The following is a 129,686-nucleotide window of genomic DNA, read 5'->3' as shown; positions in this document are numbered from 1 at the left end:
TCCCCCCACCCACAATTCCTGCCGGCCCGAGACTCGAATTCACAACCCTTGGATTGCAAGTCCAACACTCTAACCGTTAGGCCACAACTTCCCCCATAAACAAGAAAAGTTAATAAATAAATAAAAATGAATACATAAAACACAATAAAATAAATTCAACTGTCAGTTGGTATAACTATCAAGTAAAAAACACACAAATAATTTTTTTGCACCATGAATCATGCAAGTGTACACAACTTGAGTCATAATATAATCAAAGGAATTAAGTTAAGGAATTGTTCTAAGACACAAACCTGTTAGGTGGTGCAACCATTAAATAAAGAGAACTAAAATACTGTATTACTTGTGAGTCATGAAAAACCAAGAATATTATATATAAGAAATCATGAATATAAAGAAGTTTAAGTTTACTGCACTTGACCTGAACAAAACAAGCCTTATCATAAAAATAAAATATCATAAAATAAATAAATAAAAATAAAAACCTGTGATATTTCAAACAAATCAATAATTTTGAGCATTTTAAAAAAATTAAGAAAATGCTTTAAAACATAAAACTGTCAACTGGAGTAACCAACTAAAAAGCACATAAATATTTTTCTTGCACATTTGAACCATGCATGTTTATTCAACTTTCGTCATGATAAAAATCATATGAATATCAAGTCATGAATAAACAAGTTTTCTTAGGATTAATAAGCTTGACTTAGACATAATTAACCAAAATTTGTGATATATATATATGAATTAAGTTAAGGATCCTCAAAATCACAAAACTGTCAAGTGGTGCAGCCATCAAGTATGCTAAACCTTGACCTCTTCAATATATCTGAAAGTGTGCTTTCATGTACTTAAAAAATTGTTAAAAGCTGATTTTCTACTTTTTATCCGTTTTAGATACAAATAGCAGTTGGATGAACCCAGTGATCTATCATTAGTGTATTTTGCAATAATTTGCTAGGGTATGTAAGGCTAGCACCAAGAAGTCATTTAAAAATGAAAACATCAATCCTGAAATCAATCCAAAAAATATAAGTAGCCAAAAATGGAATTTAAATGCCAGAGTTATGTGATTCCTCAGTCTGGTACGAGTCAGCATTTGACAGGGCAAGCCAGCCAAAACACTCCTGCAGCAGTCACATGACTGAATGAGTTTCTCTCTGTCAGTGGGACAGTGGACTGCTCTAGATGTATCCCACAGATTAACACCCAGATCCAATTACCCTTTCTAAGCAAGCCCTGGGGCTAAATAGTGTTCCACAGCTGGAACGGGCAACAGCGCTCTGCCCACATCAAACCTGGAGGAGAAACTCCCAAAGTGGGGCAAACAGCCTACACACAGGCCTAAAGCAGAACCAGAGTGGAATCAGAGTCAAATCTGTTTACTGGATATGAGCATCAACACAGAGAAGCTACCAGTATTTGCATGGAAGATGAATAGCAAATATGATGTCCCTCACAAGGTTCACTCCTTTGAATGGATCCATTTTACTGTGACCAAAAATGAAATTAGAAAAGCAATATAATAAAATTTGTTCGGCTGAAGAACTTTCACTGGGTTATCCAAATTTTAGTACAGAAACTTTTTTTTTTCCATTTATTTATCTATTTTGGTATTATCTCCCTAACCTAATCTCCAGTTGACTCTCTTAAGCAAACTTTGGAGCAGGATTTAGGTCTGAGGACCAGTGGAAGGACAATCTTAGTTTAATTCATTCTTCTTCTATCTGTTGTAGACATGCTCTAATACAAATGTAAAGTGCTTCACCGAGCTCACTTCACTAATGCTAAACAGAAGTGATGTCTGCAGCAGAGGTAAACAATCTCCAGCTGACCATCTTCATAATGTTCTGATCCTGGCCAATTGTGGGTGTTTATTTATTTATTTGTTTGTTTTGTTGTGTTTTCAGTTTTTCCTCTTACCAGACATACTTTCTCATTTGGTAACTGATATAATACCTTTTACATGTCTGCAAACATTTTATAAAAAAAAATAAATAAATAATATTTTCAGTTTCATTCATTCATACCAAGTACATAATAAAGGTTTTCATATTCATATTGTTTAAAACTAAATCGCAGCCTTGCATTACTTATTCTTCCTAAGTGATTAATACAGCCATACACATACAAAAACAAACTCATTGATATTCTCGCTCCTTGGGCTCCTCAGTAAAATTACCTTTACACAGAAGAAGAGTAAATTATTTTATCAGCAGTACATATGCACGGGTGACTCTTTAATGTGGCTCAGCTGAAACATAGCTTTGCCTGTTTACTGGGGACAAACACACAGCCCATCAGCATGTCATGTTCAGACGACTCTTTGAGTTATATCTGCTTCTCTATTTCACCCAGTGCCCACACACAAACATCCACATCCAGTAATCACACATTTATGCTCTCTGATCTGCCTGTTTGTGTACAGAAGTTGCGCTGGGTGCAGTAAACCTAAATCTGAACACTATAGATCTTAGGTCTGGGTGTCTGCAGGCGCGGACTTTTATTCCCCTATTTACTGCTGTGTGTCAGCTGTGGCCGCCTCCGGCATGATTATCACTGCAGGTTGAAGCGGTGTCCTGGGGTTCATACAGAAGAATAGTGGTGGAGGAAACTGTAGTTCTCATTATCCACAAAGCCATCTAACTCCCACAAGGCCTTTTCGTCACCATGCGCTCACATTCATTTAAACCTGACTCAAGAAATACCTACTGTGTGTTGGTCCTGCAAATAGTGTAACCTGTAAACAAGGCAGAACTGAATCGGTGTAATGTCTATATAATGTCTAATGTTCAAGAGGTCTCAGAAAATTATGTAATCAATGCAGTTGTTTTTATTAGAATTCAGGACATCCTTACTTACATCAGCACAACCGTCCAGCTTTGGTGTACAGTACAGAAGTATTTGGTGCAGTTCACCTTTGAACCGTTAGGGGGCAGATGTCTGCCAAGGGAGACGGATGAAAGCATGGAAGGATCAGGGAACAAACAGGAGAATTTATTGTCTATTGATAAAACACTCACATCAAATTAAACGATAGCTTGAGTTTATGCTGAAACAAAAGCATATGAATGGTGGGAAGGCTTAAATTCAGCACGGCTTCAACAAACAGCCTGCTGAATTTCAGTCAATTCACAGCAGACCGGATGAACCAAAGAAGTCATTATTCATAACAATATAATATCTAAACCTGATGAATCACAATGACAAAGGATATTCAGTCGTCTCTAATTATCTTCACAAAGCTCATTCCTCTAGGATGCGGTAACAACTGATAGTCTACTGTATATCTGTAAACACAACTTCCTCTTTTTGATTTGGGATTTAATTTTGCAATAACTGCATACGTCCATGTCTCACATACATATATGACATAAACTGCAGGCAGTGACTGAATGAGCTATCAAAAAAAACCAGGAACAACTTGTAAAGTGCCTTTCTTGCTAATTGTTGTATACTTCTTAATCTTAGCTTTAATTATACAGCTTCAAAACTGCAGTTATCTTGGAGCCATGAAACCCACATTCACACAGATGCTGTAATTGAAATGCCAGGGGTAAGTGCCATCACTGATGGGTTTCTCCCCTCACCTCAAACACTGGTCACCGATAAGCCTGAGGGTCAGAGATCAGGGTTTTCTAACACTGATAAGGCCGTCTGTGGGATCCCATGAAGCTGATTGGGATCTAAGCAAGCATGAAGGCCAGGGAATGTAAAGGAACAATGATCAAATACGGAGGTCTCCTCCTTCTCACTCTGCTCTGTCCATAGTGAGGTCTCCAATAGCACTGCTTATCTACAACTTGGCATTAATGAGATGTTTGGCCCTCGAACACATTTTTGCCTATTGAGTTTCTCTCTAATTACATGAATGGAACTAACGTTGAGGTCTTTCAATTGTTTACTGTAAATATGCCGGCCCAGCAGAAACCATCAGGGTGGACAAATAGGTGACTGTCCTCGGTGAAGAACGTCTTCAGGCTTTTCCCCGTTCATTTCCTCTGTGTCTTATCAGAAGCAGACCTCAATAAACACAATCTGAAGTCATTACACAAAACATCTGATTGTTTGATTGGTAAATTTTGGGGTTCCTGTGCATGAGGAAGGGGTACTTATCAGACTCTTAAGATTTCATTGGCTGGAGGAATATGGAGTGAAGCTATTTGGGCAGAAAAAGCCTTGACAGCAAAGTCTTATATATATATGATCCACAGAGTGCTTTGATATCAGCACTTTTGTAATATATTCTTTGAGTTATGAGTATAAATGAGGGGAGTTGATGATTGTGCGTTACTGTTTGACATTAATATTTGCAGCCGCACCCCAGGCACAGCAAGCTTGCAAATCTGTACTTTCCCAGTAAGAAGCCTTGTGATTGTAAACATTTGATTAATCAAAGTAAACACGTAAAACAATGCAGTATAAATGGAGACAGTAATCATACAATTGCATAATAAATGGCATGCCATATGAATGGTTGACTGATGCAGTGAGGACATTTCTGCTGTGTGTTCATTGCATGCAATCGAAGCGATTCACCGTTTGGGTAATTAATTTGAGTGATGAACACAAAAACTCACACATCTGCATTTTTCTCTTGTTGGGTAATTTTTCTCTGGTCTTATGTGACGCAGTATAAGGAAATGTAATTGAAACACATGGAGTTTCACCCTGTTCTCATCTGTAGGCTTTACATGACTGCATTATCTGATAGATTACAAAACAGTTTGTCTCTTCTAACAGACAAATCTAAAATAAAATAAATGGAATTAAGATGATATTTCTAATATGATTGTGTTGGTTCTGCCAAATGTTGCTGTAATTCTTACTTTTGGAAATTAATATATTCCACCATATTTCACTCACAGATACTCAAATAAATTTCAAGTGAAAAGGAAGTCTAGCTGTGAAAGTTGGCAAACATTTATAAATGCAAATTACGTAGAATTTTGGATTTAAAAAGTGTAAGTATAAAAAAGGAATAAATAAACCAAGTTTTAAAATAAACCTTTACTGTTCAGAAATACGATTTTCACCAAAGCACTAAAATTAAGCGTGAATAAACCTTTTTCTTTTTTTTTTTTTTTTACATTTTTTATTTAGAGCTAAAATTACATTTAAAAAGTCTCTAGTGTTTCACAAGCCTTATATTCTGTGGAACAGGAACTCTCTATTGAGGGTTAGAAAGACTGCCAAAGACAATAAGACAACAGAAGTGCATGATAAAAGAGCACTTTAAAGTAATGAATCACTAAACAGTATTGTTTAAACTGAGCAGGGTGCAATGGTTCTCTGAGCACAAACACAGAATGGATAAAGACAGGAAAAGGAATAGATTGAGGAAATACTGTGTTTAAGATAAGATTAATGAATTATACATTTTTTTCAATTTATTTATTAATTTATTTTTTATGTGAAAACAGAGTTAATAAAGTAACACTGAGTAACACTGATTTTTGAATTTTGGACTTCAGGGAGAGATTTATGGTGAGACATTAGTGTGGACTTGAGCCTGAAAAAAATAAAATAAATAAAAACCTGAGATGATGATGGTAATTGTGTGTGTGTGTGTGTGTGTGTGTGCATCCGTGTGCGTGTGTGCGTGCATGCGTCCCTCTGATTCAATTTGGCATTGGAGTGTCAAAGAGATGGTTCACTGAGCATCTGATATGAGTGACTGATTAACTCAAGCTAATTGATTGAGAAGTGTCACACAAACGAACTTAGATGGAGACAAGGGGGTCAACATCTGCTACTTTCCCAGAAACCCCCCTGTTCTACCTTATCCCATTAACCCTAAAAACCCTCTTCCCTAATACCCCCCCCCCCACAAAAAAAAAAAAAAAAAACACATACACACACATGCACGCACACATAACACAGGGAATCCAGCAGTCACAAGAAGTGATGTGAAAAGAACTGAATGGAATGATGAAAATTGAATGCTAGCATTAATTTGTAATTATACATGATTAATTGTTGTTTCTTCATCTGGTTTTGATCCATCCAAACAGACTGTGATTAATGTGACCCACTGAGGAAAACACAGCCTCTGTGAAATGAAGAGCTATTGATTATTGACTTCAGCTAAACTAACAAAATTGAACAAAATGACCTTCATTGAGTGTCAGACTCATGGATAGGTGGGCTGGATTACTCTGTAGGGATTATTAGACTAATACAGGTTTGTAGAGAGACTTTAGAGGTTCACTTTGGAGCACAAATAATACCTCACTAAGTGATGGTGGATATTCAGTGCATGCTCAAAAAGCTATTTTTAAAAAATCATGAATTTCAATATGAGCAACACGTTTCAGAGTGAAGCACGCCACTGTGTTCTCATGTGAGCAGTTCATTGTCTGCCAATGTTCACTGGAAGTTTGGTTCACTTACTAGCTTATAGTTGTAATTAAAAACACGGTAGCACTTTATTTTAAAGTCCTGTTCCGCATGTACATACTATGTACTTTTTATAGTAATTACAATAACTATGTAATAACTAGGTACTAACCCTGAACCTACCCCTAACCCTACCCCATGTAGTTACCTTGTGTTACCAGAACTTTCTTAGATAAATACACTGTAAGTACACTATAAGTACATGTTAGTACACGTACTGTAAAATAAAGTGCAACCAAAAACACTTATCAACAAAAGAAAAGCCTTACTGACTATTAGATCATAAATTTAAATAAAATATTAAAATAAAAATGTTTATTATTCGTTTTCATTTAAGAATAGTTATTATTATTATTATTATTATTATTATTATTATTATTGTTATTATTATTAATAATGCTAATATTTTTTACCTATATTGATGTATACAATCTTTTGCCAAATTCTGTGAGCAAACATGGATTTAGTTTTTTAAATCGCAAATCACATTTTTTTAAATCAGAAAAATTACTATTGCATTTTCCCTAAAAAAAGTGGAGCCCTTTGTATCTATAGTTTTACATTTTATAGATTAAAATCTATACATTAACAACAACATTTGGTTTGATATTTTGTTTTCCAGCACTATGACATTCATACATATCTACTGTATATACCATTGTTGCTTAAATCAGGGTATATTGTTTTATAATTATTATTTTGTATTATTTATTTTTAATACCAATTTAAGCATAGTTTGCCTTTATTTAGATTTATTTGGTTAAGAACAGTATAGAGAATGGACAGGAAGCAAAGTGGGAAGGGGGGGGGGGGGCATTTCGTGAGGATACAAACAAGCAAGGACAGCAACTCTGGCTTCAGCCTCGCTGTATATTATGAAAGAGTCTACTCTGGACCTTTTGTTCAACCTATTCACTGATATCTTCACAAACCCATGTAATCACTCACTAACCCTTGCACCCAAACACATACTCAAACTCACCTCACACCATCATTATCCACAAGCAGCGCTTGCCTGTCATTCTTCAAACAGACCTGGGAGGATTTGAGTATTAGGGAGAATATAGCTTCTGCATTGATTTCACATATACACAAAAACAGTTTCACAATCAAGCTCACACAACAACAACAACACCACACACACACACACACACACACACACACACACACACACACACACACAGATCCCAATATAATTCCATTTAAATCCTCATTGCTTTTGTGCTCTTTTGCAAGGAAGCATAATAGTCACATTATTATCTAAAGGATCTTTGATGTGTGGACGGAGGCTCAGTGAATGGATTCAGGAACAATCAGTGTGGTGAGCAGGGAACCTGGGGAGGTACTGAATGCACACTTTGATGTCCCTCTATTAGTTTAGTGTTTAGTGGGGTGAGGGTTTTAGTGGTTTCCATAGTAATGTTGGGAAAGGGAAATGTATATTTAAGTTTTCAAAAACAAACAAACAAACAAACAAAAATATGCTTTCAGGAATAATTCAGGTCAGTTTCTAAATATTGTGCTCTCTCTTCAGTATAATGCTTTCTTCAATATAATGCTCTATTCAATGTAATGGTCTAAACAAATTGTGCATTGCATTCAAAGTCTTTCTAAACCATATGATGCTTTAACATGAGGAACTAAACATCACTGGCATATCCAAAGAAAGAAAGAAAGAAATAAAGAATAACTCAGTAAATCTAGTTAACAAAACAAGTCTGAATGATTCATTCCCAAATCAGACAATCAATGATTCCCAGATCAGAGTCAATGAACCAGTTCCAAACAGTTAACAGCTCATTGGATTGTAAGAAAATCAGTGAATAACATATTGTTCCTCACATAAAGCTGTCACGTGGCTTCAAAATACTCGGAACATAGAGCACATATTTATGATATACTTTTATTGAGCTTTTTGAAGCTTTAAAGTTTAAGTTTACACATTCTTTGAATGAAAAAATACAACCAACTGCATTATTACTTCTCCTTTTGTGTTCCACAGATGAAAGTCAGTCATTCAGGTCTGAAACGACATGAGGTTGAGTAAAAGATAAACAGGCTCTGTGTTAACTGCAAATTCCAATAAAAGCAAACGATAGCAAAATATCGAACAAAAGACGCAGATGCAAGAACTCTAGTATTGTTTGTCACGAAAGTAAAAGTAAAGCTCATTTTCCATAAGAAAAGGTGGCAGCAGAGAGGGAGGTACTTGACAGGTAGCTGATACACCGAATGAAAGAGGTCTGATTTATTTGAAGGAAGGAATGAGAGTTTGATGAGCTCAGGAAACCAACAGCACACAGTTATTCCATCCCATCTTTGTCTTTTACCACAGTGTCCAAACATGCTTCTCGAAATGGCACAATAGATTTAATGAAGCACCTCAGCACACTCTCAGTCTATTCTTTTATGGCAGAAGCAACACCACAAGTTTTATAACAGCACTGTAAAAGGCAGACAAAAGACAAATGGCCATCGGTAAATTACTGTGGTCCTGTGGGCTGAAAGCACTGTAAACCCCAAAAAGATGACAGCAGCCGCATCCAAGCGTGTCCCCCTCCTCACCCCCAAAATCACACATGGACACACATTGCTTTCCAACTCCATCAGCTTTAATTCATCCTGATTGGATGGCATGCCAAAGCTTTTTGATCAAACATCAGTCTATCCCCCCCCCCCCCTCTGAGCTTCATTATTCTCAATAAAACAAAATTCAGTGGAAATGCATTTCCAGGCATCTCTTCTAAAAAGAGTTATTAGAGTGTGAAATAATGGTGCAGATGCCCAAATACAGTGTTTTGACAGTACTGCCCACTGAGAGTGAGATGTTTTGGGTTTCAGCATTAACTGGAATTTGAAATGCACTGCCAGAGGAAAATATTAATGCTCAGAGGTTGCTATGGAAGATTTAATGGTCTTCTCTGTTGAGTTTAATTGAAGTACCAACTTTATCTCTACTTTATCTATTTTTTTAGGAGAATTTAAGGAGCCACTCTACAAAAATGTTCAATTTGGCAACATATGTACACTGGCTACTAACAGACTTAAGTAAATATATGCATTTTAATGATTAAATACAATAGTGTAAGCGGTAAATTCATTTTTATTTGGCCTTGTATCAAAATTGACCTTTGGCTCTTTGTAGTAAAAAGTTTGGGCACCTCTGTTTAAGTTTAATAAATAGTGTAAAATAGCCTCCTACATTGCTGTATTGGAGAAACAATAGCAATATTAAAGATATCTCTTGTGTGAGTTTGCTTTCCTGTAGTATTCCACATAGAGGTTAAGCCCTTGGAATTGTGTTTCCAGATTTAAGCAAGCTGGGGACTTCACCGCCTCCCCACTAATCTGAGCACCCAGGGCGCAGGGTCAAAAAAATAAACATCACCCACCTTCCCTTATCAGTGATCAGAACCATCTCCAAACACACTCTAACAGTAATCAGATTAAGCAGCACACACACCTCCTACTGCATCAACACTGAGGGGGACTGTTAGACACACCCCTTAACTGTAAAACTAGCAGATCATTTCGATATCATGCAGCCTGTGATGATGTCTTTAACATGATTAATTGTTCGAGCCTTTGTCTCAAGATCACCTGTAGTCGCAGAGATACACTAACACATGAACAAACTAACACACACACACATCAATGGCATAACAAACAGACAAACCCCTACAGTTTGCACGTCTGTGCAAATGGCTGTTAATTGATGCACACTTTGTTTGATAATGTAAGTGCCTCCGTCATTATTGTGCCATTCTGAGCACAGAGTGCATCCACTCCGCCATAAATATCAAAATGGGCACCTTGAATAGCCTCATTTTATTATCCTGACAAGCTGTGCATGTGCGCGTGCATTGAGTATTGATGTACATATTCACAAAGCGTTTATGTATAAATAATTCATGAACTTTAAACAAATGTACGTGGGAATCAGTCTGACTTTAAGTGTTGGGGATTAGAGATTTAATTTACAAAAGGCCGCACATGATTCCAGAGTTCTTTGGACAGAACATTTTCATGTTGTTTCCTGCTGCATTGGGTAGCACTGATTCACAACAGATGTGCTGTTCATGTATGGTATTTATCGGCCGCGTGTGTTTTATTTATAATCCTGCTGAAATTGTGTGTGATGCATGCCAGACTCTCAGACAAGGGATTTGGATGGTGTAGACCTGCAAATTTGACCCTTTCCAAGTGAACACCTGTGTAACTGACAGCAACTTTAACAAGTCAATTGAAGTCCCATGTGAGAAAATGTCACGGTGGCGTTTGTTTCGGACCGAAACGCAGCTACGAAATATCAATATGCACTTGACATTCAGCCGATTTGTCTGAGATTCGGCCGAGAGCGACAGAGAAATGGCTTTCCCTTAAACACATAACCAGACAGAGCAATTGATCTGTGGCTAAAGAAGAGTGTCTCAGTAAACAAACAAAAAAACCTAATAATTTAAAAAGAGAAGATTTACTGCTAAAGCTCTTTGTTCTCCAGAGTAGAGGAAGGAGAGATAGAGTGAAAGAGAGGAGGACAGGAAATGGGGTGAATAGATGCTGCCGACTCCACCGCTAAGAGGATTTTGTTGGTTGGGAATGAGAGAAGATATTTGAGGAGAATTACCCTGGAATATTAAAGCGCTGACACACTCCCTCAGACTGGAGCTTCCAGGGAACCAACACACACCTTTAAGAAGCTTAGAGACTGCCAAATGCCAACAAACACATGCACAAACACTCTCAAACATCTCACAAGACTGCATTAAAGTGTCTACGGAGAGATTTGAGGTCTTTTATAGCAGTCCTGATGTGTTATTTTATGTGGCACATACATCCCGGACCACTGAGACAACACGGAGGGGGAAAGCCAAATCTCTCACCGTGTCAGAACGGGGCTGTTGTCCTTGTGCACAGCCAGACGCACCCTCACGTGCACTTATCTTGATCCAAGGCACGGAGGGGGAAATACTGCATGTTATTTGTGACAAAAGCCAAAGGTAGCAATAAAAGACGTTTTTCATGCACCACTCGAAAGACCTGATGCCAAACATGTGTGCCTTAAGTCTTTTTCTGTGCGGTGGGGATCTTTGAACAACATCAGCTTGTGTTTTGTTATCAATGGCTGTATTCATGCTGACTACAGTGCTCAGTGTAACTGGCCACTACTGGTGTGCATGACGTAGGGTTTGGCTGCTCTGGAGAGGGTGGGCTTGGATGGAGAATCAGATAAGAGAAGCATGAAAAGACCAATTTTAAGCCACATTTGCCAGGCAGGTCAAAGATGCTGTTTGTTTGTGGGAGAGGAAACTCGTCTGTTGCAGTGTGGACACAGGAACACGAAACAGAGTCGTCTGTGTCCTCGAGTGTTTGGAAAAGATCTCTCATCTCTCCTGAGTTTCACAGTTTGTCCAAGCCCGAGTAGTCCCAACTGGATGACCACCTCATAATAGAAAGGACATGAAATTTATTCTCACCGCTCTATGCCAAGTCTCTGAAATAAAGTCTTTGAAACCCACAGTCCAAAAACTTGATTGCTAAGAGGTGCCCAGATCAAAATGAATGGTCACATTTAGCAAACTTTTGCTTCTCTTCAGTGTCAGCATATAAACGATGATCGATCAATCTGTCATGGTCTTTGGGTTTTCCTGCAGTCGTTCCAAAAAATAAAAAAGCTGTTTTAATCTTCCCCTCTCTCTAGTAAGTAGCATTAGCGCTCTGTTTACTGAACTTAAAACAGGTCAGCAATTGGAAAAGCATCTATCATGCATCGGTTTGTTTCGGCCATACAGGTTCTGATTCTCCCAATGTCTCTGCTGGTATAGCATGATAATAAGTCTGTTTTATCAATGAACATTGCTCATTTACAGTATAATCAAATTTTTGTGTACATATCTTTGTAATTCTGATTTCACAAAAATCTAACAAAATACAGCAACAACAAAAATAAAGTTTATATGCCTTATTCTAAACTAAATTCAAACTTTTAAAGCATGTGCGTAAAAAATACTTAATGTACAGTATAGTGCTTTATGGGTTTAGTATTACAGTTTGACCTGTGTTTGTTTTGAGCAACACATAAAAAAAGTCAACACAACAACATACAGAGAAGGCTTAGGTTATTTGAGGTGTCTTGGAGAAATGTCATGGGTGCTACACAACTGTAAGATTAGCCACTTAGTGGTTGATGTGAGGCTTATTAAAATGGCGGTGAATATGAGGCAGATTTTTAATATAATTTTTATAATTTGATTGGTGTTGCCATGGGGAACTCTGGAAAACCTGGGAGCAATCATACATTTGCTTTCAGCTATTAAAACTAAACATGTTCACACGCACACACACACACACACACACACACACACTGAACCACCAAGGGCTAACCCTCCCCTTTTCTTTAATAAACGTCATCAAGAAGGAAGAGGAATGCCAATAATTTTAAAGGTCTTTTAAACAGTTCTATCTCCTGTTGAATGTGATTAGCTGTAATTAGCTTATGCAGATTGTTGTGTGGCTGCATGCAGATGTTTGGATGTGTTTGGGAGCTGCTAAGACGGAGGTGCTGTGTTATTAGATAATAGAATGACACATCTGGGTCATATTCTTACTCTAAGAGGACAGGGCCTTAAATCAGGTGATTAACCCCACAAATGTTTTTGGCTGGTTCTGAAGAACTCGACAGAGCAACTTAGGTGCCATAGGCTCCATTCTGAACTCAAGGATGATTGCCTTACCACACTTCCCTGGTGTCAACACCTTTCCCAACGGGGTTTGAACCAGTGGTCCTCTGTTATTGCTGGCGATTCAGTGAAGCTGGTCTGACAATGGGCCCAGCTGGACTTAAATTAGTCCAAACTGGTCACAGCCCAGTACATTTTACTGCCTCTACAACTCATCACCTGTGGGGGGTTTACACAGAAAGTTTTGAAATGAGCTACAGAAGACCATGTGGGAAACAACTATGGAAGCCAACAAGGTTCATTATGTGAGATGAGGAAAACAGCCTGTTTGTATGGGAACTGACCACCACATATGGCTTTTTGTGTTGATGTCTATGTTACTGAATGCTTGATTTGGCCATCCAGAAGGGTTCAGAAATTTCCCATGCAACATGACTGATTATCTTCCAATCACTGTTTATATTGTCAACAATATAAACAACATGCGATTTGTTCATGAGTCTCTTGTTTGTCCTAAACAGTTCAAATACCTGTTGTTTTTCTGAAAAATCCTCCAGCTCCTGCACATTCTTTGGTTTTCCAGCATCTTCTGCATATCTAAACCCTTTCCAACAGTGACTGTATATTTTTGAGATCCATCTTTTCTAACTGAGGACAACTGAGGGACTCATACATAACAATTACAAAAGGTAAAAGTTTTTCAATTTGATGATCAGGGTAAATTGTCCTTATTTTGTCTTCTGGGAAACATGTATGTATTTATGTAGTTTCTGAAGTGCAAGTACTAAATGAAAGATTTTCAAAATTCAAATATATTGACTATTTGAATAACAATTTTATTTCAGTCAACATTTTTTTTTTTTTATTAGAGTAAAACAAACTGAAATATATTAATATATTAAAAGACTAAGATTACATTTAAATATATATTTAAAGAACATGTCCATCAGACTAAAAGCTGTCATAAGTTTCCCATGAACTTAGACAAAATGTACCATCTCCTTCTGTAGGGTGGTACAGATAGTCTACGTTAGAAAAGTAAACTTTCAGTCAAGTGTGTCTTTTCTAGCTCTTCCTTGGAAACTCAAATGGGACAGAGCGCTTTGTGTGTCTGAGGCTGTGACTGGGCTGAGAGATAAGAGAGACAGAAAGAGAAAGAGACCTACCCGTCTGATGGCTACAGAAGAGTGAAGTGTCACAGTACGGCTTGGTTCTCTCAGGACAGAAAATGAGGACGAGAGGTATCTGAGACATTAGCACGCAGAGTGCTGATTCATGGCAAATATCACAGCTGTCTTCCTCTAGTGCTGATAGCACCACAGAATAAAAGTACTTCCCTGACAGTCTGCAGGCAAAGCGGTTTGATCCAGAGAACACAATCTATAGAAGGGTTTTTGGACAGAGGCCAAGTAAGCCTCAGACATTCGTCTCTGGCTTGAAATCAGAAGCAGTGTGTGATTCAAATGCAAAAGTCTAAATCAAAACTTTATTCATCAATGTGGCTCCCCCCAAGTCCTCCTCCACCATTCTTAAAAAAGTAATTAATTAAAAATCCAGTGTGTCAAATAGCAGACCACTATTCTACTTCAATCATCTGCATAAAGGATGCCAAGCTGAAAAAGTGAAAACAGGGAAAGACCTTCAGCATATATCGGAAAATCCCTTCACGCTTTGAACTGGAGCAAGACATTGTGAATGATGCAGGGTGTGTTTTTCCAAGCATCACAGATGATGAAGCTATCACTCATTTGGCTGGTAAAGAATAATTCAGTCTCTCAGTAAAGGTATACATGTGAAAGGGCCACTCTGGCAAGGAAAACACACTCAAGAAGGAAATCCAATTGAGAAAACTGGTGAGGACTGAAAAAAAATCTCTGAGGTGAGAGTAAAATAATAAACATGACCCTATCATTTATTTTTACTTTAGACATCAATTAAGTCTAATTGCATTTTTAACTAGGGTGACATTTTTTAGCCTTAAAGAGACTCTGAGAGGTGATGGCCCAGCGCCTCAGGAACTCTGTGTGTTTGCTGTTGGAAACCTCATATATCTCCACTTTCTAAAAGGATTGTGCCTCTCTTTAGCTCTCTCTCTCACTTTTTGTTTGTTTAAAGCTCCAAACCTGGAATGTTTCAAGGGCATTAGGGATGGCTTGTAGAGTAACCAAACACCCAGCAATACAGATCAGAAGACTGTCTATGCATTGATAAAAACAGAGAGAGGGATTTTAGACATTCTTGAGACTGTGAAACTAGTGAAAGAAACCAGCATTAGGAGTTAAACTGCGCATAAATGAAGAATCTGCGATGATGAAATGCAATCTGTGTCCAGGTGATAATCATTTCTCACAGCTCAGGCGTAATTACTCACATCACAGAAGGGCCATACGATCCAGTCCTTTGAGAAAAACCACATGGGCATTATACTGAAACATAAGAAACCCAAACCACGACTATGAGCTGCTAGGGAGACATTACCCATTTAATTAATGACTGGAGAGAGGACAGACAGCTCTGTGTGAGTGAGTGTAATTCTGACAGAGATAATCAGACAAATAACACTCTTGCTTTCTGCACAGCCCACAGGAACATGTATTACTGAGAAATGTATTTTTCTGTTCTGTTCTAGAACATCGGGAACTAGTCACCAATAAGACACATTAAACACTTGCTACAACCCTGCTGCATTGTGTAACCATAGTTTGTGGTCCTGTCAAGTGCAAGCAAAGCATGCTCGGCATCTGTTTTCAAGCACATTGAAGCTCTCGGCTCGCTCCAGTGATGAACAGCTGTACATATGTTCGCTTCTGTCTTTCTGCTTGTTAGGTTGCATTATTTTCCTTTTAGGACATGTCTGCGTACTGGAACATTCACATAAAGCTCAAGATGCAAAGCAGTGGAGTGGAAAGTAATCAAAACTTTATTTCACTCATCCAAGCTCTGCACGACCTTATTTTCACAATCAATACAGTCCGCTGATGTCTGTGCACACTTTCTTGCTTGCATCCGGTATTCTTGTGTCCATGCAGACTTGCGAAAGTGCAGAGTGCTTAAAAAGAAAGGTCCACTAGGCCTCTCATGTTCTCAAGACACATTCCTTGACATTGGTGTCAAGACACTTGACGCGAGCGAGTTGTGGCACAACAGCAAAAGAAGAGAATAGTTTTGTTTTAACCGACACTAAGAAGTTGTTGACATGGGAAACTGTGATTATTACATAGTGTCAAAACTAATGAAACAAGCTCCCAATTCATCTATCACACTCTCAGAGTTGAATCACTTTTTTTTAATTGTATCAAATACATTTTTACCAAATTTATACAAAGACTAATGCCATCACAAAGACCTAAATGGTATCTCAGTTGTTTATTAAACCTTCTGAGACTTGTTTAAATCTGTTTTAAGACTTTTAGGAGACTTGTGAGATTACTACAGTCCTTCTCTTGGGAGAAAAATCTGAGAAGCAGGAGAATTAAGCCTTAATCTCCAATGATTTCATTACTGTCTGCGAGAAAAAACTGAGATATAAAAGATATCTCATTTGCGATTGCAGTTTCACAACAGGAATTTCTATTCATCCTGTGACAGATTTGCCAGAGCTTTCAGACCAAAACAAGATCATAAATATGTATGCCCAAGTTCGGCAAACTTACAGTACAGCGACATATGGGCCCTCTCCGGGGTCCAGGATAAACTGGGCTGCAATGCATCCTACTCAGACCTGCTAACTGAAACATACACGTTAACAGCAGGGGAGACGGGTGGCGTAAGTATGAAAGAGTGCGAGCCAGAGGAAAAGGAACGCCAGCGAGTCTAAACTATGCAGTGCTAGGTGTCGTGTTGTTCACATTCGCTCGGGATTTGATTCTGCATGTTCTCGCCACTCAACAACAAGATGGAGCGGTCCCGCGTCCTGCTGTGTTTCACTTCAACTGGGCAATTGATTAAAATGGCCATTTTACTTCTCTGAACACGTATATTAATCACTCTGAACAGGTTTATGAGAGATGAGCTCTGAAATACACTCGGCTAAATGGACTAGAACTCTTGAATGCCCATTACGGTAAAATTCCACCAGCGAGGTTATGAAACCGATTGACTCTAGTTTCTCCAATATTTGTGTCCGCAACCTATTTTCAGCTTTATTTCACTGGCATTGACAGCAAATGGATACCACAATACATGAATAATCTGTCTGTTTTGTTTTGCTGAAAGGAATGTGTCTCAATTTGCCAGGTTGTAAACATTTTTGAGTTTCAGATTGAGCTAAGTGAGTGTTTAGTTAAGCAGGAACAAATTATAATTTGCTGTTATAATATAAACACATAGAGTGGAATAGTTCACACTGGTGTTCTGTTCATCAGACACTTCGGACTCACCGAAACTGCATTCAGACACCAATTATATTGTATTTCTGTTTCCACAGCGTGTTCCAACATGAGCTCACCACACTATTTGGAGGAGGACCGGAGAAGGCCACTATTCCTGGTCCTCTCATCCGCCAATCGGGCCAGAGAGATCTGACCCGTGTTACTGTGTGGGAGGTTGCCATAGCAACTGTTTGTATCATGTTGGCGATTGCTGTTAATGATATTCCTGAGGACACCCCGCTAGAAACCCCCCAAACCCCAGCTCAGGAAGTGTATCTGTATGCATTTAACCGAAGAGGATTTGAATTTACACCCTGTTAACAAGCAGGATAAGACTCTCCAACAGAGCGGATTAATGCGGCGAGTGTGTGAGAGCAACGAATGGCAGAGACTCGTGCCGTCTGGCTCCCGCATGACAACTTGTCAATGCCACCGGTTACTAGAGCGACTCCATCTCCTGCTCTCGGTGTGGTTTGAACTGTGCCAAACCGGTGGAAGGCAATTCCCCCTTTATTTTGCATATTTATACATTTAAATATTTATTCATTCCGTTATCATGAGGCACCACAAAACAACACATGTTGGTAATCTAGGCTGGAAATTATGTGTGGTGGAAAATCCCTTTTCTGCATTTTCTCACTCAAATAGCTGTGTGAAGAATGTAAGCGATCTTCCAGTGGCGTAAATTGTGAGTTCTCTGAGGGCTGCTCAACAGCTCAGTATCTGTAAGGAGCAGATCTAAATGGCTTTGCCTTTCCAAATCACTCCGCTTGGACACTTCAGTGGTTTTGGATTAGACTTCAACTTCCCTAATGCAAAACCATTTAAATACAAGCACATGTAGACGAGGTCTATTTACACCATCACTGGTAGCTGAAGAAATTCCAAGTGTTTTTCAAAGAAAATTTTCTCTTTGGAAATGAATGCCTTCTTGACAGTAATTGTGAGATCCAAGTACAGGACGCAGACAGAATGCTCCCTAGACAGCAGTAATGGGGTGCAAAAACAAAGCAATTAGCTTGCATAGTGTTGTTCTAGTTGCAGCGTGACTTGCGTTATGCAGAATGGAGCAGAGAAGAGTTCTGTGATTGTGATGGGTTTGTCCACTCAGCCCCTAAACAAAGACGATTCTTTGTCCTGTTTCAAGAGCCCAAACCACTTTCTACACATACACAAAAACTAGGTGGTTTTGATGCCAACCATATGTTCATCTAGATCAAATTACCAGAGCATACTGTATAACATCAATATTATTATATATGTATAAAAAATGAAAAAAATTAAATACTATTTTTCTTTATAAGAAAATTGGCCAAAAACACTGTACACAAATTTGTCCAATTTGCTCAGAAAATACTCCTCTTCATGCTACCACTTGCCATTGCCATGCAAAATTCAGTCCACTGATGATTCCATTAGCTAAAAAAAAACTTATCAGATCAGACATAAATGCTTCATGATGTACCCAGTTAGCATAGCATTAACTGCTATTTCACAGATCATGCAACTCAAATCTTACATAAGTTCCTATATTCATAGCAGTATTTAATGTTCATATAAAAAGTAAAACTTGCTACATGATGCAGTAAAGTAGGTAAATTAAGCTAGTGCTAACTGCTAACAGAGTTTACAGATAAAAAAAAAAAAAAAAGAGTGTTAATATATAAGGTAACCGGAAATGCATTTTATTATTATTATTATTATTTTTTTAATTATATAGAGCAGGATATTGTTATAATGGAATAATCTTTACATAATGTATTAAAAAACTGGATTCCCTTGAGTATGTCTCACTCCAACATCCTGTTTCAATCAAACTACTAGGGCTGTCCAATAGATATCTATATTAATAACTGTTTTACAGTTTTGATGAATGCTACTTTAAATGCTTGAGCTCTTTCAAGTCAAGTACGTTTTATAGTTCCCATACTGCAAAGAAAAACGTTTTTGCATTTAGAAAAGGTTGTAATGCCAAACACTAATCCAAAAATCCAGTAGGCAAATAACATTAGGTGTGTAGATCCAAAATATACAAAAATATGAAGATGAAAGAGATCCGTACTCATCCAAATCCAGCCAAAAAGCATTATAACATTTATTGCTCAGAGGTCACAAAACTATGTACAAGAAAAGTGCAAATGTTAATTAATTAAATTAATTACATTTAATTAATCAACTGTTAATGGACAAGTGCAGATCTCTTTCAACTTCATGTTTCTGAAAGAGATTCCAGCAATATTGTTCCTCTCTCTCTCATTATCATTATATCTGTATGTGGACTTCCCTATTCTCATATAGTTAGAATGATTATTAGTTAGGTTATTATTATCGGTAAGAGATCATGTACATCCAGACAGTTGTTTATGTGGTAAACAGCCATGTAGTAACGGGATAATGTACATCTAGACAGTTCTTTCAGAATAAAGCCCAACAAGGTAATCAGGACCCCGATGCAAAGCTGTGTATTCCACAGAGCCGTGTGATAATTATTGCTAAAGTTAAGATAACATAACTATATCAGGTGATAGTAACAACATTATGGGGGTAAAGCTCCAGTTTCTCCACTGACAGGCATTCTTGAGGCACGCAGTCAAGATTTTCAGTCGTGAAATACATCAAACTGGTTGTCTAACCATTGAACTGGGTATTTTTTTAAATCAATTGGCTGAGTTTACACCAACTGTTTCCAGCACATTCTGTCTATAATTAATTGAGGAAGTCACCACTTTGACGTTTAAAATGTATGAGAAAGATTGTGGGCTTGCCATTTTGAGAAGAGCAAAGAACAGAAACACTTTTCAAATCACAAAAACAGGAAAATGGAGGGATTACCGGTCCAACAATCAGGAAGAGAGCGAGGTGAAGAAAAGCGTGATCTAAGTGATTGAGTGAATGAATCAGGTGAGAACAAACTGGATGAGATCAGGCTTGATTTCTGAATACAGGTCAATTTGTTCCTGTTTCTTTGCATTTTGAGTGAATGAAGAAACAGAGGCTGTGACGCTTTTGCAATCAACTCACAAATTCCCTTACAAATAGCATTATCCTTGATGAAAGAGTGAGGCGTGATGGAAAACTTGCTCGGTTTATATGCAGAACATCATGCACTCCAAAATAAGATGTCACATTCATACTTCTCTTTCTTCTTCTGATTTAAAGAACATTTCCAATCACTAATTACTGGCTTAACATATAAAACAGTGCGTTGTTTGTCAAATACTGTGTCTTTTTTGTTTTTTTTTACAGCCCCAGCCATGATCCTAGGGATGCTTTGGGTGAACCTGTATCATAAGACGCCTGGCAGTTAGCCTGACCAAAGGAAGTAAAAAGCACAACAGCCTTCAGCAACTCCAGGAACGTGGGTCAACCTCAAGGGACAAAGGGAATATTGTATTCCTGAAGGCCCAATAGAGGGAAATTAAACTATGCCAGAAACCTCTTTCCCAAGCTCTTATTCATTCTTGCTTTCTGGCCATTCCTCTGCTCTCTGCACAATATGTATGGGTCAAGAGTGGGTATGGCAGGGAACCTCAGCGAGAAGGGAAACAGCTGCTCCGGTGTTTGCAAGCACCATTAGACTGATAGGAGGACAGGAAATGGAATTTATACCGGCCAGATGCAACTGTTAACAGAGCTGAGCCAGGCATCTTAATACTCTGCCTGTGACCTTCATGGGGAATTCATTTTCAGGGCTGTGGTATCAGTGATACTGTCGTCAGCACTGGTTTACACTTATGTGAGCCTTAAACTGGCTCGCTATCAGGGCCAATGGCGTGACTGTGTGTCATCCATATCTCCAGAATTTTTTGGGTCTAAATCCAGAGGAAGGAGAAATGTGCATCAAGAAAGAAAAACTGTGGTTAATATTTAGACCAAGTATGTGCCACAATTTTATCTACCATTCGTCATCATCATTCCTCTACCTTCATAATTAAATTTGAAGTTCAATAAAGATTAATATTATAAACATATTATTATATTAACATATTATTTGATAAAAAAAGAAAAGTCATTGTCACTGATCTGACTACCTGTCGACAGACCAAAACTCTATATATATATATATATATATATATATATATATATATATATATATATAAAAATTATATGTATTTTCATCACTATATCCTGACATAAAGTTATTTATTAATTTAAATTATATAAAAAAAACAATAAGGTTTCACAGATGACTGTCAACACAGAGATAATAATAGATACATGAATGTAAATATTTTTTTTCTGTAAATACATTTTTCTGTCATAACCATGTCATGTTATCCCTATCAAACAAATTGTAAAGAAATATTTTTAGATATAATTTTTAGATAACTTTTCTCATGTTAAATATGTCCGGTAATCAGTTAGCAATACCAGAATCCAAAATAGCCCCTTGTTACGCCCGTCTAGGGGTAAAGGCATAACATAAAAAGAGAAGGGAGAAAACGGGGATTCCTTAGAGGGTTTTTAATTGAGCCAAACAAAAATACAACCAACAAAATAAGTAAATGAGGGAATATTCTTCAGGAGTTGACCAGGCCAAAATAATAAACAAAACTTCTTTAGTTTAAGACCTCTTTCTTATACCCTAAACAAAATAAACAAAATAAAAGTACAATATTTTAACCTAACTCCCTAACCAAAAAACAGAGATCAAAAGGTTACAATAAACAAAATGGCGTCAAACTCCTTACTTTCTCCCAACCCTCTAGATTTACAATGATATACAATTATTTACAAGATCAGGCAAACAGAGTTACAAGGAGAATCCAAATACACATCATAACAAGCAATAGAGTCAAAATACCAATCAGTTCCTACTTACAAAAAAATAGTATCAAAGTTCAACAGAGACCAAACAACCAAACAGCCAAAAAACAACAATTCTCTCTCTCTACTCTGCACTGCACTGGAGAAAGGAAGTGACATCAGGGCTTTTAAGGTGTGCCTAAGATTGAATGCACCAATCTAGATGGGCCAGTCATTAACCTTTAGGAGCCAATCAGCATCCTACCTGGACAAAACACTTTCAAATACAAAAAAAAAGGAGACAAAATGACAAGATGCAAAACAATGGGTTGTAACACCCCTACATATAATATATGTGTTATAAAATTCAAAACTATATTATTTTGTAAACCTTATATGCTGCCGAAACGTTGTATCTGACTCTAGTGACAATTCAAGAGATGGGAATGAAAATCAGTCTGTGAGCATGTTGTAGTGTCAATTCAATCTTTCACTGAAGTAAATACTAGATTTATAAACATACTGTATGACACATTATTTTGTCACGGGAACAGGTAAACAAAACAATCAAACAAATACCTATCCTGTGACAAAATGGAAGAAGAAGGAGGATTCACCCAAATATGAGTGAATAAAACTGTTCAAGATGAACCGATTGAAAATAATTCCCTTATGTACATAATCTGTTATTTTATCAGTTTTGTAGGCTGTTTTGTCACCATACTCAAGAATCAGTGTCTAGTCAATGTGTCTCGAGCTTTTGAAAGCGTCTGTATTTACTGAAATCTCAAAAAAGACAAATGCAAGGTTTAAAAAACCAGTAAGTACAGTATAAAAGCACTGCTGGAGACACTGAACATTCAGCTCAGAGTCGTGGAAAAGTTCAAATGAGTCTATATGCTGCTGTTAAGCTATAAAGCTTGAACAGAAGGACGAGAGGAAACAACTCCAGACCGTCTGTTACAGCTGTCATAAATCAGATCCCCATCCTGCATTCACATATAGACAAAAAGAAGAGAACATTCATATGCTTGCTTCCAATTTAAACTACATTTCCACAGGCGCATTTGAACAGTTCTCCACAAAATTTCCCTTTTGCACTGTTCGGGAAGATAGAAATCTTCAAACCAAAGAACTGCTTGAGTTGCAAATAATTCAACCAGAGTATTTCTGATATTGAATTAGAAGAGAAGAGAGAGAGAGACAGACTGTGAGGAAGGAGGAGAGATGAACAGAACATAATAAAAACAAAGCTTTAGTCTAACAACGTCTCTATCATTATGCATAGGCCTAATCACCTGTCCTTTTTGCTTTATCAAATTGAATTAATATCAAGTTAATGACTCGTTTTAAAGAAATGATCCATAAGCCTCTGAACGTGTGGCACGAATGACAGCACAATAATTTGATCGCAGTGTTTCAGAGTCATTCAGCATATCTATGGGAGACGCTTATTCACCAACAAAACAAGCACCTCGGTCCCTCTCTCCCTTTTCTTCCTGTCAGCAATGACAGTGCGTGCAGCCACACAAAATGGAAATGTATAATTACTACGGCCTCAAATGCTAATTAAAACTTAGGCTAATAATAATTTTCAATAATTGCACATCCCAAACGTATTCTGGAAGAGAAAAATGTCTCGGTAATTATGGCGGCATACTTTCTGCCTCTGAGAGAAATGAGCCATCGATATACAAGAATAAAGAAAATGCATAGTAAACCACATACAAACCTCGAGAGGATGAGTAGAAGGAAAAGGATTTTGTTGAAAAGAAATATAAAAAAGACAATTAGTGGGGACGAAAACCAGATGAATCAAAGAACAAAATATCATTGTAAATCAACTAGAAAAGCAAATCAGTTAGAAAGTACACAAAAAGCTGATAGCGAAAAATACACAGACACACAACACAATCAAACACAACATATAGCCAATCACTGACCAAAAAAGAAAAGAAAAAAAGGTCTATGTCAGATTTTAGTAATGACTATCTATTTGGGGAACACGACAATTTAAAATGCTCAGGTTACTTGTGTTACCTCGGCTTCTTGAGGTAAGGGACCGAGCATTGCGTTAACAAGGTATGGGAAAACTATTTGATCTGTTACTGAAGCCCGATTTGTTCACATCTGTGTAGCTGCACAAACCAATGGTGCTCAACGGCTGCACACTAATAGAAATCGCTCAGGACCGAGCCCAGGAGGAGGCCATTCCTTTGGTAGAGTGTTTCAGAGTTGTTAGCTGAACAATAGCAGAAATGTTTGAAGAAAACAGATTGAAAACAATCAGAATTTTTTTAGTCAAGTGCTTTGGCGCTGCTATTGGTCTGAAATGACACACCTTTTGAATGCCTTTACATACAATAATGTCTCTTTCTCTCCCAGTGTTCCTCTTCTGAACAGTGCTCTAATTAATTCTTAACAGATAATGTGGTGAGCGGCCTTTGTAATTATCACAAAAAATTCTTAATTCTCCAATAGCCCAAATTTTATCTCAAATGTAAAAACTGGACCATAATCACAGATGCATATCAGCCCTTCATCTTAACTGATAATTACTGCAGTGTTAATTTGCAGCCATCCATTTCCACACACGCTGGTAGAGTGTTTATCAGGATGCTGGGAGATAAAATAGAATTGTACTAAAAGAATGTTTGTCTAGAGCAGTGATTCTTCTCCACCAAAACTTAGATAAAGAGATGTTTCAAAGTTTTAATATAACAAATAATGATTGTTTCAAATGCATATTCATTGAAAATGTGTTATATAAAAGACAACATTTTATACATAGTATTAATGTATGCAGTGATACTAGGTGCACAGATCATTCTGTTTTGAAAAAAGCTACATGTGTTTCACATGATTATCACATACTACAATTAGTAATACTTTTATTTATCATGTTACCTGAAATCTGAATGCAAAGAGTCTTTCATACCAAAATACATGTAAAATCATTAAACATGAATGAAATATTATAAAAAAAAAAAAAAAGTAGGAAAAAAAATAAAAATAAATGAAAGGCAGCTCATTCATGCAAATAGATTCAGGTGGGAATGCTGTAAGCCAAGAAAGACAAGCAATTCTCCTCCTTCCTTCCTCTGTGTCAGAGTTTTTTTAGGCTCTCCTTTCCTCTTCCATTAAAACAACCTCTTTTTCTTAATCTTCGTCTGTTGATTTAACTTCACATACAGGATGATTGTACTGTGGTATTTTTACAAAATATTCAAGACTAAGATTTTCAGTACTAAATTGTTGTACTGTTTTGTTATACATGACCAAATCTGTGTAAAAATAAATATGTTTGCAGATGTTTGCAAAATGAAACAATGTTGATTTGAATCTCGTAAAGTCGCTTAATATCCCTCCATCATAGAAAAGTTAAATTCAAACAGTATATTGAGTGCTCTTAAATATTTCACTTAAGCAAAAGCAGACACACATTAGTACACCCTTACCAGAGTTGCAGATGATCATTGTAAATATCGTGCAATAATGTACTAATAAAAGTGGTGCTGGAATGTGTTTATGGATCTGAGGGCCAACATTAATCTTACAGACACACAAATATATGGATGGACTGTCTGAGTGGGACTGAGTAACATGTGGATCATTGTACCTGCCAACGCTGTGCCACAGTGTCACATCAGAAATCCTTCAGAAATCATTCTAAAATGCCGATTTGCTGCTCAAGAAATATTTCTTACTATCAGTACTGAAAACAGTTGCTTAATATTGCTTAATCGCTTGGTTTTGAAATGGTGAAATTGTTTTCCCCATGATTCTTTGATCATTTTTATTTCATTTCGATTTTGACAAAGCATTTATTTAAAACAGAAATCTTAACATATTGTCTTTACTGTCATTTTCTATCAACTTAATTAATCCTTGCTGAATAAAACAAATAATTTATGTAAAAGTGTATAAATACTTTATATATACTGTAATATATAATAATTATATTATTATTATTATTATTATTATTATGTAAATATATCATAATAAAATTACATTTTATTCAGCACTTATAGTATTAATATAAAATAGTTAATGTCTGTCTTACATGTTCTTATGATTTTTAAAGAGCTGTTAGCTTAGCAGCATGCTAATGTCTCTAATTGAATCACTCTAATTGAATCAAGTCTGTATGCTCGTATGAAGATCACTATTTGTGTTAAGGAAGAGAGTCATTGTTCCCCAAGTTGCTACTGTAACTATAAAGAGTGCTTCAAATTAGTCACTTGGGGGTCTCTTTCAGTTCAGATGCTACCTTAGAAACTAGCTACCCCTGTATACAGTAGACTAAGTGTCCGTTCACTACAGAAGCGTGAGGAATTGGTCTGTAGGTTGTACACTATAATGTTGTAGGGATCGGGAGCCTGAGGAGCAACAGATAACAGAATACAGTAAACCCCTAATCCAACCAGTGCCATTCTGTGGAGAGTAAGAGGAAGGGAGGGCGAGCATGAGTCCTGGTATCATGATCCTGTGTTACATGTGCTGAGGCAAGCGTGACATACCAAGGACCTGCAACATAAACATTTTAACACGTCTCAAGCACAAAGTCTGGGACAGGGACTGACATGCGGTCAGGGTCCCTGGAGAGGGTAGACAGTTGGCCATCTCTGGTTTCCTCACGCTGGCTGATTAGGGTATAATCTCCGCTGTAAGGTGAGACACCGCACGCTAATTCGGCATGGATCACCTTTCATAGCACAGTTTGCATTTTTCCGGAACCTGCACTGCTGTGCTCTGAATGCACAGTTCCAGAGGCTTTAGCCAGCAGTTATATTACACCTCAGCTCAAAGGCTACCAGAAAGAGGTTAATGAGAATGAGAGTGAAGACAAAACCGGACAAGAGTGCAGTATGATCATTCGCTTTCGCCAGACTGCCGAATCAGCTGTCTTCCTTCCCCTCCTTCTCATTCCGGTCATAGCTCAGGCTAGTATCAATGACAGCCTCAGCATGCCACATGTCTTAAGGAGCCTGGATCGTTGCATTTGACTTTCCAGACCATCTCCATTAACTTATTTACGTGCAAGACGTGTCTGCGAACAAGCTTCCCATCTGATGGCAGTATCAGTTAGCTGCTTTAATGCAAGACGGTCTGTGTATGTGTTTCACACATATCTCATTACTGAAGGCCCTCAACAGAAAGCACACCCTTTCACTGTGGTCTCATTCCCCTTAAGGGAGGGATTCCTTAAGACCTGGAGGGCAAGAAAACAGGCATTCCAAAAATCATCAGCATCCTCTTAATCTCTCCAAAGCTGTGACCACCCATCCAGTGGGGCAATCAGGCATCTGGCTGCACACGCTCCCTTCCTGACCATCTCAATCAGTCATTTGATATATCATTGGCTATGACATCACAACCTCAACAGTCCCAGATAAGCAGTGTGTGTCTGCAAAGTGAAGGCCAAAATCATCATTACTGTTGTAGTTTATCAGCTTTGCGGTGGCTGCCTGCACCTGGTTCTTCTAGCTTATTACAGACCTCACCACAAGACCAGAACATTAACAATTAATCTTTCTTGTTCTCAAACCAATAGTCCTCCAACAGGCTAATACAAAACACAAAACGCTTACACTTCTGCTCTGGTTGAATCTTTCCTTGATGTTGAGTCTTACAGTTTCGTCTACAGGGTTGGTAAACAGGAAAACAGGAGGGTGAAGAATGTTCCACAGTGAAAACAGTCAACAGCTGGGGAAACCAGAGGAAGCAACAGGATTGGCACTTTCCATGAACAGGATACAAAATAATATCCAAAAGACTTACACAAATATAGGTTGTTAACCTCAGGAGGACAACCTATTCCTTTTCTTGTGCCATTTTTAAAAACCTTAAAATGTTAATCATGATGGTGATTTATTATAGAAATGAACATTAAGCAACTACAATAAAATAACAAAAACTGTGTGTTTAAAATGTATTACATTTCTGGTCAAATTTAAAATTAGTTCTGTAGAACTGAGATTTTTTATTTTTTTCATTTTAAAATGATTTCTAGCATTTAATTTTAGATAAACATTACATAAACAACAAAATCAAATTTAATAATAAAACAACTGTGTTTTAAATGCGTGCCATTTCTGAGAAAATTGACATTACTTAATATTATGTTAAGATATATAGATATTTGAATAAATACAGAATTGAAAAAATATATATATTAGGACCACTGATTTTATTTGAACACTTTAACAGTGAAGATGGTTAAGACAGTGCAGTAAAATTCTTTTATTAAAGAGTTTAGTACAGTAAAATTTAAATTCTTTTAAAAGACTGCATTGCATGTACTGCATTCCAGTATGTGTCAACAGTGTTCTAATGACCCCCTCTTATCACTTTTGACCCCTCTTGCCCTCTCTTTAAAAAAAGAAGAAGAAAAAAAGATGGTAAAGCTGGGAAACCAGGAAGTTGCAGAAAGTTATTTAGAACAGTCATGCAGTTTGAGGATCAGTGATCAAGATAAGAACTTTAGAAACGTTACGCCCATTCTTTTGTAAGTACAGTATCTCATGGCAGTGAATTTAGTATCCAGTCCATGAAATCCTGATTTTTCAAACTAAATGTGCTATAGTGGTATGTGGTCCACTGGGACAGATTTCCCTCCTGGTTTAAAGACTCTGTGCAACTGGCTTTGGGGCTTGGTTGGGAATTACAAGACATTCCTGATGTACAGTTATTTAAATGGTTTTGTGGGCTCAACAGCTGGGAGCAGCTGTTTGAGCACCTATGGACCTCAGTAAGGGTCAAGGCATATTTAATCACTTGACATGAGGCTATGAGGGATAGAAGAACAGGATTTTCAACGGGATGCACTGTGGTGCGCAGATTGATCAGATGACAGATAAAATAATCATTGATTCCAAATCCAGTGAAAAAAAAGAAAGAAAAAAAAAGCAAAATGTGTTAAAAATATGCCATACAAATAAGCTCCACAGAAAAAAAGATAAGCAATTAGACAAGCTACCACATACAGTACCTACAAACATTTTGAGGTTTACAAAGTCATGCAAAATGATTATGGCATGATTCCCTTTTGATAGCCACATGGCTAAACAGTGCAGAATAAATTAGTCCCATGAGAAACTCCAGCAATGGAAATTGCTAAAAAGCCAAATGATCCTCTTTCAGCGAATGAACAATGAAAGGTATATTAAAAATCTGCCTCCAGTTCTCCATCATGTAGTGAGCAGATGCAGAACAAAATTATATTCTGGGCTGTTTTACCATTACTTTCAAATGGTTATCACAGAAATAAGCCAGTGTGTTATACATGAAGACATCTTCACTTTCTCAGGCTCTTCATATTAGCCAAATTCCAAAGCGAGTAAGAGACTGCTGTCTTCATTTGGGTTTCCTAACCGGGTTAAGCACTTATGAAACTCAAGGTAACAAAGTTTCCCTCTTAAAATGAGATTTCATTACCAACTCGATGACTCTTTAATGACAGAGAAACCAAAACAAAAGAGCAATATAGGCAAAGTGAGAAATAATGAAAGATAAACACTTCGGTCGTCCATCACCAAAGAGAGAAGAGGGGAAAAAAAGAAGGGGCCAGCTGTTAGCTCCTCAAACTTTCATCCTGGAACATCAACTCCAGTGTCTGATTGGTGAATGTTGTCTGGTGAACGTCTGTTTTCTCGTGTTTGGTGTTGTCAGTGAGGACTGTCATGTTCTGCTGTCTGTAAAGCTTTTCGCTTGAGGAGTTTGTAGCTGACAATCATTTTTTGACACGTGAACATTCAAACCAGAGTCTCCTAGCTATCCTAGACAGGAGCTGCTCTGAAATAAGTGCAATGTTTTCGAGATTACATCAGAGCTCCCATGTGAACCTGGTTGAAAAAGTAACACCGTGGACCATCTGAAGGCCAGGCTGTTTATTCAGCTGCCCTCGGGAACCATGCACCTTACCCTCACACACACAGACACATACACAAAAACATGGCCTACTGACCCCTGGCCGTCATATAACACCGGGTAGGATTCCACCGAGAGGACAAATCCAGGCAGGATCATTTGGTTAGCATTCCAGACTTATATTGGGAGCAGAGAAACTGAACAAAAAATTCAGCTCTTATAACAAACTTAGTTAACAAGATAGGTGTCTATCCATCAGAAATGTTATTGTATGACCTAGAATGTAAATATACAAATTAGGAGTGGTATTAGACTTGAAACTCTGATTATTTTGCCACATCTAACTGAATTTCATCCTCAAACTGACTGCTTCAATATCGGCGGTAACTGAAGCTTCGCATTGCAGATGGTTTTGACAAAAGGCAAGTGAAAATGAGCAACTGAACTTGCTCTTTCACAACACTCAGCCTTCAGAGTGTTAAATGAATAGGCGTCCGTGTGCATGTGTGAGAACTGTATGAAAGGTATGTGATGGGTACTACACATTTTCAAAGATGAGTCAGGCGGTTAAGTGGTCTCATTCTCGTCAAGTCTGAAATAGATCCATGGATTTTTCTTTTCGCGGATCCTGCATCTCAGGCTGAGAATGCCAAAGGACGAATAATACCTCCTTGAAATGGTGCCAAATGCCCAGCTATTCCAAAACCTTGAAGCGAAATCCGAGCGTTGAATGAGTAATGATTGACCACATTTGCTGCAGCAAGTGAAACCATCAAAAAATGTCCGCCTGCTTCATTTAATCATTAGCCTAATATTCTCCATCTGCTAGCTGACGGTGTGGTAATGGACAACGGGGTTGAACGGTGCTAAATGAGGTTTGCTCTGTAGAAGTCACGCTTGTGTGCTTGTCCTACTATTGGATGGGAAACGCTCTGGGCAGAAGCTTGCAGTTCACAGCTTGTGGGACACCTATGAGCTCACCTGCGGGAGACTCCGAACAGCAATCAGCCATCATGTCTTTTTGACACCAGTGACAATTTACAAACCTGACGCGCCTCACAGGAGGGCGCAAATTTCACGAATTTCAAAAGGAGTGGAAAATGAAAACCAGAGAAGGAAAAGAAAAAGGAGGGGAAAAAAGTGAGAAATCGGAGGACAGGGTGAGGAGGTCCAGCCTAGCGCAGATGGTGGGTGTTGGTTGCCAGGGCAACATTGAACAGGCAGAACAATGAAAATATGGCATTATTTTCAGAGCTCTCGTCAAATGTAACCTTCTTCCCTCATCACAAGCTCTTTTCTGGCATTTGCGGTGTGGAAACTGACAGCTCGCTGGCTAATCTAAAAGATACGAGAACAACTGACATTTGTACAAACAGCTTTAACAGAGACTTTTAAGCTCTCCTAAGGTTCGACAGCAAACAATTTTACACTCATTTAGACTGCAAAGACACGTTAAGAGGTCTTTTAACACAGGAAATTCTGGATGAGGAGGAATAAACAATAAAACCATTGTGACCAGTCTTAAGAAGTCTGGGAATGCCCACTAGCAGAAAAGCCAAAGAGTGTGGGATTAGGTGGGGGGTCTTTTGAGATATTTAGTGGGGTGTTTCTTGGTTTCTAATGAAAGGAATTGGTTAGTCTTAAAGTGAGGGATAGGGTGAGGAAGAATGAGTGATTATGATTGATTTGTGCACTAAAGAACAGCTCCAAAAATGTGCCTCTTGAGCAGAGTTCATCGAAATGGGCCGCCATCTGTGCATTCATCACCCAGTTATCACTAAAACGTTCTAATGAAAGCCCTAACACAATGAATCACAACTTTGACTTGCCCAGTTAATCCAATAATCTGGAGGCAGGTGGCGAACGGCCCTTCTGATTGGCTGACACCGAGCTGAGCACACTGGGTAATAAGTGGGTGTATCAATGCACTAATGGTTATAATTAGACACACATGGAAGAGCTGCATGTATTCAAGACCAGGCCAACCCTTCAGCCGACTGCGAAACCAGTGTGGGCCCGACACAGATTTGAAACTCTTCCAGTTCGTAATGGTGTAATAATGGAAGCGAGAGTCTGCCACGGGCGTTTTTGGCCCATGTTTGGTCCCCTTTATGCGTCAGCACAAAAAACACATTGTAACCTGATGAATCTAGAGACTAGCAGAGGTGAGGAGTGTTATTTAGAAGGGAAATGGCTTTGAATGTAGACCTCGGGCTAGTTGATACTAAAAATCTGTTGCGATAAGCCTTTTTGAAATTTTTGTTCACCCCTGTAATGATGCTGCAGGGAAAGTGATAAATACTTTATAAGTGTTTTAGTGCTTTATTTCAATTCAGTGAGTGCTAAGCCAACAGAATGCCTCGCCAACACTTTCAAAAGTTCATCACTTTCAAGTTTTAGATTTCTTAATGTGTCTCATTTGTTATCAGTTATCCATTTATAGTCATCTGCAATCATGTGATGACAGATCCACACTTACACGTGCCAAACTCATAAACCATGACCCTCACACCAGCACCAGCATGTTTACACAGACCGGAGAGGGCAAACAGGCTGTGGACTTTATGAGCCAACATTCACGCCTGTGCGCTGGCCTGTTTGTTTGCGCTGGCCATCATGGTCGGTCAGGCTCAGCAAACATGGCAAGACGTGATTGAGAACCATAGAAACAACAGAGGAGAAAAAGACAGACATGAAAGAGGCAGTCATAACTTTAGGCGGCTCCAGAAATGCGCTCAGTGATCGGGTTACAGAGCTGCGACCGCATGGCCATCTCCCCCGAGAGGATCAGGTGAATTCCCAGGATAGGAGGGCCTCAGAAGGCAGACACTCCAGATTTAATTATACGCTTTAAAGAGGATTATTCAGCTCAGCATGAGAGAGACAGATGATTACCTGCTCTCTCTCTCTCTTCCTTTCCATCTTTTCCTTTTCTAGCTCTCCATCTCTTTTTGTTTTGTCACGAAGAATGCGTGATAAACGAGTGGACGTTCTTACCTGGGAAGGGAGGCATACTGTCGCTCGACGTCCTTATAGTGGGGTGTCACTCTAGGGTCAGGGTTTTTCATTGGCATCTGGTAAAAGGCAAAAAGAGAGCAGAGTGAAAAAGAGCCGCGGCGGTTTACATGACACACCATATAATACTGGACAGCAATATAGTTACAGTATTGCGATATTCACATGAGTGTGTGGAAGTGTCAACAGGACAGCATACACACAAAGCATGTCATGCATAAACAACTGTAAAAATACAATTTACCAGGTCCCACTTTATATTAGGTGGCCTTAACTACTATGTACTTACATAAAAAATAAGTACAATGTACTTACTGTGTTCATATTGTATTGTAAAACACTTTTGCTGCTATTGTGGTTGGATAGGGGTAAGGTTACGGAGAGGGTTGGAGGTGTGGGTAAGTTTAAGGGTGGGTTAAGGTGTAAAGTATGGGTCAACAGTGTAATTATAAATATAATTACAGAAATTAAATACAGATGTAATTACACGTATATATGTTTTAAATATAAGTACAATGTAAAAACATGTATGTACACAATAAGTACATTGTACTAAATTATTAATTAAAATGTAAGTACATAGTAGTTAAGGCCACTTAATATAAAGTGGGTCCATTTACCATGAGCATTTAAGCAGCTGTAAATAATGTTCAATGTATCACAACACTGGAGTCCTTTTTAAATAACTGACCATCATTTAAAAAACCTACAATGAACAGTGACCTTATATTTTAACTTACGTGATTTATATTTTAAAATATTACACGTTTCCTTATGTGGCCTTTTGCTCAAAAAATCTGCATTTATTTGATTAGAAATACTGTGTAAACTGCAATGTTGTGAAGTATTATTACAATTTAAAAAGACTGCATCCTATTTTCACAGCATATAACATATTTTAGAATATATTTAAAGATATTTTACATTTATTTCTGTGCTGCAAAGCTGAATTTTCAGCATCATTACACCAGCCTTCAGTGTCACATTAGAAATCATTCTAATATGCTGATTTTCATATTATTATAAATAATAATTTAATAACTGCTCCTTAATATTTTCATTGAAACAGTAATTTAACACAGAGTACTCAAATGAATGTAGAATAAACTATTAATAATTTAAATATTTAATATAATTATTTAATTATTTAAAAAAATAAAATTATTCAATAATATTTGTTTAACATAATGACATTTAGTTTTAATAAAAAAAAAAAAACATTATAGTAGCTACAGACATTCGACATCACACACCTTCATAAAGGTGAACACTGATATCTGTCATTTACAGATCACGATGGTGTCTGTAGAGTCACTAAACCTAAAATTAGATCAATGTAATAGAACATAATGAAACACTATATTCTAATTTCAGTTGTGTCCCCCAGATTTTAAATACCATTTTTGCCATGACCCCTAGATCATTTCTCAACTTCACTTGAGGACACCTACTCCACCTAGGCAGACACCCCTATTGGTCTTTACACATTATTGTAGAGTTCATAGTGAAACATGAATTGACATGAGCGATTCATTCAATGCCACATTTTAGATCGGCACTGGCCCTGTGACTCTCTCTTTCTCTCTCTCTCTCCACATTCATCACGGAGTCACCTTCCACCTGAAATACCTGCTGTGCCGTATAATCAAGCCATGAAAGGTAGTGTGAGTTGCTCACAAAGGCTGCTAATTGGGGGACTTAGCACTGGGAGTCTTCGGGAGGGGGTAAAAAGCCAGATCCCAGATTACATTTCCTAATACAGGATGGAGTCTAGCAGTCCTCCAACCCTCCTGGACTAAGCCTGACTTGAGCCCAAGGAAGAGCCAGATGAACTGTGCACATTACATTGGGAGGATGAGCAATCTCTTAAAAGACAGGCTAAACCTCCCCTCATTCAGCATGCAGATTTGGGAGCATCTCATGTTTCCTTCCTCTAAAGATCGGCACTTTCAATAGGATTTGTGCAGTCACGCCATTTAGAGCCTGTATAAAACATTCAAAAGATTTCAGAGTTCATTTTGGTAAGATTTCCCCCATTTGTCTTCTTGTCCCTGTCCACCCGAAAAAGCAAAAAGATGACAGAGGATTAAGACTGTGCGAACTGTACCCTGACACATACAGGCAACTTAATAAATGATAAATACTGACATATAATCCATGAGGAAATTATTCCAGTAGATTTACCAGGGCCTGACAGATGACGGTTGGAGCCATTATGGAAAACTGGCTGCTTTTCCGAGGGCAATATGTGTGAAATTGTGTCATCTGTCTCAATGAGCTGATTTTAAATACACAGCTCGCTGTGCTACCACCTCTCTCTCCACCGTCCTCATAACGGCTGCCCTCCTGCCTGCATATTAGCCACATTTTTCCTCTCAGTCTTCAGAAATATCTTCAGGGCTTCAATATATACAGTATGATGAAAGGACGGGTGCACATTACCTGGGGAATAAAAGGCTAGTTGAGCGAGGGGTCGGAGAGGAAGTGCTTCTGAATGAAAGAAGAAATGTCCTCGGTTTCAATCTTCCTCGCTCTATCTTTGCCTCCCCTTCACAAGATGCAATGAACTCCATGAGTAACAGAAGTGGGCGTCTTTGAATGTTGATGATGGTGAAATTCAGAATGGTGAAGATAACCATCATATGCCTGGAGGGTTAAAGAGGAGAACTTATCTTCAAATGGAGCAGATATCACTATCTCACACAGTAAGACCTCAGTGTTCAACACTCAATTTGTGGTATAGGAAAATGTAAATGATCCTTCCCCAAAAGAGATCGATATCTTTCTGGATCTGTCCTGCTGTAATGACGGCAGTGATTTGCTTCATTATTTGGCTGTGCCCTCACATTCACACCATGATGCTAACTGTGTCCACACTCTGCCCTCTCACCATCTGTGCTTTCAACTCTGACAGAAGCTGCCAATCCATGCTGACCGAAAACCAGCCAATCAGGAGGAAACGGACAAACTGAGGAGCATGAAACGAACACCCTGTAACCATGAAACTGATAACAGTGCATACGAGGATAAAACCAACTTTTCAGAGACCTAGCCTGTGGCTAGAAAGGAGGCAACAAGATCAATGATGACTTCCCACATTTAAGGGCTGATCAGATATAGAAGTTGTGTGGCACAGCAGTTAAGGCTGCTAACCGGAAGGCCGCTGATTCGATTGAAGCAAGAAGTGAGTCATCACCACTGTGCTCGAAGAGGTCTATAAGACCTGGAGTGAGATCTCCGTTAGCATTCCCATTCACCTCAATGACACTGGCTCGGCATGTGATTTGAAATCTGCCATCTTTCCACAGAGGTATTTGAGCCAATCATCTGGGCAAATGTTTTGTGACTAATCAAGCAGTAAAACACTGATTAACTGAAGGTACTATGCTTTGAAATGCTCTCAAAAGAAAAGTAGCGCACACTTGTAAAACATTTGCTATAGAATAGAGAGCAACAGTCAGGTTCCGGAAATAAAAACACCATTCATTTTCTCCATGTACTGACTTTTAATGATAATTTTTAAAACTTTAAAGACCGACTTGATGTGATGTATCAGGTTGTTAATCAATGGGACGTGTCTTTGTTAAAGCCGTCAGTGCACATCTTTTTCAACGTATTCTTAAATGATTCTGTTTAACAGCTGAATTTATAGTGAAAACTATATTATACAGTACATGATTATGAAATCACTGTTGAGAAAATCACAGCACATACTGTAGTACTAACTACACACAGTGTATGCACATTTAGTTATAAACATGAAGTACTGTATATTGAATTCATACACACAGCATACATGCCAACCCTCCCGATTTTTCCGGGAGACTCCCGAATTTCAAAGCCCCTCCCGAAAATCTCCCGGGCCGACCTTTCTCCTGAATTTCTCCCGATTTCCACCCGGACAACAACATTTCTACACCATCCGTCACTTGGCGCCATTTCAGACCGAACAATAGGGACTTTGCAACAGCCTCTGGTGGAACGGCAACGCCATTCTGGTAGCTTGAATGCACTGTAAGTCGCTTTGGATAAAAGCGTAGCTATGCTAAATGCATATAAAAAAAAAAAAAAATCTACCAGAATTGATAGGTCACATTTTCTGACACGAAATGAATTTAAGCATTTGTCTTCCTCCATGTAATCAAGGTTAAAAGGCAAGTATTGCTTACATGGTAAATCTAGCTTTTTTCTTATTTACATCATACAATATTAAAAACTAATTTTCTGACAAAAGATTGTGATAAATGGTGGGTTTGGGTTGTGATGGGTTGTTGTTACTGTACCTAATATGTATGTATAAACTATGTACAGATAAATGAATTATATTCTTGTTTACGTTTGTTTGTGTGTGTGATTATATATGATTATATATATGATAAAATGATGAGATGCTAACAACAACAACGATGAAGTTGATGAGAGCATACTGACCAGTGAAACACTGACCACTTGATAGCACTCTTCAGTAAACCAGATAACCCTAGGATAATAAGTTCTTTATGAAAAACTAGGGTGAAATTACATCAGATTTGCGACATGGAGGTGTGGAAATGTGTAATGTTTTGATTCTATTCAGAACGCCTAAAAATATGCGGCAGAATTTTGAATGTGATACACATCATGTTCTGCTGTGTATAAAGAGCTAGCTCTTTATACACAGCAGAACATGATGTGTATCACATGTGGCCTCGGTACCTACATAGACAGCTACCTTTTAAGGCAGCATCCCAACTAACATGAAACCTCAAAAGTGAAATATTTGGAAAGCTGAACAAAGCCAAATCTCACTTTTGACATTAGCATACTTGATTTTTGGCAAAGCTTAATGTTAGCATGTTGCTAACCTACTGCAGTATTTTTTTACGCAAATATTAGGTGAAATAGTCAATTTTAGATTCGATAAGAGATATTTTTACTGGGGCTCTGAATAAAAGTACATGAATTATGTACATTACTCCTGACTTCGTCTGTCATTTTAGATTTTTACTGAACTAAAACCATCACAACAACAAACTTGTTAAATACATGTTTACAGTATGTATCTGTGAGAACCCCTTTCTGACATCTGAATGTAAAAGTAGGTGTCTATGACTAAGTTAATTGTGATTGTGTGTGTGTGTGTGTGTGTGTGTGTGTGTGTAGGAACAGAGGTCAGTGTTTGTGTGGGGTATGTATGTGAGTGTGTTTTGGCTCAGAGGGTACCACAGGTTTCTCTGGAGAGTGTGTATTCATCCCTCTGCTCTGAGCTGCACAGGGCTCATGCATATGTAAAATGCAGAGATGAAATCAGTCTGATTTAACATTTCACTGTGGACTAGGTAAACAAATTAATGCGAAGAGGTGAGAGGTGGAGTATGGTGTGCTGGAAGGGCAGGGCAGGGTGTGCTGACTCACACCCTCAAATAGGCAGCACCCTTGCCTCATTAGAATCGCGTCACCTGTAGGAGCCACTAATGAAATCTTTTGATCTGACCATGCAAACTCTCATCCGCGACATTTTCGAGAATTTGCTCAAGCTGGCCAGACTCGCAGGGCTGCAAATGGCACTTGTTAAATGTTAATAATCCATAAATGAGTTTATTCATGAAGAAACCTTTAGAGGTCCGGATTAATTAAGTGATGTTGAACAATATGCTTTTCTTTCTTTTATTTAAAATTTGGTTAGGTTTTTACTGATTATTAAATGACAGCAATAAATTATATATATTGCTATTTTGTCTTTTGGAAGCTGTAGTCCAAATCCACTTGGATTAAAAATCTGAGGGGGCATTGGTTTGAATGGGCATGATTAAGTTGTGTACATTTTTGGACTTCACGTCTGAAAGAGATTTGTCTCTAAATGGAATCCAAAACTTTGAAGCTAAATATCTTGAAACTGCTCAGGATGCAGATAGAACCTTATAATTCCAAAACGATGATATACACATATATATACAACTTGTATTGTTCTTTTCTTCATGAAATTTCTCTTTCCTTCATGATCAAATTTGACTGCACAAATAAATTTGCAAACTTTGCTTGCAATCCATGTCTATTTAAACAAACATTGGAAGATCACGCATGACCCTGCATGATTATGTTTGAGTCATTTGCTACAAGCATCATCCAGCACAACAAAACCAAGTCCAAAAATAATTTCAAAGCCTCTAATCACTTGTAGCTTTGTAATCCTTGTCAAAATCACCTTTTTCACCTTAACAAGACATCAAAAAAAAGTGCAGAAAGTGAGTCATGACAGTAAAGAAATAGGGCCTTGCAAACTGTTCAAGAATCTGTCCTCGCTGTACTCCACCTGGGGTGACAATGGGCAGCAATAAACACAGTGGCATCTGACTGACAGACATGCTGGCTGATGTGTGTCAGAGTTAAGCTTCGTAATGAAGACCATTGGGATGGCATGGTGGGAGAGCAGGCCGATGCTGTATCCTCCATCCCACACGTCCCTGCTCCTTCAGAGCTAATGGCCTACAGAAAGCCATTTCACGGCATGCCGAGCAGAGGAGAGGAGAGATGAGAGGGTAATTCAGGCGGAAGAGACTGACACAGCCAGTCGTAAAGTGTCCTCCCCATCCCTTCATGCCGTGCACAATCCATGAGCCATCAGCACCATTACCTGGACCACCTTTTGGTATTATTTTGATGTATTCATCGCCGATGAAAGACCAAAAATGGCCGGGCCAATGCCTGTAAAGTCAACATGAAATAACATCCATCCATTTTCTCCCATAATGAAACATATTTCAGAGTGAAGAAGAAGAATATTCAAAAAGAAAATAAATATACAACAAACCTTTATTTCAAGAATTAATTTTAAATCGGAAGTTTATTGGATCATGATCAGATGTCTGATGAAAATCATTTGGTTTCAGTGTTATTTTTGTATAATTGAGATGCTACTAGATATTTTTTTAATATTTTGAATTAGTTTATATTTGTATATTTTCATTTAAATCACGGTTTTAGTAGTTTAGTTGTGTTTTTGTCATTTTGTGTCAGTTTTATTATCTTTTTTTTTGTGTGTTTAGTTTCAGTTATTCAGTTATATTGTAGTTGTATTCAGTTATATTGTAGTATTGTTAATTACTCAATATTGTTTTGCCAAAATTGCTGCATTTATTAATTACAAAATGTTTTTTTATTTCTTTGGTTATTGTATTAATTTAAAGTTTACCCTCAAGAGCATCTACACATTATCCAAATTATTCAGACCCTTAATTTCTGTTATTACTGTAACCTGTTATATTAATTAGCATTAAATTTAAAAAAAGTAACTGTTGGCAAGACTTCAGAAAACTTGTGTCGCCTAAACTGACACCTATATTACCATTTGACTACTGATTTTCATTAACGATTGTCTTGGTTATAATAACTAAAATAAAAGGTTGTGGTGGAATAATGCATTAACATTATGATTAACCTTTTTTTTTTTTTTTTTTTTTTGGAACAACATGCACAATATTGTTCACTTGTATTTGAATGAGTAAATCGATTCATTTTTTTTTTTTTTTTTTTATTGTCACATTGGCTTCAATATGTTGCCCACGACAGTACAGTGTAAATGACTTCAGAAAATGGCAAGTGTTGTGAACTCTATAGAGACTGTTTGAAATGTCCTAAAAGTGAGGGTAGAGAATATGCTGATGTTTTGTGACAGGACATATTTAAACTAAGATGCACGGATGTGTCATGTGAAGGACTGGAGTATTATTAATATCTGCATTGATAAATAGGCTCCATTACTCCATCATGTTCAGCACTGATAAAACACAGTCAGTGACGGGTAACATAGAAATCTGGGCAAGAAAAAAAATCTACACTGCAGACAGCTAATAACATTCAGCTCCTTTGCAATTTGTAAAGATCTGGCTTTCACTTTGCAAAACGACAGGCTGCAGTGAAAAATGAAAAGCCCAGAGTTTTGGCTACTTTTCCAGCTGGCTCAAGAGTTTTGTCAACCATCAGCACCCTGTGCACGAGCGTGCCTGTCAATACTTACGCTCAGACATGTGATCAGGACCAAAGGACTTAAATAACCAGACATGTCAATTCTAATCGAAGGGCATTTATTCTTCTGAGCTGAAGGTTATATGAATACTGACAGTGGTCCGAACAGGCAGTACTTCCTCTTCTGGGAGTACGGGAGCAAGATGAGCAGGGAAGGATATGTCTCAGTCTGTGATTGTACATGAGAACAGAGTCTGGCATAATGATGCAAGCATAACCAAAGCCCTCACTGGAACAAGCTGGTTCCCTTGGGCCGCAGTGGCAGAGCTTGCCTTCAGTGAGAGCAAGTGAGAAATCCTGGGTTAGGCGCAAATTACAGAAATGAAAATACCTTCAATTGCTTAAAATGAGCTAAAAATTAAAATTCTGTCATAATTTACATTTCCTCATGTTGCTGAAATGAAATGCAAAAATCAATTTCACTATTGGGTGAACTAACTCTTTAAATTATTTGACCAAAACAAGGTTATCTTTTAAAATGTATCAAATAATCCTGAAAAAAAAATGTTTTTAATATTGATGATATGAAATGTTTCTTGAGCACCAAATCTGTTTATTATAATGGTAGTATAATATCATACTGAAGTAATGACTGATGCCATTACAAGAATAAATTACAATTTAACAAATATTTAAATAGAAAAGAGTGATTTGAAAGAGTAATACTATATCACAATATTACTGTTTTTTTTTAAAAAGTTTAATCCAATAAATGCAGCCTTGATGAGCATAGAATTATTTCAATATCATTAAAAAAGGTCCCACTTTATATTCTGTCCCTAATATGCGTGTACTGAAATAGTAGCTAGATGTGTATTGAATGGTATGTGTAAGTACAAATGCATAACAGGACATTGGTAGCAACACTTTTTGGTAATGAAAGTACAAATGTGAAACAGGACTAGTTGCACTTTTCGCTAAAGAAAGTGTTAAAGATATCTTACAGTTGTAGATACTATGTACATATGTGTACTTACACAGTGGTTACATACTAAACACACATTAATTACTATATAAGTACACAGGTATTAGGGACACAATATAAAGTGGGACCTAAAAATCTTACCAACCTAAACTTTTGAATAGTTTTGTAAATTTTTATGTAAATTTAAAAGGAAGAATAATGACAAATCCAAGTAATACAGAGTCACTGGGTCTGTAAAAGTTGAAAACTCCTTCAAACCCCATAAGCGTTTGGCTTGAAAAATGTGTAATCTCGAACACCAATCTCCTTCCACATACACCTACACCTTTATGTGTGAACACAGTCCTCATTTATAAACACACATACTCCAACACAACCACCCATGTCCAATCAGCCAAAACCACAGTCCCTCTTCTGCCTGTTAATTGAGTTTAGCCAAAGTGCTGCCATTGCACAAGTGATGTGAATTATAGATTATAAGAACCTCTCACACGGCCATCGATTCCACGCAGGGGAAATGGCCCAGTGCAGGGCAAGAGAGAGCTGATGTGAGCTGAACACTACTTTGAGGATCTCTGCCATTTAATTAAGAGGAGGAGAAGGTCAAGGGGCAACTGTGCATCTATAACACTTAATGCAGGGAGGAGAATATGTTTATGAATTAAGAAAAATAATACCAAAAGGTTATACTGAGCTAAGCTGTGCTTCAGACAACAGAATTCCTCAGTTGCAAATGATCAGGCTCCTTTAATGTACAATGACCAACACACCCTCATGGCAACATGTAACTCGTTCAGATTTTGGCAAATTATTAGCAAATTTGTATGTTTTCATACAATGTACTTATGCTAAATGTGGATGGATTCATAGTCTGAAGTTAAAAGAATCGGAATCTGTGTCCATCATACACTACCTGATTGTCTGTGAAATTGGTCAAATCTGACTGCCCAAAATGTGCAAACTCTCTGGCTCTGGCATTCAATAACTAGCATCACTCATCCAGACTGCATATTGTGGCAAAAATCTGTTGTATATTGCAATTGTATGTATGTATATTATATATATATATATATATATATAAGGACCGGGACTCGATTAAAGGCTTTGTCATTAATAAATCGAAATTAATCGCATTTTAATCGCATATAAATATTTGACCTGAGAACAGTGAGAAGTAATTTTTTTTCACATGGATTTATATACTAACAATGAAAGATGACTGAATACATAAGCTTAAGCAACAAAATATTGTTTATTTTTGTTCAACCAAGTCTAGCAGACCAGTGCAATTTTTGCCATTAAGTGTAGCAATAGCATATTTAGAAACAATTTAGAAACAGTATATTTCAGAAATCCAGGAAGCTTATAGGTGCTGGAACCTTCTGTAAAGTGTTTTTTAAGTAAAACACAATACTGTCAATTACATTCAGAACATTGGAAACCCTGAAACATATCTCTGTTGCTTCAGAGGCCATAACATACTAAGTCCAACTCTCAATAACCTTGGCCAAAACAATAAAGAGTTCAACATATAGTGCCAGTTGCACCAACAAAATAATACATAGTTCAACATAAAGTGTAAAGTCCACGCTAGCTGCTATATGTTTTGTGTTGAGGTGATACTCTCGGCTAGATATGCTGCGGTGATGTGCGAACGCTAGTTGGTGCTCCAGTATAATCGGTCCTCTGAAACTCATCCAGTGAGAAACGTTCCGCGTTGCAAAAATAAGTTATTACAAATGCGGGAAATTTTTTTCTGTAATTAATTAATCTTAATTTACGTGTTATTTTTTGTGTAATTAATTAATCTCAATTAACGCGTTAAAGTCCCGGACCTAATATATATATATATATATATATATTCGTACCGGACCATTTTGGTACAGGGCTGTAATAATATTCAAATCTCCATATTCATCGGGAAGAAGGAGGCGGGAACCGGTGTACAATCAAAATTAACTTTAATGACAAAAATAAACACAAAACAGCTCACCAGCCCCTCACGGACGACTGGTCCTCTCTCGTCCTTCACTATAGTTGCTCCAGTTTTATATCCTTCCATCTCCTACGTGGGACTCGATACCGGCAGTGAGGTGCAGGTGCAGCTCATCTCCAATCACTACACCTGGCCTCACTCCTCGTTCCCACGCCTCTCGGCCTCGCCCCACTCGCCACATACCCTCTACTCCCCCCCCCCCCTTCCCTCCAGGGGGGACCGCTCACGGGGACCTGTGGGACCTGGGAGTAGGACAGACGAGGCGAGAGAAAAGGAGATGGAAGGAGGAGCGACAGAGATGAGAGAGGGGAGAAAAAAAAAAAAAAATCCGGTTCCCAGACGCACTGCTGCTCGGCCCTCCTCCAGCTGGGTGATCTCCTCCGCGGGACTCGATACCGGCGGTGTGGCGCAGGTGCAGCTTATCTCCAATCACTACACCTGGCCTCACTCCTCGTTCCCACACCTCTCGGCCCGCCCTACTCGCCACAAGGGCTTCCGGATATATATATATATATATATATATATATATATATATATATATATATATATATATATATATATACAGTGGGTACGGAAAGTATTTAGACACTTTGCTGTGACAGTCATATACAGTACAGACCAAAAGTTTGGACACACCTTCTCATTCAAAGAGTTTTCTTTATTTTCATGACTATGACAATTTTATATTCACACTGAAGGCATCAAAACTATGAATTAACACATGTGGAATTATATATGGAATTATATACATAACAAAAAAGTATGAAACAACTGAAAATATGTCATATTCTAGGTTCTTCAAAGTAACCACCTTTTGCTTTGATTACTGCTTTGCACACTCTTGGCATTCTCTTGATGAGCTTCAAGAGGTAGTCACCTGAAATGGTCTTCTAACAGTCTTGAAGGAGTTCCCCGAGAGATGCTTAGCACTTGATGGCCCTTTTGCCTTCTGTCTGTGGTCCAGCTCACCCTTAAACCATCTCGATTGGGTTCAGGTCCGGTGACTGTGGAGGCCAGGTCATCTTCCTAGAGCTGGCCGCCTGGCCAAACTGAGCTATCAGGGGAGAAGAGCCTTGGTGAGAGAGGTAAAGAACCCAAAGATCACTGTGGCTGAGCTCCAGAGATGCAGTCGAGAGATGGGAGAATGTTGTAGAAAGTCAACCATCACTGCAGCCCTCCACCAGTCAGGGCTTTATAGCAGAGTGGCCCGACGGAAGCCTGTCCTCAGTGCAAGACACATGAAAGCCCCCATGGAGTTTGCTAAAAATCACCTGAAGGATTCTCTGGTCTGATGAGACCAAGATAGAACTTTTTGGCCTTAATTCAAAGCGGTATGTGTGGAGAAAACCAGGCACTGCTCATCACCTATCCAATACAGTCCCAACAGTGAAGCATGGTGGTAGCAGCATCATGCTGTGGGGGTGTTTTTCAGCTGCAGGGACAGGACGACTGGTTGCAATTGAGGGAAAGATGAATGCGACCAAATGCAGGGATATCCTGGACGAAAACCTTCTTCAGAGTGCTCAGCACCTCAGACTGGGCCGAAGGTTCACCTTCCAACAAGAAAATGACCCTAAGCACACAGTTAAAATAATGAAGGAGTGGCTTCACAACAACTCCGTGACTGTTCTTGAATGGCTCAGCCAGAGCCCTGACTTAAACCCAATTGAGCATCTCTGGAGAGACTTGGAAATGGCTGTCCACCAACGTTTAGCATCCAACCTGACAGAACTGAAGAGGATCTGCAAAGAGGAATGACAGAGGATCCCCAAATCCAGGTGTGAAAAACTTGTTGCATCTTTCTCAAAAAGACTCATGGCTGCATTAGATCAAAAGGGAGCTTCTACTAAATACTGAGCAAAGGGCCTGAATACTTAGGACCAAAGTTTATGTTTTGCTACTTTTTATTTGGTAATCAAAAAATAACTTTGCAAAGAAACCCTGTTCTCAATTTCGACAGAAATGTCAATGCAAAGGCAAATGAGACACACCCGAAACAACCTCTTCGGCTCTGATGGAAGAGTTACTTACTATGTCCATTCATGTGGAAGAACTTGGGAGGAACCCTAACAGACTGTCTATAGTACTGAAGACGACCTGCGAGATTTCACTGGAAAACTCACTAGCACCTATCTGAACAGCTATGGAATTCATTAATGCAAATTTCAAGTGACTTAGCATCCGGATTCTGTGCAGTAACTGCTAGGTCATGGCCCTGAAAGTTAGTCACATCTGAAAGTTAGTAATAACTTAAATTTCAGTCTGTCGCATGTCTAGGTAGAACACGGCATACAATTTCTGCTTTCTACAGTTCACAGCACTTTTTTGTTGTAATGATACTATGTATTAAATAATTCAGAATGTGGTGAGAGAATATTCAGTTTGCCCTCTCTATGTACCCAGGTAGACAAAAAAAGACAAGCTTTTGTCACATGCAATTCTCTCAGCGTTGGAAAAACAAAGCTCATGTAGGGTAGGTGTTTTGTGTATCAGCAGTTGAATCTCAATTGTGAATGTGTCTCTTGTTATACAAAATCCAACATTATGAGGTCACAGTGTTTTAGACCGGGCTGATAAAACGGAGCTCGTGACTCAGCACCAACCAGGTTTTGGAACAAAAGTATCCTTCCTGCTGTTGTGTCAGCCTGGGTCATCCTCTCTGTAAAGAGCACCTGGCCCTTAAGAACAGACAATGTGACACACGCACAAAGCTAAATCAAGACTAATTCAAGTAAGGTACTAAATGGTATGGCATTCACGTCTGTCTTCAGTAAAGGAAATCACACTTTTTGAATTTAACCTTTGGTCTTATTTATTTCTCTCTTGCTCTCATTCATCAGCCATGAACAACTCTCAAATTTGTTCAAAATTTTACAAGTCAAAAGAACAACAACAACAACAAAAAAAAAACAACTCATTCATTCAAGTCCACTTCTATCTGCTGCTCTCCTTTACTGCAGTAATTTCTGTGGCTTGTGAAAAGACATCAGTTTCCAACCCTAATTAGTGAAGGCTCTTTACAAAGTCTCTCCAGCCGTGCCTGAATGCTGTTCCCGCTGGCAGCCACTGTGACTGCCAATAGACTCTTACCCGGCAACAAAAAGATCTATTTGATAGCTTTAATTTTTCATGATTTTCTCTAATGAGGGTGCATTGATTTTAACTAGGACATGAACACTGCGAGGGGAGAACGGGAGCTAACGCAGTGTCTTCCCGCACACTGAGAATCCATCGGTAGAGCTCAGCATTTTGTTGCATATGCACTTTTCCTGAGTTTGTTTTATCTTTTTTTTTTTGGTTTTGCTAGATAATGCATTCTGGGTACCACGGATTAATTGTCTTCAAATACATGGCGGAACGTGAAAATTATTTTCTGTATTATGTTCCCGTTTGTTTCGAAAAGTAATCGTTCACTCAAAAATGAAAAATATGTCATCATTTACTCATCTTCATGTTGTTCAAACCCATATCATTTTCTTTCTTTTGTGAAAAACAAAAGGAGATATTTAGCATATAATGTATAAATTAGTTGTATAAATCAACATAAGTTCCTCCTCCTCCTGAAGTGAAATGTCAGGCGTACCTCAGGGATGTCCATATGAGTAGAAGCAAGTGTGTGGATTTGTGAAAGGATGTAATGGAATATGGATGCGAGTATGACTGCTCATGAAAATATGTGTGTTATTGTGTGTGTGTGTGTGTAGCAGTGGGGAAATGGATGTATCTTTAAGTCCTCTCTGTGAAGTTTGCTGAAGCTCCCACATGTAATTAAAACGGTTTTCCTCCTACTTTACTTTCTTCCACATTTACTTAATTTTAGCAGCCGGGGTTTGTTATGTAAAACCTGGGAGAGCTTCTCAACACTGTCAGCTGTAGAAACGTTCTCTCTCTTAACTGCGCACAAGAGGATGAATCTGAAAATTATAATTACTTCAAATCTGGTATCCGTATTCTAGTGCGATAACAAAAGAGTGCGTGTGGACCAGACGGGCTGTTTGTTTGAATTTTCACTGCAGTGCTGATCTTCAATCGCTATCCACGCTCTTGAGTTGATGCTTAATTTGAAATGTCAAATCCTTTCAGGATAAAGCCGGATAAACATGAAAAAAAGAAATGTCACATACTCACTTCCCCAAACACTCAGGCAATTAACCACATTAAAGGTCAATAACCAAATGCATGCTGCTGTTAATGACTACGGCCTCTTCACACATCACGTCTTTTAATAGCTTCCCATGTCTATTTTTATCTAGCTTTTCTTTCCATAAATGGCAACTCAAGGTTCTGAATTGGAAATGTTATGTTGGGGCAAGCAAAGCTCAGTGCCACTGGATACCTGAATCAAACTAAATGACCTTTTATGTGTCAATTCTAATGTTCTTAACACAAGGTTCCTTTAAGATAAATTATAAAGCCGAAAATAAAAAGTAGGTGCTGACATTCTCTAAAAGTTGGACCAATTTTCTGCTCTTCCTGGAAATGTACCTTCCTTTGTTCTCTTAATCCCTGCCAAGAACTTTTAAGATGGGAAGTCTGGAAAATGGGGGTCCTATCTGGGTGGCAATGGCTTATAGAAATTATCTCCAGTCCTTAAACCCCCTTTTCTGTTCCACTTTCCACTTTCTCATCGTTTCTCCCTTATCGCTCGCCCACCTTGAGTATTTTCAAGGACGACCCACAATCTAAAAAAAAAAAAAAAACTTCTAAAAGCCCTTTGAAATCTGATTGGCCCAGTGAAATACATCTTCTTTAAATCACAGAGTTTCTCCAGTGTGTGTATTTTTATTATTATTATATATATATTTTTTTTTTACAAATTGAAACAGCTATTTATACACATATGGATTTGGTAGAGTGTGATAGCGCTATCATGTTTGCACACAGATCACTGTGTAAACGGTTCTATACAGAAATGTCTTAACTCATGGGTAGTCATGGATAGATTACAGAACTTAAAGAAGGATAAAGCTGGTCTGCTTTTGAGTGTGCTAGTGATTTTACTATAAGGGGAATGAAAATGCTGTCATCATTTATTAATAGAAAACTTGTATGAGTGACTCTTTTTTTATATAACACAACATGACAAATTGTGAAAAATGTGCTGGCTGCTCTTTTCCATGCTGATACTACGGATGCGGACTGGAGCTTTCCAGCTTCAAATGTAATGCAGAAGCATCACACAAATATCATAAATGCAGTTCATTAGACTTGCAATATATTGCAATTCTTCTGAAGCCATACATGCAAGATTTCAGTGAGAAAAGGACTGAAATTAAGGTTAGTGAGCTGAACTTGAAAACTGACTCATGAATGGTTCTTAATGATTCATTCATTCACAATACAATATTGCTACTTCTCTGCTGAACTCTGATTGACGCAGCAAGGAAATCCAAAGCAGATGTCAAGATCTTCAGTAATAATTTCAAGCTGTTCATCATTCATTTTGGGAGTAACCAAAAAATACTACTACAGATATCTAAACATTCTTAAATCAAAAGTCAGTTTGAGCTTTGAACAAAAAAAAATACTACTACAATGTGTTTTCCTTGCTTTCAGCAAAATGCCTTATATCTTATGGCATTTAGCTTTTAAAAATATCTTGATTTAAGAATGTTTAGGTGTTTTTGTATTGGAAAACAAGAGTATGAAAATATTATTTTGCAGTGTATAAATTCAGAGGACTTGCATGGATTTTTCTGATAGATTTGTGTTGCTTTTTTTCATCATTGTTGGCATTTAAAACTTCCAAACCCCAATAATTATAATAGTATAGAAAAGTGCAACCAGCACAGTATTCAGAATTCATCCTTTTGTATTCCACAGAAAAAAAAAAAAAAAAAAAAACGAGAAAATGATACAGGATTTTCATTTTTAGCTGAACTATAACTCAGTCTCTTTTTTCCTATTCATTGCTGCCTGCAATTTTCATAAGCTTGCTACTCTCCAGGTGGATTTCTTCTGTAACCGAGTCTAAACATTAATTATATTCTCCATTGTATATGTTGTCACACAAATGTTTGTGAATATTGTTTGAACTTCAGGCTGTGAGTGACACTGTGAGGGCTCTACGTCATCTTGTGTCTAAACATACATTTGGATGTGTGTGTGTGTGAGTGTGCATGCTGGTCATGTGTCCAGACGCGTTGTGTGTCTGATAGGGGAGCAGCTGGCTTGGCAGGCAGCTTCAGATGAGGGTATAATGGGATGGAGGCTCTGCCTCGCTCTCTCCTTCATGAAGATGATTGCTAGAGAACACTTGGTTTCGAACCAGCACCCGTGCAACACCAATTCCCACAGCTGCCCACCGCTGCAGCCATCAACCACAGAGCCCTAACTGTCAGCCTGTGCGCCTCTGAAAATCTGAATGGCATATGCATGGAACACAGCCTGGTCCTACAAATCACGAGTATATATTAAAGCAAGAGAAGTCATACTTTTACATTTTTAATTTATAATATATGAATAGATAATACTGATGTCTTATCTCTCTCTCTCTCTCTATTAATGTGGCTTCATACTGTATATACAGTTTAATAATGGCTCATCCAATCAGATTTAACATACAGGAAGATATAAATATCAATCATGTGTGATATATTACTAATAGACTAAAGAAGCAAAAACAAACATATTTGTTTAATAAAGAGCTGTTTGGTTTTCCTTTTTGACACATGCAGCAATGCAAAGCTAAAAGTTCACATTTTTAATGTGTCAGGGGCATCAGGGGAAATACTGGGGTCTTTAAGGATAATTGCTGCATGTTCTCTTGCCGTGTGAATTTGTGCAGTTCTGACACTAAGCGTGGTTAGGCGCTGACATTCAGCTGTGCTGTAATCAGCAGCATGACGTTAAGGTGCATTACTGTCCATTACCGAGAGCCTTTTAGTGCTGAATGCAGGCAGAGAGAGTTACTGTCATTCTGAATGCTAGAGAAGAGCAGCTTCACAACTGTTCCCACCGAGATGGCCATTTCTGAGGAAGAGGGATGCAATGACATCTAAATTAGAGCGGGTCTTTTGACATGCTGAACAAAACTCTTATCTGATATGAAAGAAAATAGACAGTAATAACTTTTGAAATAACTCAGTCATGTTTTCACACTTTCTACATGGAAATCTAACTGAAAATGGCTGAAGATGTCTACAGTCCTAGCAAGCTGACTGGTGTCTTTAACACACTGTTAGACAAAAATAAGATTTTACTCAAGTTCCCATGGACTTTTTAGGGGTAAATGAGGTACAGATGTTCACCTCTGAAGACACATCGAAATGTCCCGCCATCACAAAAAAAAAAAAAACCTCTTTCAAAAAAATACACTTGAAAAAACTTGATACACTGATCACTGAACTTACTGTATGATTTATATAAATGATATATATATATATATATATATATATATATATATATAATATATAATATATATCAATGATATATATAAAACAACAGCAGCGACAAAAAGGTGGCCCTATTTTCTAAGACAGAGACTGCAAAAGGGTCGCAGCAACCAAACCAAACTTGGAGTAAAACCTTTGGCATTATCTTGTTTCCTAATTTGGCAAAAGTATTACATGAATCTATAAAGATTAAGGCATTCTTAATCTGAAATATTTTGATGTTACTGATCTGGACTTAAAAATCTGAGTTAAATGAAGATTTGTTCTGTCCGACAGTGGAGTGGAATGGTACCTGAAGAAGAAATTCCTTGTTTACTGACTTTCATGATTTCTTAAACTTTGGGTGGCATTAGACCTTTGAAGATCTTTGAAGATCTTAAGCAGTAACCCATGGATGCATCCTACACCCCTCATTTCTCCCTAACACTCATTAACCACGTGCAGAAGGCTCAATAAAGCACAGCTCAACTTTCTCTCTCTCTTTATTCCCCTGAGGCTCAATGGAGTGGTACAATTCATCCTGCGAACCCCCCCCCAGAAATGATAGAGGTCAACCACAGGCACGACACCACTGGCCGTGAGTACAGAGGAGGGCTGTTAAGGTCTTTACTCTCACTGTTCCAGGGTCAGGGGGTCAGAGAGGTGTAGATGGTTAATTTGTTAAGAGGGAGGGGGCAGGCATGACCGGTGAACCGTCACACTCACACTGGGAATCCACAGCAGGCCAATTAGAGGAGAGGCTGTTGAGGAATGCAGCTGACCACAGCTGTCCACTGGATGACCTGGGCTCATGAAGCTGTCTGAGATAAAGCTCCTTTCAGGGTGAATAAAAGCCTTATATGGTGCAAAATGGCTACAGTAAGTCTGTACAAGGACAAGAAAGACAAATGAATCTGAGAAACCAACACCCAACATGGCAGCTGTAGAAAAGCTATATGGGATTGGAATGACATGAGGGTGATGACAGAATTGTATTATTTTGGGGAAACTTTAAAATGGACAATTTAACTTAGAAAAAAAGAAAATAAAAAACATCTGGTTCCTGTATTGTGAACCAGGCTGAAGATATATGATTTTGAAATGTTTACATTATCTCACCAAGGCTGAATTTATTTGATCAAAAAATACAGTAAAACAGCAATATTGTGAAATTTCTAATTTATATTGTGATAACAAATCGAAAAACAGTCACACAAGGAGGATCAAAACCATAGGAGCAAAGTTGGCGTCCAAAAAGGATGTTTTTTTTTCAAACGGATTTGTAAAATGTGAAAATAAGTATGTTAAGTATGGTAAGAGCTTAAAACAAAGATTAAAACAGTAATAAATACCGACCACTACATTGAGGCAGAGGTTTTACCACAATAAAAAAAAAAAAAAGAAAAAAGAGAGACTGACATTCCAATCCAAAATGTTAATTATTTAGAGAATTAGATCAGTAAAACTTGTCCACTTGGTTTGTCCACAGTTGTTTTTGAGGAAAAGCTGACATGATAGATGTAAAATTGAATCAATGCAATGAGCTTATTCAAATATTCTGTGCACAATAGAGCAACTAACAGTCAAATCTACTCAGTCAATACAAGCCAAAATGGTCCCCAAAAAGGTCAGTTATGCCTCCTCAAATTGTATTTCAGTTTGGGATTTGAACAGTAAGAATTGATTTCAAAGGTTTTTGAATAACACACCGATTATTGCTGACATGAAAGCATTTTGAACATTGTTACCAGGGATGTGCAGAGAGTTCCTCAGGGGCAAGGGCTCAAATGTAAGGGCCATATATACATACCGGTACATACATGCAACCACACCTCAGACTGAAAGATACAGAGGGTACGGAAAGTATTCAGACCCCCTTCAAATTTTTCACTCTTTGTTATATTGCAGCAATTACAAGTTTTTCTTCAGTTTTCTTTTTTAATAAATGTGCAAAAATGTCAACAATTCTGTGTTTTTCTGTCAATATGAGGTGCGGCATGTACATTAATGAGGAAAAAAATGAACAAATGATTTTAGCAAATGCAATATAAGTGAAAAATGTAAGAGGGTCTGATTACTTTCCATACCCATTGTATGTAAAATAAATGAGAAATTAGGCTACTTTAGCTTTTTACACATTGTCATGTTACTTATAAATGCATTTTGTTTTTTTATTGACCACAATATTATCATTGATATTTGTTTGATAGGGGAACTTTTTAATAATTTTGAAAAAGGGCACAAACCCACCCTCCCCCCACGTGCCTGATTGTTACTGGCTCTCTTGTTACTTTGGCTCTGAGAGTTGGCACTTCAGCTGCTGCTATGGTAACTCTATTCTCCATAGAAGCGCAGTACATTGCTCCTAGCAGCAGGGCTTTCAGAACAGCCTTCCGATCTGTTACACTATCCATCCGGGGCCAGTCACAGAGCTTTGACCTGATAACACAAATTATAAGCTATAAATGAAAGCTTCCTACTGAGTAAAGACAAAACCGGACAATGGCACAAGCTCCAATGCGTGCGTCTCCTTAGGTCATTTTAAAACGGGTGCCACTTTTGTGGCATTTATGACTTGGATTTGTTTATCTACAAATACGATGCTTTCCAGATTAAGCAGTCAATCAGTGACATTCAAAGTGATTACTGGAAAAGTGATTACTTTTATTTAACAAAGATGAAGTAAATTTATCAAAAGTGACAGTAAAACCATTTTCAAATGTTACAAAATGGTTATATTTCAAATAAATGCTGTTGTTTGGAACTTTTGTTCATCAAAGGATCCTGAACGAAAAGGTAACACATTTTTCAACACTGGCACTTAAAAAATAATAATAATAACAATGATTATGTCTTAAAGGTCATGCATAAATTGCTTTTTAAAGTGATTAATTATTTAATAAAATGGCTTTAAATGTTCTGATTGTCATAGGAAATTATCTTAAAATGTCAACCCTGTTATCATGATTCTGTATAATTAATAATTGACAAGTGAAAAAATTATAAATGAGCATTAAACTTTCTTTCTAAGAAGCACCTAGCATACTGTTTCACAATCTTGAGTCAACCATGTTAACTTACATATTGAATTTTTTTTCTTTTTAAGCAAAATGCTATTTACCTACAATTAAACATTATTTATCTAATAGGATGTTTTAAATTGTGCAAAAACGTACAACTGTTTCATAAATTGACCCTCATATTCAACTTAGGTAAGCTTTTTGCAATATTCTGATGGAAACAAGCAGGTCTTTTCATCAAGACCAACAATAAACAACTCACCAATGTGTGGGTTTTTACATAAGGAGTCACTTTCAAATAAGCACTCGAATGTCATTGAGAAATCTGTCAAAGACTGCATCATCTGGAAAGCATTATGTTTTCCTTTAAGCATCATATTTGTATATAAACAAATCTAAGCCATAAACGTCACAAAAACATCTGCCGAATGACGTTCTAACATTTGTCATTGGATGATTTAGAGATCTATGGCTGATGAGCAAGCCTTCTAAAAATGTCATCTTCCAGATGAACTCACACACGTCAAATAGACTCCTTGGCAAAATTCACGTGCTATTAGGATTGGGTCAATTTGCCAACAGATTTACTGAGCAACTGTTACACCAATGAACAAAAATACTCACACTATCATTAGATGTGTGCAACAGAAAGCCTGTGTCCAAAACCTACAGTAGAGTATGCTGGCTGCTGCTACCCTGCTGCCCAGTCAGTCGATACCTGGCAGTGTTTGGGTATGAAGGTGCATCCAAAAGAAACTGGTTTCAACTGGGCTCACAAGCCATTATGGTGGCAGTCATGCAAGTCATTTGTAAAACAAAAATGGAAATTTGTGAGTTAACCATTTACCTCACAGATGCCATTTTGACCTCCCCCAAATTCAACTTGGCATCAGGGGAATAAATTACACTTGAAAATATGTTCATATATTAACAAGGGTTCCACCATCAACACCGTCATCATCACTCCCTCCACCCACTATATTATATAACAGAAAAAAAAAATATTTCACAATACTGAATCACTTACCATTTAATTCATTTATTATCCAATCAGTCATTATAAATGCAGCCTTAGAGAGGATAAGACACTTCCTTTAAAAACATTTAAAAATGTAACCGACCACAATCTTTTCAACAGTATAATCTGTTGTGGCGAGTGGGGCGGGGACGAGGAGTGAGGCCAGGTGTAGTGATTGAAGATGAGCTGCACCTGTGCCCCACCGCCAGTATCGAGTCCCATGTAGGAGATGGAAGGATATAAAACTGGAGCGACGACCGTGAAGGACGAGAGAGGACCAGGCCTGGGACATAGTTTATGTTTTGGTTTTTATTTTGAGCGCACCAGTCGTCCGTGAGGGGCTGGTGTGCTGTTTTGTATTTATTTTGTGACTATTAAAATGTCTTTTGATTGTGCGCCGGTTCCCGCCTCCTTCTTCCCGATGAATAGGAAGTTTTTATCGTTACATCTGTTTAATAAAAAAACTTGAAACCAACTAAAATTTTGTGTTAATGTGCATTTCTAGGCATAGAACAAAATAGAAAGAAATTTAGGATAAAAAACTGAAAGAAATACAAACAGAAAGAGAAAGAAATCAAGGATAAAAAAAAGGAAAAAAAAAAGTGAAAGTGACGTGACATTCAGCCAAGTATGGTGACCCATACTCAGAATTCGTGCTCTGCATTTAACCCATCCAAAGTTCACACACACAGAGCAGTGAACACACACTGTGAACACACACCCGGAGCAGTGGGCAGCCGTTTATGCTGTGGCGCCCGGGGAGCAGTTTGGGGTTCAGTGCCTTGCTCAAGGGCACCTCAGTCATGGTATTGGCAGCCTGAGACTCAAACCCACAACCTTAGGGTTAGGAGTCATACTCTGTAACCACTAGGCCACGACTTCCCCCTATGACGTTAATAGAATACAAAAAAAAAAAAAAAAAATTGGGGGAAGTGAAGGCAATGAAGGACATCTATGTTACCTTCAAGGGTTCACCGGATGAACATAATTCACCAGATAAGTACATAAGAATCTTAGCAGAGAGGACGTGATGCAAACATTGGATTTGGACACATCTTTCTGCCTTCCTCCTACTGCCTAAAAAAAATATATATATATTTTTTAGCTTTGAGACACAGCCACCTGATGAAGAAAAAGATGATGAATTGCAAAAGAGGTCTCATATTTGACTTTGTGACTTGTTGAAGAAACAGATACATTTTTTTGACAAAACAAAACATGAAAGTCCAATCGGGCTCCTGGAAACAGAGTGACCTTCTGCAAGAGAGAGAGTGAGAGAAGTGGAGCTTTGAGATTTTTTTCTAATGAAAAGAACAAAGACTAAGGAGTCCCGTGTCCTGAATTCTCATTTCTTGACTTCAGATGCAGGGAGAGAATGAGAGCGAGCATGCTGTGGGTGTGACGATGTTAGGGCAGCGATGAGGCTCAGGCCGAGAGCACCATCATTATTCAGCTCAGTAAATGAGAGGAAAGGCAGGAGCTTCAGGCCTCTCATTACACGGAGCAGCAGAGGGCTCCGAGTGAAATGCGCTGTGGATATTACACACTCCTTCCTCCAGCATGTCAGGCTACTCACCTCCAGATTCTGCTAGACTGGATGGCAGCAGCCATTAGCACCCTTGAGCTGGACAAGCCACACTGGAAGTGCCAAGTTAAGGGAGCCAAAGCCAAGTCTGACTCAGATATTCAATGGAAAGAACTTCGAATGGTTTCGAAAACTAAAATTTTTACAAGTTCACAAGTTTCCTCTATGGGCAGCATAAGTCAAACAGCATATAAAACAAAACTGATTACAGCTGTAAATGTCTGTAGAACCACAAACCAGTTAAACTCAATCAATCCATAAGCAGTGTTGGGAGTAACACATTGCAAGTAATGCAAGTTAGGTAATCAGCTTACTTTTTTCCAAGTAAATACATGACGTAACATTACTTTTAAATTGAAATATCTGAGTTACTTTTTCAAATAAGTAATGCAAGCTACTTTACTTTCAAGTTTATTCACTGACACCTCTTCTGTACTGTATTGAGAGAAATTGGGAGTGCGGTGCAGAGCCAGAACACTTCCTTAAGCCTGAGGCTTATAAATTTCACTTCTGGTGTGAAAGTTGCCAAAAATATAACTTTTCTTTTTTTTTAAAAGCAAGCCCAGCCAAGGTGACAAAAAGTAAAGCAAAGGTAACGTAATGCATCACGTTCCATAAAATAGTAACTACATGATGCATTAGTTATTTTATTTTATTTTTTTATGGAGTAACGCAGTATTGCAATGCATTACTGTCAGGATTCCACCATCAACACCGTCATCATCACTCCCTCCACCCACTCACTCGTCATCCCCTGAATATTAATTGTCATCACCTGCATCTCCTCATCCTCATCACCGTCACCTGCTATCCTTCATCACTGCTCACCTTTATATACCCACTCAACCTTCAGTCTCTGTCTGATCTCGTCATTACATGGCTTACAGACTCTATTTCGTCTCTCACCTGAGAATCCGCGAATCTTCTGAGAACCCTCAAAGATCGGCCAGTCTTCTTCTGCCTTTAGTCCTCCTTCGGTGATCCCACTTCCACTTCCTGTGATCAGAGATCGTTCAGTTAAGTCGATATTGGTCCATACTTACTCTCACTCTGATATTCCCCGTCTGGTTCGGAGCATTCTGTGAATAAAACTATCAAACTGACCATCCTGTCTGCCTCCTGTCTCATCTGTGACAATTACTTTTAAAAGTAACTTTCCTCCCAACACTGTCCATAAATACAGCAGAGAAGACATTCACTGTTAAGCTAATTAAGTTAAGTAATGTACAATACTTCTGTTACTACTACTACTAAAACTAATTTAGTTAATTATTTTCAAATTAGGTATTAAAAAAAAAAAAAAAACAATATTCAATGATCAATTCTATAATGCATTAATTAATAATATTAGATATTTAAGGAACCCTATCCCCTGCGTGTAAGTTCCTATTTAACTGTAATCAGACCAAATACAGATTTTCAAATGGATTTATAAAATAATCTCTCACTGAATACTGTTAATAACTAATTAGAAAATTAATTAAACTAAACATTTTAAATCATTTTAGATCAAGTATAGCATACTACACCAAACAACATGTCAACTCTCCAAAATGTCAACTATTAGTGTATAGATCAGTGGTGATTTAATGTGGGAACTTCTGGACTCTGAGCTGATCTACAGAAGTTGATCTGGCCACAAGGGCCACAGGCAGTGCCAGAACTTTTTAATCAGATTAAATGTGGCTGATGAGGTGCAGGTCAGTTCTCTGAGCCCTGGTGCTGAGCGCCACGTGCTGGGCTCGAGGGTTATCACAAGCTCCCCAGATGTGTTGATTGGAATCGGGCAGCGAGCTGCTCTGGGCCATGGGGAGGTTAGATTAGAAGCACACTGCAGCCTACACATTGTGTTTTCATAAGTGATTTTCTCTTCCCTGCAGCAGATCCACCAAAGTCCCCCATATAATCAGATGCAGATCTAACTTCACCACTGGTGAAAGCCAATGGGACACACTAAAGCCTTTCACCAGATTTTGGCCTGTATTAACAGGGCAAACCCAGGAATCGTGAGACTGGTTGGATTAAACTCACTGAATGAATAAAGCAATTTATTCATTTATTGAGCAATTTTGCTATGGTTATTTAAGCAAAAAGTGAAGTGGCATGACATTCAGCCAAGTATGGTGGCCCATACTCAGAATTTGTGCTCTGCATTTAACCCATCCGAAACAGAGCAGTGGGCAGCCATTTATGCTGTGGCGCCCAGGGAGCAATTTGTGGTATTAAAGGTGGAGAGAGAACTGTACATGCACTGCCCCCACCTACAATTCCTGCCGGCCGGAGACTCGAACTCACAACCTTTCGATTGCCAGTCCGACTACCATTAGGCCACGAATTCCCTAGGAGCAACACTAAGCATTTGGATGGTGAACCACCCTATTGCAAAGCACAAGCTAATGCAGACAGCAGAGACATTAGGAAAGGAGGTGACCACTTGTAGATATATGAACGTGAGAAAACATAATGCTCAATATGGCAACTGTAGTCCCTCTTTAAATTTAAAAGCCAATCAGTTGTTGTTTATGCAAGTACAAGGGTTTTCAAACTTTTTTTGAATTACAACCCGGTTTTTCAGAGATTCTTATTTTAGGAAATAATAGAAAAATAACAAATGATGAGGGGAAAAAAGCTAAATAATTGCAATGAATATCCTGATTTGTGACCAGTTTTCAGAAAGCAGAACGAAAAGTGTTACAAATATTTAATTATCATCTTTAATGCTCACATTAACTTTGGCAGTGCTAAAATGCATTAAATATTAGAAATTTAGGTATTAGCAATTGTTGCCTTTCCTCATTCAAGTAAATTTGAACATGTATGACTAGAAAGAGCAGCTAGGTGATGATGTCAAGTTGGCGGCAGAGTGTTAAGATGACATACAATTTTTGTGCAGATTTGCAGTCTGGGGGAAGGAAGCGAGGCAGACATGAAGATTTAAGACCCAGTTTTGTCTGAACCCTTCACAGTGATCTTCCTTGGTGGAAGCAGATTCAACATCCACGTAGACTTAAGTGGCTCAGTAAGGTCAAACAAGACTATAATCCAATTAAAATTCCACAATTATTACAAGAGCACATGCCCCTGTCTCTTTTTCTGCCTTTCTCCCAGCTTAGACAAGTCATCTGATCAATTTATCCCCGCTTTGACCTTACAAGGCAAAAGTCAGAGAGAAAAAGTCTTTCCCTTCCTCTAAATTAGTTCCAACTTGGTTTGGCTTATCTTATTTTGAATGTTGTTTTCAATAGCTTAAAGTTTTTGGTTTGGCTTCTATCTTTTCTGTAATTCTATCCATCTTCATTGGTATGTCCTAGTGTGACTTAGTTCTACATTCTTTATCTGTAATTCACTCTCAGACCGCATCCCCTACAGGCTAGAAAACGGCCACAGAGAAACTCTCCTCCCCAACAGCAAACACAGGCATCTGCAGAGGAACCGCATAATACAAAAATCACATCCTTCAAATGGCAATGGTCCTCCTCCCAGTGGAACCAGACCAAGAATACATGACACACCAACAACAGCCATATGTCTTATCAGCATGATCTAAACACACATAATAAACTATAATCCCATGGCCCGTAATTGTGACAAGGCCCACGCCTGAATCAAAACTCAGACGCGCTCTTTAATCAGCCAGAAGATTTACAAGCAACATTTTCTCACAGCAAGAGGAAGCGCTGAGATCCTGACGGGTGAGCCACTATGGTGCTCGTGATGAATTGGGTGGGTCTGTGAAGAGTGTGATGGTTTTAGTCTGGTTTTAAGGACCGTGGGAACTTCATACATACACTGCTTTTACACTTTGTTTGGTCTATGATAGAGTTCCGACCTCCAGAAAAGCTAAAATAAGCTTTTTCTATCTTTTTTTTTTTTTTTTAAGAATCCATGAGCTCTACTGTATGTCTCAATGAACATGATTATATGGAAGTGAAGCTTATAATGACCAAAGATTTAAAATTAGGCTGAAAAATTCTTCTCCCTACACATACAGAATCAATGGGATTCATACCTCAGAGCACCCTGAGCCATATGGACAACAACATTTAAATAATAATAATATACTTTCTTGCTATCGTTTGAGGCCTAAATATTCTATCATTATTTATTAACCCTCATGGCATTCACAATGACTCATTTCACAGCAGTTTGAAAGTTCACAAATCATTAGTTAGGAAGTTTATAATTGCATTAGACCTTAAACTTCAGTCTACTTCACACACAATACTATAGTGACATCAGAACACATGGACTATGGCACAGAAAAATTAAGGACTTTTCTGTAGCTTGTTTTGGAGTGTCATTTTTCAGTCTATGAACTATGGGCCTATATGGACCAAATCATACAGGTTTGGAAAGACATGACAGTAACGAAATACATTTTTGGGTGAACTATCCCTGTAATTTTTGTATGAGAAACTCAACCCATTCTCACTCCAAAGGCGTCAAAAACCGAAGCATGGTCAAGCGCCCCTAGCGTCACTTTTATGACGCCAAATGTGCCTCTCGGCGTCGAATATCGAAGCACTACGACCTTCATTGCTTTCAATGGGAAACTTTTGGCGTCAAAATTCGACACGAGGACATGAGATGTTTATCGCTATGAAATCACGTTCAAGAAGTCTCATTCAGCACACATCGCGATACTTGCTATCAGTGACAGTTCCACAGTTTGGGTGAGTAGTCGTATATACGCTCTTTTAATGCCTTTTATAAAATGTATTCTGTCTTATTTATTAATCAAATTAGTGCCATATGTTTAATCGCTGTATTATATCGGTCATCCGCGGCTGTCTTTGAGTTTCATTGCGTTTAAATAAATGAACACAGCTGCTAATTAGTCTGATTAAACTCTATCTGTCACCTGACGTGCCATAGACCTTCGAACAGTTTTATATTATTATTAATTTCAGGATCAATGATGTAAGTTGTATTTGTAGTAAAATCATGGTAATCACGACACTTAATAGTAATAAATGAAATGTGAAGTTAAAACACAGTAAACAGGACATTAGTAACTGTAACTGTAGTTTTACTATGGTATATTAATAATCAATACAACAATACAATAATCACCGAACCAGCTATGTTTGTATCACTGTAATGTTAGTGTTTTTATGTGCTTTTATATGACAGATATCACAGTAATCATATGTTCTGTAGCATGCTTTTAATACCTTTTAATGTAAATCCAAAAAAAAATAAAAAAATAAAATTAAAAATAAATAATAAAACATGTATTTTTCCATTTTGCAGTTCATTCATAGTTTATATTTATATATATATATATATTTATATATATTTATTATATCTAAATATTTTGCTCACAGATCATTATTAACATTCTTTATATAATTCAATTTTATTTACTCTCCCCATTTTATTATTTTTATTTTTATTTTTAGCTGAAAAGACGTAAAGGCAGTCAGCCCAGTGGTGTTTCTGGAGAGGGATTCCTTCAGAAATGGAGAAGACAGAAAGCTGCGGAGGCAGATATTTGCAGCAGTAAGTCTGTGATAGTTTGTCTCTTTTATCAAAAATTCCTGCTGTTATAATTTGTACAGCATTTGTTGTTTCTTAAACTGTTGCACTGTCCAAATACCCACACTTGCCATCTTTGCACTTGACCACTTGATTACTTATTTGAAGTCTTTCCTGTATTTGGCCTAGTGTTCGAGTGAGCATGATAACCACAAGTGTGTGTCGAACTTTTCATGACCTGATGACTGTGTTTCCCAATCCTGATCCTGGAGAACCCCAGCACTGCACGGTTTTGGTGTCTCTCTTATCTGCCTTGGAGTCTTCACTGATGAGCTGATGAGTTGAATCAGGTGTGTTTGATCAGGGAGACATCTCAAATGTGCAGTGTTGGGCTTCTCCAGGACCAGGATTGGGAGCCACTGCCTTATGGGACACTTATGTGTTTACAGAGATTTTTAATAACTAATTATCAATATTTCACATACTGTACATTGGACAGCTTCCCATGACCTCTTGTGAGATCTCGGCAAAAAGTCTGACGATTTATTCCAAAACATGATGCATGATGGGATACACTAAGCTTTGTATAGCGCTCCGGAGCAGTATTGGAGAGGTTTAGTGTGTGTTAAGGACGCTGTGCTTTGGCATTATTAAGACAGTCTCGTTCACACACTGTCACGTACACACACTCTCAAGTGGCCAAGACTGCAAGTGTGGGTATCTGGACAGGGTCAAAGTCTTAAAAATGATCCCTAAACACATCACAGTCTTAATAATCCAGTTTAACACTTGTATGATATTGTACAAGCCCCAGGACAGCCTCATCTGACATTATCAAAAGAATTCATATGACTATAGCTTGCTATTAATTACTTGCTTTCAATAATGGATGCATTTAACTTTTAATTATACAGCATCTTTACAGAGGTGTAATGTACAAGTTGCACGTAATTAATAATATTTCCTTCTTTCTGTCTTACAGGATTTTTTGCAGATAATCCTAATGCTGTTCTTCTTTTTCAGGTCTAAAATATCAAGCTCAACAACTCACTCAAGAGCCAACCCTCACAAACCTTCCTAAAAACTAAAAGAGCTATTACTGAGTCTCAGCGAATCTTGCCATGATCAGCTCTTCCCAGGTACATTTGTTTAGAATATTTTTTTTAATCAACATTTACTCATCAAATGCTCTGGTCTGAATCTTACTTTAAATTAACTTAATTATGTTTAATGAGCAATATTATTTGCACACAGAGTAAGTAGAGATTATCTTGTTTCACAGAAGAGATGGAAGACCAAGGAAATGATTTGCTCAGGATGAGGAATGAAGATGGCCATCTTGTGCTCAAACAAACAGAAGTCCTCTGGTATGTGTGTGTTGAAGCAATGTTATACAACATTTTATGATGATCTCTCACAGAACTGGTCATGTCAGCCTTGATTTCTTTTTTTACTATTACAATTACAGCATGTTAGCAAAGTGTGACTGGACATTTTTTATATTATGTTTTTAAAAACACACCACCTGTTTTATTAGCAGACAAGTATCATGAAATTGGTTTAGTTGATATAAACACCAATGTACATTATTTCATTGTTTTCTAAATGTTATGTTATAAATTGTGAATTGATAGTGGATTGGTTTGAAGCCAGGCATTACACTGCACAGACTAAAACACATTTGTGAGAGAAGTCAGGAACTTTGGAGAAAGATTCTAGAGGAAGAAAACACATTTACTGCAACAATAGATGAATTCTAGAGTCTATGAGAACTACACATGCTAATGCAGTCTCATGAGCAAGACCTTTGCCTCTGTAACTTTTTCTTAATTCTTTAATTTTTATTGCAGTATTTTAATTTGTACAGATGATCTCATCAGCCAAATGAGGGGTTTTGATCAAGTGATGCTCTTGAAAGGAGTGAAAGAAGAAGATGTGCTAAATTCTCTTCAAAGAAAAAGCTTCTCAAAAGGTCTCAAAACAGCTTGAAGAATGGTAAGTGTACAGTACTACAAGGGTCATAGTTACTCACCCTGCTAAAACCACACAGAACATAAGCTGCGCTCTCTGTCCATTAAACAACTTCATCTGGATTGTTTGTTTCACTTTGACCAGGTCTGGGATCTTAGGACTGAGAGATCCTCTGGCTGAGGACAAGCTACACCACATCAGTGCTGGATATCAACCACAAACTGTTTCCAGACACGAGAGAAGAAGAACACGATGGGGAGATGAAACCAGTTTAGATGTGATGATGGGAATCATTATTTTCTGAAACAGTATCACATGTCTTATATGTATCACATGATCTGTATCACAGTTGACTGGATGGGACTGTGTGACTTTTAAGGACATTTCATCACTCATCTGTGTGAACTGATTTATATATGAGGTTAATGTATTTTTGATGATAATTATTTTCATTGAATCTTATTCGTCTTGATGCTACTTTATCAACTTTATAGTCTATGCTTCAATAAAATGAAAATGGTGAATATTGTGTTCTGAAGATTCTTGGTAAATACATCATTTTACTAGGTAGGCTGATATGTGTTTATTTTAGACTTGGAAAAACTACATATTAATTATTGGGATTATTTTTTTATTTAAGACATAAACATTTTTGATCGGATTAATAACATCTGGGTCATCAGTACACCAGAAAGTAATTTTTTTATATTTTAGTAACAAATATGCAAATTTTTTAGTGAAATAAAGGGAGTTAACTATTAGATTAACTATTCTGCATTACAAGATGGGGCCATGGGCTTTATTGTTACAAACACTTGAGGGATAATTGAGAATGAAGCAGGAATGATCAATGGGATCTTGTACTGCATTAAAACCAAGAGCACACACATTACTGATGTCCAGCACCTGAGGAGCAAGATACGGGGGTGAGGAGGACATTTTTACACTGATTTTTGCTAAATAGTTATATATATATATATATATATATATATATATATATATATATATATATATATATATAAATTAATATTCTTAGTACTGCATGAATTTGTCCTTGTGTAATAGTGAAGTATCACAATGTGTATACATTGTCCTTGATTACTGCTTTACATGTGGGGAATAGATAAAGGCAAGTTGTTGCAGGTTCATCCATTATATTTCTTGCCATATACTTCAAAAATCAAATAAATAATCTATTATTTTCATTATTAAATCATTTCTTTCTAATTTTTCAATGTTTCATCAGATGGCCTCACAATGTCCTGTCAAAAGGTATAATAGTCATGATGAATAGAATAGAAAACAGAGGACTGTGAAAACTGTCAGATATAAGTGTGACTCAGCTCAGTTTGTTGTCCATCATGAGGAGAATACATATATGTAGGTTTTACTGCCCTTCTACCCCCAGGGGCCCAGTAGCACCCCCCGGAAGAGCCCAAAACTGTACATTTCAAATGGCTGTAAATCAGAGTCCAATTAACATATCAAAGAGAAAATGGGCAGGATTATTACTTATGCTATGCTGATAAAATAATGTTGAGCTCAGTTTTCAGAAATAAATGGAAAGCTGACATAAAGGCATTTTAAATATTTCTCACTGTAAAATACCACATTTCAGCCTGCCTCTCAAATATATCATAGAGGTTTGCACAATAAACATATTTAGATATCCAGTTTTCCTTAAAATAAATAATTTATTTCGTTTCGTTAATAAAAAGTTTTAAACTACATTACCCACAAGCCTCCGTCGTTCTATCTATGCAAAGGCAACACTAGGGGGCTGTTTTTTGTAGTTCATTGAAGTTATGCTTAGGGTTAGGATTAGGATCTCGCTAAAGATGTCATTTTTGTCAAGATAGCAACACTTCATTGTTGACTTAATATATTACTAATGTGATGATAGCAGCAAAACATACTTTTTTACATGATGCGCTGTTTAATATGGGTTAAAAGATAGTCCAACCACAGACTGTCCTGAAAATTCATAGCCAATGACATCAAAGCTGAGCAGCAGCGTCACACTTCCTTATCCATGTATGACCGACGTCTTTCGTTTTTCGGCTGAAGGGATAGATTCGGTTAACAATAGATTAAGCTTGCTACTTATTAGATTCGGTTTTATTAACGTCTTCACCTTCCTCCGTTGTTCAGCTTGACAAACATTGGGCAATATTGATGTGCACATGCCCAGCAGTCGCAGTTGTATCCAACAGACAGATTCCTCTATAATAAATATAAGACACATTTTTAAGATTTGTATTTTTTTTTTTTGACCAAAGACAAATATATTTACTAATCAAATGACGTGCTTCTAAAATTTACATTGTATATTACATTGTGTACAAGTTACAAGTTAAAATTGTTCACATTTGTGTTTCTGTGATTTACCATTCTCTACCATTTGAACTCTAGGAATAAAAACTGAAATTATAAATGAATGAATGAATGAATGAACAAATAAATACATAAAGCATAATAAACATGCATATTTTTGTAAGGATCTTCCATTATTTATTGATATGTCAAACTCATTTAAAGACAACATGCCCAAATTACTACACTGCATCCTCTGTCACCAAGCTCGTTTTTGCCACCATAAAGAATAAAAAGGCAGTTATGTTGTAAACATTAACTATTTTCAGTATGCAAATGAAAATGCTTTTATTAAAAAACAAAACAGTAAATACAGTATGTCTTTCAGAGAACACTGGAAAAAGTGTTGTGACCAAAATGTTATACAACACAATGTAAATGTTTCAAACTCACAAAAAAACACCATGAAGACATGCATGTCAAGTGTGCAATATATTTTTAATATGGAGCGCTTTTTTTAACTATTGTTTTCATCACTGGTTCTGTAATGTATTCATTATGAGCTTATAATTAAAACAAAGTTACATCTTCTGCAAAAATCAAACCACTGCAAAGTCTAATCAGTGATCCAGGGACCATTTCTGTGTGTGTGGGTGATAAAGAGTAAACGAGTCCTTGTGCATGATGGAGCTACAGCGTTATCCTCAAACAATCCTGTAAGACAGAAAGGAAGGAAATATTAAATTACATTCAACTTATACATTACACTGTGTTTTGTTTAGACCATAAAAGCAGCCTCTGTAAAAACTTGAGAGTGTGTGTACGTGACAGTGTGTGAACGAGACTGTCCCCGGTCTTAATAATGCCAAAGCACAGCGTCCTTAACACACACTAAACCTCTCCAATACTGCTCCGGAGCGCTATACAAAGCTTAGTGTATCCCATCATGCATCGTGTTTTGGAATAAATCGTCAGACTTTTTGCCGAGATCTCACAAGAGGTCATGGGAAGCTGTCCAATGTACAGTATGTGAAATATTGATAATTAGTTATTAAAAATCTCTGTAAACACATAAGTGTCCCATAAGGCAGTGGCTCCCAATCCTGGTCCTGGAGAAGCCCAACACTGCACATTTGAGATGTCTCCCTGATCAAACACACCTGATTCAACTCATCAGCTCATCAGTGAAGACTCCAAGGCAGATAAGAGAGACACCAAAACCGTGCAGTGCTGGGGTTCTCCAGGATCAGGATTGGGAAACACAGTCATCAGGTCATGAAAAGTTCGACACACACTTGTGGTTATCATGCTCACTCGAACACTAGGCCAAATACAGGAAAGACTTCAAATAAGTAATCAAGTGGTCAAGTGCAAAGATGGCAAGTGTGGGTATTTGGACAGTGCAACAGTTTAAGAAACAACAAATGCTGTACAAATTATAACAGCAGGAATTTTTGATAAAAGAGACAAACTATCACAGACTTACTGCTGCAAATATCTGCCTCCGCAGCTTTCTGTCTTCTCCATTTCTGAAGGAATCCCTCTCCAGAAACACCACTGGGCTGACTGCCTTTACGTCTTTTCAGCTAAAAATAAAAATAAAAATAATAAAATGGGGAGAGTAAATAAAATTGAATTATATAAAGAATGTTAATAATGATCTGTGAGCAAAATATTTAGATATAATAAATATATATAAATATATATATATATATATATAAATATAAACTATGAATGAACTGCAAAATGGAAAAATACATGTTTTATTATTTATTTTTAATTTTATTTTTTTATTTTTTTTTGGATTTACATTAAAAGGTATTAAAAGCATGCTACAGAACATATGATTACTGTGATATCTGTCATATAAAAGCACATAAAAACACTAACATTACAGTGATACAAACATAGCTGGTTTGGTGATTATTGTATTGTTGTATTGATTATTAATATACCATAGTAAAACTACAGTTACAGTTACTAATGTCCTGTTTACTGTGTTTTAACTTCACATTTCATTTGTTACTATTGTAAGTGTCGTGATTACCATGATTTTACTACAAATACAACTTACATCATTGATCCTGAAATTAATAATAATATAAAACTGTTCGAAGGTCTATGGCACGTCAGGTGACAGATAGAGTTTAATCAGACTAATTAGCAGCTGTGTTCATTTATTTAAACGCAATGAAACTCAAAGACAGCCGCGGATGACCGATATAATACAGCGATTAAACATATGGCACTAATTTGATTAATAAATAAGACAGAATACATTTTATAAAAGGCATTAAAAGAGCGTATTTACGACTACTCACCCAAACTGTGGAACTGATAGCAAGTATCGCGATGTGTGCTGAGACTTCTTGAACGTGATTTCATAGCGATAAACATCTCATGTCCTCGTGTCGAATTCTGACGCCAAAAGTTTCCCATTGAAAGCAATGAAGGTCGTAGTGCTTCGATATTCGACGCCGAGAGGCACATTTGGCGTCATAAAAGTGACGCTAGGGGCGCTTGACCATGCTTCGATTTTTGACGCCTTTGGAGTGAGAATGGGTTGAGAAACTGGAGCTTTCTCTTGTCTAGCTGACAGCATATTTTGCTTCTAATTTCTTTATGTTGAACAAATCTTTGCCTAACAATAATGTTTATTCAGCACTATGTCTTGTCTAGTAACAAAACAATCTCACAATTGTTCATTCTCCTCTTCTGCTATCAGAAATATTGGAAAAACAATGGGTTAGTGTCTCTACTGATGTGATAAATGGAGCTTTTGTGCATTCTTAGAACCATTGCTGGCTTCTCTGAAATTCCCATATTTTTTTTATCAACACGCCATCTGAAAGACTTCCCTAGATAGGGCATTGCCCAAATATTAGTTGTACTTCCACAGTTGTGCTAATATCAAAAAAAAAAAAAAAAAACTTTCTCTTACAATCTCAGGATCCTAAAAGTGTACATTCACCTTCATTACCATTTCGGGTATTTTTGTAACTTGAGGATATGTGCTCAACAAACTGAAGCGAAATTCATTGAAGTTTACTTCCACTGTTCCCTGGCCAAGTTAAATTAAGGTTATATTGCTTGGCACACCATGCTCTCCCATGCTGCATTTTAAACTAGAAACAATACACAGGCACAAAGGTTCTTGAATTAACCTCCTCTGTGGTAGTTTCCCCAACACCGGAGATGTCAGCATTTCCCCCCAAATATGTCAGGACAGGAAGCAAAGACCAGAAACAACAGGCTGACCAACCAAAACATAATATAAGGTTGAACTCATTCATGACGTATGGAAGAGTAACACAGCTGGAATCAATATATCAAATGTCAAATCAGAGTATTGGGCATTACCTTCTGTCCTTTTTAAAAGGGTAAATTGAAACGTTTTAAGTCATTATTATAAATCAATTGACTACTTCCTATAATATAATGGAATAACTAGAAGGCACAAAAGTAATGGGAAACTGTATCACTTTAACCCAGGTGAATTATGACCGAGAGGCAGACGAAACCTAATCGCTATCATGAGCCAGACGCCCCGCTTTGATCATAAGTGGCCGTGACTTTTTCACCAGATAATGTGGAAGCACTGTGACACTGCGCCTGAGTCAGCATTAAGCTCACCTTCACTGATAATTCATGCCCTCTCATTCTGTACCTGAAAACCCACATAGGGCTCATTTACCCTCAGGCTGACAATTGAGAGAGGAAGTGGAGCGTTTGGAAGAAGTTAGCCTTTTACAGCCTTCCCTCTTCTTTTGATTCCATCCATTATCCCTGTGATTAACACACGGTGAAACTCAGTAGTTAAGTCATGCGTGTTGATGCTGATAATAGAGCACGAGCGATTACTTTATGCATGTCTGGGACTCAGACTCTACAGATATGGCAGAACGGGCCAGGTCAGTCAGAGGAAGAGATTGTCTCCTCTGCACTAGATGTGCATTCCAGTCCTGTTAGGCAGAGAAAAGGTCCCATTAGGCTTGTCTGGGAAGGTAATGAATCCCCGTGAGGTCGTGTCCTCTGTTCAGACATAGTTACATCATCATCAGAGGGGTTACAAAGACTCTACATCTGCCCCCGAAACTGCACGTGAGAGAGAGAGAGGGAGCCTCATCTGTCTTTATCACTTTCTCTCTGACACTCTGTGATGTAAGGCGTTTTGAAGAGAAGACCGATTGCTGTGGTAAAACAACATGCTGTCTGACTTTAAACAGGATTGTGGGGATTAAAGCGTGCTGCTCGGATCCTCTTCCAGATATAGCAAGTCTGATGAAACATTACTTGAACTTTGCTGTAATCCGGGCTAAATTTATCACTCATGTTCTATATTTAGATTAACTATTTGTTGGACTTTTTGCCACTTTTATTGATACAGACAGGTCAATGACACAAGTGTGTTCAAGTCTTTGGCTGTAGTTCTTTATATATAATTAGTGAATGTTTAAAGAATGTGCTACATAGTATAAATGTGTGTCATATAAATGTTATCCAGAAGTGCTATATCCACCATGTTGTGATTGTCATGTGACCTACAGCGTCAGTTGGGTGGCAGCACTTCCATTCATAGTTTTTTTGCACCCTAAATAGGAGTCTGCTTTTTTCAGATAAAGCTAGTGTTTTAATGTTGCCTTCATATGATTTTGATAACCATTTTCAACAAAAGACTAAATTCAATGACTCTAAAAATTGAATGTGTTTTCTCCTTACACCTTTATACTCTATGTGAGTATCTTAAATTGTTAGCTATTACTATTTTTTTTTTTTTGCGTCACACCACATTTTCCAAGTTAATTAACCTTGACTTGTAAAAAATAAATAAATAAATAAATAAATATTAAAGCTGCAGTAGGTAACTTTTGTAAAAATATATTTTTTACATATTTGTTGAACCTGTCATTATGTCCTGACAGTAGAATATGAGACAGATAATCTGTGAAAAAAACTTTGTTTGTGTTCAAAATGTAGAAAAATGTATATAATAAGCGAGTACACCATGAATCCATTTTCCAAACCGTGTTTTTAGCTTGTCCTGAATCACTAGGGTGCACCTATAATAAGTGTTTATATTCGGACTATTTTAAATTGATTCGGGGATACTGCGGCGGAGTAACCCAGTACCTTTGTGATTCTTCATAGACATAAACAGAGAGAAGTAGTTCCGGCTACGATGTTCTTCCGCAAGACGCAAGCAGTTCTGTTTATTAACCGCTAGAGCGTCAAAAGTTACCTACCGCAGCTTTAAAGGACCTAATGAAGGCCTTCATGTGTCCTCTCAATGAGATGACTTATTTTACATTTCTTTTAAAAATGTCAAAATAAATACATAATTTAAGGTCTTTAGATTGGGTGTGAGTTAACAGACCCCCACACAAACAGGATGTCTCTTGGAATCTTTTGGAGAGCAGAAGCTGAACAAGTGAGTCTCCCATGATCCAGCTCAAAGGTCACTAATTAATTTTAACTGAGAATCTGAAGCTGCATACACAGTGTGTGCATGTATAAACATGAACATAAATCAGGTTGGTATTTTTTTTGATGATTCTCTTGCACAGGGATGAGAAATTGTGTGCTAATAGTCCTCCACTTCTGTCCACTTCTACCACAGAGATTCACTTAATAAGGCCTTACTATTTATGGAATAGTGTTGGATGTAAGCTGCAATTAACAAACATGGAGCATTTTTTTCCCTCTTCCACAAGGGTTTGAAGTGTATCGCAAAAACAATGTATAGCAGTGTATACAAGATGGCACCCTGAATGTTTTAGTGTTAATCTTGCAGAGCAAGTTGGAAACAAAGGACAAAGCCTGCTCTATTTGAATGAGAAACCTCTGAGAAACAACGGCAGGTTGAAAGCCTCAGAATCCAGAAAAAAGCCATTAAAATCAATTAAGAGAAAATTAAGGCTGGAAATTAATTATCCAGCCCTCTAATCTCATCATAGCCATGTGGTGATCAAGAGGTCAGAGTTCGATGGCTCTCCCACGGGTGGCCGTTTTGTTTGAGGTCAAGATGAAAACTAAAGTTAGCACAGTTTCAAATTCATTGAAAGAACAACAAAGAAAACTATCTTATAAAGTACACTGTTGTAGATTTTCCACATTGCAGGTAAAGTGTGTTTTTTAGTTTTTAACTAGCATTACCAATTAAGTCCCACCCTCAAACTCATATCATTGGTTGGGTCAATTTCAGACCCAATCTCAAGTCTATGTCATAGGTTGAGCCAATTTTGTAGTAGTTGGGTTGCTCTATTTAAGTTTTTTCCCCCACATATTAAGAAGATTGCACACTTCACCAACAACCAACAAAGTGAATATCACAAATATAGCATATAATACACTTCATTCAATGTATACTGAAATATTCAAGAGTGTCTGATCAACACCTATTAGTGCCAGTGTGCACATGGCCTCTATAAATGAGCAAAGGGAACAAAATAGTCTCTTGAATGTCACAGATAAATTATTCGCCAAAGAAAAATGTTCTTTCATTTTTGCATCAAAAACAAATAGAGAAAACTGTTTTATTGGCTCCAGACTATTGCCTGTAACCATATTGTAAGAACTTATGCAACAAGCTCTCTGGTTCCTTATTGAATAACCAGTCCCAGATGTTACATGGTACAGTAGCTGTTTCTTCTATCCATTGTTTAAGCACAGCTTAGAACAAAGATCATTTACCCTTCAAGAAAATCTGAGCAGCACTGACCACTCAAAATCACCGAATGGATGACAGCCACGGGTTCTCAGTTCTCAGATTGTTTTACTGGAAGATTTTCCTGAACCATAATGTTTAGAGCTAGAAATTCTTTGGTTTTGCCAATGTGGAAACTTGATCTGATCAAACATTGAAACTGCCAGTACAACAGCGATTGGATATCCGGTGTCTCCCGATGTCTGTGAAGTCCTCAAGACCACACAATGTCCCATTTGTCATCTGTGGTAATGACTTCACTCTAAGATTCTACCCAAATGGCACCCTCAGCCCTCGTGGTCATCCTCCAAGTCTACACGCAGTCTGACTTCTACAATCAGACGAAAGTTACACAGCCACCAAGTTGAATCAGCATCAACTTCTACATGGCAAAATCACTAAGGAGGTTTGTTCTAAAACTCAATGTGTCTGGACATTTAAAGGGTAAGCTACACCTGACCCTCCTGACAGGCCTCCAAGGTCTGCATGTCTGGCTTCTAACTCCCTGATGTTAGAGAGTTTGGGAAGTAGGTTGGATGCAATGGAAGGGTTTGCTGACTTATTAGGGTTTCTCCAAGTCCAATGTCTCTCTCTCTGCTTCAGCTCTGTGGTTTGTATGGTTTCCAAAGAGGAAAATATGACAATGGCTGGCTGAGGGCTGTGGCAGAGCAGCCAATCCAAAAGACAGGAACCTAAACGCTTGAGCTGCTCATTGTTAAAGCCCTCAGCTGGGTCTCATGACACCATGTTGCTAATTTCGATACCTGCTTTTACATTCCAACTTGGATGCAGAGCCAACATCAAAGGATCACATCACATCCAGTCCCTCTTCCCAAATGAACCTTGACTTTGGAAGAGTTGCTACCAAGATACGTATAGCAGTAAGATCTGAGGTCAAAAACCTGCTGAGGAAAGTGGGAAAACACACGATGGACCACATCTCACTTAAACCACAACTGAAGAAACCCAGTGAAATCCAGCACCCGACGGGAGAAAATCACATAAATATCCTCCTCTAGTATTTCAAGGGAAAATATTTCACTGCTGGCGATGGGTTTAATGAAAGTGTGACTTGAAAAAATAAAAAGGAGTTACGGGAAAACTGTGTATTTTTTTTATATTTTCTCAATGTGAGAACAGGAGATGAAGCTGTTGACGTGTGCTGGAGACGGATCCGGATTGTGTTCCAGCTTAGGAAAGGGAACAACAGCCGGTCCTCAGAGCAAGAGAAAGACACTCTGACAGATTTGTGTGATTAGTTTCTCATGGACTGCATCATTTCTTTCAGGGGAAACATGAACGAGTGAGAGGACAGTGCTAGTAAATACGGCCAACACTGACTCATATCCCTCATAAGGACCATAGCAGTTAGGCGGCAGTTGGAGCATTAACATACCAACTTTAACTGCCTTACAGGCTCTATAAACAGTCACAAGACTACCATATATTATTTGGATGCTATTAAGATGCCTCTCTATGGCTCATTGGTCGCCTTCTCATGACTGATTTCATAAAGAGAGGACTTTGAAAACATGAACAGCCTTCCTTTTTTAATCCTGAACACCATTTTCTTGAATTTTCACTGGGTAAAAATATATTATGGAGACATTAAACACTGCAGGCAACACATACTGTAACATAATTGTGTTACAAAAACAGTGTGGCATGCATCTTATCTCAACATCTGAGGTATGAACAGCATAGAACCCACAAGACAACAACAGTATTTGCCTTTAAAGGGGGGGTGAAATGCTCGTTTTCACTCAATATCCTGTTAATCTTGAGTACCTATAGAGTAGTACTGCATCCTTCATAACTCCAAAAAGTCTTTAGTTTTATTATATTCATAAGAGAAAGATAGTCTGTACCGATTTTTCCCGGAAAAACACGAGCGCCTAGAGGCGTGACGTGTGGGCGGAGCTAAAGAATCACGAGTGCCAGTAGGATTTTGTGTTGAGCGCGTCTGGAAGCTGTGACACAGATCCAGGGGCTGAAATTTAACAAGAGCAGCATCAGCAAAGGCTTCTCTATGTGATATGTACTGAAACTGTATATATTTGCTTAGCGGTTTTGGAAAATGACTAAGTTCCACTTTGTCGTCTTTTTTTTTTTTTTTTTTAAGCTGTACATGTGGAAAGTGCAGTTTGATAACAACATCGCATGTTGTTTACTTGATGTGCTTATGCGCTGATAGCTAAGTTAACAACACAGAGATATTTGAAGCAGTTTTATTCGTGCAGTTTGATGACAACATCGCATGTTGTTTACTTGATGTGCTTACACGCGGATACCTAAGTTAATAACACAGAGATATTTGAAGCAGTTTTACTCACCGCCTGCGGATCCAACACACGATCGTGACCCTTTTTCGTTGGGATTGCATTATCCTTAAGAAATAAACGATACGCAAATCTGTCGTCAAACTGGGCCTTGTTTGTAAAACAAGCATCTTCGAAATGCAGGGGAACAAACACAAACACTTGCACAACTCCGTTGATGTTCTGTAAAAATAAACTCCATCCACTGGTCCCTTAATGCTGTTTCTCTTTTGGTAATCTGTGCAGGGTTGTCTTGCCCTGTCAACCAAAAACACACTCCTTTTGTGACATTTCGCGACGCTCTCGCTCTGATCAGTGAATGTCTGTTGTGCTCTCAGTGCTCTGCTATACGGGAGCGCGCGCTCTTCCGGCAGATGCGCCCTTAGCACCCATATAAGGAAATTCCGCTCCATCTAACGTCACACAGAGCCATACTCGAAAAAAAACTTTCCGAAACTTGTGACAAACCGGAAGGAGTATTTTTGGAACAGAAATACTCCTTCAAACGTACAACTTAATTTTTGAAACTTTCTCCATGTTTAGCATGGGAATCCAACTCTTTAACAGTGTAAAAAACTCAGTATGCATGAAATAGCATTTCACCCCCCCTTTAAGCCTTTAAACGTCCTGTTTGCTATCTTCAGGCTTCCATGTAAAATACACTTCTGCATTTACAGTATTATGCATTTATGCATTCCCAGGTGCTTCCATACAAACTGACTTGCTGTACATTCAAGGTATATATTTTCTCAGTATGCAAGTCCCCTGGGAATCAAACCCATGCCCTTGGTGTTGCTAGCAGCTGAGATACGGGAATGATTCCAAGATGGCACAGAATCATGGGTACAGGTTCCTTTTGGAGGACACACATTTGTTCTGTTCCAAAACCCAGTGAGCTGTCTGCGTAAGTAGTATTTTAGGGCTACATTTTTAAGGCATTAAAGTAACACTCACAACATGAAGAGGCAGCGCAATTATACCACCTACTAAGATACCTTAGCCTCGTTAAATTAAAGGCAGCATCATACTTACACCTTTCTCATTATTTTGTCTTAGCTAGCCTTTCATTTAATTTATACTCTGTATAATTCAGATTATCTACACACGCATTCAAAAGTTTGTGGTTGAGCATAAGAAACAAAACCATAAAAAAACCTAACCAACAAATAGTTTTGTTTCTTATGCTCATGGCTGCATTTTTTTGATAAATCATAATAATAATAATTATAAACTGTAAAAAAAAAAACATAAAAAAAATTTATTTCTGAGATACTTTTGAGTCGTTATTACAGTCTTTAGTGCGACATGTGATCATGATGTGGTGCTCAAGAACATATATATATACAACCCATTCTCACTCCAAAGGCGTCAAAAACCGAAGCATGGTCAAGCGCCCCTAGCGTCACTTTTATGACGCCAAATGTGCCTCTCGGCGTCGTATATCGAAGCACTACGACCTTCATTGCTTTCAGTGGGAAACTTTTGGCGTCAGAATTCGACACGACGAGGACATGAGATGTTTATCGCTATGAAATCACGTTCAAGAAGTCTCATTCAGCACACATCGCGATACTTGCTATCAGTTCCACAGTTTGGGTGAGTAGTCCTAAATACGCTCTTTTAATGCCTTTTATAAATGTATTCTGTCTTATTTATTAATCAGATTAGTGCCATATGTTTAATGGCTGTATTATATCGGTCATCCGCGGCTGTCTTTGAGTTTCATTGCGTTTAAATAAATGAACACAGCTGCTAATTAGTGTGATTAAACTATATTTGCCACGTGACGTGCCATAGACCTTCAATCCGTTTTATATTATTATTAATTTCAGGATCAATGATGTAAGTTGTATTTGTAGTAAAATCATGGTAATCACGACTCTTACAATAGTAATAAATGAAATGTGAAGTTAAAACACAGTAAACGGGACATTAGTAACTGTAACTGTAGTTTTACTATGGTATATTAATAATCAATACAACAATACAATAATCACCAAACCAGCTGTTTGTATCACTGTAATGTTAGTGTTTTTATGTGCTTTTATATGACAGATATCACAGTAATCATATGTTCTGTACCATGCTTTTAATACCTTTTAATGTAAATCCCCCCCCAAAAACAAAATCAAATTAAAAATAAATAATAAAACATGCATTTTTCCATTTTGCAGTTCATTCATATCAGTTTATATTTTAATATATATTTATTATATCTAAATATTTTGCTCACAGATCATTATTAACATTCTGTATATAATTCAATTTTATTTTCTCTCCCCTTTTTTTATTTTTTTGTATATTTTTAGCTGAAAAGACGTAAAGGAAGCCCAGTGGTGTTTCTGGAGAGCTATTCCTTCAGAAATGGAGAAGACAGAAAGCTGCGGAGGCAGATATTTGCAGCAGTAAGTCTGTGATAGTTTGTCCCTTTTATCAAACATTCCTGCTGTTATAAATTGTACAGCATTTGTTGTTTCTTAAACTGTTGCACTGTCCAAATACCCACACTTGCCATCTTTGCACTTGACCACTTGATTACTTATTTGACGTCTTTCCTGTATTTGGCCTAGTGTTCAAGTGAGCATGATGACCACAAGTGTGTGTCGAACTTTTCATGACCTGATGACTGTGTTTCCCAATCCTGATCCTGGAGAACCCCAGCACTGCACGGTTTTGGTGTCTCTCTTATCTGACAAACACACTTTTGAGGTCTTGGAGTCTTCACTGATGAGCTGATGAGTTGAATCAGGTGTGTTTGATCAGGGAGACATCTCAAATGTGCAGTGTTGGGCTTCTCCAGGACCAGGATTGGGAGCCACTGCCTTATGGGACAGGTTTAGTGTGTGTTAAGGACGCTGTGCTTTGGCATTATTAAGACCGGGCAAAGTCTCGTTCACACACTGTCACGTACACACACTCTCAAGTGGCCAAGACTGCAAGTGTGGGTATCTGGACAGGGTCAAAGTCTTAAAAATGATCCCTAAACACGGTCGCACATCACAGTCTTAATAATCCAGTTTAACACTTGTATGATATTGTACAAGCCCCAGGACGGTCTCATCTGACACTATCAAAAGAATTCATATGACTATAGCTTGCTATTAATTACTTGCTTTCTTGCTTTACTTGCTTAATTATACAGCATCTTTACAGAGGTGTAATGTACAAGTTGCACGTAATTAATAATATTTCCTTCCTTCTGTCTTACAGGATTTTTTTGAGATAATGCTGTTCTTCTTTTTCAGGTCTGAAATATCAAGCTCAACAGCTCACTCAAGAGCCAACCCTCACAAACCTTCCTAAAAACTAAAAGAGCTATTACTGAGTCTCAGCGAATCTTGCCATGATCAGCTCTTCCCAGGTACATTTGTTTAGAATATTTTTTAATCAACATTTACTCCTCAAATGCTCTGGTCTGAATCTTACTTTAAATTAACTTAATTATGTTTAATGAGCAATATTAATTGCACACAGAGTAAGTAGAGATTATCTTGTTTCACAGAAGAGAAGGAAGACCAAGGAAATGATTTGCTCAGGATGAGAAATGAAGATGGCCATCTTGTGCTCAAACAAACAGAAGTCCTCTGGTATGTGTGTGTTGAAGCAATGTTATACAACATTTTATGATGATCTCTCACAGAACTGGTCATGCCAGCCTTGATTTCTTTTTATACTATTACAATTACAGCATGTTAGCAAAGTGTGACTGGACATTTTTAATATGTTTTTAAAAACACACCACCTGTTTTAAGAGTAGACAAGTCTCATGAAATTGGTTTAGTTGATATAAACACCAATTGACATTATTTAATTGTTTTCTAAATGTTATGTCATAAATTGTGAATTGATAGTTGATTGGTTTGAAGCCAGGCCTTACACTGCACAGACTAAAACACATTTGTGAGAGAAGTCAGGAACTTTAGAGAAAGATTCTAGAGGAAAAAAACACATTTACTGCAACAATAGATGAATTCTAGAGTCTCTGAGAACTACACATGCTAATGTCTCATGAGCAAGACCTTTGCTTCTGTAACTTTTTCTTAATTCTTGCAGAATGACATTTTTATTGCAGTATTGTAATTTGTACAGATGATCTCATCAGCCAAATGAGGGGTTTTGACCAAGTGATGCTTTTGAAAGGAGTGAAAGAAGAGGATGTGGTAAATTGTCTTCAGAAAAAAAGCTTCTCAAAAGGTCTTAAAACAGCTTGAAGAATGGTAAGTGTACAGTACTACAAGGGTCATAGTTGCTCACACTGCTAAAATCACACAGAACATAAGCTGCGCTCTCTGTCCATTAAACAACTTCATCTGGATTGTTTGTTTCATTTTGACCAGGTCTGGGATGTTAGGACTGAGAGATCCTCTGGCTGAGGACAAGCTACACCTCATCAGTGCTGGATATCAACCACAAACTGTTTCCAGACACGAGAGAAGAAGAACACGATGGGGAGATGAAACCAGTTTAGATGTGATGATGGGAATCATTATTTTCTGGAACAGTATCTCATGTCTTATATGTATCACATGATCTGTATCACAGTTGACTGGATGGGACTGTGTGACTTTTAAGGACATTTCATCACTCATCTGTGTGAACTGATTAATATATGAGGTTAATGTATTTTTGATGATAATTATTTTCATTGAATCTTATTTGTCTTGATGCTACTTTATCATCTTTATAGTCTATGCTTCAATAAAATGAAAATGCTGAATATTGTGTTCTGAAGATTCTTGGTAAATACATAATTTTACTAGGTAGGCTCATATGTGTTTATTTTAGACTTGGAAAAACGACATATTAATTATTGGGATTATTTTTTATTTAAGACATAAACATTTTTGATCGGATTAATAACATCTGGGACATCAGTACACCAGAAAGTAATTTTTTTATATTTTAGTAACAAATATGCAAATTTTTTGTGAAATAAAGGGAGTTACAAGATTAATTATTCTGCATTACAAGATGGTGCCATGGGCTTTATTGTTACAAACACTTAAGGGATAACTGAGAATGTAGCAGGAATGATCAACGTGGATCTTGTACTGCATTAAAACCAAGAGCACGCACATTACTGATGTCCAGCACCTGAGGAGCAAGATACAGTGTGGGTGAGGAGGACATTTTTACACTGATTTTTGCTAATTAGTTATATATATATATATATATATATATATATATATATTAATATTCTTAGCACTGCATGAATTTGTCCTTGCGTAATAGTGAAGTATCACAATGTGTATACACTGTCCTTGATTACTGCTTAACAGTGGGGAATAGATAAAGGCAAGTTGTTGCAGGTTCATCCATTATATTTCTTGCCATTTACTTAAAAAATCAAATAAATAATCTATTATTTTTATTATTAAATCATTTCTTTCTAATTTTGCCATGTTTCATCAGATGGCCTCACCATGTCCTGTCAAAAGCTTTACTGCTCATGACATAAGAATAAGAAAAGGTTAGTCTATGAAAACTGTCAGATATAAATGTGACTCAGCTCAGTTTGTTGTCCATTATGAGGAGAATGCATACATGTAGGTTTTACTGCCCTTCTACCCCCAGGGGCCCAGTAGCACCCCCCGGAAGAGCCCAAAACTGTACATTTCAAATGGCTGTAAATCAGAGTCCAATTAACATATCAAAGAGAAAATGGGCAGGATTATTACTTTTGCTATGCTGATAAAATAATGTTCAGCTCAGTTTTCAGAAATAAATGGAAAGCTGGCATAAAGGCATTTTAAATATTGCTCACTGTAAAATACCACATTTCAGCCTGCCTCTCAAATATATCATGGAGGTTTGCACAATGAACATATTTAGATGTCCAGTTTTCCTTAAAATAAATAATTTATTTCGTTTCGTTAATAAAAAGTGTTAAACTACATTACCCACAAGCCTCCGTCGTTCTATCTATAGAAAGGCAACACTAGGGGGCTGTTTTTTGTAGTTCATTGAAGTTATGCTTAGGGTTAGGATTAGGATCTCGCTAAAGATGTCATTTTTCTCAAGATAGTAACACTTCATTGTTGACTTAATATATTACTAATGTGATGATAGCAGCGAAACATACTTTTCAACATGATGCGCTGTTTAATATGGGTTAAAAGATAGTCCAACCACAGACTGTCCTGAAAATTCATAGCCAATGACATCAAAGCTGAGCAGCGGTGTCACACTTCCTCATCCATTTATGACCGATGTCTTTCGTTTTTCGGCTGAAGGGATAGATTCGGTTAACAATAGATTAAGCTTGCTACTTATTAGATTATGTTTTATTAACGTCTTCACCTTCCTCCGTTGTTCAACTTGAAAAAAATTGGGCAATATTGATGTGCACATGCCCAATATGTCTTAAATATAAGACACATTTTTAAGATTTTTATTTATTTTTTGACCAAAGACAAATATATTTACTAATCAAATGATGTGCTTCTAAAATTTACATTGTATATTACATTGTGTTTTAAAGTTAAAATTGTTCACATTTGTGTTTCTGTGATTTACCATTCTCTACCATTTGAACTCTAGGAATAAAAACAGAAATTATAAATGAATGAATGAATGAATGAACAAATAAATACATAAAGCATAATGGACATGCATATTTTTGTAAGGATCTTCCATTATTTATTGATATGTCAAACTCATTTAAAGACAACATGCCCAAATTACTACACTGCATCCTCTGTCACCAAGCTCGTTTTTGCCACCATAAAGAATAAAAAGGCAGTTATGTTGTAAACATTAACTATTTTCAGTATGCAAATGAAAATGCTTTTATTAAAATACAAAACAGTAAATACAGTATGTCTTTCAGAGAACACTGGAAAAAGATAAATTATTTTAAAAATTAAATTGACCAAAATGTTATACAACACAATGTAAATGTTTCAAACTCACAAAAAACACCATGAAGACATAAATGTCAAGTGTGCAATATCATCTATAAAACTCTATCAGCACAGCATCAAATAAACACTGATTGTCTGAACAATGGAAGACAGAGAAAGTGTTCAGGAAAACAAACACCTGCTAGCTTTGACATAACATCATGATTTCACTTCATGACTGGAGCTAGGGGATGACTGTGTATGAATATCTCCTTTACTAAAACTCTTAATTAAAGTCTAAAAAGTTTGCTGTATGAAGCTTGAAAAAGAGAACAAAATGCTTTATCAATACGAAAAATACTATGTTTAACTATTGTTTTCATCACTGGTTCTGTAATGTATTCATTATGAGCTTATAATTAAAACAAAGTTACATCTTCTGCAAAAATCAAACCACTGCAAAGTCTAATCACTGATCCAGGGACCATTTCTGTGTGTGCGGGGTATAAAGAGTTAACGAGGTGAGTCCTTGTGCATGATGGAGAACTAGCATTATCTGCAAAAAATCCTGTAAGACAGAAGGAAGGAAATATTATTAATTACGTGCAACTTGTACATTACACCTCTGTAAAGATGCTGTATAATTAAATGTTAAATGCATCCATTATTGAAAGCAAGTAATTAATAGCAAGCTATAGTCATATGAATTCTTTTGATAGTGTCAGATGAGACCGTCCTGGGGCTTGTACAATATCATACAAGTGTTAAACTGGATTATTAAGTCTGTGATGTGCGACCGTGTTTAGGGATCATTTTTAAGACTTTGACCCTGTCCAGATACCCACACTTGCAGTCTTGGCCACTTGAGAGTGTGTGTATGTGACAGTGTGTGAACGAGACTTTGCCCGGTCTTAATAATGCCAAAGCACAGCGTCCTTAACACACACTAAACCTCTCCAATACTGCTCCGGAGCGCTATACAAAGCTTAGTGTATCCCATCATGCATCATGTTTTGGAATAAATCGTCAGACTTTTTGCCGAGATCTCACAAGAGGTCACGGAAAGCTGTCCAATATACAGTATGTGAAATATTGATAATTAGATATTAAAAATCTCTGTAAACACATAAGTGTCCCATAAGGCAGTGGCTCCCAATCCTGGTCCTGGAGAAGCCCAACACTGCACATTTGAGATGTCTCCCTGATCAAACACACCTGATTCAACTCATCAGCTCATCAGTGAAGACTCCAAGACCTCAAAAGTGTGTTTGTCAGATAAGAGAGACACCAAAACCGTGCAGTGCTGGGGTTCTCCAGGACCAGGATTGGGAAACACAGTCATCAGGTCATGAAAAGTTCGACACACACTTGTGGTCATCATGCTCACTTGAACACTAGGCCAAATACAGGAAAGACGTCAAATAAGTAATCAAGTGGTCAAGTGCAAAGATGGCAAGTGTGGGTATTTGGACAGTGCAACAGTTTAAGAAACAACAAATGCTGTACAATTTATAACAGCAGGAATGTTTGATAAAAGGGACAAACTATCACAGACTTACTGCTGCAAATGTCTGCCTCCACAGCTTTCTGTCTTCTCCATTTCTGAAGGAATCCCTCTCCAGAAACACCACTGGGCTGACTGCCTTTACGTCTTTTCAGCTAAAAATATACAAAAAAATAAAAAAAAGGGAGAGAAAATAAAATTGAATTATATACAGAATGTTAATAATGATCAGTGAGCAAAATATTTAGATATAATAAATATATATAAATATATATTTAAATATAAACTGATATGAATGAACTGCAAAATGGAAAAATGCATGTTTTATTATTTATTTTTAATTTGATTTTTTTTTTTTTTGGATTTACATTAAAAGGTATTAAAAGCATGGTACAGAACATATGATTACTGTGATATCTGTCATATAAAAGCACATAAAAACACTAACATTACAGTGATACAAACAGCTGGTTTGGTGATTATTGTATTGTTGTATTGATTATTAATATACCATAGTAAAACTACAGTTACAGTTACTAATGTCCTGTTTACTGTGTTTTAACTTCACATTTCATTTATTACTATTGTAAGAGTCGTGATTACCATGATTTTACTACAAATACAACTTACATCATTGATCCTGAAATTAATAATAATATAAAACGGATTGAAGGTCTATGGCACGTCACGTGGCAAATATAGTTTAATCACACCAATTAGCAGCTGTGTTCATTTATTTAAACGCAATGAAACTCAAAGACAGCCGCGGATGACCGATATAATACAGCCATTAAACATATGGCACTAATCTGATTAATAAATAAGACAGAATACATTTATAAAAGGCATTAAAAGAGCGTATTTAGGACTACTCACCCAAACTGTGGAACTGATAGCAAGTATCGCGATGTGTGCTGAATGAGACTTCTTGAACGTGATTTCATAGCGATAAACATCTCATGTCCTCGTCGTGTCGAATTCTGACGCCAAAAGTTTCCCACTGAAAGCAATGAAGGTCGTAGTGCTTCGATATTCGACGCCGAGAGGCACATTTGGCGTCATAAAAGTGACGCTAGGGGCGCTTGACCATGCTTCGGTTTTTGACGCCTTTGGAGTGAGAATGGGTTGCAATATATATATATATATATATATATATATATATATATATTTTTTTTATCATTACTAATCTTAGAAATGGTTTTGCTGTTTATTATTTTAATGGAAACCATGATACTTCTCAGGATTAAAAAAAAATAACAAACAACAACAACAACAACAAAGAAAAAAAACCTTTAACTTGAAATATTTAATCATCTACTTTTTAAAATTAAACATTTTAATTATTATTTGTGATCATTCTCCTTACTATTCAATTTACTTTTTCTGATTAAATAAAGTTTAAACAAAATTGTGAAGGCAATCCCAGAATGCACTGTGCCAAGGGGAATACATTTATTTTATTATTTTTTTACAAAAATACTGAAAAAAGTCAAGCCTAAATTTTATCTGGATGTCAGAAGTCCTTCACAAGTGAACTTGCGGTCACTGAGACAAGTACACCACAGTCATGCCTGAGCAATGCAGTCACTGAGTCAGCACTGAAATTCATGGAGTGGTCGAGCGAGTCATCAATCAATGTCTATACACACTCTATATCAACTCTACTGTAGTCCTGTAACACACTTACACAGAACAGTGATGAACCAGTAAGCACTGTGATGCTTCGCATAAATACAAAAGAAAAAACAAATAGCTATGACATCAGTTGTAGGATCCTTTGGCAGAGAAAAGCTAAAACATTTACTGGAAGCAGGATTGTGTGCTTGTGTAGCAATAGCTGCACGATTCTGGTCCTGAACAGCCCAACAAAACAAATACCAATCCAAATATATATATATTTTTTTTTTCCATTTGTTTGTGTTTACCGGGAACATCATTGCAGGTTGACTGAGTGAGATATGTACAGTTATGTCCATAAAAGGGCTAAATGTAAAAGCAGACGAGAGGCAGCTGTAACAACAGGAATTCATAATGTGTCTTTCATGAGAAGTATTTATATCCGTGGTGTATTGTAGACTACATCACAGTCACAGAAAAGGGTGTGGAAACTTCTGTGAATGTCTCTCCAAGTTTGTGTGTGTGTAAAGTCACAAGATTCTTTCATGTCACCTTAAGGCAATCGTCATCGTTTCCACAACTAATCATCAGGCCTGTAGGTAGTTCCAAACCATTTCACCGTGTGAAAACTGCTCACATGTTTCCTCTCATGCAAAAACGGCAGCTGATAACTTTGTTTTGCTTTGACGCAGCGAGTGTTTGTTTCCTTCAGTAGCTGAATAATTAGCGCTGAATAAATAGATAAATAAGCACAGACGAGCAAAACGAATAAATGCAGTGTCGACCTTAATGAGCAGGCTCGTTAGATTGGGTGATTGCTGTTTGGAGTTAGTTAATTTCGATCTGCCTCTCTAATCCCGCAGCCTGCGATGCTTCATTGTTCACCACAGCTCTTACAAAAACAGACATTAGCTCATTTGAATTTGAGAGGTATAACTATTGATCTCACACAAAGGGAATTACTGTGTGTTCTGAGAGAAAACAATAATGCTTGTTTGTCCCAATCCTAATAAAGAAAGGCATTTCTATGACTCCTGATTAAGAATGTTAAAGTCTGTTCGGCTGAATTGAGGCAGTATAGACAGATACTGAGGCAATTATCTAATCTGATTAAGGGGATGCAGGGTCCAAAATCAACGGCTGATGAGTTGACAAAATGTATCAGTTATACATATTTCTTATTAGCCATCACATTTGTATTATTTTTCATAAATACACTACCATTAAAAGTTTGAGGTGGTGAGATCTCTTTTGAAAGGACCCTGTAAAAAAAAAAAAAAAAAAAAAAAGTTTCAATTACATTAAACAGCCCAACTGTTTTCAACATGGATAATAAGAATTGTTTCTTCAGCATCAAATCTGCACATAGAATGATTAGCAGTGTTGGGTATAGTTACTTTGGAAAGTAGTTAGTTAGGTTACAACGTTACCATCAATTAAAAGTAATCAGTTATGATACAGCGTTACCTATTTATAAAAGTAACGCGTTAGAGTACTCATGCATTACCAAAAATTAAAAGCCGTTTGCAGCGGCTCACACATGACAGACACAGCCCCCGGCCCCTTTAAATGCACCTAGAAGTCGTGACTCCCGACAATGAATAACGTCAGTCATCCGACTAAATTAACACTGCAGGATAACAATAACAGGAAAGACAGTCAACAATAGGCTATTCCACATGGCGTTTTATTTATTTATTATCACAGAACATATTATTAATCAAAATTCGCACCTACCCAGCCCGGGTAGCCTAGGCTACTGTATATTATGAGCACCACAAGATAACTCCTGATTTTTCTTTAACTTTAAATAATGCAGTTATCAAAGTACAAGTATGCTTGTAAACACAACCTTAAACAGGCTTGCAGATTTAAATCCATTTAGAAATGATGAACAATCAGCCAGCCAACGATCTAACAGAAATTAACATCTGCCTGTCAAACAAAAATGATAACAAACCGAATTAAATCCTTCACTGCTACACAGGCAAATGACAAATCGCTTAATAGCCGAACTAATTATTATTAAAGTGTCACTCGCAGAGTGTGCATTTTACCGTTATGTTCTTTTCTTTTTCGTTGACAAATTGAAAATAATGTGCGTACTTCCATAAACCAAATGCTGTCCTCTCTGCCATCTTGCCGGGAGTTCGAAAAAAAAAAAAAAAACACACACACACAGGGTCAGGCGCAGGGCACAGACGTTTCAAAGCCATTGACTTTACGATCACAGAGCTTCGGCTCCGCTGATACATCCGCAGGTGGCACAGTAGACCTAGGCCTACTGTCTGACAAAAAGCAGGCTGCAGTCGGGATTTTCCTTTCCTTAAAATAAGGGATTACTTTTTAAAAAAAATAACGAAGTTACTGATTACTTACGCACGAAACTAACGCGTTAAGTTACACATTTCAGGAAAAAAGTAATTAGAGTACTATAACGCGTTACAAAGTACCCACAACACTGATGATTAGAATGATCATTACAATTATTTCTGAAGGAACATGTGACATACATTCCAACATAATACAGTTCATTCAAATTACTGTTTACTTATTACTGTTATTTACAGTATTTTTTGATCAAATAAATTCAGCCTTGGTGAGCTTAAGACACTTCTTTCAAAAACCAAAAAATCTCCAAGACTCCAAACTCAACTTAAACCAGTTACCAGCCACTGTCAATTTACTTTAAAGTCAAATCTGACTTGCATTGACAGTTGGGGATCATTAATTTTGGAACCTATGTGATGGTGAGAGTGTGTTTTATTGGGTGTCGTGTGGGTTTGATGTCTTACTCTACGCGGGTCGTATTCTGGTCCTCTCCTTCTGGCCTCCAGTTCCTCGGAGGATGGAGCTTCTTCCTCTCTACGAGCCTGGAGATACTCCCTCCTCATCTGCTGGATACCGTCCATGCTAGTGCAAAACCACACAATCTACTTAGCTCAAACATTAAATTAATGAAGAAATGTGGTGCTGTGTCATAGTGGCTAAAGATCTGGTAGCCAAAAGGTTGTAGGTTCAAAATCAATTGTCCCTAACAATAACAAGAATTAATAAAGTTTAAATAACATAGAATATAAGCTTTGTGTGTGATATATTGTGTTGTGGCACAGAACTGTGAAAGTGTGACTTGGGAGATAAAGTCCTGTCTGTCATCTCACAGCCTCTAACATAGAAACGCCAAAATCAATCTCTCAACGCACAGGTAACACAAACACAACCTTTCTACAACTGTTACTTCCCATTGTCAACACACAGAGCTGAACAGCCATTTCCACCATCTCAGCGAGGGGTAAATGCTAAGATCAGATGCTGTGGGTGAGGATCCTATCGTAAACTTCACACATCAGACATCATTCATTTTTTCAGGCCCTCAACCTCTGGGGCACAAAGCCAACTGTCTTTGAACAGCAACTGAAAATAAAAGGAAAAAGATTAAAATGTGAGGGGAAAAGGGCAACACAATAAGTTAAAGGAATGTATGCTCAATAAAGAATTTTTTTTGATAACCTAAATGGGATGAAACAATTACTATGACACTATAAAACAGAAGAAGCACATTGTAGAGCATAGAAAAGCAAACACTTAACTGTTTACTTAATGTGTTAACTATAGGCACGCCATAATAAAACAGTGATAAACAGTTTTTGTTTTCGATGTCTGTGAGTAGCCCCACCCACTGCCATATATCATTGGCCCCACTTTTGTTACTGTTAACTTAAATTAAAAAGAAAAAAAGTAACAATTAAAACAACTGCAGGAAGATGAGGGCGAGTAAATGAAATTAATAAATAAATAATAATAATAATTGGATGAACTATCCCTTTGGCTAATATTAACAAATGAAACCTTATTGTAAAGTGTTACCCTTAAATAAATAAGTTGAAATACTAAAATGACTAAAACAAATGTTGAAAATACGTAACAAAATTACTAAAACATTAACTAAAACTAAAATGAAATTCCGTAATAGTACATAAATACTTCTAAAATAACACGGTTTGATCCAAAATCTCCCTCAACACAGATTCATTTTAAACATCAAATGTTTTCACGTTCATATTGAGAGAGGACGAAAAAAAAAAAATTATATATAAGCACCCCATCTAGGTGTAAATATGTGCTTACAGTGCTTGACATAGTGAAAGATCAAGTGAAATCTCTCCCAGAAGAAAACAGACTTGTTTTCACAAGAGAACACGTAGTATTTTCATAAAAAAAACAAGTCTAGGCTGACCATTCAACAAAATTCCCTCATTCTCCCTTTAGACGCAAACAACAAAATTCAATTTCCTTTTTTTCATGTTCCTGACCAATCAGATTAACTGAGAGAGAGAGAGCAAGGAGAGTGTGAGAGAGAGAAACTGGAGAACAGAAGATGAATGAGACAGTAGAGGGATTAGATTAAGACAAAACAAATTAACATGTCTTTCTTTTAAAAGCTTGTTAGGCAGACAGCGCGAGTGCCAGGCATTCCAGAGGGATGATGCTGTGGGAACGGGCCAGGGCGATGTGACCTGGCGGCCACACGCACAATCCAGCTCTCGTACAGGGGACGCTGAACCCATGACAGTGATGTCTCAAAACATACCAAACGTCTGTACAGAAAAACACACACTCAGGGACACACAACAAAAAAGGTCCCACTGTGGATTAATAACACACACCCACACACAAAAAACAATGGCCGACCTCTCTCCATCATGCGCTGTCATAAACAGCCTTTTTCATCTGTTGTTCATTCAGGAACAATAAAGATTTGTGTGACTCAAGCAGGCCTAATGTTGCCGCTGTTGCTGCAGTCCTGGAGGTGTAACTGTGAAGCATGCTTTTAGATGCAAACAAACACACATTTCTGCTCATTTTTTTTTCTTCTGCCATGACAAAGCCATATAACAATTTGCATTTACAGATATTTATATAACGTCTATGCATTAAACACTTTGTTAAATATATGTTGTCAATTGATTAAAATATGAACAGTTAACATGCTTCAACAATAAACATATAAGCTCCATTTCAAGAAAAGAAAACTGATACCTAAAATAAAACAGATTCACTTCTAAGAACAAGTTTCATATTTTCTTAAAATTCTGCATTGAAGTGCACACTAATAAATACTTGCAATGCTTCAATAAGAAAAAACAACAACAACAACACAACAACAACAATAACAACAACAACAAAAAAACTGCAGAGGCCTTTTTTTTTACTGCAGATCTGCACTGGTGTTCACACTAACATTTCTATGAATAACTGTTTCACTTGTGGTGGATAGTCTACTTTTTGCTTTTTTTATTTATATATATATATATATATATTGTAATGGAAACAGGTCAATTTAGCTCAAAGGGAATCATTTAAGATTTTAAAGGGAATTTGAACAGAATCACTGTTTCACGGCTGTTCACGGAGACGCGCCTGCGGTTCAGTGAACGAGCCATTTAACATCAAATCTGCGCTGGATACTAATATCCAAACTATAGTGAAAACACTATCAATTTTGCACAGTAACAAGATCGGCAGTTTAAGACATTAACTTGTAAGCACAAAACACAAGATACTTCTCTTTTCAATATGAATAAGGCTTTATTAGATAAATCTAAGACATATAAACTAATCTAACTTATAAACGCACGCACTCACACATTCACACAAGTTGCAGGAAGATCGAAAGTTAGGAAAAGATGAGTTTAAGAGAATGTAAATATGGAATTCCAAGTTTACAGCAATATGTTAAATTGCATAGACATGAACAACCATCAATCACGTAATTAGCCCTTGCATTGAATTCCTCAATGTGACTAAAATTATATTAGATACACCAGCACAACAAATATCTGGGGGATACGTTGCCTTCGTTTTCTGTGAAAGGGACTCCCGTTGAAAGGGGTATCCCAGTGTCGCTGATTGGCTGGAAGTTCAATAGTGAAGTGACGTCTTGGGAAGCCCGTGGTTGTTGGGCGTTGGCTGAAAGTGTAGAGTCGTGTGCGCTGGTCGAAGTTGAACGGGCATCCGAGGTCAGGCTTCGGAGACTCGACGTTACAAAACTTAACTCAGAACACGAAACTCTCAAACGGAAAAAGAAAAGAAATAAAGTTTGACGAGACTCGGTTGTGTTCCTTCTCATCGTGGCATAGTAGCAGCAGGCAGGCCGAAGCACGCAGGAACCGCGCTCAAACAGTGATGACTAAACCGCATGGCTAGAAGCTACAAGCTAGCAGAAGCATAGCTAGAGACTAGAAACAGACATGGCTAATAGCAGCAGCAAGGGACTAAAAGCAGACTAAAAGCAAAATTTCATGGTGTCCAAAGTATTTAAACTTCCTTGTGGGCCACCCCTCAAATGTTGCCTTGACCAATCAGATATGGTCTTGGCTCGGGGGATCATAAATCATTTGTTTATCTTACCAAGCATGTGGTTCCTGCCTCGCAGGATCTAATTTTGTACATGATTCCTATAACACAATTATGATATATTTTACAAATAAATGATTGTCAGGACAATATAAAGCAAGAAAATTTGATTATATCAATACTAGACATGACTATGTATCCTATAGTTATCAAAAGACATACACAATAAGTGATTATACATGATAGTCAAATGTGTGGGTTACACATAAATGAATATGGAGTTAAGCAATGGAATGATTCATTTATAAGTCTTTTTGAGTTCATTCTGGTCCATATATAATGTACAAAAAGCAGTTTCTTTGCCATTCTCTGGCAAAGGGACTTTTCTGTGAAGACAAAGGTTTAAAGCCCTTCCCCCTTAGGAATTTCAGTCTGGTTCTGCTCGATGTGGGAAGTCAATGCAAGTATTTAACTTGATCTCCTGGGTTTACATGTGATGTCCAGTGTTGCATTTCAATCACGAACAATAAATTTGACAATCTCTTCTTCGAATTAAAATTGTTAATAATTGTTCTATTGGTGTTAATGTTGAAAGCTGTTGTGTGAACAAGTTGGTTGGTTGGTTATCTTGCTTGGTTCTTGTGGCACTAGAACTCATTTATGACTTCCTGAGGAGTTCTCGTTTCAATGCACACAGCTCTGATAGACTCTTTGATTTGTCTGGTTCGACTCATTTCTGCTACAATATATATATATATATATATATATATACATTGGGGGCATCACATTATCAGAAAAACAAAACAAAACAAGAAGTTCAGTGAGTTCAATGAGTGACGAATGTTGTTTTAATATTCACTTTAGTATCAGCTAAAGAAAATAGCCAAACGTACACCAGCAAACCACATGTGGGAGAAATGCTCTGAGGCACCAGAGCAAGAACTGCAGTGCGGCACAGATCAGGGTGGACAGCAGCAGGTCAGGCAGACAGCAGCTCATCTCGTGGGGGGAGACAGAGTTATGCCCCTTTTACAACCCTTCCATTTTTCACTTCTCAATCTCAGAGATTGGAGAGCTGAGAGAATAGAGCGGGAAAGTGTGGCAACATCCATCTTCTCTCTACCACACTCCCTCACAGCTACTTTACACAATTTATGAGGCACATAACACAAAAAAGAGAGAAAGAAAGAGAGAACAGGAGATGCAATCACAAGCAAGTCTTCCAAATCTCCTATTGATTGGAACAGATAATAGGGCCATAAAATACTAATACATAAAATATTATGACCTTTTACAGCTAAATTGACATTGACTTCGAAATAGAGCGATGGTATTATGCATAAAAACCTGCTGTGGCAGTTGTACTTCACAGTAATGGTGTCTGAAATGGGCCGATGCTGTTGATTTCTTGAGTGTGCGAATCTTTGTGGGATGGCGTGCAAAACTGCAGATCTAGACCAGTGCATTAATTAATGTCACAAGATAGCAGAGTCATGACAACAAACGCAACTAGACAAGCAAAATAACATTACCAGCTTCCAAGTCTTTCTCAGAAAGAGTAATCCAATAATAAATTGAGAGACCCATTCTTAGATATTAGACACTTAAATCTGTGTGGAATCATGTTTTTGGATATAGAGACAGAGACCACAGGAGAGTTAGAGTATTTCAATGAAATGTACTGGAGACCAGTGGCTTTACCATGTTGTTAAAACATTGCATAAAATTCCTCCTGTGGTGTCATGCAAAAAAAAACGAAAAAAAAAAAAAAACATGAATTCATCCAAACATTCAACATTTAAGGATCTGAGAACACACAACAGAATAAATCAGCATTGCTCTAAAAGGTATTTGGCAGTTGCACAAACCACATACACGCACACATCATAAAGCACCAAACGCGCACATTTATTCTCAGCCTGTGGTTCCCAACCAAGCCATTTCCCCCACAGCGTCTGGGCTCTGCAGTTATGCTTTCAACACTCCATCATGCAGCCATCATATCCAGAACGCCTTAATTACTGCTGCCATTTTGACTGAGTACCCTCCTCACCCTCCAAATGAATAACACCATCAATGTTTAATAAGGGTCCTGCTCTAATCAAAGACACAGGCACACACCTCTCACTCAAATACACATGAGTGCACATACACTCACCCACGAATATACACATAGCCTCCAGTTCCAAACATAATCATAAACTAGCTAGTCACGCACAGAGGGAACCTGACATTAATATGGCCACAGGCTATGAAACAGCGGTGATGGAGGAAGGGAGAGAGCGAGAGAATATGTTCAGAATGGCATACTATAATCCTAACCATTTTCTACTATTTTTGCACTGTGCATACTGTGGATGATATACCAAAGTTCTGTAAGCATGGAATGGATGGAACATATGATCTACCCCAAAGTATTCGGTATACAAGCACAGAAGAGCATATCCTAAAACACAATGACCTCATCTTGACAATCCGTTTTAAGTGTGCTAAATAAATTACTTGGAATATAAAATAAGAAAATATTTATTTTCTTCTGTCTCTTAGGCTCATCAAGGCTGCACTGATGTGATAAGAAAATGCAGCAAAAAAGTAGAATTGTGAAATATTATTACAATAATATAATATTATTATAACAAATATTATAACAAGTCTTCTATTTTAATACATTTTAAAATGTATTATATTTCAGCATAGCAGCCATTACTCCAGTCTTAATTTTCACATGCTCCTTTTTTATTATTAATATTGAAACCAGTTGTGCTGCTTAATATTTTTGTGGAAACTATGATACATATTCATGGACACTTTTATTATTATTATGAGGATTTATTTGAAATAGAAATATTTTTGTAACATCATAAAATCTTTACATGTTTAAAATATCTCTCTCTCTCTCTCTCTCTCTCTCTATATATATATATATATATATGTGTGTGTGTGTGTGTGTGTGTGTGTGTGTGTGTGTGTTTATCCTACTAACACCAAAATTGTGTATGTGTGTACATTAAATAAAATGGATAAAAATAATTTGCTTTTACTTCAGTACAATTATTACATTTAGGAAACAACATGTTGTATTGCACATGTTCTGGAATAGTATTAATGGGTCAAAAAACAATTTAGAGATGCTTTTATATCATACAGGGTGTCTTGTAAGGGGATCATCATAATTAGGGGTACTTGAAATATATATATATAAAAGTGCATACAAAACGTCCCTAGGTTACATATGTAACCCTAGTTCCTCGAGGGAACGAGACGCTGCATCGAGCGTTTTTGGGGAAAGCCTTTGGCAAGAACAACTCTGAATATCGTGTGCAATCAGTTCAATGGAAGAGCGTGAACCAGGAAGCTATAAAGGCGGGATATATTTTGGGGAACGATGTGCCAACGCTGCCAGACTACCAAACCCCTGCCTAGTGTGTATCCGAAGAGCACAGCTAAGGCGAGAGGACAGAAGAGCCAGGAGCAGCTCGCATATCGAGATTGTAAAATCTGGCGAATGTAGAGAGCGTGGACCACCCCGCAGCGTTGCAGATGTCCAAGAGGGACACACCTGCTAGAAAGTCCTTAGAGGCAGCCATACTCCGCGTAGAGTGAGCCTTGGCTCCCAAAGGAAGGGGAAGACCAGAGGACTCATAGGAGACGTTGATAGCCTCGACTATCCAACGACTAAGGGTCTGCTTAGAGGCAGGGGAACCCTTTTTAGGAGGACCATAGCAACAAGCAATTGGTCAGATTTTCTCCACAGGGCAGCTCTGTGGATGTATGCGTCCAGTGCTCGCACTGGACACATACAGTTTAGCTTTTCCTGGACTGGCTCCCGAAAGGGAGGAGGACAGAAGACCTGCAGTATGACAAGTTGTGGTGTGACAGAGGGAACTTTAGGAACATAACCCGATCGAGGGTTAAGAATGCTTTGGCCATACCAGGGGCAAAATCTAGATAGTTAGGGGCCACAGAGAGGGCCTGAAGATCTCTAACTCTCTTTAGAGAAGTAATAGCCAGTAATAGGGCAGTCTTAAATGTCAGATGTCTGTCTGAGATGTCTTGAATTGGCTCGAATGGAGCTTTGCAGAGAGCCTCTAACACCACAACCAAGTCCCACGGGGGAATACGGGACCGTACTGGAGGTCTCAGCCTCAGTGCACCTCGGAGGAAACGTGTAACTAGGGGGTGTCTACCCGGTTACTAATCACTGAAAGGGACGTGGTAAGCAGCTATGGCCGCCACGTACACCTTTAAGGTGGAGTGGGTTAACCCCACAAAGAGCCTAGCTTGTAAAAACTCCAGAACTGTACCAACTGGGCAGTTAACAGGGTCAAGGTGGTGATCTCTGCACCATGAAGTGAAGAGTTTCCACTTCAGGGCGTACAGTTTCCTCATAGAGGGAGCTCTGGATTGGAGTAGGGTCTCAAGAACCTCGGTTGAGAGACCAGCTGCTAACAGTTGTGCCCCCTCAGGGGCCACACCCACAGCTTTCACAACTCTGGGCGAGGGTGAATTATTTTGCCCTGCACCTGAGAGAGTAGATCTGTTCTGATCGGAATCTCCCATGGAGAGCCGTCGCGGAGAGAGTTCAGATCTGCGAACCATACTCGGCCCGGCCAGAACGAGGCTCCTAATAACAGACGGACCCCGTCCCGGCGTACTCTCGCCAGAATTCCCGGGAGCAGAGCGATGGGTGGAAAAGCGTACAGACAAAGCCACGGCCAAGTCTGTGCCATGGCATCTAGTCCCAGTGGAGCTGGGTGAACTAGAGAGAACCAGAGGGGACATTGCGATGTCTCTCGATTTGCGAAGAGGTCCACCTGAGCTTTGCCAAATATATATAAATATCACCTCGGGGTGAAGCATCCACTCCACGGACCTCGGCCCCTGTCTCGACAGCATGTCTGCTCCCACATTCAATCTCCCAGGAATATATACTGCTCTTAACGAGAGAAGTTTGCCCTGGGACGACAGGAGGATCTGGTATACCAGCTTGTATAAGGGGGATGAATGCAGACCCCCCTGGTGATTGATATAAGAGACTACCGCTGTGTTGTCGGTGCGCACTAACACATGACAGCCTCTCAGGTCTGGGAGGAAATATTTCAATGTTCAATATACTGCTAGTATTTCTAGACAATTGATGTGCCATGTCAGATGGCGACCGCTCCACAGACAGCGGGCAGGGTGGCCATACATGACTGCACCCCAACCGGTGAGGGACATGTCTGTCGCTAGCGTTACACGGCGACCAAGAGCTCCCAACACCGGGCCCTGATTCAAGAACCAAAGTTTCTTCCATATGTCTAAGGCACGAAGGCATCGCCACATGACCTGAATAGTTCGGAAAGGATTTCCCCTCGGGGAAAACCCCTTGGTCTTGAGCCACCACTGTAGGGGCCTCATGTGCAGGAGGCCAAAAGGTATCACGTTGGATGCAGCTGCCATGAGCCCTAACAGTTTCTGAAACTGCTTGACAGTGAGTGACTGGCCTTCTCTTACTCTCTTGACTGATGTGAGGATCGACTCGATCCGAGCAGGAGACATACGTGCCTGCATCGTGGTCGAATCCCATACTACGCCTAGATAGGTGGTTCTCTGAACTGGAGGCGAGATAAGTATATGGGCAAGAACGACACCTCGATGTCGAACTGCCATCTGCTCTGATTGAGCTAGAATCAACCAATCGTCGATATAATTTAGAATGAGAATGCCCTGCATACGGAGGGGTACCAGAGCCGCATCTACACATTTCGTGAACGTGCGGGGTGAGAGTGCAAGGCCGAAAGGAAGTACTCGATATTGATAAGCTTTGCCCCCGAAAGCGAACCTCAGAAACTTCCTGTGTTGTGGAAGGATGAATATGTGGAAGTATGCGTCTTTGAGATCTATTGTGACAAACCAGTCCTCAGATCTGATTTGGGCTACAACCTGTTTGACAGTGAGCATTTTGAACTTCAGTGACATTACTGAGAGTAATAGTAGGGGCTACCCTCGAGGTCACTGGAATTCTGGCATCAGGACCTCTTAGTCGAAGACTTCCTAGCTTCGATAACAGTGCGAAGATCAGATTTTAATCTAGGAGCCCCCGACTCACGCTTTGTTTTTGAGCCTCGCGGTATGAGGAGCCAGCTAGTGGTGTGAGTATCTCCCATCCAGATAACCCACAAGAGCGACGAGGGCGGAAACTCTGGAACGCCGCCGCCTGCTTGCGTGCCTCCTGGAACCTGTCGACGACAGTATTGACTGTGTCTCCGAACAGGCCCGAGGCTTGGAGCGGGGCGTCCAGGAGGCAGAACCTGTCACGATCTTTTATTTGGGACAGGTTCAGCCATAAATGCCTCTCTGTGGCCACCAAGGCTGCCATAGACCGCCCAATCGCGCGAGCGGTCTCTTTGGTGGCGCGGAGGGAGAGATCAGCGGTTCGTCTAAGTTCTGCAATATCGTCGGACTTGATCCCCTCTCCCTCGTCTACATCTCTCAGCAGGTCGGCCTGATATGCTTGGAGGACGGCCATAGTGTGAAGGCACGCCCCCGCCTGACCTGCTGCCCCCTTGCCCATTAATGCTGATGTAGTTCTTAACGGTTTTGTGGGCAAGGCCGGAGCCTTCAGAGACGACGCCGAACCAGGTGACAGTTAGCTCGCAAGCGTCTGTTCGACCCGGGGCATCGCTCTGTAACCTCACTCATCGAGCCCCGTAACATTTCCATAATATTGAGAATCGGGGCCGAAGAGACGGGTTGAATAGGGGTGTTTCCATGACCTTGCTATTTCCTCGTGGAGTTCGGGAAAAAAGGGAAGGCTCCAGGCTGGAGGTGGCTGTCTGCACCTCAGACACCGCTCTAATCAAGTTTACTTCTCTGCTGTCCATGTTTTTTCTCTGGGGCCATTCTATCTTTAACTTCTCGACAGCACGAGTTACCACCTCCAGCAGCTCCTCATACTGGGGCGAAAGGGGTGGCGAATCCCTACCGACTGTCTCCACATCCACCTCATCGGATGAAGAGAGGTGGAGTGTCGACCCCTCTCCCTGGGGGGAAGAAACCGACGAGCGTGCTTCCGATCCCAGAGTTTGGGCGCTGGATCTAGCAGATGAGGAAGGAGATAAGGACTGGACCGTCTCCATTCCCTCCGCCAGATCCACCTGCGAACCCCAAGAGTGCAGCAGCCGCTCTGCCTCGGCAGAAGCGGGGCCAGAACCGCGGGGAACGCTGGCGAAGGCTCCCTCCTCGAAGAGAGCCCTCCGGGATCGAAGCATCCACATCGGCAATCGATCACAATGCGGACAGTCGGCTCCCTCGAGAGCCGACTCAGCGTGTTTCGACCCCAGGTAAACCACGCATAAATCATGTGTGTCTCCAGCCGTGATGTAGCACTGGCATGGAGGAACACACAGTTTATAGCGCAATTTGGATTCGCCCTTCACGTGTCTCGTCTTTGCTTTAGACTTTGGCATTTTAGTCTACTGGTACTGGACAGACAACAGTAAATAAGACTTACAAGACAGACTTATGAACATGCACACACAGAGCGCTTGCTGAAAGACGCGAAGCTGAAGCCAGCTGCGTGGCACGTGCCTTTATAGCTTCCTGGTTGCTACGTCACCCCGTCCGTGAGGTCACGCTCTTCCATTGAACTGATTGCACACGATATTCAGAGTTATTCTTGCCAAAGGCGTTCCCCAAAAGCGCTCGACGCAGCTCGAGTTCCTGAAGAGGAACATTAATTGCAGATTCAAAAATTCTAACGATAATAATAATACAATATATATATATATATATATTACATTTTATATAGTGTAGTTCACACACTATGCATTAAGCAGTGAGAGCAGTTCAGAAGAACGGGAGAGTAATGATGGGTGGCAGCGGGAATCAAATAAGGGCACTGGCTTTCTGGATAGCGTTTCTTCTGATAAGCTGAGGCATAGCACCTGGTGACTGAGAAAGGCTTAATTTGCACTCTGCTCTTTCCCTCACAGAAGCTCATTCTACAGGAGTGTTACAAGAGAAAGTTCAATAAAGGGTAAAGATATTTATTTTCTCTCTCTCCCAGTGGCAGGGGAGCATGGCATTAACTACAGCCAATGGTATCGATTCCCCTGGGTCGGCGACGTGTCTGTGTGACTGTGACGAGGGGGGATTTAGTGTTCGGCTGTGAAACAACAAGAGTTGTGATTTTATCTATTCATTTCATACTCAAGTGAGTGACAGGATAGTTGGCCAGCCCGGCATCTCATAAAAGCTGAGAGATGGGAAATATTAAATAAATGGAGTCCTTAACAACGTACTGAGGAACCTTCCCTTAAACTCTGTCATAATTTACTCACCCTCATGTTGTTCTAACCTCACACGGTATCTGTACATCTGTAAAATACACAAGTTTTACATCAGAATGCTGAATGTTTTGTTCCATAAAGAAAAAAAAATATGCAGATATGTTTATCATTATTATTATTTCTTAGTGTTGTTGTAAACGTTGGCTGTTAATAGAATAAAATAATACATAATCTAATTTATGATTAAATGCACTATATTCTACTAGCCTTTGGCAAAGCAGACCATCATAATTTAATTACAAACATATATATATATATACAGTTTTGTTATATATATATACAAACACACACACACACACTGCATAAACAAAATATTAGTTACATAGGGTTAATGTTAAACATATTTATTACAATATTAATAAAAAGATCACTATATTAATACTTATAATGCCCAAAATAAAATAAATAAATAAATAAATAAATACTGCATTAATCCTGTATAATTAACATTTGATTTGTATTAAACATATTTCTTTTAATATTAATGAAACTATTAAATGAACTCTGAATAATTATAATGCACAAATTATTATTATTATTATTAATTACAAAAATCTGACATTCTGCTAAATATTATTTGTGTTCATATATTTTGTGTTATCATACAGGCTTGGAACATCATGAGAGTAAATGATGACAGAATTCCACAGACACGCGCACCATGTGACACGTGCAGAAGATCTCAGCTCTTTTATCCTCCGTCGCAGCATGTTCACATCTCTCCGTTCGACTTCTCACCCGCAGTGAACAGTTTTGTCTTGACACAACCCCCTGCTAGGTCTGAGGGAGGCCTCTCTCTCTGTGTCTATGTTTTCATGCTGGAGAGAAACAGATCAGCAAATCTTAAGAGTTGGAGGAATTATGGTTTAAAATTGGTAGGGCATTCATTAATCCATCAGACATGTCTGCTTTAGACAATGGAGACACAGACATCCAGAGAAACACCAAACAGATCTGTACGGCATAGAGCAATCTATCCCTTTATCTTTGAAATGGACCAAGAAACAATGCTGGTCCTAAAGAGCAAGATTTACACACTGTATGACAGACATCATATTCTGACCTGGAGAGCAGCGGAACAGTTCCGAAATGCTGGAATTAACACACACACACACACACACACACACAAAATCAAATGGGGGTGCTTGTGAAAAACACTGAGGGCCGTCAGGGGAATCTTGATGTAATCCACCAATTTGATTCAGAGAAGCTCATCTGGTTGATAATCGGCATGCTTCTGTCAATCACATGCTCCCAAATCAAAAATCGTTTCCATTCAAGCACTCTTTATCATACTTGTTTAACACACATTATTACCATATTACCCCAGGCCAACAACGAGAGCTTGAGTGGGTAAGTACACCTGAGAAAGCAGCTGAAGAAAAGACATTGTAATCTGAATTTTCTAAACAACAAAACCCTGAGGACACAAGAAGCTTTGTGGATTTGATCAATAAAGTATGAAAGGTCATGCAACACAATAAGTCATGATTAAATTTAATATAAAGTATAGCCTTAAGTGCTTTACCACATATATAACTTGAGCTGCATTTCCACCGATATTACCCAGAAAAATTGTACCAGGACATTTTTTTCCCAATAACTTTTCGCCCCAGACCTATTTTATGTGTTTGCACTGCGGGGGCAGTACCGTGAAATTTAGGATAATAGTCTGGTGATGTAGGTCTGTGTGTGTTTCTCAATACAAAGTACGCAAATTTCAGACTTGCATCCTCTGTAATTCAGACATTGCGAGTTTGACTCAGGAGTGTGTTCTTCCGTGTACAGGACAACGCAAGTCCAGTAATTCTGCAAACAGCAGCGTAGCCCACTTCATAATGTCAGTCTCGTCTGAAATACTTTTAAAACTACATTTCCTGACACAATAACAGAAATATTAGTGAAAATTATCAGAATAAATGGTGGTTGAAATCACAATGTTGCGTGAACTCAACCAATCAGGATGTTTAGCTCTCAAGTCCGGCCCCCGAAAGTTCTGGACCTTTGAAGAAGTATTACCTCGCGAGCAGGAACTTTCTGAGGGGCAATTTTTAATCCAGAACTTTATTTAGATCCTGGTTCCTGCAGTACACACCAAGTACCAGCCCTAAGTCCCTAGTTTTTGGGTAAGTTCCAGCGGTGGAAACAGCTTCACGGCTTTAGTAAAAAAAAAATTCTCATTCCATATTTAACTTATTAAATTAAACAAAAATACCACTGGCACACCCAGGGTATAGGGTTAGAATTGCTGCATTATTCCAAATAAATAGATTATGATCCACAAATAAATGTAACGAGATTCACAAAAATATATCAAATTCACAAATAAATGTGAAGAGTTTCACAAAAAAATATAAAACTCACAAATAAATAAAATGAGATTTGCAAATAAAAAAATATATTTTTACAAATGTGTTTAATGTCACAAACACAACTCTATCTGGCATTTATTTATTACAACTTTTCACTAGTGAAGGGAAGTCAGGTTCTTTTTTCGAAAACTGGTTCTTTTCGACATGTAATTTCAATTAACATGTCATGCATTACAGGTAACGTAACAACAGCATATGCCCCTCAGTTCACGCATACTCGTATTATCTGAGACGATGCCACTGCAGGGGGTGACAAGGGGGAATAAAACCGAGTCTCATGTAATATTCAGTGGAAGATCTTACCCCAAACGTATGTCTGTATAATTAGAGCAGTTGGCAATCCTACTACAGGCGCACATCGAATCTACCCGCATCTTCACACATATTCTTCATCTTGCACTCAATATTAAGTAATAGTTTATTTAATCTAACAAACTAATTCAGTAATTCTAAATGTATAATAAATCCGCTGACTGTTTCGAGGGCTGCTTCCTCAAGGAGGTTGCATTTTGTAGGCCACAATACGTCAATGAAGTTGCCTCGTTTGAATCATTAACGTTAGATTCAAAAGTAAAGAAATTACAACAATTTACACCTCACAATGAATAATGGTCCATTTTAGAATTAAGACACCCTTGATGTATGTGGCAGACACATGCGACAGTCTTCGAAATGGTGCTTGAGAGCAAATAATAACTTATTAAATCATGGTGTAAATTGTCACACTACATCACTAGTTATGACAAATGATGACAAGAACCTGTTAAAATTTCAGTTAATTACTGTGTTCAATTAGCATCACTCACCTGTCTTTACTCCTCTTGATCGGCCATGTTGAAGAGACTGTATCGAGTGACTCGTGTTCATGTGTCTGTTCCCGCCCTGGTTGTTATGCAAAACGTGATTGGTTGGAGAGAGAGCGTGCTATGATTGGTCAGTGCAACATGGGCGTTGTCTGATTGGGTTAAGTAGACGGTGAGTGGAGTCCACTTATTTGTGGATTTATCTGCATGTCGGCGCTAGAAGTGTTTCAAATCCACAAATGCACAGGAAGCGATCCACAAATGCGTGCAGTGATTTATCAGGAAACATGGTGTTAGCTTTCACTGTTATGCTGATGATACTCAGCTCTATATTTCCTCGCAGCCCGGGGAAACACACCAATTTGAAAAACTAATGGAATGCATAGTCGATATAAAAAATTGAATGACGAGTAATTTCTTACTGCTAAATTCAGAAACAACAGAGGTGTTAATCATAGGGCCTAAAAACTCTGCTTGTAATAACCTAGTACACTGTCTAAGACTTGATGGTTGCTCTGTCAATTCTTCGTCATCAGTTAGGAACCTAGGTGTGCTACTTGATCGCAATCTTTCCTTAGAAAGCCACGTTTCTAGCATTTGTAAAACTGCATTTTTCCATCTCAAAAATATATCTAAATTACGGCCTATGCTCTCAATGTCAAATGCAGAAATGTTAATCCATGCATTAATGACTTCAAGGTTAGACTATTGTAATGCTTTATTGGGTGGTTGTTCTGCACGCTTGGTAAACAAACTACAGCTAGTCCAAAATGCAGCAGCAAGAGTTCTTACTAGAACCAGGAAGTATGACCATATTAGCCCGGTCCTGTCCACACTGCACTGGCTCCCTATCAAACATCGTATAGATTTTAAAATATTGCTTATTACTTATAAAGACCTGAATGGTTTAGCACCTCAGTATTTGAATGAGCTCCTTTTACATTATACTCCTCTACGTCCGCTATGTTCTCAAAACTCAGGCAATTTGATAATACCTAGAATATCAAAATCAACTGCGGGCGGCAGATCCTTTTCTTATTTGCCGCCTAAACTCTGGAATAACCTACCTAACATTGTTCGGGAGGCAGACACACTCTTGCAGTTTAAATCTAGATTAAAGACCCATCTCTTTAACCTGGCATACACATAACATACTAATATGCTTTTAATATCCAAATCCGTTAAAGGATTTTTAGGCTGCATTAATTAGGTAAACTGGAACCGGAAACACTTCACATAACACCGTACTTTCTACATCATTAGAAGAAGTTTCTGTCTTATTCCGAGGTCACTGTAGCCACCAGATCCAGTCCGTATCCAGATCAGAGGGTCACTGCAGTCGCCCGGATCCAGTACGTATCCAGACCAGATGGTGGATCAGCACCTAGAAAGGACCTCTACTGCCCTGAAAGACAGCGGAGACCAGGACAACTAGAGCCCCAGATACAGATCCCCTGTAAAGACCTTGTATCAGAGGAGCACCAGGACAAGACCACAGGAAACAGATGATTCTTCTGCACAATCTGACTTTGCTGTAGCCTGGAATTGAACTACTGGTTTCGCCTGGTCAGAGGAGAACTGGCCCCCCAACTGAGACTGGTTTCTCCCAAGGTTTTTTTCTCCATTCTGTCACCGATGGAGTTTCGGTTCCTTGCCGCTGTCGCCTCTGACTTGCTTAGTTGGGGTCACTTTATATACCGCGATATCGTTGACTTGATTGCAAATAAATGCACAGACACTATTTAAACTGAACAGAGATGACATAGCTGAATTCAATGATGAACTGCCTTTAACTATCATTTTGCATTATTGAGACACTGTTTTCCAAATGAATGTTGTTCAGTGCTTTGACGCAATGTATTTTGTTTAAAGCACTATATAAATAAAGGTGACTGATTGATTGATTGACAAATGCACAGACAGCGGTTCACAAATAAATGCCAGGTAGAGTTGTGTTTGTGACATTAAACACATTTGTAAATATATATTTTTTTATTTGCAAATCTCATTTTATTTATTTGTGAGTTTTATATATTTTTTTGTGAAACTCTTTACATTTATTTGTGAATTTGATATATTTTTGTGAATCTCGTTACATTTATTTATGGATCATAATCTATTTATTTTGAATAATGCAACAATTCTAACCCCATACCAGGGCTCTAGACAGAGACAAAAATGTGTGAAAAATAAATATATAAACAAAATGACATAAAAATGTGTGACAATAATTTAAAATATTGTTCTCATTAGTATTGTACCAGTCAATAAAAAAAAAAAAAAAAAAAAAATTCCATATGCTCTTTCAACACATATCAGCTATTCAAAGTGTGCTTCAGTATTTGTTGCACAAAACAATGGAAAAATCATGAGGTTTGAAGTGAAATTTGTGAAAACATGACCTTTAAGGAGAGTTATTTTTTAATGAGTCAGTCAAAATGATTAAAATACAGCCCCAAACTCAGTAGTGTGTTGGTGGTTTGATTCAAACTCACATCCGTTGTTCAGAGCCTCTACTGAATTCACAAGTGACTCCCTTCACTGAATCAATTCAAAACAAAACTGCAATTTATGTGTTCATATAACAATGTGTAATTAAGCACACATATCAATGACAGAGTTTTGCTGAAATAAATAATAATACAATAAATAAATAAATGTTTATACTACTGAAGTCAATGGGGACCAGAAAATGGTTACCAACATGATTAACAGAATCTGAAAACTGAACAATCTGAAACACAGAAGCGAGATTGGAAGGTGTTTAGTTGAAAAGCATGTATTTTAGCATTGCTGCAACGCTGTGGTGACCAATCAGAATTCAGGACCTAAACTATCTATCTAATAAAGCAGCAACAAATCTGTAAGCGTCACATGGAATAACTCAATCATTCTCATCAGATGAGACAAAGTGCACCCTTATTCCCCTAACCTTCCGATGAAACATGACCCGCATCAAGCAGGCAAGAAAGACAATCAATTTTGAAGAAGACCACAAGGCTGCGGATGCCATAATGGACACATCCATGTTTGGATGAGGAGAGGAAAGAACCGGACCTATCAATTTCACACAACTCTCCCCTTAAGTAAATTTGCGGCGAGCTTCGGCACTCTAATTGGTGGACATTTTCAGAAATGAAATTTGACAACAGAAGATAGCCTGCAATGACAGGTCGGCTCCCAGACTCCCTAACCTGAAGTGACGGCACTTTTTATGTGCCACCTGCAATTAAAGAAATAATTAGAAGCATTTTGGCAGATGTAACATTATTTAGACAGGCCATAAATGTTCGCCAACCCCTCCTGTGTTCTCTCGTTTGCAGGTGAAGCGCAATTTGTGCATGAACTGTTTCATTAAAACACTAGTTACACCGAATCTACCATTGCACGGCAGGCAGAGTGCATTCTGGGTAGACAAAGCTGTGTCTAGGAGGTAAGAAAGTAATTAAGTATTCTATCCTCAACCCTCAATATTAAAACTGTGCACCTCCAAAAAGGTCTAAAAAGAAAGAAAATAAAGCATTTCTCTTTCAGTTCAATCAAGCTGAGATGGAATCACGAGGTGAATATAATTTAAACCAATCTGCAATTTCTACTTTTTAGAAATAAGCTTCCACATCTTCTTTTTCCAAAAACAGAATGGCACAGTATGCAGCGGCGTGACTTGTTGCTTAGCTACAAGATCCATCTAGAAGAAACAGCTAAGTGAATGCTTTGTGGGAGGGCACACACGTGTGCGCATGAGTGTGTGTGTGTGCTTTCCTTCTTGTATGTGCTTCAATGGGAGAGTGATGTGGAATTGCTTTTCTTCAACGAGTGACAGGCAGGAAGTTCTTGAACAAATATGAGAGGAGGAAATACAGAATGGAAAAGGAGAAATAGAATGAGGGAAGTGCATTGAGAGGAAGAGAAAATCTCAGGGGCGGAACACATTAGCAGCACTTGTCCGGTTCTCCAGATTAGGCCAGATGAATCATAAGGACTACAAACCAGAAGATGCTGCCTCTATAAGCTTTTATTTTCTGCCTTTCAAAGCCTATTCATAGCAAGTCTGAAGTTTTGGGGCACAAAAAAAAAAAAGAACTATGATTCTCTATGAGCTTTTTATATACTGTGTTTTAATTTGGAGGCTGAACCAGTTTTAATTATCTGAATGCTGATCAATTAAATAAATAAATAAATAAATAAATAAATAAATAAAATAAAAATACTGATCTTCCTGCTAATGTCTTTTTTAGAAGCTAACCTTTTCAGATTAAATATATAAAAATGTATAAACAAATGCATCATTCATTCATATATATATATATATATATATATATATATATATATATATATATATATATATATATATATATGTATATATATATATATATATATATATATATATATAGCAATTTATAAAAAAATATACACTTTAAATATAAAGAAATAATTTACACACACATAAATTAATATTCAGTTTATATAATAAATATTAGTATTATTACATAACATTTATTAATTATATATTTCTTTATATTTAAAAATTGCGTTTTAATTAAACACTGATGCCTTTTTTAATGAAAAGAAAAAAATAGTTATGTTAGACAGCTGTTGGAAGACTGGTCAACCATCTTGCCCATTTCTAACAAGGTTACCTACATTTCTTTCTGACACATGGAAAAAACATTAAACCCTCATTGCAGGAGGCATCGTGAATAAGAGAGACAGAAGCGGTGTCAGGCCAGGGAAGGGTTTGCAGATACTGGGAGACACTTAAGGGAGCGGGCTGGCACTCTTTAAAAGCAGCCGAACGCGCCTGCAGCTCTCATTCAGCTCAGCAGAATGGCTGATTAATTAACGGGCAAAAAAGCACTCCAGCACTCACACAACCAATACTAAAAGCTTTTCTTTCTCCATCTAGTGATTTCTATAATTATTTTGATGGCGAGGCTGTGCTCCAGGCATCAAGAAAGCAGGGAGGGAGGAGGTAGAGGGTACATGCGGAGACGAAGAGAAGAAAGAGCCCTAACTATGTTTTTTGTATGGGAAATCGTTCAGTGAGGTATCTGGGCACAATGGCTGCTGATGGGGGACCTGAGTGGACATTGGTAACCTGTGGAGTAGCTCTTGATGGGTCTGTGCCATATTTTGGGCTGACCCTGGTGGGGTTACATTGAGGATTGGAGGACTGTTTGCTTAGTGCAGTGTGGGGGCTATTGTTCTGGAGCACATCCAGGACACAGCATTCATACAGCGAGGTAGAGTGCTGAGTGGAGAGCAGGCAACCTTGTGGACCCCTTCCTCCTCTTATCAAACCAATCCCCCACTTTTTCCTTGTTTGTGTGTCTCTAAAAGTGTTTTTGGAGATGTGGAAAGCAGAGGTTGGCAATCTGCAACTCTCCATTGGTCTCTAAAGAACTGGGTTACCCCTGTGCAGATAAGCGAGCCACCTGTCTCCCCCATGCCTACCTCTGGAGGGAATAATGATTATTTTTTAATTGGAGAGGAGCAGAGCTCTGGAGAGGCTGGTTGTTATAGTAACTTTCCACTCTGAGCCTCTTCAGGGCCGAAGGAGCAGCTCGCTGTGGACCCTTCTTCTAACAACCAATACCAAATCGCTCCTCACTCGCTTCTCTCTCATGAGGAGAACCTCAAGAGCCCCTCACTCTTTTCTCCCAACGCATTCTCAACGTCCTTCAACTGCCTGCCTCTCCACCTCTCCAGAGTTTTAGATCTCAGATTTCAATTGCTCAAATCACTTGCATCGGCATGAGTCATATGTTTGACTGGTATTATTTATGTATTCATCTGCATTTATGTGATAAAGATAAAGTAAAAACAATATTATTGTGAAATATTATTTCAAATTCCTGTAACGGTAAATCTGAATTTTCAGCAGCCTGAATGCCAGTCATTCTAATATGCTGATTTGTTGCTCAAGAAACACTGCTTATTATTAATTCTAATTCTAACTTATTATGAACAGTTGAGATGCTTGGCATTTTTGTGGAAACAGTGGAACATGTTTTTCAGGATATTCTGAATAATAGAAAGTTTAAAAGGACTTTTTTGTCTCTTAATTAAACTTCATATTCACATTTATGGCAGTTGTATATCATAAAGTCAAAAGTGTCACAACTGTTCTGATATCATAATTTAGAAAAGAAAAGGGCTTTGATCTTTTGCTATATAGTTTATTTTGCAGTATGTAAATATTTGTATAGCACAGAATTACATGAGAGTGAGTAACAGTGACTATATTTCCAGAACAAGAAGGATTGAAAGATGGTGAAAATTATCATGAGAAGCTTTTGTCTTGTATTAGTGGACATGCAAATAAAAGAATAATAAAAAAATAAATGTAAATGCAGAGAACTCTGTTGCACTTCATCACTAACCATACAAGCCACTACACACATTAAGAGACACTTTTTATGACAGCAGTGGGCAGCAGGGTTTGTTTTAAACTGTCTGTCAGTCTAAATAACCAAGCCACTTTAATGACTCTCGGTTGGTGCTTTTAAATCAGACACTGGCCATACAACAGAGCAACTCATCCGTTTAACAAACTCTTCATATGACACTAGAGCGTGCTAATGCTGACACCAGAGTCACTGATGCTATTCTCATTCACATCCTCAATTTACCCATCAGCATGAATTTACTCAAAATACTCTGCTTATGCTGGGCAGAACTGAATATGCATCGGTATTCAAAACCCACACCCCCTCTCAGAGTGTGAAAAACTAAAGGTGGGGAAATTAACCATTTTTATTTTATTTCTTTTTTTAAACGGAGGCTGTAGGAGACACCTGGCCATGCACAGAGTAGGATAAAGTGTCATACATAAGACAAATATATATCCATAATTAGCTGAGCTGTGCCATAGCTGATACACCTTTACCTTTGTGTGGCAGAAATCTATCCCTTCATACAAATAAATGAGCTTCTTTCAGCCAACTATTGTAACTGACCCCTCATGCTGAACCTTCCTGTTCCAAATGAAACTCCCAAATATCCACTCAGAAATGACCACAGAGATGACTGGAGCGAAACATTCAGGTATCTATAATGTACAGGAACATGCTAGTTTCTTTTAAATTACTTTTGTATAAGAGAGACGTTTTCACTTGTATTTGTCAGTCAAAACACAAAAAGTCAGTTGTGAAGACATTTCAGTCAAAAACATAGTTTTTATTCATACACTGGTCAATTTCGATACTCTTAAAGGGAACATCAAAGGCAAAATTCACTTTTACATGGTGTTTGCATATAAATGTGTCAGCAGTGTGTGGACACAACCACCTTACAATGATAAAACTCCATTCACTCCTTTTTTAAGTTCACCAAGGCTGCATTTATTTAATAAAAAATACAGTATAAAGTAATATTTTGTTTTAAACAACAGTTTTCTATTTTATTAAACTTTAAAATGTAGTTTACTCCTGTGATGGCAATGCTAAATTTTCAGCAGTACTCCAGTCTTCAGTGACACAGGATCCTTCAGAAATCATTCTAACATATTGATAATACTAATATTTCACATAATACTGTTCTACTGTATCTTTCATCAATTAAGTGCAAACCCCAGTAAGCATAAGAGACTTCATTCAACAACATTAAAAAAAAATAATAATAAAATACTCCAAACTATTGACCGGTAGTGTATGATCCAAAATTTCAGGGGAGGCATTGAGCAAACAACACAGGCAATGAGAACACAACGGCAAGAACTTGAATCGTATTTACAATAAACTGGAAAGGTCAAGGAAGACCTTTCGGATACATCCAGCTGATTTTCTCTCTCCCACTTTCCTTTTCTGTCTCTCTCAGGATCTACAACAACAGGCTCAGTCAATAAAGTCTCTCTCTGAACAAATGCCACTCAGGAGCATATGGAGGAGAACAGCATGGCTCCAACTCACACTTCTCATGCTTCCAAGTCCAAAAAAGCCTCTGCAAACACCACACAAAATAAAGACTGCAAAATCACCTCTGCATCTCAGCTAAATATATAATTTTCTCCTGTCTTCTGAGAGAATATACATGACACGCCGAGAGACAGAGATAAAGAGATAGAGGAAGTGACCTAGTGCTGTGTGGAACTCAGTAATGGACCACAAAAAGCTGTAAGTCCTGGAGAGTGAATGAGATGGAAAGAGACAAAAAAAGAGAGATCTAATCCTGTGTGTAATACAATGTATCATCTAAGATCCTGTGTGTCATACATGCTCCTCTGTGCCCTGCCTTTCTGAAACGCATGGAATTTTACAAAGCTCATCGTCCAGAAAAGCGAGGTGTGCTTTGACTGGCCAGCTATCTACTGCGTTATGATTGGCCAGATACCTCAAGCGTGTGATGGAAATGTTACACCACTTACCAGGTTCAGGAAACTTTCCTCCATAAAATGAGCTGCACACACTCAAATAAAAAAAAAACTGAAAGTAAAAAAAAAAAAAAAAAAAAAAAAACAATCACATTTTGTTGTTGTTTTCATTCCCTGTGTAAGAAAAGTCAGTAAGTTTGACTTGTAATGTTATAACATTAACTAGCATTATCATAATCCTCTCTGAAAATCCTCTCTGTGTCAAAATGACTGGAAAACAACATGTTAAGCTATATACATTGTATCAGTTAGTACATAAATGTTTTTAAATTCTTGGCAACTGCAAACACTTAACAATTGTTAATTGTGATTATTATTCTATAGAGTGAATTTTTTATTTTTTGAACACCAAAGTTCACAAATATGAAACTCTCTTGTGTAGTGTATTTTGGGTGATACACCCTTCTATTCGCTTGTTAAGTCTGACTTCACGTAGCAGCGCTTCCGTGTCCAAACGCTCTATCAGTTACCACGAGAAAACAACAAAAGGTGCTAATATAAACTCACAATGTTATAGAATACTAGCAAAAAAGTTATAATCTTAACCTTTAACTCCATACTGAAGTCCCAGATAGCCAGACAATGAAAATATAAATATAAAAAAATATATAAAAAGTATTTGTGTTTGGGACACTGTGAGCACGGAGACTGTAGTGTATACCGTAAGTTTGAAAGCGTTTAGCTTAAATGATTAATATGAATAAACAGTGCTCATAAACAGCTGCTGAGGTAGTATTCTCAAGTGAAGCGAGTTGAGGCTTGGACCCGGAAGCAGCGCTTCTTACGTCATCACTTAACAACCGAATAGGTTTCTCGTTGATGTAGGTAAGGTTCCTTGGGAGTAGTTGTCCTCCTATGAGCCCTAAGCTCCCAAATTTATTTTACTCCTAGAGGGCATTTCTTGCCACTGTTGCTTTGTGCTGGCTCAAGGGATCTATGTCTGACACCCTAAAAACTGCATTAACACAATCTCCACAGTTACAGACAAGTCAGTATAGTCATGATCAAAATACAAAGGCTGTTCCAAAAGGTCAGTAGCAATTCCATAATGCAATGTGACAATGCAAAATGCAATGTGACAATGCATTAATATTATTCATTCAAAGAATCAATAAAACAGGAATGAAATCTAATTTAAAAAATCATTATTTTACCCAATACCTGTGTACTATGTACACTACCACGAGGTTCGATCTCAGTTAGGATGCTGTCTATGTAGGCAGAAGAAAGCATGGTAGCTCACTAGGTTTTGATTGTGTGGTGTGATGACATCAATCCCACCTCTCTCTCTCTTCCTTCATCCTCTCCAACTCTTCCTCACTCAGAATTTCTGACATCTGCTTCTGCGCATTCATTTTTGTCTCCGTCTTGCACTTCTCTTCTTTTTTCTTTCCAAATCTGAGAGAATGAGAGATGGTCACAGAAAGACATCACTGAGTGATCACTATTCGCAAATGACGTTTTTCTAGGAAAACAGGCTGAATGACTGTCTAGTGTTTGTGAGTACACTCTGGGGAGTCCCTTAATGGCTGTAGGGGCCAGACCGTGTCAGTAGAGATGTTCTGTAAACATGCATCATTTCTGCACCAGTGATTGAGTCCTGCACCCGTCTCCATTTTCTTCTCTCATAGAAGGTCATTTCTCATGTGTGCCTGTGTCTCAAACCCACTGCGGCCCAGCCAAGCAGCACAGCACACAGCTTCAGCGCAGTGTATCAATGTCAGAGCGACCAGAGGCCATAGCCTCCAGCTACACACGCACAAACACACACCAGGTCTCCTCCAATCATATGCACACTCTGCGAGTGGAAATTCTTTACCAACTCACATCCAGTGCACACTCAAACACAGGAATGGGATCTGATCACAGACATTTTCAAAATCTCAGTGAGTCAGGCTGTTGTTCCCACATGTTTCTAAACTACCACCATCTTTCCAGTTCCAAAGAAGCCATCTCCATCCTGCTTCAATGATTATCGTCCTGTTGCACTTACTCCCATCCTCATGAAGTGCTTTGAACTACTAGTCATGCACCACATCAAGTCTGCCCTCCCCCCTCCCTGGACCCCTTTCAGTTTGCATATCGGTCCAACCGGTCGACTGATGATGCCATCGCCACAGCCGTCCACTCAGCACTCACACATCTGGACAAAAAGAATATGTCAGAATGCTGTTCATAGACTTCAGTTCAGCATTCAACACAATCATCCCTCAACAGCTCATTTACAAACTGCTCCAGCTGGGGCTCAACACTTTGACAACGCTTTGACACTGGCTGTTGGACTTTCTGACTGGAAGACCTCAGGCAGTACAGGTCAGCAGCAACACATCCAGCACCATCACAGTGAACACTCTTCACTCTACTGACCCATGACTGCACACCGTCACACAACTCAAAACTCTTCATTAAGTTTGCGGATGACATGACTGTGGTGGGTCTCATTAGCAACAAAGATGAGACAAACTACAGGAGCGAGGAGAGCAGCCTGGCTGGCTGGTGCAACAATCTCTCTCTGAAGGTGGAGAAGACGAAGGAGATTGTTGTTGACTTCAGGAGAGTACACACTCAGTACATTCCTCTGACCATCAATGGTGCGACTGTGGAGAGAGTGAGCAGCACCAAGTTACTAGGTGTGCACAACACAGAGGACCTCTCCTGGACTGAAAACACAACAGCACTGACCAAGAAATCACAACAGCGTCTCTACTTCCTCCGCAAACGGAGGAGAGCCAGAGCCCCACGCCCAATCATGTACACCTTCTACAGAGGCAACATCGAGAGCATCCTGTCGATCTGCATCACTGTGTGGTATGGCACCTGCAACGCCTCCTGCCGAAAAACTCTCCAATGCATTGTGAGAGCAGCTTAGCTCCCCTCCCTCCAAGACATTTATGGAACCCGTCTCACCCGTAAAGCCCTCTGCACCCACCTGTCACACAGCTTCCATCAGGGAGGAGACTGCAGAGTCTCCAGGCCAGGACCAGCAGACTGAAGGACAGCCTCATCCACCAGGCTGTCAAGAAGCTGAACTCCCTCCCGAACTTGCACTAAAAATCTTTTATATGCACTGTTGTTCACTTAATTGATTTGCATGATCTGCTGATCATGATGTGAGCATGTCTCTCATATACGTTGAGGGAGAACATGAGCTGTACGGTGTCCTATGCTGCACTGCGGTTGAACTTATGCCGTGTTTCCACCGAAATTACCCGGAAGAATTGTACCAGGAACTTTTTCCACCCAGACCTGTTGCTTTCTGCATTTCCACCGCGGTCTAAAGTACCGTGAAGATTAGGTAAATAGTCTCGTGACGTAGGTCTGTGTGAGTTACTCAATAGAAAGTATGCACATTTTGGACTTGCATCCTTTGTAGTTCGGACTTTGCGCATTTGACTCTGGAGTGTGATGTCGGCAACAACGCAAATCCAGTAATTCTGCAAACAGCAGCGTAACATCAGTCAGCTAGCCTTGGCTACTGCAATTTTACTGACTGTATATTTACAATAAAATGAAAAAGGATATCAAATACGTTTTCATTTAAACATAATAATAGCCGCAGAAATGTACTTAGTTCAGGGAAATGTGTATATATACAACCATTACAATTAAACAAAATATTATATTCATTGATATATTTATTAATTTTATTAGCTTTATGAATTTACTTTTTATTTTAATTTTAACATATAGATAAACTGAATACAGACCAAAGATTACCTGTTAGATTTACCTACAACAAATTATATTTTATGTTTAACCACTAAAGAGACATCAGAGGCAGCAGCAAGCAGATTAGAATTTTTAAACAACTACATTCTTGCCTAAAATACTTTAAAAATTACATTTCATGACACAATAACATAAATATTTTGAAAATGATCCAAAGAAAAGGTGGTTGAAAACACAATGCTGCATGAACTCAACCAATCAGCATGTTTAACGCTCAAGTCCCGCCCCCGAAAGTTCCGGAACTTACATTTACATTACATTTAATCATTTAGCAGACGCTTTTATCCAAAGCGACTTACAAATGAGAACAATAGAAGCAGTCTGGTCAACATATGTATATATATATATATATTTTTTTATTTTTTATTTTTTTTTTTAAATGAAAAAGACAAGAAAAGGAAAAAGTACAGGTGTTAGGAACTTTAAAAAAGTTCTACCTCGCCAGCAGAGACTTCCTGAGGGGCCTTTTTTTTTTACCCAGAACCTTATCTAGATCCTGGTTCCTGCAGTGGAAACACACCGAGTACCAGCCCTAAGTCTCTAGTTCCTGGGTAAAGTTCCTGTGGTGGAAACGCGGCTTTATACACACCATGATTTCACTTGAATATAATCACAGGCATGCAGCTACTTTGAAAAATAAAGATAAAAACACATACATACATACACACACACACACACACACACACATAACCATGTAAGGTATTTCATATATTCACATATCTAAAAAATGACATGAATGAATAATAATAAAAATAATAAATAATAAATGAATAGAAAATTAAAAAAAAAAACTAATGAATGAATGACTGAATGAATAACCAAACCAAATGAATACCAAAAGAATAAAATAACAAACAAACAAACAAACAAACGAGGGCTCAAAGGAATGAATTAAGGGACCAATAAATTGAACAGTGAACACATGAATCCAGTAAATGAACAGATAATTTAGGGAAACAATGAATTACTAAATGAATAAAAGAATGAATTGATTATAAATGAACAAATGGAGACCACAATGCATAAACCCGCTTTCATTTGTCTTGGGTGTGTATATATCTTTCTCAGCAGAACCTTTGAGACATCTAATGCAATGCCTTCAAAAACTACAGTTTAACACTAACACATAAGGACTGTGTTCAGCTGTGGGAAGGCACAGAGTGAATAAAACTAAAGTAGTAGCAAAATTCAAAGGTGATTCACACTTGCCTGCAGCTCAGTCATCGCGGCCTCATCTAAGTCAATAGATTTGTCCAGAACATTTACTTCTTTCACTCCGTCTCCACCCGTTACTCAGTGCTCGAGCAGGACGGATGATTCACTGCCCGTCAGCGCTCCAGACTTTCCTCTTGTTTCCAAACAAAGTCCAATGAGCAAACGCTATGTTGCCAAGTTGCTGATTGACATTGCCAGCAGGAGAAGACGGCTTTCCCAGACAAACTGGGGAAGTGTTAAGATATCTGTATGAGGAATAAGGTGTCAGAATGATCAGTGAGCCTGTGGTTAAACACAGGCCAAATTAACTTTCTGCCACACTAACAAAAGACTAGGGAACTGAAAACATTTACTGGACATGGTTATTTCTTACTGGCCAAGAAACTGTATTCTGCACTATGAAAATATTAAGATTATATTAATTCTGAGAATTATTTATGAACAGAAATGTACTCTGCTCATGTTTCATGAATGAGGCCCAATGGTAATTTAGTTGGCCGATCATATAGCTGTAATTTGATTAGCTTACATCACCTACGTCAGATAAGAAGAGACCAAAATATAAAACACACACGCACAGCTCTGAGAGGAAGGCTGAGCTGAGAAATCCTACAGTAAGTCATATACCTCTAAGTGACCCCAGACATGTGAGACAGCAGGAGACATCCTCACACAGACACATTCAGTTCTTCAGTGTAATCGGTGCTGACTAATGCAGCTTAAGTGCAGACCAGATTTTCCATGCACCACTCAAACTTACAATAACACACACTCATCGCTTATACCTGTTCTTACAGCACTCCCTCACTTTCTTAGATACACACGCACACAACATGTCTGAAATGAAAAGAAAATGAAAACACACCACAAGTCACGTCATAATACACAGGTTATGTTTAGCAGAGCTAGAAAGAAGAAACTGAATTATTCTTCTAGACTGTCCACTTCCTCCTCCATAGCATTAACTGATTCAAAAAATCAGATTTATTCTAGTAAAGTGATTTAAATTAACATATTAGTTCTATTGAACTGATTTAAAATGGCAGATTTATTTTGGAACAAATTCAAATAGGCAGATTCATTCTAGTGAACTGATTCAAGAATCAGATTCATTCTAGTGAAATGATTCAAAAGTCAGATTTATTCTGGTAAACTATTTAAATGACATATTTACTTAAGTGAACAATTTTAAAATAGTCAGATACATTCTAGTAACTGGAATTTAACCATGTTAATTTAGTTTGCAAAGTTACTGTTTTGAACAACTCCACTCTGATACCCAGCCCATACCTTAAATTTTTCATGTTTTTTACACTGTTAAAGAGTTGGATTCCCATGCTAAACATGGACAAAGTAAAAAAAAATAAGTTGTACGTTTTAAGGAGTATTTGTCACAAGTTTCGGAAAAGTTTTTTTTCGAGTATGGGTCTGTGGAGCGTTAGATGGAGCGGAATTTCCTTATATGGGTCCTAAGGACACTTCTGCAGGAAGAGTGTGCGCTCCCGTAGAGCAGAGCAGAGACATTCACTGATCAGAGCGAGAGCGAAATGTCACAAAAGAAGTGTGTTTTTTCTTGCCAGGGCAAAACAACCCTGCACAAATTGATAAAAAAAAAAAAAAAAACAGCATTAAGGGACCAGTGGATGGAGTTTATTTTTACAGAGCATCAACGGAGTTGTGCAAGTGTTTTTGTTTGTTCCCTGCATTTCAAAGATGCTTGTTTTACAAACAAGGCCCAGTTTGACGCCGGATTTGCATATCGTTTATTTCCTAAGGATGATGCAGTCCCAACGAAAAAGGGTCACGATCGTGTGTTGGAACCGCAGGCGGTGAGTAAAACTGCTTCAAATATCTCTGTGTTGTTAACTTAGCTATCGGCGCGTAAGCACATAAAGTAAACAACATGCGATGTTGGCGTCAAACTGCACTTTCCGAATGTACACCTTAAAAAAAAAAAAAAAAAAGACGACATAAAGTGGAACTTAGTCATTTTCCACAACCGCTAAGCAAATATATACAGTTTCAATACATACTACATAGAGACGTCGTGTTGTAGTCTGCTCTTGTTAAATTTCAGCCTCTGGATCTGATTCTGGATCATAAATATACGCTGAATCTGACTGTTAGCCATGGTTTGTTTTGGATGTTTTTTTCCTCACGGTAATGTCACTCAGACGATCTCAACGCAAAAGCCTACTCGCGCTCGTGATTCTTTAGCTCCGCCCACACGACACGCCTCCAGCCGCTCATGTTTTTCCGGGAAAAAACGTTACAGCCTATCTTTCTCTTATAAATATAATAAAACTAAATACTGTTTGGAGTTATGAAGCATTTCACCCCCCCCCCCCCCCCCTTTAACGTTTACAGATTATATAGCAATTTATTCAATCAAAACAGGAAGAATCCAACTGTATTCAAATCCTGAGGTGTTTGATTGTATACCAGTTAAGAAGCCTTGTAAACCCAAGCATGCATTATGCTAAATGTGAATGAACAGATGAGAAAGGACAAGCCATCCCACTGTTTCTCTCTCACGATCACGCACACTTCCTGTATGTCCTCTGGCTGTGTATTTGTGTGTGGATGCAGCCCACTCATAACTTAATTACTGTATTTATCTTATTAGACTGCAGCTATTTAATGTTACTGCTTTGGCATGCACTTCCTGAACATCCATTCTGCTGCCTCATTAAGATCAGGCTATATGAGACCTTAAAACTAAAACTCACACTCACATTAATACATGACATGCTGCTAATGCATTCTGACACATTCAAAAAAAAAAAAAAAAAAAAAAAAAAATATTGAAAATAGCAAAATGACTGAACACTCCAAAATTGACAACTGTTGGATAAGGCTGTGAGATTTCGGCAGAGATGAGCAAATTAAAGATTTTAGTAATATCATAAAATAATGTGTTTGATATCCAGAAACATATAGTATGAAGTAAATATGTTTGCATATGATGACACGTATAGTTATTTAATTATAACACTTGAAGGCACATTAGATCCCAGCTAGTCCTGCTAATTCTGCTTTCAAATGCTCCTGGAAGGTCCCATATGAGTTCAGGGGCCCTATTTTAACGATCTGAAACGCAAGTGTCAAAGCGCGAAGCGCAAGTATCTTTGTGGGCGGGTCTCGGCGCTGTTGCTATTTTCCCGACGGGATAAATGGCTCTTGCGCCCGGCGCAAATCTAAAATGGGTTGGTCTGAAGCAGCTTCATTATTCATAGGTGTGGTTTGGGCGTAACGTGAAATAAACCAATCAGAGCGTCATCCAACATTCCCTTTAAAAGCAGGTGCGCAAGTTCCATTATGGATTGCTATTATTATGGCGTATTTACCAGGCGCACGCCAGGAGCGGTTCACAGCCGAGGAGACTGATGTTGGTGTGTTGTATGGGGATGGGAGAATAATTAGCCTGAATAATTTGTAAGCTAGATTTATGCTTATTTTTTTCACATCTTCGTGGCACACCACAATGATTTCCGTCATCTCATGTGTTAATATTTTTTTAGTGTAACAATTTATGATTTGCAAAAATAACTGTTGCATCTGTGTAGATTACATGAGCAAAGTGTATGCGCGTTGTGCACGCTATACATTATATATGCGCCCTTAAAATAGCATAATGAACAACCAACGCGCCACTGACTTTAGACTAGGTTTTTTTCTGGTCAGTGGCGCAATTGTTTAATGGAACAGCAAAATAGCACCAGGGATTGTTTGCGCCGGAACACGCCTCCTTTTTTGCGCTGAACCGCCCAGGGAGCGCAAGTTCATTCACTAGTTTAGCGACGTGCTTCTGTGGAGGGAAAAGCGCGCTTTGCGCGGGTGCAAAATAGGAATGACACATGCGTCAGTGTACAAAATAAATTGCGCTGGGTGCAAGATAGGGCCCCAGGAGTCAGAATTACAATATGATGTGTTTACAGCTGTAAATAATTAAAAATATTTCCCCACTCTTTTTCTTTGCCAACAATGACAGAAAGCTTTTTAGTGGTAGTTCTATTTGCATTAGGTGCTTTTTCTACTCTTCAAAAGATTCTATGGGTCATTTTACATAAAGCCAGCCAATCAGAATGGAGCTTGCAATTTCAAGAACACGGACGGACCAGGAGAGTGCTGTCTTAGTCTGACACCAGATGATTTTCCCCAAGTGTAAGTGGATGCACCAAAGACAAATGTGTCTTTTAACAGGATCTGTGACTCTAAGCTAAAGGACACAGCGGCCGCTATCAAAAGGAGGAGCCCTGCTGAGCCCAAACCAGCACATGGATAAATAAAGCCAATAATTAGGCTGTCATAAGAGACCCTGCCACTAGCTTCAGCTGTTCGGAGATGCTTCAAACACAGCCTGTCAGTTAACCAGGCACAGTACTTAGAGGGGGGTGGTTACAAAACAAGTGAAAGACAGTTGTGTCATGCCAAATTACCACTAACAATTATGAAGTCACACTGGAAAATATTGACCCACCCCCCACCTTTTATTCTAATCTTGAAAATCTAATTCATGCAGTTTTGTAAATTCCCCATTAAATAAATTAAGTGACAAATATGATTTAACATTTAAAATAATTCCGATGATGCAAATACATTGCAATACATATTTTAAAATGTAACTTATTCCTGTTATTCATCATCCTTCTGTCATATGATCCTTCAGAAATCATTCTAATAATCATTCTAACTTCTTATTATTATCAGTGTTGAAGACAGTTATGCTGCAACACTTTCAGGAAATAAATGAATATTTATTTGTATAAAACCTGTATAACAGCGTAAAAGTCATCTTCTACTAACAAGAAGATGAAAAAATAACAATGTTAAAGATTGTTAAAATGTTAAAACAATGTTAAAACAATGTTAAAGATTGATATTATATCGATTTACACTTTACTTGACTTTTAAGATTTAAGATATCATGATGATATACATTAAGTGTATATAGTGAGACACTGAATTTCATTGTTTTTCACAGTGCATTCAGGGAAGTGACCACTTCAGTGCTCTGGAACAGCCCTGAAAATGGCACAGACGTACCCTATGTTTTTATTCAAGAGTGCCGTTAAATATTATCCTAACCATCTATGACAATTGCACCATCGTTAAAGTGATTTCGTACACTGATAGTTTATCAAAATTGAGTGTAAAATTGCCTAACAGTGAAGTCAAGAGCTGCTGATTGTTCCACAGTGTTAAATTCATCACGCGGCAGTAAACTCTACAGGGGGTGAAGGCCTGCGGAGAAGCCAAACTGTGCTGATCATTACCAAGAAATACATCACGTCTCTCTCTCTCCCTGTGCCAAACATTCATTTCCTCCATGTCTAATTAAACTACCTGCTTGTAAAATACAAATATAGTGTCTTTCTCTCACGTTTTCCCGTTAATTCACTCCCCTTCTGATTTTCAGCTTTGATAAGACTCTCTCTCTCTCTCTCTCTCTCTCTCTCTCAAAGAGATGTAGGCAAATCTGTATCCTCTCTGGATAACGTTTCCCTGAGGGCTGCGGGAAAAAAAAAAGACTGGGATTTAATCTTTTCTTCTGAAGAGATGGGATGAGTGAAACAGTTGCTTTAACAGTTTCTCACTCTGACGTCTTTAACACACACTAACGTACGGCCACATTCACATTCTCTGACACCACAAATACACAGGCAGTTTATTTAAAGGAAACCCAGATGAATGGAAAAGCGCTTTTAAATGAAGCATGAAGAGGAAGGGGTTAAAATCGAAACATCTGCAGTACACAAAACCGTGTAGACACGCAGATAAACACAATGACCTCATACGTACACTGTCACAGAGCTTCAATGTGCTGATAAAAGGGGACCCACAGGGCCCATCTGTGTGTGATCTGAATATGATGGTATGTGGGGTGAGCAGCAGTTCACATCAAGAAAGACAAAGGCAGCAAGAGAAACACGAAAAAGCTCAAAATGCTGCAGGGTAAATCTCTAAAAGGCCACTTTCCCAGACACTGATTTAACCCAGTACTACAGTGAAAGGGATAATCACTGTTGGAAATGTTTCAAAGTGATATATGGCCAAGAAATTAGCGATTATGAAGTAAATCCCAATAATGTATAATTTTAGAGAAGTCTAGTTATAGAATAGGTCACCCAAAAAATTCACAATTCAAAAGTCATTATTTACACACCTTCACATTGTTCCAAGCCTGCATGATTTTCTTTATATAGTACATGGACTTCAAAGAATATGTTTAGAGAATGTTTACATAGAATAGAGAAATTTATAGACAAACAGACAAATTTACAGGCTATCAAACCAAAAATGTTGCCTTTCAGGTCAGCATATTTAACCTCTTAAATCTCATCTGCGTATACACATATTTAAAGTATTTAAGTATTATTTATATAGTGTAACAATTTAATTAATTTTTCAATTTACTTTTATTTTTATATTTTCATTTAAAATTTAGTTTGCATTTAGATTGTTGTTATGTGCTTTTCATTATTTGATATTTTTGAAACATATTTCCTGCATTTCAGTTAGTGATCTAAGCAACATTTCTATTTTTATTATCTTATTTTTACATTTTATTTCAATTATAAAACGTTTTTAATTGTTTTAGTTAAACAGTGTCAATTTTCTGACTTTCTGGAGACCTTGTGGTCACCATGTGCTTTTATTGTATTCATTTTTTTGCAAAGTCAAATAGGTTTGGGAGGAAAAGGTAAATAATGGCAATTTTATTTTTTGGGCTGAAACTGTTCCTTTAAGCATTGATTGTTTTGATTTCTTGTGAGTGATGGTGAACCGGAGATGTTTTTCAGGACACCTGCAGACCAGAGCAAAGCCGTCTCCACTTTAATTATCTCTCCCTACAGCCTTTCCATATTCATTATACTCTATTCCACCGACACACAAACCAACACAAACTCACTTTCAGGAACTCTTGCACACACACACACACAGGAAACAAACGCACATGCATAAGCAAAAGGGAACTATGAAACTGATGAGAGAGCAGGCACATTTTTAAGAAGGACAAGCACACATTTCTATTAATTTATTTCCTCCTTTTGTTTTCCTGCCCATTTATTTGGCAGTGGAGTCATATTACAGCGGGATTCATAACCCAAAAAGATTAGCTCTGGCTGAAGTGATGTCACCGCTTTGACCTTTCTCACTGTCTGCCGTTCCCAACAGGGCAACGCTGAAATAATGAGACTCCGTTACCATAGCAGCTTAATAGGTGCCAGTTGTAGAAACTGGATGAGCCAATCAGGACAGAGCAATGCTAAGTACTTTCTAGCTGGCCTTAAAAATATCCACTTTAGCCAACGAACATTCCTGGCACGTCAAGCTGTTAATGCCCGAAAAGTGCAAATGGGTGTTAGGCTGTTAAAAAACTGGCCTTTAACAAAAGGCAGCTTGAGTAAAAAAAAAAAAAAAAAAAAAAAAAAACTTCATACACATCAATACAATGAATAACTGATAAGGAGCCATTGAATGAGTCTGAGCTTTCTGATTGGCAGCAAAGCATGTTTCTGAAGGAGACTAGGTTGTTCAAATGGCCAATTAGCAGCTGATTCTGATGAATTCATTAGCATGTTCTCAGGTAATTAGAGGAAGCGGCTGAGTGAATACTAAATATTCAACAGGAGAACATACACAGTGCCACACGGCTCGTGGTGTTCCTCTGTAGACTTTCATTAGCATAAACACACAGACACACACACACACACACACACGCACTCAAGTGCCCATCTGCACAACTGAGAAACTGTTTCATGCACAGATTTTAACAATTCCAAGATAGCCTTTCCATTACATGAAGAAACTAGAGATAGGTAAACAAATTCTTCTATTAACACACATAACATATTCTTTAAAGTCCCCAATTAATCAATTTGATGAATACAGTTTTCTAGTTTTTCTTTTTTCTAAAAGATGGTAAACCCTCTCTCAACGGCATGTTTCATGAACAAAAGCACTAAAGACACTTTCAAACTGAATAATTTCCAACCACTTAATATACAACCAGTTGATTGTTGAGACATGAAATAAACTACGAATGGAAAGACACAGAGACAAACCATAACTTGCAAACATTCATGTGACAGATCAAGTTATTATATATAGCTAGTATAAGTAACAAAATGTGTTCCCTGTGTCCAGATTGTACTGCAATAATAAAGCAAAAACTGACACTTCAAATCAACCTTTAATTGTCAACTTTTACAAAAAAAGTAGTAAATACTGCATATATCCAAACACTTCATCTAATACAAGTGAGTTATTTTATATTAGGCCTACAGCATGGTGTATTTTTATTCAGTTTGTTAACCAAAGTTCTATGTTTAATGTAAGTGAGATTGTCTTTGTACTGTTTTGTTGTTGTCTTTCTGTAACATGTCGATTTTTACAAGGCTTGTCGCTCTGAAAAGCGATGTGTGCTCTGATTGGCCAACTATCAAGTGCATTGTGATTAGGCAAATGTTTCAAATGTCTGTCGGAAATGTTACGCCTCTCAACATATACTGTTATGGCATGTCCTGGTCAGAACAACAGCATGATAGGACAAAAACAATAAAACCCATTACAAACGAGGCAGTTGTTGCATCCAGTGGGGACATAATTACTGATTATAATGACTTTTTACACGTTGCGTTGCATATCGTGCCACGTAAAAATAAAACCATGTCTGCATTTGTGATCTGAGAAATGACAAACAACAAGTGCTACTCGCGTTTGAATCATCAGTGGAAAATCCTTTACATATGTAAACCTACTTACATACCGTGAGTCAGAAGCGACAGACTCTGCTTGTAAAGAGTGAGGAATGGCCAGCGGCTTGAGTGAGTAGCAGCCAGTGGCTATAACGAGGAATGACTGGGGGTTGCAGCAACCACACTGTGACATCCCAGGGATTGACTCCACTTCGTCCACAGTGAAAGGTGATCCACAGCATGAAGTTGATGTATTTCCTCAGCAACCAGCACAGATCAGCTCATGACGAAGTGGATATCATGCTCTTTTGGAAGGACAAACAAAGTAGTTTCACTTTCACAATGAAACATACAGCTTCTCCACGCCGGTGGCAACAGAGAGCATAAAAGGTATGCCTTCTTTCTTTGCTTGAACTTTTGGGTGGTGTTTCCCACATAGTGACATAGATATAAAGGGGCGTGTTTAAAGGGGGGGTGAAATGCTATTTCATGCATACTGAGTTTTTTACACTGTTAAAGAGTTGGATTCCCATGCTAAACATGGACAAAGTTTCAAAAATTAAGTTGTACGTTTGAAGGAGTATTTTTGTTCCAAAAATACTCCTTCCGGTTTGTCACAAGTTTCGGAAAGTTTTTTTCGAGTATGGCTCTGTGTGACGTTAAATGGAGCGGAATTTCCTTATATGCATTCTAAGGGCACTTCTGGCGGAAGAGCACGCGCTCCCGTATAGCAGAGCACTGAGAGCACAACAGACGTTCACTGATCAGAGCGAGAGCGTCGCAAAATGTCACAAAAGTAGTGTGTTTTTGGTTGCCAGGGCAAGACAACCCTGCACAGATTACCAAAAAAAAAAAAAAAAACAGCATTAAGGGACCAGTGGATGGAGTTTATTTTTACAGAGCAAGTGTTTTTGTTTGTTCCCTGCATTTCGAAGATGCTTGTTTTACAAACAAGGCCCAGTTTGACGCCGGATTTGCGTATCGTTTATTTCTTAAGGATAATGCAGTCCCAACGAAAAAGGGTCGCGATCGTGTGTTGGAACCGCAGGCGGTGAGAAAAAACTGCTTCAAATATCTCTGTGTTGTTAACTTAGCTATCGGCGCGTAAGCACATAAAGTAAACAACATGCAATGTTGTCATCAAACTCCACATGTACACCTTAAAAAAAAATATAATAAAAAAAAAGATGACATAAAGTGTAACTTAGTCATTTTCCAAAACCGCTAAGCAAATATATACAGTTTCAGTACATACCACATAGAGACGTCGTTGCTGATGCTGCTCTTGTTAAATTTCAGCCTCTGGATCTGATTCTGGATCATAAATATACGCTGAATCTGACTGTTAGCCATGGTTTGTTTTGGATGTTTTTTTCCTCAAGGTAATGTCACAGCTTCCAAGCGCTCTCAACGCAAAAGCTTACTCACGCTCGTGATTCTTTAGCTCCGCCCACACGTCACGCCTCCAGGCGGTCGTGTTTTTCCGAGAAAAATTGGTACAGACTATCTTTCTCTTATGAATAAAATAAAACTAAAGACTTTTTGGAGTTATGAAAGATGCAGTACTACTCTACAGGTACTCAAGATTAACAGGATATTGAGTGAAAATTAACATTTCACCCCCTCTTTAAACAAGCTGTTTTAGAGGGGCGTGGCGGAGTCTTAACTTTGATAAAGAATATCTCTTTGTATGCACAAAGAGCTTGTAACACTCCAAAGAGAAAGGAACAATTTTTATCGCATTTAGTTGTGTTAAAGTCTGGGCTCTGACTAGACCATGCAAAAACATTCACCTTTTTCTCCTTCAACCACTGTGTGGTCAGTTTTTTTGTGCTTTGGGTCAATGTCATGTTGAAAGATAAAACTTCCCATTGACATCTCTCGGTTGGTTGTACATATTTTTCTTTCACACTTTTTCGTTCCACTCAACTTTCTGTTAACATGATTGGATACAGCACTCTATGAACAGCCAGCTTCTTTGGCAATGAATGTTTGTGTGAAGGGTTTCAATGATTGTCGTTTGGACAACTGTCTTTTGGATAACTGACTTGTCTTCCCCATGATTGTGTAGCATAGTGAACCAAACTGAGAGAGCATTTTGAAGGCTCCGTAAACATTTGCAGGTGTTTTGAGTTGATTAGCTGATTGGCATGTCACCATATTCTAATTTGTTGAGATTGTTGAGTGAATTAGTGGGTTTTTGTTAAATTGTGAACCAAAAAAAAAAAAAAAGACCCAAAGAACCAAAGACTTAAACAACTTCAGTCTGTGTGCATTGAATTTATTTAATACATGAGTTTCACAATTTGAGTTGAATCACTAAAATTAACTTTTCCACAACATTCTAGTTTATTGAGATGCACCTGTGTGTGTGTGTGTGTTTGTGTGTGTGTGTGTGTGTGTGTGTGTGGTTGTGTGTGTATGTTTCACGAGTTCACCCTTACATCTAATCTGAAGGCAAATAGTAGGCATATTTTGGCGTGCTGTCCTGGGGGAGGGGTCCGGGCCCGGAGCATAGCCCGAACCCAAATAACTCCCCCTATCCCTAATTTGGGATAAATAGATTAGAAGTGAGGAGTTGGGGTGGAGGAGGGATGCCGAAAAACTGTCGTGGGACAGGAGGTAGGAAGACTGGATATATATATACACGCTTGTGTGCTATTTAAGATGATTAGCTAAACGAGATGCACCTGTGCCAAATTGGATGATTATCTGATCGTGCTTCTCCCGAACTTTGTTAATAAAACCACATATGTCCTATATGAGAGTCAGAGGTGACTGGTGAAGAACATAATGTTTAAAACAAATCAGTCTGTTGAGCCCTAGAGTTAGATTTTAGAAGAAGCCAAATCTGTCTGACAGTCAGTGAAGGAGATAATATATATAGATCTCTTTTTCAATACCCAGCATATAAAGAAAGCCTCCTGGTGCCCATGCTCCCCAGGCCAGCAGTATAACATTGTTTAAAAGCAAGGGGAGCAGGGCAGATTCTGGGTTAATGGCACCCCTGGTACAGGGTATGAGTGCGCGGATTGTGGGGGTTGAAAGGGCAGCGGGAGAAGAGGTGGGATCCAAGACTGCCAGCCCATCTGTTCAGTCAACACACAGGCAGAGAAGCAGGGAAAACAGCGTGACACCACTGCCACCATGCCAGGATCTTCATCAAGGAGGAGAGATCCTATGAGACATGAGACTACATGGAGTGATGGAAAAACAAATGCAGCATGAAAGGGTGAAGGAAGGGAATGAAAAGAGAATGGGAAGTAAGTATAGAGAAAAAAATAAGAGCTGTGATGTAGTGGTTAGTTTAACATATTGAAGCTAAATATGGATGTTACTCCTTCTTTGAGTAAATCTAGCTTTGGTGCACCAAGTTAAATATAAATCAATCATTGAGAACTGGAACATGCTTGGCTATCAACATTCTTCAAATGATCTGTTTTTGTGTGTTCAGCAGAAGAAATTAAGTCATACAGGTTTGGAATGACATGACAGCAAGTTTTGAGTGAACTAATCCTTTTATTATGTCTTCAGGTGCTAAAATTATTTTTGTCAAAAATAGAATCGAACAGGTTAAGAATATGTAAATCATATTATTTTCAAGGGTGACTACTGCATTTAAACATTAAAGGGGATTTCTCTCATATTTACATGTGGTAGCTTTTCTCAAAACTTTGTTTCTAAGGTGCCATGAGTAGCCTTGGTCCACATGTGAGTAATACAGGTCCTTATTTCATCCCACAATGATTTCCTCCAATAAAAGGCAAAAGTCTTAAACAAAAACCTTTAGAAAAGACCTAGATGACCTTTAAGAACAAGAAAAGAACAAAATTTTAAAGAGATCAGATAATGAGTACATGAAAAAGACGGTACGAGGATTAGATGAGGGACAGATGGACACCAATCACTCTATAGGAAGTTCTACATATGTGCACATCAATAGAAAATGGTGAGAAAAAATCTGTTGTTCTCATTCTCACAAACGTAGCTGTGGGGTATCTGTGCATTTAAGTGGCACTGGGGCCCAAGAGGGAAGGTTACAGATGCCAGGGTCCACT

The 129,686-nt window shown here is 38.2% G+C and overlaps 1 protein-coding gene across 1 annotated transcript; it reads right to left on the bottom strand.

Moving 5' to 3' along the window:
- Positions 1-32,693: 32,693 nt before the first annotated feature.
- Positions 32,694-117,052, bottom strand: LOC113095467 (partitioning defective 3 homolog B-like). The gene is made up of 4 exons (XM_026261005.1): positions 116,921-117,052; positions 113,264-113,380; positions 88,542-88,659; positions 32,694-33,138 (listed from the first exon to the last, which is right to left on the bottom strand). Exons 2-4 carry the CDS (start codon positions 113,335-113,337, stop codon positions 33,058-33,060), a joined length of 273 nt encoding a protein of 90 aa, XP_026116790.1. The 5' UTR covers positions 113,338-113,380; positions 116,921-117,052; the 3' UTR covers positions 32,694-33,057.
- Positions 117,053-129,686: the final 12,634 nt, after the last annotated feature.

This window comes from Carassius auratus, unplaced genomic scaffold (genome assembly GCF_003368295.1).
Source record: "Carassius auratus strain Wakin unplaced genomic scaffold, ASM336829v1 scaf_tig00215734, whole genome shotgun sequence".
NCBI lineage: Eukaryota > Metazoa > Chordata > Actinopteri > Cypriniformes > Cyprinidae > Carassius > Carassius auratus.
Note: the sequence above shows the minus strand (reverse complement) of the source record. Positions and strands in the feature narration are given on the sequence as shown.

Bases quoted from the DNA above. Each gene is read 5' to 3' on its own strand.
- LOC113095467 (XM_026261005.1), bottom strand. From the start codon at position 113,337: ATGAATGCGCAGAAGCAGATGTCAGAAATTCTGAGTGAGGAAGAGTTG. The intron at 88,660-113,263 runs GTGGGATTGATG...GTTTTGCACTAG, and splicing joins ATGAAGGAAGAGAGAGAGAG to CATGGACGGTATCCAGCAGA. The intron at 33,139-88,541 runs GTAAGACATCAA...GCCTTTTACCAG, and splicing joins CAGAATACGACCCGCGTAGA to ATGCCAATGAAAAACCCTGA.